General features: G+C 37.1%; 1 protein-coding gene across 2 annotated transcripts; it reads left to right on the top strand.

Annotated features, from left to right (window-relative positions):
- The first annotated feature begins 45,062 nt into the window (after window positions 1-45,062).
- On the top strand, window positions 45,063-107,873 carry LOC131032653 (uncharacterized). Of its 2 annotated transcripts, XM_057963687.2 has the most exons (7): window positions 45,067-45,513; window positions 50,352-50,499; window positions 51,809-52,000; window positions 56,231-56,359; window positions 57,416-57,585; window positions 58,098-58,228; window positions 107,421-107,873. In XM_057963687.2, exons 1-7 carry the CDS (start codon window positions 45,303-45,305, stop codon window positions 107,484-107,486), a joined length of 1,047 nt encoding a protein of 348 aa, XP_057819670.1. In that variant the 5' UTR covers window positions 45,067-45,302; the 3' UTR covers window positions 107,487-107,873. The 2 variants fall into 2 exon arrangements, with proteins under 2 accessions (XP_057819672.1, XP_057819670.1); XM_057963689.2 differs by lacking the exon at window positions 56,231-56,359 and having other exon boundaries at window positions 45,063-45,513.
- Window positions 107,874-144,179: the final 36,306 nt, after the last annotated feature.

Below are 144,179 nucleotides of genomic sequence, written 5' to 3'. Positions count from 1 at the left end.
CACAAGCTTGGTGCAACCTTTGGAGGTAGAGAGTTCAAAGAAAACCAGTAAGCCTCCCCCTCTTTACATGTCATTAATCATAGGAGATAATCTTGTTCATAATTGCATGATAGATAGTGGGGCTAGTAGTTCAATTGTGCCAAAGGGGATATCTGACCGCCTACATATCAAGTATGAACCTATAACAAGAGGGGTAGTGCAGCTTGATGGCACATTAGTTCAGACTGTGGGAGTCATTAAAGATTTAAATCTAACCTTGCATGCCTGCTCGGGTTGTAGTGTGGTTCTAGACATCTCAATGATTGACCTCCCTGCTTATTTTGCTATTTGTCCGTCTAGGGATTTCACTGCCAAGATAGGTGGCTACCTATCTTTTGACTGGTCTCACATGTTTAGGACAAGATATGGTACCAAAATAACTATCAGGGCAAAACACGTTGCAAATGATCATATAGAATCCTATACCCCAAGTCTCATCAACATAATTATACTCTCCATGAGGAGAAAGAAGAAATTTTAGTAAGAGATCCTACAACTTAGTTGGATGAGGTTCCTGATTGCCTACTTGATGAGTGGGAAAATGCATTTCAATTTGATCTCATCGATGAGGTCAACAATATCAACCTGGGCACATATTGTATACATGACCAGGACACCCTCATTCCCAATATTTCAAAGCAAGACAATGATATGCAAGTGATATGGGACATGTTCTTTGATGGTTCAAGGAACAAGAACGGTGCAGGGGCCAGCGTATTGTTGACCTCCCCCAAGGGGGTTACTTTTCTTTCAGACTTCAATTTAGTTGCACTAACAATGTAGCTGAGTGTGAAGCCTTGATTTTGGGTCTCCAAATGACACAAAAGGGAGGGATCAAATCCTTAAAGGTGCATGGAGACAACGTGTTGGTTGTAAATCAGATTAGAGCTCATAGCACCACCAAGAACAACCTTCTCAAGTCCTACAAGCATAGAGCATGGGACCTAGTTGAGGGATTTGAAGCCTTCAATATTTCTAGTGTCCCTAGAAATCAAAATAAACATGTTGACCGATTAGCAGCAATTGGTTCCCAAAATGACATTCCATCTCATGTTGCAACTGAGAAAGAACAACATATCAGACTTGTGGTGAGACCTGCAATGCATGATAACCAAGTAAATTGGCAGGTCTTTGATTTTGATCAATATATTGTGAACTTCCTACAAGATGAAGCAGAGTTCTCCCATAGGTAGCAGGGCATGCTAGAGGACCAATACGGAGATCAAATAATGTAGCTTGACTCTAACAAGTTGCCCAAGGGGCTGATCACCTTAGAGGGGATCTTCAACCAGGATGATCGAATGAAAGGGAAAGCAATAAAACTGACTGCCAAGAAAGGAGACAACAAATCAATAGCCATGGTGAAAGGAAAAGCTCTCAATTTGGAGAAGGTATGTTCTCAATCAGATCAAAATACTTTTGTAAATTTGTGTCAAGAGTATAGTGATATTTTTGCCTTTACATATGAGGATCTAAAAGGGTTTTAACCTACTTTAGCTTAGCATGCCATGGAGTTAGATCCCAATGCTAAACCAGTTAGACAAAAGCAAAGCCCTGTAAATCCCAAAGTTGAGCCTTTGATAAGGAGAGAGCTATCCAAGCTCATAGAATCTAACATTATTTTTTCAATTAAGCATTCCTCTTGGGTAGCCAATCTCTTTCCGGATAGGAATAAAAATGAGGAAATTAGACTAAGTGTGGACTTTAGGGACCTCTACAGAGCCTCGCATAAGGATCATTACCCCCTCCCTTCCATGGAACAAATTTTAGCCAAAGTTAGAGGCTATGAAATATTTTCATTCTTGGATGTATACTCCAGGTATAACCAAATTTTAGTCCAAGAATCCGGCCAATACAAGACTGCATTCACTACTAAATAGGGCACTTATGCCTATTGTAAGATGCCTTTTGGACTAACTAATGCACGTGAAACTTTTCAAAGGGCCATGGATATGGCTTTTAAGGGAGTATTAGCAGAATTTGTGCTAGTATATCTTGATGATATTACTGTATACTCCAAGTATGCAGTAGATCACTTTGCTCACCTTGTGCAAGTATTCAAAAGGTGCAGGGAACATGGCATGTCCTTGAATCCTAGCAAGTGTGTATTTGCCACTAATCAGTACAAATTACTTGGACATATTGTATCCAAAGATGGTCTGGGCATAGACCCAAAGAGAGTGGAAGCCATTGTGTCTCTTCCACTTCCACATCACAAGAAAGGACTTCAAAGCTTCCTTGGAAGAATCAACTTTGTCAGAAGGTTTATCCCAAACCTTGCAACTTTGGTTAAGCCTCTCATGACCATTATAAAGAAGGACTTACCCTTTAAAATGGACTAGTGAAGGGAATGAGGGCTTTGATCAGATTAAGTAGACCATTGCTTAGGCTCCTACCTTAGTAAATCTTAACTTTGAGAAGGATTTCATCCTTTATACATTGGGAGGAGATGCGAGTATATCTGTTGTCCTAGAACAGTTAAATCAAGATGATTTGTGGCAGCCCATAGCCTTTTTTAGTGAAGGTCTAAAGGACTATGAACTCAGGTACAACTATGTGGAAAAACAAGTCATCGCATTTGTGAGAACACTAAAAAAGTTCAGACACATGCTCTCAAACAACATGATCTAGCTCCTAGTCCCACATGCCAGCGTTAAGGATTTCCTTCTCAACAAGGATATAGGTGAGAAGAGAGCTAGGCGGATCACTAAGATCATGGAGTATGACCTTGACATAAAAATTACTAGGTTAGTGAGAGGAAGAGGACTCTATGAGAAATTCAATTCATCGTTTGGGAAAGAGTCAAATACCTCCCTCTTACTACAGGAAGAAGAATCGATTGATAACCAAAGAGATGCACAAACCGGTTGGTTGGAAGTTATGCCTGCCTTCTTAAGGGATGGTAGCTATCCTTATCACTTTGATAGAACCAAGAAAAGGCATCTCATATTATGGTCCATCCCTTATGCCTTAGTGGATGGCATAATTTTCAAAAGAAGGTTGGATGGTGTCTTGCTGAGATGCATCCAGGGAGATCAGACCAATAGGCTGTTAGAAGGATTTTATAATGGGCCCTCTGGTGGCCATTTCTCAGCAAGAACTACAACTATGAAGATCATGAGAGCAGACTATTATTGACCTTCTTTATTCGATGATTCTCACGAGTGGGTGAGGAGGTGCAAGGAGTGTGCACTTTTTGCAGGAAAGCATGTATTAGCAACCCTGCTCCTTCATCCCATTTCAAATGATCAGCCCTTTGCACAATGGGGGCTTGATTTCATTGGCCCCATCAACCCAATGTCAAGTGCAGGGCACAAGTGGATTTTAGCTACCACTGACTATTTCACAAGGTGGACAGAGGTTGCTGCTTTGAAGGATGAAACTGAGAATTCAGTTGTTTAATTCCTTTAGGGGATTGCAACCAGATTTGGAGCCCCTTCCACCATCATATTAGATAATGCCAAGGCCTTTGTGGGATCTCAGATCAGTCTATGGGCAGTCCAACATGATGTGTTTCTAAAAAACATAATCAAATTACTATCCCCAAGGCAATGGCTTAGCTGAGTCCTCTAACAAAAATCTCATTAGAATCATCAAGAGGACTCTTGAAGACAATCAAAGGTCGTGGAACCTCAAATCGGGAACAACCTTGTGGGCTGATAGGATTACTCCCAAGAGAGATTTGAGCAACTCACCTTTCATGCTAGTGTATGGAAGGGAAGAAAGACTTCCCTTATCCCTTGAGTTGCCATCCCTAGACCTAGCACATTTGTTGGAGCTCCTAGAAAATGATGCCTTATCAGTGAGGTATGCTGAACTTACAGAGCTTGAAGAGGTCGGGGAGAAATCCAAGTAGGCTTTAAATGTCAATCAGGGGCAAGTAAAGAGATGTTTTGACAGGAAGGTCACTTTCAAGACCTTTAGGGTTGGAAACCTTGTCCTAAAGTGGGATGTCGACAAGGCAAAGCCTGGGAAACATTCAAAATTTGATGCAATATGGAGTGGTCCCTATGTGATCACAAGCTGCATGGAGGCTAATGCTTTCAATTTGGCCAGACTGAGCGACGAAGAGCTTCCCATTGCAGTGAATTGCATTCACCTTAAAGCATGTGCTCAAGGCGAATTCAGTTTGTATATATATGTGTAATTTATGTTATTTTTCTTTCCAAGAAGTTCGTGTGCACAAGCTATTCTCCAGAATGGCAAAGTTTTGACCTTTTACAAGGGTAGAGTTTATCTTTTGCTTTAGGTTTTGACTCTGCACCCAACGAACTTCATAAGCCTACTGATATATATGTATATGCATGTATACACACACTCACATGCATAGATATGTGTGTGTGTGTGTGTGTGTCCAAAACATAGATAAATACATGCTTATACGTGCTTGAATAAGACATGTATACATGTCATATATAAATATATGTATGTATTGCTATTTTTCTTGCAGCGTGAAGATTTCTTTTAACATACTTCAACCCCATTCATATTATGGCTAGAAAATGAAAGTCACATTCGGCAAGGGGAGGGGGTGGGGGGCTTTGATTCATAAAATAAGATTATTTTATTATTTAATAAGCACCGTTAAATTTAAGACACGGTTTCGATATAAAAGCCATATGTTCGGGTGTTAGTTTTGAATAAATATTTATAATGTAAAACATTATTATAATCACCCCTCGATGTACATATACTTTTATGGAACTTAAGATGAAGGGAATGTCCTTGTAATTTGGAATCCATCGTAGTGGCAAGACGCAAATCATGGCATGTCTCACATATTGTTTGAAATTCACTCAAATTAAAATTAAATTAAGCCAAAATTTAGAAAACTATATTCAAATGGAGTATTAAGAGATCATTTTGGAAATCCGAAGGAGAGTATGATTATTATTTTTCATCTCTGGACAAAAAAAGAAGAAGAAACTCACAAAGGAAAAATAGTATTCAAGCTCTTTGGGAAGAAAATATGGCTTGTTTGGAAGAGAATTTGGGCAACGTAGCTAAGACTATTTGAGAAGTGGTGCTACTGCTTAGACCCTCTTGTGGTGACCATTAAATATTTGTGGGGTTGCTCAGTTTGCAAGAAAAAGGCACATCAACTCATATTTTTTATTTTGTTTACTATGTCATGTTAATTTATCCAAGCCTAGTAAGGCCTTGAAAGTTATTTCATTATTTTTGTGCATTATATCATAAAAGCAATGAGTATTAATTACACATAAAGCTACATGTAGTATGGCTATGATTTCATTCATTCTTTGATAATAAGGAAATATCTACACACAAAGTATCAAGTTGTATGGTTGTGGATAGTTCTAATTCGATTAAAGAAATTATATACTCTTAGAGAATTTTAGTATGACTGTGATTAACTCCTAAAATTAAGAAATGAAACATGTAAATTTGAAATGTTCAATATGGCTAGCATAAGCTAGTGTAGTCTTGCATAGAAGAGTTGATTTTAATAGAACCCTCCTAATTTTGGGATGCATTTGCATTATAAGTGAAACTCGGTAGAACTTAATTAGACTGTTGAGTTTGAAAATTTTAGTCCAACATATATGAGATACATGTTAAGGGAGTTGGAAATATATGGGCTTAGATGATTCAAGAGTCATGAATCACTGAGGTGTCCTCTTGTTAAATTAACCCATTAGGAAATAGAAATGTGAGTAATATCCTTCGGGTATGATAACTGCTCTAATGAACTTGAGGTTAACCTCTGTCGGCTAAGATCATAAACTTAACTTTAGCTTGGAAAAGGGAAGACAAACAAGAGTAGTTCTTCAATACTCATTATGCAGATTGGCATATCAAATACGATAAGTGCACCCAGATATTGCAGTGACTGCAAAGTCATGTAGAGCATGTTGAATACAAAAATATAAAGTGTAAACCAGGGCTAGAAACTCTATAACCTGTCTTATCTTTTATGTAGATTAAAAATCTACAACTATTTCTTCGGGCCCTTTATTTGCCTTGGTATGGCCAAAACTCACCTTTCAAGTTTTTCTCTCTCAATGAACCACATGTTGGCTGTGTGGGCTTTTAATCCGATCACTTGTTTTGCCTTTTTATAATCCCCGCCAATTCGTTGTGTGATGTAGTCCCAACCCATTTGCAAGATTTCAAGTTGAAGCAACCCACTTATCATCCAGCCTGCCACGTGGGTCATTCGTAGAGCTTTCCTAAGAAAGGAAAAGGTGAAAATAGAAGAACCCTGACACTACGCCACATGTCCCTCTCGTGGGCCTTTGGGCACGAAAGGAAATGAGAGAAGGCAATATTTCCACCTAGTTATCGCATGCCCATCAAGTTGAGGTTTGATCACGTAAAGATAACAGATTTTTTTTTAAGGTTGTCATAATCTCACGTCGATCGTCCATTTTTGGAGTCATGCATTTTGTAGGATGTAGATTCGATATGTGGTTACATTGGTAATGGTTTTGGGAAAAGGAGAGAAGAGCTAGCAAAAAGTGGTGAATGCAAGGATCACGCCAGAGAAGATGAGAATCATTTTCAGTTAGAATTTGAGAAGTTGGTCTAGATAGGCTATAAGAGAGGTTTTGTTATCATTTTTGGGGGTTTCACATTCAAATCACCAATTTTAGAGTCAAGTGCTCAAACTTTAATATTTTTGGGTTTTACTAGTAAATGATAAGATTGCCAAATCTTGGCCTCTGTTTTCATTTATTCATCAGACGATGCCTTATGTCATATTAAGGACTGGAATTGCATGATTTTTATAAGCTTTTATAATATTGGCAATAACTTTTGTTGATTGAATTATGTCTCAGACTCCCTTGATTCAGTTTTAGTTGTGTTTGAAATATACTATGTTGTTGGTGAATCTTAGTTAAACATTATGGTAATGGAGAATCGTTTAGCCTTTAAATTCTACAATTCTTGTATGGTTTATTGTGCTTATGAGGTTTAAATTCTGAATTATGGTGCATTGTCGTAGTTTTAATTTTTTGTATTTCCTTCCCCTTTTCTCTTTGTATGAATGAAGAGCCGACTTCTAAAATCTTGGGGGTCATTCATTGAGGCACAATAGGTCCCTGCTCAATGAAATTCTTATAAGGTTTTTGTCTTAAAATAAATTTTAGGCATCAACGGTTCTTTTTCTGGCACACTCGATGGGACCGAAGTTTTTTGTAGCTAAGGCAGGTGTATGAGCCATAGGATTGTTACAACATCTCAAACTGCCTTAAATCCAAAATTTTTGGTGCCACCATTGGTAACATCCCAAGCAAGAAGTTCAAGAGGAGGTCTACAAGCCTCGACCCAAGCTCCCGTGCAAATGGAAGATCCCCCTCCTTAAAATTTTGTTACATGGAATAATGGGAGTCCCCTTATTCCACTCATGCCTCCTACCCAATGGGATCCTATCCTAGCTTCTGCTATGAAATCTTTGTCAAAATTTGTTGGGGAAGATTCCAAAATTTACATAGAGCATTTACAAGACATAGTAGACATGTGCACTATGCATAATTCCACTTAGCAGAACATGGCACTAAGGTTGATCGCTACCTCCTTCAAAGGGAAAAATCAAGACTTGTATAGATCTCTACAACCAAATTTAATTATTGTCTAGGACTAAATTGGAGATGAAAATTTCAAACACTTCATTGGGAAAGGCAACAGATCTTCATTGCCACAATAATCGATTACTATAAAATGGGTTCCTCAAGAAGCCATCACCTATTTCAACACTAGGTTCCATAAAACTTGGCAAAGGATCCCTTTAACTGCAAGTCCTCGCGTTGATATGGTGTTTTTCTTTTACCTTAAGGATTTCAATTCTAATATATCTATCATGTTTCAATTTTTGGGTGGGTATACTCTTCCAGATGCATATGCACTTGCAATTCAAGCCAAGAATAACCTTATTGATGTTGGAAAGATCCTGCCAAGACCACCCATGTTGGTCTCCCCTGAATCGTGAAGCCTTGCACTAGAACATACACCTCCAAACACATCACCACCACCACAATCTATGTATATATATCCCAACACTTGACAAAGCAGCGCTTCCATTTTCACTTCCTTGGCGGTCAAGGTAAACAACATGAAGAACTTGTTGTAGACCTTTTCAAATGAGATAATCAACAGCAAAAGGCAACAAGTGACACCCATAAGGCCCTCATTTTAGAATTGTCAAAGTAGAAGGCCTCCGTACCAACAAAACCAGTTTCAGGGAGGCGCTAAGGCGACCAAAACATAGCCAAACAACCAGATTGTACAAGTATCAACTCCCTTGAAAGCTATTCCACCAAACCAAAATAAGGAACTGGTTGTGGGCCAAAATAATTTAGCAGAAGATACCAATTCACGGTGTTTCCCTTGCAACGAGGTTCACATGCTGTGAAATTGTTTGTGGGAAAATCTAAAACAAAAGATAGCTAACCAACAAAGCTAAGGAATTACCTTGGACATCAGATTATATGCTTCTCCTAGGATGGATAGTGTCATGCTCACCACTTAAATGCAAGGCATGTCTTTGGAACAAAATGTCAAAGAGGGAGAGAGACACCCAAGACTCTTATAATATCAAAACCAGACCTTACTATTGCAAAATTCCTTGCTAAGGTTGTCATCCCCTTTAATATCGTTGAACAGATGAAGAGGGCCTGCCTCAATGTATCTATGTGGGATGCTCTTGCTATCCCATCTCAAAGAGGCCTACTTCAAAAGGCCCTGAAGGGGATGGGTGTTGCAGAAGATACCAATCAACATTGCAGTTCTTCAACTTCCACAAGTTTGGTGCAATCTTTGGAGGTAGAGAGTTCAAAGAAAATCAGTAAGCCTCCCCCTCTTTATATGTCATTAATCATAGGAGATAATCTTGTTCATAATTGCATGATAGATAGTGGGGCTAGTAGTTCAATTGTGCCAAAGGGGATAGTTGACCGCCTAGATATCAAGTATGAACCTATAACAAGAGGGGTGGTGTAGCTTGATGGCACATCAGTTCAGATTGTGGGAGTCATTAAAGATTTAAAACTAACCTTGCTTGCCTGCTCAGGTTGTAGTGTGGTTCAAGACATCTCAGTGATTGACCTCCTTGCTTATTTTGCTATTTGTCTATCTAGGGATTTCACTGCCAAGATAGGTGGCTACCTATCTTTTGACTGGTCTCACATGTTGTTTAGGACAAGATATATTACCAAAATAACTATCAGGGCTGAACCTGTTGCCAATGATCATATAGAACCCTATACCCCAAGTCTTATCAACATGAATTATACTCTCCATGAGGAGAAAGAAGAAATTTTAGTAAGAGAGCCTTCAACTTAGTTGGATGAGGTTCCTGATTGCCTACTTGATGAGTGGGAAAATGCATTTCATTTTGATCTCATCGATGAGGTCAATAATATCAGCCTGGGCACATATTGTATTCATGAGCAGGACACCCCCACTCCCAATATTTCAAAGGAAGACAATGATATGCAAGGGATATGGGACATGTTCTTTGATGGTTCAAGGAACAAGAATGGTGCAGGGACCAGTGCATTGTTGACCTCCCCCAAGGGGGTTACTTTTCTTTCAAAATTGAATTTAGTTGTACTAACAACGTAGTTGAGTGTGAAGCCCTGATTTTGGGTCTCCAAATTACACAAAAGAGAGGGATCAAATCCTTAAAGGTGCATGGAGACATCGTGTTGGTTGTAAATCAGATTAGAGCTCAGAGTACCACCAAGAACAACCTTCTCAAGTCCTACAAGCATAAAGCATGGGACCTAGTTGATGGATTTTAAGCCTTCAATATTTCTAGTGTCCCTAGAAATCAGAGCAAACCTGTTGACTGATTAGCAGCAATTGGTGCCCAACATGAAATTCAATCTCATGTTGCAACTGAGAAAGAACAACATATCAGACTTGTGGTGAGATCTGCAGTGCGTGATAACCAAGTAAATTGGCAGGTCTTTGATTCTGATCAGCGGATTGTGAACTTCCTACAAGATGAAGCAGAGTTCTCCCATAGGAAGTAGAGCATGCTACAGGACCAATATGGAGATCAAATAATGTAGCTCGACTCTAACAATTTGCCCAAGGGGCTGATCACCTTGGAGGGGATCTTCAACCAAGATGATCAAATGAAAGAGAATGATGGTAACATTATGAGCTAGTCTACGGGAAAGAAGTAGTGTTCCCTATCTCCATGGAGATTCTGAAACTACAACTATTAAAATCTTTGGAAGTTGAGGAAAATGGAGCAATGGAGGTTTGATTGGTAGAATTACTTGAACTACAAGAACATAGAGAGAAAGCACATGAAACAATGGACTCTAGACAACAAAAAGTTAGAAAATGGTTTGACAAAAAGGGCTTTGATCTTGGTTTTAAGTGTGAAAACCTTGTGCTAAAATATAATGAGGGTGTGGCTAAATTGGGACAACATAAAAAAATTTATTCTCTATGGGAGGGTCCCTTCTGCAATAGTTAGTGCAAGCAACATAATGCATTCGATTTAGAAACATTAGAGGGTGAGCATTTAGGGATTCCTGTTGTATACACATAAAAATGGCTATGAGCAATTAAATAAATATTTAATATTTATTTAATGTTTATTCTTCTATTAAATAGTTAATTTGAAAAGATTAATTTATTTAATTCATTTTCATGTCTTTCTATTAATTATTTTAAATTTAAATATTTAATTAATTAATTCATCTATCCTATTCCTCTAATTAATTAAATATCTAGTATTTAATTATTATCTGATCAATTAATTAAATATCTAAATATTTAATTATCTCCTTCAATCAATTAAATATCTAATATTTAATGATTATTCTCCTATCCTATAGTCTCAAATATTAAATAATTCTTAAATTATTTAATCCCTTTTCCAACTCACCTTCCATCTCCACTTCATCTCCCCTTTGCCAACTCATCCATCATGTGCCTAAGGAAATCAATATTTCTTAAATATTAATTCACCATTTATCTCCAACTTCCAAATTTAATGAAATATTGTGTGTACACATATTCCATAACCTTCTTCTATATTCTCTCCAACATCCCTACATCTTAGGAAGGACTTGAGTCCACTTGTCCTCTCATGCTTAAATTTTCTCCAATCATCCCTAAATTCCCTCAGTCAGCAACCTAGTCAAGGTGAGATGAGTGACACTTGTCTTCTCCTTCCCCCTTTCTCTAAACCTTCACATTTTCTCATAACCATCCAAAGATGTAGATCTGATCATGACCGTTGATCTGAGCCACATCATCTTATCCTCTCAAAGTCTATAAAATCAAGAGTTTGAGTTGCAAAAGAGTTAGTCTTCAAGTGAGTTTTCAAAGCTAATCATTAGTGAGACTTGTGCATCCGTGAGTTTTAATCTTGAAGCAAATAGCATAATCATTTAGCATAGTCATTTAGCATTGCATATCATAGTATCAGTTAACTATCAGTTATCAGTCCATTCTTCATATGTGATCTTGGAAGCTATCAGTGCTTGTCTGAGAGAACACCATCTGCAACCAGGAATAGTGGAGTTAGTACACAATGAGACATAAATCATGAAGGTAAAAATAGTATTTTTATTTTTATATCAATTTCATGTAGTTTCATTGGTTGAATTTGGATTTCCTGTAGAATTCCCTTTGTATTTTATGAAACTAACATGTTGCAGGTAGTATTCTGATGATGAAATTCAACTCGACACATTTTGGCGCCCATCGTGGGGCTCATGGACCTCGCATATACCTTTAAAAATCTTGCAAAAGTAAAATCAATGCATTTGTAATGCAGATTCACGCATGTGTTAATTTTGACAACACTTTTGTTCAATAGGTTAGCGAACTTGTATCATAGGTTAGTGCATTTGCATCGCAGGTTAACGCATATGTCATGTAGGTTACCGCTTTTGTCTGAAAATTTGCGCATTTACATTATAGGTTAACGCTTTTGTCCTTTAGGTTAGCACATTTGTTAAAGAAGTCGCGCTTTTGAGTCCACAGAGCAACGCTTTTGTAGTGCAGGTTAGCACTTTTGCCTTGAAGATTAGCATTTTTAAGGTGAAAGATAGCGCATTTGTTAGAATAGCGCTTTTGTTTGCAACTGACATAATTTTCTTGTAGGTCCGAATGTCCGAGAACTACATTTTTTCAAACTACTGACATGCATGTGCAGGATTGTGTTTAAGGCAAATTTTATGCATTTCCTCACCTAGTTAATTAAAAGCCCTATTTTGGAAAGTAATATATCATGTCTTGCTCATTTAGTCTAACTAAGGGGATAAATTGATAGCATGCAACTTGCATTTTGAGTAACTTTTCTAAAATAGTTGCACGTAGACTTTTAAGAAGGCTAAAATAAACACCATGCTTGTTGGAGCAACATCTCCAAATAGAGGATAGATCACATTGCTATGGAAAGTTAAAAAGAACACTTATATTCCACGTCTCAGAAGTGGTAGGTATTTGCTCTCCCCTTAATTGGGTGATCAAAAAGCCAAACCCACTCTTTTATGCTTTCTTTACTTTCAAGCAAATTGAATCTTTTAGAGGGCCTACCTTCCCGAGCTACCTTGAGGGGGCCAGTGAAAGGGGAACAACCTAAAGTGGAAATGGGCTAATATCGAGTCCTTCTAATCCACTCTAAATAAATCGTGTTTGTGATGAAGTCCCAAACAACATGTGCTGATAAGTTCATACCAACACTATGTTTCCCCATAAACCCTATGGAGCGTAAACTCTATAGGTTGGGAACCTTCTTTATTTACAGAGCTGAAAGTGTCACATGTATGGCCACATGATGAGAAGCCTTTACTAAAAACCACTTGTACTAGTTGCCAAAATCCTTCTAGTTGTTGGCGCAGAAGGTCGGACCTTTGAAGTGGCACACACACATACGGTTCTTAGTAGAGATATAAAGTTTGCCATGGGGAGTTTTCATGGAAACTAGTGCTTGGATGCCCTGAAGAAGTGAGTGCTGAGGGTGGAGCCAGTGGGGTCAAGCATCTAAATATCTGCTTTGAATAGTGTAGCCTCAGGGGAAACCTTATGTGAGATTCAAAAACTATTGTCTCAACCTGCCATAAGATTTGTACTTGCTTGTGCATTTTGTTTATTAAACATTGTGTCTTCTATGTCTCTAACATGTTCCAAATGGTCAAAAATTGAAGAAAATTATCATCTACGAGTGAGCAAAAATCCAACAAATTGCTGGAAAAATTGATCAAAAGGGTAGTACAAAGGCTTTCCAACATTTCAACACCAGATCAAACTAAAGTGTCAAAACATCAATATCAAAATACTTCTTGAGTAGATTTGTCTCTAAACCATCACGTATTTTCAAACTAGCTCAACAACTGGGTCACTAATCCAACAAGCTATTCCCAAAAGGTTTCTTTAAGCATAAACATTCAACAAGCTATTTATTCAAACATCTTAAGTGCAAAAAAATCAACATCATTGTCAAGTCTCTCATCAAGATAATCAAATCCTCTATCACGAAGCTTGATCAATTTATCCTATGTTCATAATCTTGGATATATCTTTCCTATTTTGAACCTAGGTTATATAAAAATCAAAATTGTACCAACATTGGAATCAAACAAACTTGTTAACTGTCAGATGCTTATATGATTTTTAAGGATCACCTTAAGAAAAGAAAACCGAGTTATAAATCTACTCAGAAAAGAATAAGATTCTTGTATATCAATCGCAAGATCTTATTAAAACATAGGAAATTCCTACACCATTTTCATCACTATTTAAGTGGCTGTGGTACAAAGTTTGATGAAGAAATTTTGCAAGGACGTGTTTTTCAACAAATAGACACTTTATCACAACGAACAAACAATAACAATAAAATCAACAAAGCATATCTGCCTAAACCAATAATCACCTATTGACTTTGTCCTTTGGAAATTTCATTTTTTTTTAAATAATCACATGCCAGTTTGGACTAGAGCTCAATACGAACAACTTAGAAAACAACAAAAACAAATGGAGGAACAAAATAATCCTGCATTCCAAACTTTTGGGTATACCGCTGTTGACGAAGAAGCAATCAATAGCACCATTAGAGACCTTAAGCAAGATTTCAAATTTGATAGGCTAATGGAAAAATTGTTAGCAAAACAAAAAGAGAAATATCTCTTGATGTTGGCAAAATCTGGAGCTAAACTACCACAAGACTTTAACATAGAAAGCTTGAAACAAGATGCAGAGGCAAGTAACACCCAAAACAAAGATGATCCAGATAACAAAGATCTAAACAAAGAAGGTCATGAAGAGACGAGAAAAGAACCTGATGACACAAGATAAGAGCGTAGTGATAAAAGAACTTACGAAGAAACAAGGAGAAACTATGTGGATACTCAGTTGTTAAACCTTACTCAACAAATGCAAACTCCACAACAAAAGATGCAAGATATGAAAAATGAAACAAGCTCCAAGAAGTATTCATTGGAAGATATATGCCCATATCCTTTTGATAAAAATTTGAATATGGTACCATTTCTGCAACATTGCGAGATCCCTAAATATGACAAATACGATGGAAAATCTGATCCTCGGGATCACATTAGGGAGTTTTGTACTATGAGCATTGAATTTTCCCATGATGAAACTTACCTTATGCGTCTTTTTCCCAGGAGTTTAAATGGACAATCAATGGAGTGGTTTTCAAGATTACCATCCAGAATCAAATCTTTTGAAGAACTTGTGAATAAATTTATTTCTCAATACTCCTGCAATATAAGGAATGAGATAACAATGTTGGATCTATGCAATGTTAAACAAAAGAATGGTGAATATTTTATGATCTTCTTACAATGATGGAAACACGTGTTTAATAGGTATCCAAGAGATGTGCCCGATCAAGAAAAAATGGACATATTCATTGATAATCTTATCAGTGAAATGAGTTATCGACTAAGAATGCAATGTCCTCCCTCCTTTGCCAGGATGATTGAGAATGGTCTGAAAATAGACAACGTGATGGTAAAAAAAGGAGATCTAAAACTTTACAATAATTCCTACAACAACAACAACAACAACAATGAAAAACTCAAGTTCTGGTCAAAGAATAGGAATGTTAGCAATGGAGGAAATGAAGATAATAGTGCTACAAAACAACAACAACAACCATTTTTTAATCTATCAAGTCAAATCCCAAGCAATAACAATCAAGAAAACAATAAAACAAATTCCTTCTTCTCCAATCCTCAGAGGAAATTCACAAACATTGGAGAACCATTGCAATCAACTTTAAAAACTCTGCTTGCTAACAAATTGATTGTTTTACCAGAAGCAAGAAGTTATGAAACACTCGTCAAGCCAAATTGGTGGAATGACAATCATTTTTGCAATTACCATCGGAATTAAGGACACCAAACAAATGATTGTCAAAGATTGAAACACCTTATCCAAGATCTAATCGACAATGGAACTATCACACTAGATAGCCACAAGACAAATGAATCACACCTAGCTTTCCAAACTCCACTTCCAGATTATGACAAAGGTGAACCATCCCAATTAAAAGATGACAAAGGAAAAGCCAAAGTGAATTACACTTATACATATGATGATGTGGTAAAAGTTATCATTGTTAAAGATAATCCATCTTCAGAGCCAATCAATGCTATTACGAGAGGCAAAACAAAGGTTATCTTTCCAGGTATAACAAAAGACCCAACATCCACTTTACAACAATACAATTTAGTAGAGCAATTACAAAGAATACCCGCTCAAATATCAATTTTGGAACTTCTCAAAGTTTCACCTATGCATAAGGAAATTTTGGAAAAAGCTTTAGTGGAAAGAACAATTTCAAAAGATTTGGATATAGATCAGTTCCAAAACATGGTAGGACACCTTATAGCTCCTCATTGCTTATCATTTTCTGAAATTGATGACACATCCTTACAACATCCTCACAATCCTCCCTTACATGTCGAAGTCACTATTAATAAAACTCGTGTCAAACGTGTGCTCATAGATGGTGGAGCCGATATAAACATTTGTGCATTAAGTTTGATAAAAGCTTTGGGGTATTCAGAAAATGCAGTAGATCCGAAGAAGAAAATAACCATTAAGGCTTATGATAAAGCAAAATGTTCTTCTAAAGGAACTGTTGTGTTAGTAATCAAAATAGGATCTGTGGAAAGGAACACATTGTGTCAAGTTTTAGATTTAAACCTCTCTTACAACATTCTCCTAGGAAGACCATGGATTCACAAAATGCAAGCACTTCCAAGTCTACATATCATCAATGTGTAAAATTCCCTCATGAAGGACAAGAGATCACTATAATTGTAGATTCTAGTCAATATTGAAATTATTTGAAGCCAACACAAGATACAAGAGTTCCACATAATAGAGAATCAATATATCCTACCAAAGAAATTCAAGAAAAGTTATGGGAAACCTTTGAAGAAAAGCTCAAATTAAATGATGAAGGAATGGGAAAATATTCTTTGCATAATTTTCCACTTTCCCCTAAGTCATATGGAAAGCCTACAAATATCCAATCAATGACTTAAGAAATGTTAAAAGATATTTATAAAGGAACATTTGTTAGAGCTGCAACTCTTGAAGAAGAAAATGAAGACAAAGACATTCTTGGTTGGTTGTACAAAGATGAAAATGAAACTATAGCAACAACTGCAGAAGTCAATATTCCCATAAAACAATATGGAAATGGTTATAAAATCATGCAAAAAATGGGATATGAAGGAAAAGGACCAATTGGTAAGCGACATCAAGGTATTTCAAAACCTATTTGTCCCCACTCGCAATCCAAAGAAGATAAATCGGGGCTTGGATATCTAAAATCTAATAAAAAACAACTTAATCATCAACAACAAAAGTGGAGAAAGAAATTGGTCTCTAAAGAAGAACAATGGCAAGAAAAGCAACATCAAGCAGCAGAAATAGTAAGCAATAAACAAAAGAAGCAAGAAGAACATTAAAAGAAAGAAGAAGAGATTACCATTAAAGGTAAATAAGAATCTTGTCAACAAGTTCAAGAAATACGAACAAATGCAAAATCTGAACAAGATATTCCAGAAGCAGTGAAAATAGAGATGGCAGAAATCAGGGAACTTTTTGCACCATGCAACATTCTTGTATGGTATAGTGGAGTAGTCCTAGATCATGGTTCAGAGACATATTCAAATGAGTATGAATGGGGTCCAGATGTCTTATCTAGTACATCAAGAAAGGAAAACATTGAAGAACAAACAACTATTACAGAGGAAGACTTATTTAATACAAAACAAAAGATGGAGTTAGAAAGAAGACGAGAAGAACTCAAAATTCATACAAAAGAGGCACATGCAAAACAACAAAGGAAAGGGAATGACAAAGACAAAGAAGTAACACCACAAGAAGTACAAACATGGATAGATCAAGCATCTGGAAATATAAGATTTTTATCAAATGAGGAACAAAATGTATCAAGATGTGGCAGAACCATAGAGGAATTAAGAAATAGTCAAGTAGGATTGACTATTAGTACATAAGAAGTTGAGTTTGAAAGGAGACAAAATCTAGCAAAAGAATCTTCTTTATCATGTACACAAGTATGTCAACTCCAAAATACAAATGAGGTCATTCAAAAAGGAATTTTCAGTATTAAAGACGTGTGTGTTGATATAATCCATTTGTTTAAGGGACAAACGTCAGTTGAAGAACCACTCGAGTGTGAACCACACAATACTAATGCTAATTTTGTTAGAACTAATTGGAAGATACTTAAGAGAGACAATTCTCAAAATTATTCAATCTAAGACATTACCTACTCTGCCAAATTATGATCGTTATGTCATGAACTTTGAAGCACCTAATGATGAAAGTGACTATGACTTACCCCTTCTTCATCCTGAACTAATTGATTGGGATAATTTAGAAAACCTTGAACTAAATGTCTTTTCCAATGATCACGACTTAGTCATGTATCTTAATGCTATCGAACCTATCACACCTAAGATATCTTCCATTGCAGAATCAAGTAACGTTTCTCATAGTCAAGAGAATGTCAAACTTTCCAGTCGCAAAATTGAAATAAAACAAGGAAATAGACCTATTGTTGGGAACCATTTCATGGCAACACTAGATCAATCAAAAGGGAAAATAAAGGATGTATCTGATGGTGAAAACCTTTTTGAGGCGCTAGAAGATGGAAAGTTTGACATTCTTCCTGCGTATTTTCAGGAGAGATATGCTATCTTGATAGAACCAACAAAAGCAGTAAACATTGGTACATCAAAGGATCTTAAAATAATTCATTGTGATGCCTCATTATCAAATGAAGAGAGGAAAGAATACATGAAATTCTTTAATTAAAGACAAATAAAATTTGCTTGGTCCTATGCAGATATGCAAGGACTTAATCCAGATCTTATCATGCATCATCTTAATGTGGATTTAAAACAAAAACCAGTTAAGCAAAAGATAAGAAAGATGCATCCACACATTGCTCTTCTTGTAAAAACCGAGCTGAAGAAACTATTAGATGTGAGTTTTATAAGACCTGTTTCTTATCCAGAATGGGTTTCAAGTATTATACCAGTATCAAAGCCTAATAAAAGCATAAGAGTTTGTATAGATTTCAGAGATCTGAATAAAGCATGTCCAAAAGATGATTTCCCACTACCAAACATTGATATAATTGTGGACTTATCAACTAGACATGAGATGTTTTCATTAATGGATGGTTTCTCGGGATATAACGAAATAAGAATTGCACCTGAAGATCAAGAAAAGATAGCTTTCACCTATGCATGGGGAACGTATTGCTGGAATGTTATGCCATTTGATTCATTATGTGAAACTAATAGCAAAGATAGATCCACTCAAATATTTATTGAGCAAGTCAACCTTGACATGAAGACTAGCCAAATGGGTTATGATACTGAGTGAATTTGATATAGAGTATGTTGACCGAAAAGCTATCAAGGGACAAGTCATTGCTGATCAATTCCCTGAAGCACCTTTACAACATGACATGCCTTTGCACATTGAATTTCCTGATGCTGACATTTTGACAGTAAGTACAAACTTTTGGGAATTGTACTTTGATAGTTCTTATACACAATATGGATCAGGCACAGGAATCTTTTTCATCACACCTCAGGGACACACAATTTCAAAATCATATAGACTGCGGTTTCCATGCACCAATAATACTACAGAATATGAAGCATTAGCTATTGGGCTAAAATGGCCATTGAATGGAATGTCAAAGAGCTACATGTCTATGGCGATTCACAACTTATCATCAACCAAATAAATGATGATTATCAAACTAAGGATGATAAGCTCATGCCATACAAACAACTGGTAGAGGAGTTTAAAGAACACTTTAAAGAGATATCATTCACCCAGATTCCAAGAAATGAGAATAAAGCAGCAGATGCAATGGTTACAATAGCATCTCTCTTGCAAAATAATGAGAATCAACATCATTATGAATTTCTCGTGGAAGATATCTTAACCCCTACCATAATCCCAGCATACCTACCAAATTTTCCATATATCAGGAACCAGTTAATCCTTATATGATCAAACTTATCAGTACTTAAAAGAGAATATAGGCGTGGCCTAGATGGTACTTTGTTGAGATGTCTTGAACAAGAAAAATCTGAAAAAAGTTCTTAACGAAGTTCATGCAGGTATTTGTGGCACACACTCAAGTGGCTTAACACTGGCTAAGAAACTTCTTCGTATGGGTTACTATTGGCCTACTATGGAGAGAGATTCATTCATATATGATAGGAAATGAAAACAATGTCAGATCCATGGGAATCACATTCATGCACCAACACAAGAGTTATATCCTATGACAGGATCATGGGCATTTTCTCAATGGGGCCTTGATTTGGTAGGAAAGATAAATCCCTCATCTTCCAATGGATATAAGTTTATTCTGACTACTACCGAATATTTCACTAAATGGATTGAAGCAGTACCTCTAAAAATAGTGATAGGAAAACAAATATCATCATTAATTTTAAATTATATAATTTGTTGCTATGGAGTTCCTATGACCATTATCATTGATAATGGAAGACCATCAAAAAATCAAGATTTGAAGGAGCTATGTGAACAGTTTCATATCCAACATAGGTTTTCTATTCCATATCATCCACAGGGAAATGGTCAAGTTGAGGCATCAAACAAAACTATCTTGAAAATTTTAAAGAAAACAGTCAATGAAGCTGGAAAAGATTGGCACATTCAGCTAAATCCTGCTCTGTGGGCATACCGAACCAGCATCCGCACTCCAACAGGGGCACCTCCATATTGTTTGGTATGGATCATAAGCCATATTACTTATAGAAGTAGAGATACCTTCTCTATGAGTATCCTTGAAAGGCCTTATACTAGAAGAAGAACAATGAGTCTCTCGACTCCAAGAACTTGAACTGATTCAGGAATGTTGCCAAAATGCAACAAATCATTTGAAAGTATATCGACAAAGAATGGCAAGAAGTTATAACCACAGAGTCAAGCCACACATTTTTCAGATTGGAGATATAGCTCTAAAGGAGAATCCAAGAAATCAGCAAGATCGAGAAAAGAAGGGAAAATTTGAACCAAATTGGCTAGGACCTTTTGTCATAGTAGCAACATATGGATCAGAAGCATACAAGTTATCTACCTCTGAAGATGATTGGTTTGATGAACCTATCAATTCTATTCATCTCAAGAAATTCTATGCTTGAGATATAAAGTCTTGAAAAAATCAATAAAAAGCATATAAAGTCCTAAAGAAATCAGTAAAAATAAAAAAGCAAAAAATCCCTAAAAAGCAAAGAGAGAGAGAGAGAGAGAGAGAGAGAGAGAAATGCAATAAATTTAGATGGTGAAAACCTAGTAAACAAGCGCTATCTAAAATATGAAGTTCCTCCATCTATGAGATCGCTTTGCGCACCTATCCACTCCATCATATCGCATCTATCGCTTCCATCAATCTTAGCTTATCCATTCCATCTTTCACATCTATTGCTTTGAACCATTCACAGGAAATATGCAGCTTACCAACAATTATCAATCTTTGACATACTTGTCATAGTCACTGTCTTAAATCTTATTAGAATCAATCAATCTGCATTTGTAATCCGCCATGGTTTGGATCTTGATCAATTTATATATTCATAATAATTATTTGTTTCTGATGGGGGCAAAATCCTAATTCTTTTTGCTAAGGTGATATTTTGAATCTTTGAAAATCCAAAAACATTCGAAAAACTTGGAAAAACCAAAAACACCTAAGATTTTAAAACAGATAACGAACAACAAAGCAACAAAGATCAAGGTGTCTTATAATAACTTAATCGTGAAACTCAGAAACTGAAGAATAAACCAGCAAGTAATAAAGGATTATCAAAGATCATTCATCAAGATGATTATATCAGTTAATGACCATATGAACATGTAAATGACATACAAGATTCAATGTTTATATCTTGATTTTATTGCTAATCATGTACTCTATGTGACTCAAGGGTGTCCATGACTAGAGAAGCTATGATGGGGCATGATTATTTTCTTTGATTCTTGTTTGTGGTTTATCTCTTATAAGGTACGTACTTGTCTCAGGATGTGATCGACAAAAGATCAAGGAGGACATTCCAAGTCATGCATGAAAGGAGATAATCTTTGTTTGTTTTGCGAGCAATACTTAAGTCAACTTGATTCATTTTATCAAGTTTCTTGTATTAACTTGCTATATCAAAATCCATGTAAGAAATACTCAAGTCATCTTGAATCTTTATGTCAAGTCGCTTGTATTCTCTTACAACATTTTTAAAGCTCAATGATGAAATCAAGCACTATTACAAGATAACATATGAAGAATGGCAATATAATTTTTAGTTAGATCATTTTTTAGATTAGCTCATTATTCACCTGCATTACAAACATTCATTGTCAGTTGCATTATAAGCATATCATTTCATTAAGAGATCAACGATCATAAATAAATATTGAGTATGCTTGGACAAACAAAAACAACTTGCTTTTGATCACTATAGGTGCATTCATCTTTATAATCATTTCAAATCATTTAGTTGCATTTCAAAAATTGCATTAGTTTGCATTCAATTAAGTCCATTTCATTAACCATGTAGTGTATCATCATTATTATTTTGCATTATCATTAAAAGTTCATTAAAGATCATTTAGTTTCATCTTTGCACTTAGATTCATTCATCATTATAAGCATTTATCATTATAAGTTTGATTAAACTTAGCATCCATAATCATCATCACTATAAAACATTTGCATTTTCATATCATTTTCATTGCATCATTTCATTCATATCATTTAAGTTAGTAATCATTTTCATTTGCATGCATGGTCATCAAAAACAAAAACAATTTTTTTTTTATCATTGCATCATATAGATCATTATCATAAGGAAAAGAAAGACAATCATCATCATATCATCATCCATGTAATCCATGCATAATCAAAATCATCATCATATAGAATAGTCCATGTCTGCATATAAAACAATAAAAGTCCAAGTATACAATGATATCAAATAAACAATACAAGTGCCTCAAAATCAAGTCATGACTATCCTGTACCACTACCATTTGACTCTGTCCATCTTTATGGTTGTGGGCAACAAGATCCTCTAGATGCCTGTCTCCCATGATCACCACTCCTCTGAGAAGGTCCCATGACTCCACCACTGCTAGTATCCATTGACACAGTGGTATGATAACTATCTACTCTCTGGCTCTCTATGATTACATCCTCATATAGTCGTCGCCAACAGGAAGTCTCCTTCCTGACCCGAACTAGTGCTCTAATGGTGTCACCTGAGAGAGTGCCTTATCCAACCTGTTGAATATGATCAAGGAGACTCTGAGTATCCCGTTGTCTCCTGATAGCTCTATCCCTCTCAACCATGAAAGTATGTACCTATGCTCAAAGCTGATCAATCTGTGCTATAAAACTATCAATGGTATCCTGCTCTGGCACATCATTCTCTAGTGCCCCAATCCCCTCCTCACCATCTCCCTGTCCACCTGCTAGAATCTCAGTCTGAGTAGCTCTCAGAACCCATCATCTAATAAGTGGAACATGATCCTTTGGATCCTCATCATCTCCACCATGAGCTGCAATAACCCTAGGGTCTGGCTGAATCTGACCAAAATCAATGCCTCTCCCGCAACCCCCATCTAGTACAATCATCCTGCCTCCTCCTGTCAATGGCAACCCTCTCGGTGATCTCATCCCTACCCTACTAGTATCCCTACCAATCCATCCAACATCTCTCCCACCCTAGAATGCAGTCTCCCAATCCTGCCAACTGTTCCAAACGATCCTCCACGGACTCTCAATCGACCTCCTCTCCGTCCGGGTCTCCTACTGCTACTACCACCACATCCATCTCCACCCTCATCTCCATCCACTCAGGCCTCCTGAGAAGCTCTCATCTCTATCTTCATCTCCTGACACCTGGATCATCTGAATCATCATCCTCATCTCCTAAGCTAGGAGGAGGATCTGCTGGAGCAGTAATATGAGGAAATGGATGAGCTAGTATATACTAAGAATAATCTACAGTGACATCAGGATCAAGAATGTGTAATCTCATATCATAAGCCACTCTCAAAGTAGCAATAAACTCTGCACAAGCAATCTCAAAAGACAAATAAGGTCCCCAATCTCGCCTATCTCTATACTACCAAGCATATATCGTGACACCAGTAGGCATAGGCTAAATGATACTGAACTATCTAAGAATGTGACTAATCAACTGCCGCTCAATAATGTAAGGAGTCCGACTAATGATATATCTACTTTGCATAATAAATGGTAATGTATGTGCATCATCCATCCATGGCTCACAATCAACATATGGTCTCGAAGTAATACTATCCAATGAATCAAGCACCCAACACCAATACTCCATCTTACCCAGCTTATGCTGAGTAAGGATACCTGCATATAGATACATATATGGTTGCCTCTCTCCATGAAATCTATGATGGATGGGCTGAGTGATAGCAATGTGCTCCTAGCACCAGATCTGCAATAGTGTGCATCTTGTAGACAAACTAGCACTCTCATCATACACCACCTGATGGCGATCATGACATAAATGAGCAAGCATACAAACACCCCAAGAATATCGAGTCTGATGATGCATCATACTCTGAAGAATCTCACCCCTTCCAACAACAAAACCTCGTGATCGCCTATCAGGACAAATAAATCCTTCAATCAAACCAGCAAAAATCACAGGGAGAGTCTCGTAATACATAACCATATCCTCCCATCAGATCTCTCCTTTAGAGATGCTCTCATCAACAAAAATGGCTCTACAAGCCTCTGTCCCTACATGATCATGAACATCATACTGCATTAACTTGCCGATAACTGGGATATGCAGAATCCTATAGAAATCCTCGAGTGTCACACTAATCTCACCCGTGGGTAGGTGGAAAATGTTATGCTCACCGTGCCATCTCTCAACTAACACCGTCAATAATCCCCTATTATGGGTAATCTCGGGTATATATAATAAATGACGTAATCCACAGGCATCTATATGTCTGACCTCTACTTGTGTCAGCTCTTGCACTAAATGTCGTACCGCCAGGAATTTCTCCCAACACTGTAGAACATCAAGTTTCTCTTATTTACCAAGAGAATTAGATCAATCATCACTTATCTATCTATCAAATCAAAACGATCACTAATATATCAAATCAATCAAATCAAACTGAAGCAACTAAAGCTATCAAATCATTTTAAAAACCTATCAATCATGGTTTTCTATTAATCACTGAGTTAAATCAAAACTCCGCTATGCTCTTACATCAGAAACCAAATCAGTTTCTTAGAGCTAATCTATCCAATCAAATCAAATCAATCTATCAAACGACATCAATCAATCAATCAATCAAGTACCTATTCATCATACATGTGCATCAAACACGCTTAAATCTAATCAACAAAGTGATTTTTGGCTTTTGCATCTATCAAAAACATTCATTTAGAGCATATGCGCTAAACAAAGCATATGTGCTAACCTTTTCAATAAAAGTGCTAACCCTAAGCACATATGCTTGACACTTGCAAATGCACTAACAAACAATGCATATGCACTAACAAATGAAATAAAAGCGCTAACTGATGCATATGTGTTAACATACTTAACATATGCGCTAACAAAATGAGCATAAGCGCTAAACAAAGCATATGCGCTAAACAAAGCATATGCGCTAACCTTTTCAACAAAAGCACTAACCCTAAGCATATATGCGCGACACTTGCAAATGCGCTAACAAATGAAACAAAAGTGCTAATTGATGCATATGCGTTAACATCCTTAACATATACGCTAACAAAATGAGCAAAAGCGCTAAACTTAATTGCATATGCGCTAAATCTAAATGCAAAAGCGCTAACCTAATACTGAAAACCGCAAAAAATAAAATAAAATAAAATAAAAACGCAAAAAAAAAAAACATGAAAAAGTTGTACGACAAGTTGAAAACAAAGCTCGGGATAAGATACATACCAAATCCCCATACTCAAGAGGTCGCAGATATCGTCGAACGCGCTCAAATCGATGGTTCTCCATAGGAATCACCATTTCGCCACCTCACTAAGACAATTTTCTTCACAAGCTAACAAGGATGACAATTAAATTAAAATTAACCATGGTTAATTTTATATTTACTATTTGAAAGGGTAATTAATGCTTTTCAATGGGGCAATTTAATTTGTTTTTTACAAATGAATTTAATTGACGAAACTTTATATCAATTAACATGAGATCAATCATTCAAAATAATTTTTTCAAAAATTTCACGATCAATCTCCTGAGGGGGCACACAATCAGGTTTTTTATCTCCATCAGGTGCATTATCCAGACTTGATTTAATCTTCGAAACAATGTTGTCTTGACATCATTTCAAAGAGGGACAAAATGTATACACATAAAAATGGCTATGAACAATTAAATAAATATTTTACATTTATTTAATGTTTATTTTTCTATTAAATAGTTAATTTGAAAAGATTAATTTATTTAATTCATTTTCATGTCTTTCTATTAATTAATTTAAATTGAAATATTTTATTAATTAATTCATCTATCCTATTCCTCTAATTAATTAAATATCTAATATTTAATTATTCTTCTAATCAATTAATTAAATATCTAAATATTTAATTATCTCCTTCAATCAATTAAATATCTAATATTTTATGAATATTTTCCTATCCTATAGTCTCAAATATTAAATAATTCTTAAATTATTTAATCCCTTTTCAAACTCACCTTCCATCTTCACTTCATCTCCCTTTTGCCAAATCATCCGTCATGTGGCTAAGAAAATTAATATTTCTTAAATATTAATTCACCGTTTATCTCTAACTTCCAAATTTAATGAAATATCATGTACATACACATATTTCATAACCTTCTTCTATATTCTCTCCAACATCCTTACATCTTAGGAAGGACTTGAGTCCACTTGTCCTCTCATTCCTAAATTTTCTCCAACCATCCCTAGATTCCCTTAGTCAGCAACCCAATCAAGGTGAGATGAATGACACTTGTCTTTTCCTTCCCCCTTTCTCTCAACCTTCACCTTTGCTCACAACCATCCAAATCTGTAGATCTGATCATGACCGTTGATCTGAGCCACATCATCTTATCCTCTCAAAGTCTATAAAATGAAGAGTTTGAGTTGAGAAAGAGTTAGCCTTCAAGTGAGTTTTCAAAGCTAATCATTTGTGAAACTTATGCATCTGTGAGTTTTAATCTTGAAGCAAATAGCATAATCATTTAACTTAATCATTTAGCATAGTCATTTAGCATTGCATATCATAATATCAGTTAACTAGCAATTATCAATCCATTCTTCATATGTCCTCTTGGAAGCTAACATCGCTTGTCTAAGAGAACACCATCTGCAACCAAGAACAATGGAGTTATGACACAATGAGACATAAATCATGAAGGTAAATATAATGTTTTTATTTTTATATCAATTTCATGTAGTTTCATTGGTTGAGTTTGGATTTCCTATAGCATTTCCTTTGTATTTTGTGAAACTAACATGTTGCAAGTAGTATTTTGATGATGAAATTCAAGTTGACACACCTATTAATGGAATCCATCTTAAATCCTTCTTTTAAGTTCAATTATTTTGTTAGCCTTCATAAATATCATGAATACGTGAGTATGTATTATATCTAAGTTTTGAAAGTTTGAGCTAGCATCAAAAGAAATGAGCACACAAATTTGTACACGAATCCCATGTAGCAAAACAAAAGGGTCATATATTCATCATGTATGTAATATTTACAATATACAATCCAAAAAAGGGAGGCTCTTAGGCCTGTCATCGTTGATATAAAAAATGTCACGAAGGGAAACTTAATCATATTATTCATCTCCCTCCTCTTCCAAAGACGAGGTAGCTACTGCAATAAGCGGAATTGGTTGAAGAGTTGGGAAGACATGAGAAGCATCGACAAGAGGAGAAGTTGGAAGTGCAAGAGTGTAAAAACTAGTGTAACACACTACCCCATAAGTGGGTAATACACACATGAGCCTTGACAAGAAATGATAAGCATTGGCAGATTTTTGTTGATTACGCTCCCCCATCACGGTGCAGAAGCCACTCAGAATCGAAAACCAAGCCACCACCTCGCCATGGTCATTGTAGTGTCGCAGGTCCGAAGTAATGAGTGTGCCTAGACCTATGATAGCAGTGTGCACTACTTCTTCCAGCCCACCCAAGTAATGATTTAGGAACAACACTTTAGTAAGCTCAATAATGTGAGCTTTACACTCACTTAAATCTAGGAGGGAAGCCATGAAGCGAGAGTTGACGTCAAAATTTACCTTGTATCTTTTAATCCCAGTAATGAAGTCTTCACCTAAGACCCATTCAACAACAATGACTGTCAAAGTGTTTTTCATCTTAAGCATTTGTAGCAGGCGGGTGTCACTCGTTTCTCCTAAGAAAGCTAGCTAGCACCTAAAACTAACTAACCTAATGGGGGTATCCACGATCATCATCCTTTGCTTAGGGTAACTCTATCTAAATATAGTAATATCCTAGAGTTAACTGTGTATGAGCCAATCATTGCAACTTATGGCCAATTTATAGGCTCAATACAATGGTGGTAGTAAATGCTATCAGATTGAAGATGTAGAAAATCTCACTCAAATCAATCATCCTGCAAGTGGAGAAAGGTGGTGAGAGAATATTGAATTGGAGGTGGCATTTTTAGAAAAAGGCAAAAGGAAGTCAATTGTCAGGTGCCTCGCCATAAGAATTGTTAGTTTGTGTCAATTATAAAAGAAATTAAGAAGCATAAAAGCTTCATAGCATACATCCTACGCCTAGTTATTAATGCAAAATAATGAAAAGGCTAGTATCAACTACTTGTAAGCTAAGTTATCAAATAGATAATGTTCCAAGAAGAGATAATCATTCACCATAGTGAGGTGGCATTCTACCTTAGATACAAATTAATTTTGCATGAATTTCACAATTATCAGCATGTCTTGGGTAAAATGCCCTATCTACCGCATTAACATGCATTAGTAAATATTGGTAAAAAGTATCTAAGTATTGAGCGTAAGCCTAAAGACAAGTTAGCAAAGAAGTGCTTTCCTGCAAGAGTTTTCTACTTAAAGAATTTAGTCATTCAAAGGTTGTCATGGCAGCAGAAAGGGATCCAACAAGCAGTGAGAGAGAAGGGTCATCAAGTCAATTGGCCTTGGTGAACATTTTTGGAGAAACATCATATGCATCTATCAGAATGCCAAATAAGCCAACATATCCAAACACCAGAATTGCGGCTAAAGGTGCATACAAAAATTATAATATATCTAAATATGAGTCAGATAAGGTTCACGACCCAAAATTGAACTCTAACCTCAAAAACCTCAAGGAATGAGCCTGTGCATGGATGATTGAGAAGGTTAAGAAGAAAGATTTTGAATTATTAGGATACAAAGTTTGGCATTGTGGCTTGCCACGGTATATGGTTCCATTGGTCCATTATTGTCCAGAATTGGTGGGAGCATGCATTGGAAATTTTGAGGGCGACATCGGAGTGATTCAGGGGAAATTTCTAAGAGTATTCATTAGCCCTAATGTTATTAGATATATGTTATGGATCCCTTCGTTGACGATATATATCAAAAAATTTAATAGGAAAAAGATCGAGATGTATTGGTCCTCCCAAATAGACCATGTGAGTTCTTAAAACTCAAAAAGGGGCAACAAAGGTGGTACTCAACAACCTATATTCCCCGTGTCCTCAAGGAATTTCCATCAGGACGTGCAATATTTCTATTCCATGTTAGCATTTTTTTATGGCTTTGATAATGATCAGAACATGCATGCGTTCTAGTTCTCCCTAGCTTTCAAGCTAAAGAAGTAGAAAGGGGTCTTCCGGTATGACTTTTCTAATATCATTGCTAAAGAAATGGTTGAGGAGCTTAAAATATTTGATAAAGAGCTTAAGTTCAGGTGTTCTTCTTTCTTGGCTCACATGTTTTTGCATCAAAATGTAGACTTTGTAGTCATTTCATGTAGTTGTCTATGATAGATGAGAATAAATGTAGAAGACCGATATCAACCCAGACCCTTATCCTTTTAGCTACCTATAATTATTATGTCTTTTTTGACCAACTTCAACCCCCATTCTGGAGGATTTATGGAGGGGAAATGTAGAAAGTCTGATTAGAATTTCTGAGGAGCACGTTAGGTGGGTGTCCAGTGTCAAACCCCCATGTCATTGGTTCTTGGGGGAAAATTTTACAATTATCAAAATTCATAGGTTTTATGAGGAACCTTTCCATCCCCCAACCTATTTGACAGATAAAATCCTACCAGTTGAAATGTTGAGGCAACTCTCCATTTTAGATAAAATGTATGGTTCTAGGAGGCATAAAATAGGTATTTATGATTACCCAGTGGTGTTAGGGCCAGTTACTTTAGATAAAATAGGTGTAGAGGCCATTTTGGCAGCTAAATTGGCTCATTTGGATTTAGTTTATATCTATGATAAATAGAATTATGACATAGGTGGTTGCTTGGCAGAATTGAAAATCAACATGACCCACATTGCTCGTCCCTATTGGGAAAGTCGACGTAATTCAATGATTGATGAAGTTGATGCTTATCTAGACCCTAATCTTATTACATAATCACACATTGAGCAGCCTCCTTAGCTATATTTTTACCTCGTTGTGGCATAGATGGATCCCTCCAAGAAAATAGGGCATTCTCTTAGATGCAAACTTATCGGTCAAGGATGGAAGGAAGAAAAAGTCACTAATTTCTAGACTTTTTGTAAAGATATTCAAGATTTGGTTTTTGATTATTACAGTAACCCCATGGATAAGACTTGATGATCTTTAGAATGGAGATTATACCAGCACTTATGAGAATTAGGAAGAATCGCAGGCACAAGAGAGGAAAGGGAAGAAGCCTACTTTCAAAATGGTTTCCCGATCATAGCGGTTGAGGGATATGTGGTAGTTCGACAACCCTGTTCTCAGAATCCTCACAAACATCCTCAACCCTTTCCATGAGCCCAAATGCTTGGTAAAGTTAGTGAGCACCACCAAATAAGAGAGAGAGGATAGATGTTATGTCAGAGGAGGCTATAGAGCAAGTAGTTTGTCAGCGCTAGTTCCATCCACTTCCATGAATCAGGTACATTTTTCTCTTCCTCTTCTTTCTTCTCAGTCTCTTGTGAGCTTGCATCTTGCCCCTCTCCTTTTTCATCAACTAATGTTGTTTCCCGAATTTATCCTCTAGTTCTACAACCAGTTATGCTCAGGTTCTAGCGTTTGTCCCTTCAACTAGCTTGACTTTTACCCCTCCATTAAATTTCCTATCTTTTGTCACCGTCTCGGTCCCTCTTGTTGTTGAAAAAATTAGCAGCCCAACAATATCATCCCCAATGCCCCAAATTACGATAACAACAAAGTCCACTTTACCCCCTATGTTTGATATGAATATTGCACCTCCCCCACTTACAGGTGCTTTGCAAAGTATTCCCTCTTTCTTGCCTTCAATCCTTTGCCTTCCAAAGCAGACCCAATCAGAGTCTCCAACAATACCCATTGCTTTTGCAATTGCTGCTAGACATCCTTTTGTTAGCTAGTGCATCCCATCCCCTACTGATTTCATAAATCAAGTAGATCCAACAAGAATAGCTCGAGCAAGACGAGCATAAAAAAAAAGGGAGAAGAATGCTTCCAAGCCCATTGTGTTGTGGATAGAGACAATTTACAATGAAACACACCAGTCTATAATGTAAATCTATGAAACACAAAGGGTGGTAACCACAGATTTCTTGAAGATTAGCCGTTGTCTTAGAAAAAGGTGGTTGAGTTGAAGAATGTAAAGGACACAATTGACCTCTTAAGGTTAAGGGAAAAGGCGAAAGACTTGGAAATCTCCAAACTTTCCAAGGAAAATAGAGAAAAGATGGCTACTCTCTCACGGTGCCATCAGGTGGAGGAGGTCAAACTTCAAGAAGTAATCAATAGGATGGCAACTCAAATAACAAATGTTCAGAAGGAGGAGGATCTATCCAGCAAATTGCAAGCAAAAGGTCAAGAGCTGGTGCAAGTAAAGACAAATATTTAAGATGTGAATTAGATTCAAATAGAGTTGCAAGGTGCAGTCGCAAAAATAAACATGTTTTGGCGAGAGTGCAACAATCTCCAAGTGCAGTTGGACGAAGAAAAACAAGCCAAGGAGTTGGCAGATCACCAACTTCATGGTAAACTTAATGAACTCTCTAAGGTGAACCAGGAACACACTACCTCCATGAGCCTTTAGGTGCAGATGCAACAAGAGCTTCTGGATGAACAAGCATAATACGAGAAAGAGCTTCATGAAGCTCAAACTACATTGGAGAAAGAGCAATAAAAAGGAGCAGAAATGGAAAAGACTCTACATGAGAAAGGTTTAGAAATAGGTTCTTCATACCAACAACTTTCTGATGTAGAAAAGAGAATTGAGGAACTAATGATGGAGGTATTAGAAAAGGAGCTATTAGTTCACTCTAGGATGGAAGAGCTCTCGCTGCTAGTCAAGTCAATTTCATCCCAGTATTGCGGCAACTATACGTCTCATATTGGGAAAAGATCAAAATAGTCGTCTTGTCTCTCATACTAGCTCTTAAATTTGTTGTGGATGCCCGAAGGCTAGAAGCTGAGGTAAAAAGTGTAGTTGAATCAACCTTGCAAGCCATTGCACCAAAACTATCAGAGGCTAAAATGTTGATCGAAAAGTTATACAGGGCCCTTGATAATGTTTTGATCGCAACAAGCATTGAAGATCATCGATTAGCCACACAAAAGGCCAGTGAGTTCATAAATTGTCCCAAAGCAACCTTAGATGTGAAGGAATGTTTAGGTGCATTGACGACCACTTCAACTCTCATCAGAGATAAGTTCTAGTGGTTTGTGCAACTGGGATTTCTTTCCCCTTTTATTCCTAATAGCTCAGTGGCATCTGAGGAGCATATCATGCAATTCCTAGAGCATTTCCAATGAGATCAATCCCTTTTCCAAACTCTCAAATCTGCCCCTAATGCTTCTGATATTGAGAATAGAATTCATCCTTTAGCCTGTCTAAATTTTCACCTTGAGATGGCTTCTAGAATGTTAAGTGAGTTGTCTTTCAGAGAGATGATTGAGTTGGATCAAGCTTTTGAGTATCTCCAAGCACAGTCGTAGACCACAGATGAAGAATGGTTGCCCCTACAGTCTACCCTCTCTTAGCTCTAAGGTCTTCCTTTATCCCCTTTCATTCTTTTACAAGATAGAATCCTTGGGTTCACCTTTTCTACGAGTAGAAATACCCTTTGAGTTGCCAAAAGTTGTAGATTAAAAATCTACAACTATCCCTTTCGAGCCCTTCTATTTTCCTTTGTATGGGCGCAGCTCGCACTTTGAAGTTTTTCTCTCTCGATGAACCACATGTTAATCAGGCGAACTTTTAAGCCGGTTGCTTTGTTTTGCCTTCTTATAATCCCCACCAATTCACTATGTGGTGTAGTCCCAACCCATTTGCAATCTTTCAAGTTGAAGCAGCCTACTTATCAGCCAACTTGCCATGTGGCTCATTTGCGGAGCTTTCCTGAGGAAGGAAAAGGTGGAAAGAGAAGAACCCCACTGCTACGCCATGTGTCCCTCCCATGGACCTTGGGCACGAAAGGAAATTAGAGAAGGTAAGATTTATGCCTAGTTGTCGCATGTCCACCAAGCTGAGGTTTGTTCGCACAAAGATAATGGAATTTTTTTTAAGGCTATCATGATCTCATGGTGGACGTCCTTTTTTGGATTTGTGCATTTTGCAAGGTGCTGATACATTACATAGTTACACTGGTAATGGTTTTGAGAAAAGGGGAGAACAACTAGCAAAAAGTGGTGAATGCAAGGATCTCACCAAACAAGAGGGGAATCATTTTTCGTTAGAATTTGGGAAGTTGGTCTGGGTATGCTATACGAGGGGTTTTGTTATCATTTTTCGGGGGTTCACATTCAGATAATTGGTTTTAAAGTCAAGTGCTCAGACTTTAGTATTTTTTGGTTTTAAGTAGTAAATGATAAGACTGTGCCAAGTCTTGGCCTCTATTTTCATATAATCACAAGACAATGCTTTATGTCATATTGAGTAAGGACTATAATTTATAATATTAGACATAAATGTTACTGGTTGAATCATGTCTTAGACTCCTTTGATTCAGTTTTAGCTACGTTTGAAATATACTATGTTGTTGGTGAATCTTAGTTAAACACTATAACAATGGATAATTGTTCAACCTTTAAATTGTTTAATTCATGTATGGTTTGTTGTGCTTGTGAGGTTTAAATTTTGAATTATGGCGCATCACCTTGGTTAGTTTTAATTTTCAGTATTTCCTTCCCCTTTTCTCTTTGCATGAATGAAGAGTTGGCTTCTAAAATCTCGGAGGTCATTCATTGAGGTGGAATAGGTCCCTTGCTCAATGAAATTCTCATAAGGCTATTGTCTTGCAAGAAATTTTAGGCATCAACATTTTCCAAACTAAGGTATTAGTTTAAATTCAAATCTATGATATGTTGGCATGATTGGCATAACTGATGTAGATGAAGAATGATGATTGAACTGGTAAAGGACTGTTTGTGATGACATTGTGATGAAGAGATTGAGATTGCATGTTTGGATGACTTAGATCAGTTATTTGTGTTGTCATTGATGGAAACTGATGTTTACTATGTTGTATTTTGTCATCTTAGCCTTTTTGGTTTATCGGAAAGAGTTTACCGATAAAGAAACAAGAAACTGGGAATTAGGACCTTAACCGGTAAACGAGGAAATGTTTTGATTAGATCTGGTGATTGGTGATGATTGAAGTGTTGCGGTTTGGAATGTGAGTTTGTCTCGTTGTAATGTATCTGACTAGAACAGCATCATGTTTTGGTTGGTTACTAGAAATCATATTTATGATTTTTGTTGTATTTTTGCTAGGTTTTAAGAATGGTTTAAGGACCGGCAAGTAATTCTCTTAATTGATAATGATTTTTGGTTTGGCGGTGATCTACATCAAGTTCAAATGTTGGTGATGACGTGGTTGAAACCAAATGAAGTGTTTGAATGATATTTTGGCGCATTTGAAGATGGAATTTCTTGGGAAACAACGAAGTGCTTAGAAGAGTGTTCCAAGGGCTTAAATTTGTATCAGATCGAGTTACTGTGATGAGTTATGATCATTCAACGACTGTAATTGATTTGTAAGTGATTGTAATGATCCATATGATGATCTATTGTGAGTTGTACATATATGTTGTAAGTCTTAGGGTTTTGTAATTGACTAAGTTGTAAAGGTTATTTAGGTTGGTACAGTTGATGTTTGTTGTGTCAGTGGTTTTGAGAAGAGTGTGAAGTTGAACCAGAGTGTAAGAGATCTGCCAAAGTGTAGTAGATTTGGAGCAGAATTGGATATGATCAAGCAAGCAGTTAAGTGTTATACCCAGATCATTCACTATTGTCTCCTAATAGTTGTAATAGCCAAAATCCCTTAACCAGGTAGGTTCTAACAGGCCTTACATTGTAAATCCCTTAACCGGGTAGCTCAACATTTGAGTGTTAAATCCTCTTGCGAGGTTGATCCTAACAAGTCAAATCTCCTAATAGGGCTCATCATCTAAATCCCTTAACTAGGTGACTCCTAACAGGGTCTGCTCCTAACCATGCATCTTTGTAAGCTCCTAACTGGGCTAGGCTCCTAACAGGGCACATTTCGAAAGAGTGCACAATTTTTGTGGGTACCAATTCCCATCGTGGTTTTTCCCTATTTGGGTTTCCATGTAAAAAACATGGTGTTCATGTGGTGAATGTTTTCGATGTGTTGATTTGATTTACTTTCAGTTTATGCATGTTGATGAACACTTAATGAGAAGTTTTGTTAAATCAGTTTAACAATTGGTTATCAATGATTACCGGTAATGGTAAAGAGTTTATTACTGGTTTATGATTGATTTGGTGAACTTTTATAAGTTCTAATTTTAAGTTTGAAATTATTGTTAATATTGATTCACCCCCCCTCTCAGTATTAATCGAATCCTCTGAGATTAATATGATATAATGAATTTAGAGAGAAACAATTAAGAAAACCTCATTAGAGAACTATTATCTATTTGTTAATTTTTGTATGACTCGTGTGTGGAGAATGGTCACTAAGTGTTTGTCAAAATGGTCATCTATAAACGTAAGACTCTTAGAAGAAAACATATGACCTAGAAACCCAAGTTGTAGTTGAGTAGGGTGTTGAACATTGACTTCACACAATTAGTGTGATTGTAACTAATTAAAAACCTTTGGCCAAGGTGATGCTTGATACATGAGCGTTAATCAGTTCGTTAATCTAGTTATACAACCCATATTTCATACCAGTTAGGGGTAGCATGTAGTGTATGACTGACTAGGGAACTGTGTAGGATTATACACTAGTCTTAGATGACATGAGTTCAACTTCTCGTTACCTCCCTACGAAGGGTCGGGCCAATCCAGTTGGATACGACACGGGGGACTAGTAAGTTTATGGTTGGAAAGCACCGTAATGATACTTTCCCTCCTCCAATTCATTGACAAAGTTATGTTAAATATCATATTGTGTATCTAGAAAAATGTAATCTCTGAACCTCCCCACTCTTTTAAATTGAAATGATAGAATTTTCATTTGTACCAATATATATATGTATATAGTCATATAATAGATAACTATTTTATTTTGAGTTTTCTGTTTCAATTTAATATTGTAGATGAAAAAAAAAAAGTAGCAAGTTTTATATTTCCTTTCTATTTCAAAGAGTAATACAAGTTGTAATTTTATTTGCACAACTTAGTGCATGTTATAGGGACGATGCAAAGTGTTGAGGTATCTTTTTGGTCTCTTTCGTGTTGACCCAAAAAGATATTTGTTTGTTAATCTTACGTGATCTTCTTCCATTGTGCTCGTAGTTCCACTACCTTTGGGGGATGAGGTAAACTTTAATGCAATTATTCTCAATATACATTATTTATCAAAATTGCATACTAACCCTAGCTAGTGTATCCCTTACGTGCTTTTTCCTATATGTTTTATGATCATTGACCTTTGATCTATCCTTTATCAAGGGCATGTCAATGTGCAACGTGCTTGTCTTTTGGATTCATGCATGCTACCTCAAAGCAATTACTCTCGATAAGGCATGCACAATTGCTTTAATGTGGGGGCATACATTCTGATCAATGCTACACTTTGTACACACACCTTGAAACTTAGTTTGTACACTTTTGGTCACATGTCGCGTCATGTCTGGTACATGCTACAATACCCATTTTGCAGTCAATTCAATTCAATGTTCAAGTTACTTAGCAAATTTAGCCTTTTTCTTTGTAATATTTTGCACTTATTTTTTTGAAATTTTCAATCTAATATGACTCATAGTAATAACAAGCCTTAATTGGCCAAGAACAGTCATTCTCATTTCATCCTCTCCGTGTGTTTCTCCTCTTACCTCAATATTAGATTGATAAGATCATAAGTCCCTAAAGGCTTGGTGTGTCTTGTCTCTTTGGTATCTCAGTGGAAGTTTTTCAATGCAACTTTATACTTCACCATGAGTATGGGCATAGGCTCATACTCCCACTAAAGTACAAACTAAATGTAGTGTATAAATTGTATCCCTATACAATTTTGTTGTTACATAGGCCTCACCTTGGTGTTTTTACCTTCAATGCTCTGTGCCTATTTTGATTCTTATCACACCATCTTGGAATTTGTATTTTCAACTCTTTCTCCTCCTCCATTTCAAGTTTGAGTCTTGGTTGACAAGACCACTTGATGCCCTAGTCCTCCCAAAAGGGCCCAAATTGGAACCCCTCAACAATTACTTTTTTGTGGGCGAGAAATTTGGTTTTGTGTCAGCTTGCTCTGCAAATTTAAATAATTATGGTACAGTTAGGTATAAAAGGAAGCCTACCCCTCCTCATTTGTAAGGAAGAACCTCTATCAAGATATTATTTGCATTCTTGCAAATTCAAGCCCAAGTGAGCAGACAATCAAACATTGCATCAAAAGAGAGGTCAAGCCAAGCTTAATCATCCAAGATGTCATTCATGATCTATATTCTATAAAGATATTCTACATTTCATCCTAAATCCTTATATGTGGATTCAATCAAGCTTCATCAAGGTATCAAGTTCAATTTCAAGCATTTGCAGATCTAGTCTTTTCCTCAAAAGGAAAGCATTCTACTTCATTTAAATTCCATTTCCAAGTTAAATTATTATTTGAATTTCAAGGTTAATTCCTAAACCAAGGTTTGACCTAGGCAAACCCCCACCAATAAATAAATTTCTATCATTTTGTGTACACGAAATTAACTTGGGAGCTATGAGAAAAGAATTTGACAGAGAAAACAATGACAATTAGATCCAATTTTGAATGCATGAAAAGCGGAGGACCAAGTCACCCAACACTGCTTGGCCCCAAGAATTTTTGACGAGCTTTTGATAGGAGATTTTGTGTGTCATTTGATTGCGAATAATATTCAACTTGTCTGCATTCGGCATTCAAAGGATCAAATTGCCCCACACCTCCTAGTCCAAACAATTTAGCTCAAATTTTCTGTCATAGTTATGATCTATTTCCCATTCTTAGATTCAACTTTACAACTCTGCATGACAGTTGGAACTTATTGTTACTTTTATTTTATGTCAAATTTTCAATGTTTGTTTTATATCTAACATTGCAATTCAAACCTAATTCAAATAGAATTTTAACTCAAACAAGGAGGATTAATCTAATTTGTATTAAATGTTTTTAGGGTTGGATGAATCAAATTTAATCCCCCTTGATGTAATATGATCCCACGAAACTAGTGACTTTATTAATATAATTTGTGAAGTCCTAATTTTACCACCTGACATGATCCTATTATCTCGCATTGCTAAAAAATTAGGCCCAAATGTTGGGATAGGGTCGCCCCAAGCCACCTTGTTTGATGCTTTTTGCCCTAAATTTTGGGAGGACAATATGAAAGTCCTATCCTATTCAAATCTAGCTTTGTGTGAAAAAATAATAATTCTAAGTCGGCCTAAAGGTGATTTTATTATGAAATCCTTATATAAGCCTCACAAATCATTTCATCATCTCATTATTGCATCTCATCATCATGCTCATTCCAATTCAAGAGCAACACTTCAATAGTAGATTTGAACCTAAGGAGCAACACACTACATCAAGGCATCTTTAGTTATGTTTCAATTATAATTCTTTGATTGATTTTTATGTGATTTATCATGTTATTCTATCAACAAATGGATGACTTATCCTAAGGACGATGCTTTATCAATTATAAACAATTCAATTAATCATTTCAATTCAAGCATTTCCAATTCAATTCAAGGGTTAATTCCAAATGAGGGTTTGACCTAGGCAAACCCCTATAAACCATCCAAATACCATTTTTATCCTCTTGTGTATAGATATGGATGTCCGACGGAGATAAAAAGATCCAAAGATGCTTAAAACACAGAGACAAGTCACCACAATAAGGTGGGATAGGGACACCCTAGATAAGGGTGCTTTGGGTGACCTTGTCCACACAAGGATGCCTTGGGTAACCCTATCCTCAATAAAAATCTCTAGATTTGATAGGCACGAAGTTTTGGTTCTCAAGAACTTAGATCTAGGCTGGTGTGTAGAAGCCAAAAGATACAAATTCTCTAAGTGACCCTATCCAATGAAATCCACCTCATATTTTAGATACAAATGCACCTTTGTATTTTCTGCTCAATTTTGTACACGTTGCAAAGCTTTTGTTTATACATCAGTCTACTATAGTGTTTCAAGATTTCATTGTCTCATACTTAGATCCTAGTTCAATTTCATTCCAAACTCGTTCACTTTCCAAAGTAGCGAAGGAATAAAAGCCCTAGAGTATTATTTAGCTCTCTTTAAGAAGAGTTAGTCAAATACAATCACCCCTTTTGTGGATTTGTATTCTAATGTTTTAGTGAAAGTGAGTCTTGGTCCTTGTTGTGCCTTATTCCATTTTCATACTAAACAATGAATATATGAATCAAGATGAATAAGCCTTCAACAACACTACTTCCAGTGATCTCTAAATGTAGTTGCTCACAAAAGTAACCATTATACAATTTAGCACCATTATTTTCACCACACATTTCTACAAATTCAATTTTTCATCTTTCACTATTTATATTGATCCACACACTCGTGCCACACATTCACACTATTTTGTTCTTCTAGATATATCATCATCTTCATCACAAAACATAAATTAGGTCAGCCAAAAGAAGGGACAACATAAGTCTTATCAAGTCATCCACCACACATAATTATGGTGAACACGGTCCAATCTAGGAAATAGAGAGGAATTAAAATATCATTTTACAACTTCTAAGTAGCACCAAACATTACACACATCCTCCAAAGTCGATAACAATGTAACATGTAGATAAACCATGTAACACATGATAACCAATCACCCCAAAAACATATCTTCTATATGAATGAACCTAATTTAGATCCCCACAATCCAAAGTAGGACCCAAATACAACTTAACACAACCACCAATGCTGACATAAACCCTTAAGGATGCATTGTGAGTAGGAGAACAAATTTTATTGACCAAACTAGAGTAATTACCTCAAAAAACTAACACTTGACAAATGTGACACCAAATAGATCATCTAACATCACATGAAGCATGTAATGGTGTTCCTTAAACATCCAAAAACATTCCCAAACACTTCTTTCTCACTGTCACACCAAAACATGTTGACACAACACAAATAGATACAAAATGCTTCATTTCAAAAGGCTAGAAGTCACAATACGAACATAACATTATTAACTACACTTGCATAACTTTTGAACACCTAGAACTTGATATGATACACAACACATCAATATAAGACATCTTTATTTCTATTTGTGCATATTTTCTTTGTCGTTATTTAATTATTTTAGGAGATTTAGGGAATTCTTCAGTCCACACTTGTTTTGTATATCAGTTATTAGTTAATTTGCATCTAAGGGGTGCATTGAAATTGTTTTACTTTACGTAGTTTGTGCCAAGGTAATAAATATTTCTTTATTAATATTTGAAGCATTTAAGTTAGTTGTGGGTTATTGAGTAGATGTGCATCTCTAGGGTAGAAGGGTGTTTGAGAGCCAGATCTTTGCAAGATAAAACCAAGAACATTAGGTTGTTCTAAATGTAAGTACATTGACTTGGTTTTGGGGTTATATTTGGGTTGATCATGTTACCATATGAGTAGGCACTAGTTTGATAATTGAAGGTTAGCCTTATACAATCCATAAAAGAGAAAAATATTTAATGAATAAACCTTTTTTTATTTGTCTTTTTTTTCAGACCTAAATATTGAGGGCAAAAACCCCCAAGTCCAAAGTGGAGTTTTTGGTGTACAAGGAATGCATACGAGTTTGGAATACGTCAAGAAACCTTGCCTAATTTGTATGAACAATTATTTTCTTGTCACTATGTTAATATTCGTGTCATATTTGTAACCAAATAAACATTGGTAGGGCTCCCTCCCTTGGTCTTGTAAAGCCTAAAGTGTAGAAGAGATCTAGATATCTGTTGTTCATTGGCCTATCCTCTTAGCGAGTCTAATAATAGAGCTTTACAACCTGTTATGAATCCCCAAAGTAGGTTGGAGAACTAACACCTTGTATGAGACCAAAATTACAAAACTACAAGGAGCTATATGCAATTGGGGGCATAAGGCAAGATAATACTTGATAACCTAAAGATTAGGACCCAATTAAGCAATGCCTCAATAAGGTAAATTTGTTTTCCATAACATGCTTATATTGTTACACACTATTGTTTTCCCATGTTTTATCTTGCATGTGTGACTTGTTTGTACACTTGGGGGTAAAATATACTTGTCTTTTCTACATGTGTTTTCACAACTTATTTATTTGACACACCAAGGCCAACGCGTTGTTATATGTATGTGACTTACACTATCCTCTCTTTAAATGGAATCCATAATAAGCATGCATCTAATTAGGGTGGGGGCGTATCACAAGCATATTATGCTATCACTAATTCATCCATTCAGAGAGTGATGGGTTCAAATTGGTTCCAACTCCTCAAAAACCCCACGCATAGGGTTTTCATTTTCAAAACTTGCCTAACTTCATGTTGTGTAAATTGAAGGGGTCATACTAATTTCTATTCCTTAACAACCCCATGCACTATTTTCTCTACGTTTGGCTTATATTTTTGCATTGAGTGATCTGTATTGGTGTCGACTCCTTAAAAATCATATACAACTTTACTCATTTTCTCATGACTTTTCACGCGGCTTCAAAAGGGCCAACTCGATAACATCTGACATTTCATCATCATTACTCCCTTTCTATTCTTTTCCATAAGGAAATGAAAGCTAGCACAAGTGCATACAATCTAAAATGCTTATAATTTTTATAACCATGTTTAAGGTGGGTGCTACTAACATCTCGTTGTACCCACTCGTTCAAATTTGGAGATGCAATTGCTCCAAGAACATAGATAAAATGAGAGACATCATCCAAAAATATAATACACAATCACTTTCATAGTTTCACATAATGAACTTAACTAATACATATATGATTACTAATTACGAAATTACATTAGAATATTCTTCATCATTTACTAAACTAAAAACATCTATTACTCTATCAATTTAATAAATATTTGAATACAAAATTTAATATTAATTTAATTTTAACTTAATTATCTAAATAAATACACTGTTAAGTATCTTATTATACGTATTAAGCCCAATATTTTATGGAGGGATGTTTTATTCCCCTTAATTCAAGCTCAGCTTTAAATAAGGCAGGTTTGAGAAAACCCTAGAATGCTATGTAATGCCAATTACTATAAGTTAGAGCCTCCCACATAATGGAAGACCTAATTTCACATTATTTTAAAGTTTTCTATATTTCCTATGTCGGAAATAATTAACTTCGATTATTAAATAAACAGTATTTAAAGTATATTTTCAATAAATAAATATTTTGCCTCGACACATGCGTTTGGCTTCATTCCCAAAGCAATAAGAAACATTTACATGCAAACTACGTGAGTGACGAGAACCTTTGACAATTTTCTTGTTTTTTTCCAAACGTAGAAAATGAGCCTTCGACGTGTGGCGATTCGAACCTTGGACTTAGTAAACAGTTGGATGAGATATAATATTTTAATAGGTCAATCCTTGTCGCGTACCGTACCTAATCTAATATGAGATATAATAGGTGCAATGAATGATTTAGACATGTTCCATTTTTTAATAATGGTCATTAGATAGTTTTTTATATAAATATTTGATAACATTTTTCATTCTTCTTTCTTTTTTTTTTTTTTGGACATATTACAAATAATAGGAAGTTGCTAATCTTCACACAAATCAGTATTTCGTATAGTTTTTAAAATTTGCAAAACATAATAGATTTTTGTAGAATTTTTAGAAGCAAAATCTTCATGTTTTGCATTTCCATTGTTGTTTAATCATTGTTTTGCACATCTGAAAGATTTTTTGGAGTGCCATCTGTAATATTAGATATAATAAATTCTATTATAAACTCTTCATTGCTTAATAGTCTTTAAATATCTTATTAAAAAATATAAATTCAACAAATTTTCAAGTATACAAAAAAATAGTTAAATAAATTTGTTCATAATTAAATTTAGGTATCAAATTCTAAATTTTTATTTTTTAAGTAAATTGAATGCCTTTACATCAATGAAGCATTTTTGTGATTCAAGAAGAACGAGAGAAAAAGGATATGCATTTTTTTCATAAATAGAGAAGCTAATCAAGAGAGCATTTCTGGATTCGATTGTGTGAAAGATTTTTGCATCAACATTTCTCGATTCGATTGTGTGAAAGATACCTAAGTTGGGTGCATGGTGTAGAATAACATCCAAGATAGGTATCTATATTAGTTAACATCAATTTCACTATAAGACTCATTTAAAGAGGAAATAGTAGAAAAAAATAAAAATTATCATCAAGATGCATATGAGAGGATCTGTTGGCATTATGGACAGATTATAACATTTAATCTGTTAACAACTGATTCACCCCCACCCTCTTAGTTGTTCACCGATTATCCTAACAAGGATCAACATTACAAAAAAAATATGTTAGCCGTCTCATAAAATACATCCACCCATCTTTTTTTGTGAATATGTGTATTTCTAAATATTAATAAAAATCGATGCACCTATCATCAAAATCTTTCTTCTCTATTCTATCTATAGCTGTAATCCAAAAAAATGAGTATTCATATCCAACAAGATAGAAAATCCCTTATTTTTATTTTACTATTGATCATATTTAGGAGAGAAAGAAGTCAGACACCAAGAAGTGGATGAGCAAAATGCACATATCCTTGAATGCAAGTCTTAATCTTAAGAAAGAAGTAGGCCGTTTGTTGTACATAAGTTTCAGAAATCTATGTGAGAAAAATTGATAGGGGAAAAGAAGAATTATAAAATTGAGGAATTTAACTGTACTTCCAATTGCAATCAAGAGGTCTATTTAGGGGCCAATTTAGGGGCTTAAAGACTAGGGACTAAAGACTAATTCACATCGTCTTTAGTGTGAATTAAGTAGATGTAAATGCCAAAATAAGTATGGAAAGATAGAGTTTGCGTCTTTTGCACAATTAGCATAGTGGAGACAAAAAATAATTTATTTTGGAACATAAAGCTTATAGTGACATTCAGATCAATTAATTTAGTGGTATCTTTGTTACAAGATCTATTTATGAAAAAGTTGATTGAGAAATCAGGGAAGTACATTATTAAATTGAATAAGAGAAGGTATACACTTCAAAAGGTTAAAATTGTAGGGTCCACTATCCTATGGGAGTTCTTTGATATGATGAAACATTAAAATTTTTCTATTCTATTTTGTTAAAAAGTACACAAAGCCAAAAGGTTGTAGCTCAATTAGTTGAGCACAATTGGTGAGGATGATGGTATGTGGTATAAAAGCCATCTACTAAGGTTCAAATCCTTGGAGGTTTGACACCTAAATGGTTTTGGTTATTTGGATTTGTAATGGCTTATGGTTAGATATACACTTTCTCAAAAATATTATAATCCCTTATATTAAAACATGGACTCCTAAATGAGTTTAATGAATAAATTTAAATATTATAATCTACTTACTCAAAAATGTCATATTCCCCTATATTAAAACATGAATGAATGCTTTTAATATCTATGAGACCTACACATGATAGCAAAGAAAAACATACAAAGCCCTAAACACTCTACCTGCAACTCTTGTTATCTTTTCCTCTCAAACAGACTATTAAATTATTTAAGGTGTTTGCATTTGACCTCTCAATATAATTGATCTAATTATCCTTATAAACCAACACTCCATGATGAATATCAATTTTTTTCAATAATATTCTATAAAATGTTATAGACAAGTCTTGTACAGTCACGCCGGGATCAGTCTTTCATCCGCGGGACCCGGACAAGGTAAAAGTTCGGTATCCATTACAAACAAATCTATTACCCTTGATATCCTGCCTGCTTTGCGCATTCTAGCTATTTTTTCGATTTGCCCCTCTATATATATCACTATTCTAACAACCTCACGGAAAACGAAACACAAAACCACCTCTGCGACGACAACAGCAGCAACCAGAAGACTGTAAAATATATTATCTGGCAGCATGAAGAGGCCGAGGAACGGGGAAATATGGGACTTCGAGCTGGAAATGCCAGCTAGATTGGGCTGTCCAGGTGTGCTCCTCGGATTGGATGGAGGAACCACGTCGACAGTCTGTGTTTGTATGGCAATGCCGTTCTCAGACAGCCTTCCTGATCCTCCCGAGGTTCTCTCTCAAGCTGTTGCAGGATGTTCTAATCATAACAGTGTTGGAGGTCAGCTTCTTCATTTTCTTTTCTTGTGATATATTTTTTGGCCTTAATGCCGTGAAAGATAAAATTCTGTTATCTTGTTTAGTTGAATTCAGCTGAATTTACGATCCTTTTGTTTTTAACTTCAAGTGTTACTTTTTGCATCAATAACACTCTGACTGAATTTGTGCAATTTTGATAGTCGTTTGCACAAATTCAGCGTTATTGGAGCTTGGTGAGTGGTTTTCGCATTCTATTTTGACCATTTATAGTTGTTTTTAGCCGACGTGGGCTGAATCTAGCGTATTAGCTATGTCTGTTTATATGAATCTCTATCGAGGTTCTTTGCTCCTTTTTAAGACTGGTGGATTTTTTTTTCATGTTATTTTACCCCATTTTTACTTGTTTTGAGCTGACTTCAGCTAAATTTAATGTGATTATAGGTGTTTGGTTAAGTTAAATTTTATTTTAGTTCTGCCTGATTTTTACTTGTTTTCAGCTGACTTTTACCAAATTTAGTTTGATGATAGTTTTCTGGTTAAATTTGAGGGTCTTCCTTAAGCTCTATTTACCTTGATTTTTGTCTATTTGTGCCTTTTTTAACCTGAGAATAGTCGTATGGTCGGATTAAACTTTTCTGTGGTTCTTTGCTTTTTTTAATAGCTTGGTTAGGGTCTTTTTCATGCTATTTTGCCTCAATTTATACTTGTTTTCTCCAGGAATTTGTTAAATTTAGCATGATAATAGCGATTTGCTTAAATTAAGCTCTATTGTGTTTCTTTGCTTGCTTTTTCAAAAAGCTTGGTCAGAGTTTTTTGTCATGCTTTAGACAAACGGCTGTAACTTCAATTGGAATTTTTTCGCCTTCTCTGATTCCGCAATGTGTAGTGTTTTTTTGGTTTGTATAGTTAAGGGATACTGCACTCACATGACTCACTGGTTTTGCAGTCCAATGTTTAATTTTATTTTATTCGTTGTATAGATGATTGGATTCTGGTACTTTTTTGCAATATTTCTCAACTATAGTGAAACTTAAGATCCTTTTAGGCTGCAGTCCTATGGAAGGGGCTTCCTAAAAAAGTTCAGTCAGGAGTATTTGAATGCTTCCAAGAATTTTGTAGCACAACTTAAGCCTCAAAGTTTAAGATTCAAAATTTACAGAAGCTAGTGGTTCCATGAATTTTATTATTTTGTATATTCAGTTCCTGAGTCTATAAATATAAAATGATAAAAATAAAAATAATAATTGACTGGAACCTAAAAATTCCATATGATTGAGAGGTGGTAGAAAATTCCCTAAGCTGGTGGGGGAAATTTCTAGCCCCACCCTAACTTACAAACTAAAAAGTAGGGGCTTCTATTTATCAAGAAAAATTCTAATTAATCCTTTTAACATTTTTTTTTTGCCTCATGAAACCCTTGCTCCAAAAAACTAATTCCTGAAGCCCCTCCATGAAACTGCTGCCATACTCAGGCTGAACTTAAAAATACAACTAATTAGTTTTGCTTTATTTGGCAAATTCCTCGCAGGGTGTTCTTCAGCTTACATGCCTTGACCAAGGAAGAATTGAAATGCGAACATGGTTTAGAAAGTACATTGATAACATAGAGTGAAAGAATCTTGAGTTGCCTTGAGGTCGTTAACAACTGATGCCAAAACAGGGAAAGACTAAAGAGGCTTAAATAATGCATTAACAAAAGTACAAAACTATTTCAGATGCCCAACTTCATGGAGATAGCACAGAAATTTTAATACTAGAGAAGACTAAGAAGGAATATGCACATTGCATCTTTGATGACATAGTTGTTATTGATACGCTAGTGCATGCTTGTATCTCGCTTGAGGGAAAATATTTAACGAATATATTTGAAAAGGATAGGTCTTAAGCCTCACCTGTTGGGACGCGTCTATTCTGGCTCCAAAACGACGTACGGATTGACCAACATGCTTGTTAGTCGCGCGTTTTACACCGTCGATTTTGCAATTAATGGCTGCTTGACTAACCTGTCCCTAACATGCTGTACGAAAGGTCCGTTTTGGAGCCAGAATAGACTCAGCCATTCTGTCCCACAAAACTCTAAGTGCATTACATCTCTTATGAATCAGCCTACAAAGAACAATGTGGCATGAAGGTCGGGGGCAAAAACTAAGCTTATGAATCATTTGGTAAATTGTTTCAAAGATCAACATTTGCTTGTTTTGCTCATAAGAAGTTTGACAAATTGCTTTAGGAATGATCACCTACAGCCAACATACCTGATTTGTTTGACAAAATGCTGTGATAGTCATACACTCATCAAAATTAATCAGAGAATTAATATTTAATTATTAAGAACATATTCAAATGTTTGTCATTTTTTACAGGAACTTTTTGTTTTTATTCTAAAAAGCCTTTTTAAACTCAGAAAAGGGTACTTGAATGGTTATAGGAGGAAAGAAAATGTTTTCCTTATAAAATGTAATATCTGAAGGTAACAAGGGGCTGAAACTCAGAACGAACTTGGCTGTAAAGTTGCATTGGAAGTTGGAATTTTGAAATTCTGAATTTTCTAGAAAGTAATAATACAAAATTAGAATTCTGAATCTTTAAAAGTGTTGTTATTACATCTTTTCCTATGTTAGATGGGATTGTGAATGTATTGTTTCTTATGTTGGATACAAAAACATTTCTTGACTTTTCCGTTTGCATCCCTAAGATTTTGCTATGCATTCATTCATTTAAAATCATGACATTTCCATATTCGTGTAATTTATCAAAGTTTGTTCTCCTACTTGACGAGTTTATGTATATTTATTACCTTGTCTATATGTGTCATCTTCAATGTCTGCTTCCCATTTGAGGAATTGATGTGTGCCTTTCCTTTCCTTAAATTTGCAATTTTTTTTTTAATTATTGGAAAGCCCCAAATCTCCCATCTTATGAGAGAGCTGCCTCTCTTAAACATAGAGGAAAATCTACCTTCTCATGGTGGTTTTTCCAACTGTTGTGAGCACTTGTTGTGGCTCATTTGGCGACATTTGCTGATGCTAGTGAAATATTGCAGTGACAAATCTGTTTACCAACAGGTAGCCAGACAAATCTTTACAAACTTTGCAAGGAGTTCATTGCACATGCATAACTACCCAGTAATCCTTGAGTGCCTCATGCCTGAGATAAAACACATTTGCACCTCCTCCAAATCATACTGGTGCAATATTAGAACTTTACCAGCTCCAACCAAAAATGTATGTTGTTTCCTTCTATCATCTATATTCCAAGATAGCTTATTCTTTTTAATGCCTTCAGATTTATGTATTTACTTCCAAATAGTTGAGTCAGCAGGCTAAGTGACATAAGGATTAAGGAATGATAACTAGGGCCATTATAATGTACAGTCAAGGGACTGTACATTGTCAAATCACTTTTTGTGTTTTGCTTCTGATTACACCTGTTCACCCTATTTTTTGTTTAGGGGTATCTCTTCCATCAAATTCACCTAGGAATTGCCCCTGGATTTGTCTGTTGGGGTACACCACACCCTAAATTGGATGTGATTATTTATGCACTTCAATTGTATATTTTAAAGCATGTTACACATCTCATGGGGATTTGAACATGAGTCTCCATTATAATTTTTTTAGTGATATACCACTTGAGCTTATCCCATTTGACACTATTTAAACTCATCTCTTTCAGTAGATTGGTTAAACTAGAATTGATGCAATTGGCAAAAAACTGATTCTTCCGAAATTGGATCATGTCATCACTTTTTAGTTACGCTCTCTGAATCTTACCCACAATCATATGAATATACAAAGTTACATCACTACTCGGTTGGCCAGTTGATTTTCCTCTGATGCCATAGAACAGTCCCCTTATCCTGAAGTGCATGTATATTTCCAACTAATAGGCATTAGTATTATCAAAGTTCACATACAATTGTGGGATCTAGAGAGTTGAGAATTCTTCTTAGAGATCCTAACATTGATGGTCTGTTCAACCATCTCATCGTTGATTTTGTGGGAATAAGGACTTCCAAAGAACAGATGACCATCGCATTACCTTTGGGCCTGAGTGGCCTGAGTAGTAATGCATTAATAAAGAAATTTTACAATGAACTGAATTGCATATCATATGTATTCTATTTTATCTTGTCTTATCTCTCTTAGGTAAGAGAGAGGGGGTTCTGACAACATTTCATCTTGGACATAGATGTTCGAAATAGGCAATGATGGATCAGAAATGGTCTTGTCTTAATAGCTAGCTTCTGTTTTCCATTTATTCTTCCAGGGGCAGAATTATTTCTTGTCAGACTTGAGAGAATACATTTTTCATATGCTCCTTTGCTTGTCCCATTATTTTGTTATTTTATGTTTGTGTTGGGCTCATCATCAATGATCATAAAACAAGTTCTTTTAGCTCACATTGGTTTTGGTTGGGCATTAGTAGAAAAAACACTTTATTCCATTTGACACTAGCAAACACTGTTTCTTCTAGAACATAATCTTCTTAGCAGGATGCAAAATTTTATTTATATAAAAAATCATGCAACTAATTTCCACAGAGATGGAAGGAATCCTAAAATCTTTAACATGTTGAAAATTTAATAGACTAATGCTATGCCATAGTAGCATACATGATAAATATACATTTTCAGCAATTGAATTGCAATGCTCTTTATTCTGCATCTCTTTCAGTTTTATGGTCTCTAGTTTTTGTGTGTAATTTCCATTCAGCTTGTATAGAGAGGATTACTATCTGATAAACATGCATGGATAGTTGTTAAGGCCAAGATGTCTAGAATATTGTTTTACAGGAAATATTATAATGAAAATAATCATACCATGCTTTCACAATCTAAATAATGATATTGTTAAGCAGAGGCAGCAGCAAGAGAGACATTGGAGCAGGTTATGGCGGAGGCACTAATGAAGTCTGGATCTCATCGTTCTGCAGTTCAAGCTGTTTGCTTGGCTGTTTCAGGTGTCAACCATGTAAATGACCAGCATCGAATACTACAATGGCTGAGGTTTGATGGCTTCTTGTTCTTCCAAGCAAGAAAGGAATTAGGAAATGGCAATTAAAAAGAGAGACAAAGAACTTTCAAGATGATCTAGGCTTTATTCTCAAGCCATTGGGTGCTTTTAATCAGACATTTGGTTTTTGATATCTAGGGCATTTTATTGGAAATGGTACAAATTTGTGAGAGCTTAAGTTGTGACTTGGGATGGTTAGCAAATAACTAATAAGTCTACACTAACTAATAATTGTATGGTATATCATTGAAATAGACAGCCGAGTCTTACCCAGTGCGAGTATCATCAAATTCCTATTGTAATTCTCAACAATTTTCCTTGGCAATCATAGGAACTAGACATCCAATGCACAGAGGATTTTGGTGATTGAGAGAAATTTTCGACTTCAATTTTTTATGACACAACAGAAAATTCTCTCAAGAAATGAAATTCAGTAAAATCAAAATGGTGCCCTAATGTTATTGTGTGTGTGCAGAAGCTTGACAACTTATCTGAAGCCATGCTTTTCATGAACAGTAAGATGGAAAATTGATTGCATGGAAATACTTTATTTGTAATTATTAATGATATACTTAGGACAGTTCCATTGGTAGGCTGTGAGGTATAGATTGATTTTGGATTCAGTTCTGCTCCCCGTATTCACCAAATATAACCCAAAGTCCAAAACTGCTTTTCCCACTCTTTACTTGCCGTTTACACAAAGCAGTTTTTTTTTACTAATGCTTTACTTGGAAAAAGCCATTTTTGAATTTGATAACCAGAAACAAATCATGTTTAATTTCCTTAGCTCCTAAAGCATTATGGATGACCTTCCCAAGGCCTATCCTGTAGATAAGAATCATAGTAGTTTTGTTATCTTTTATAGAACTTTCTTTATGTGGTTCATCTGAATTTCCATAGAGGCTCCACCACAAGTAAACTTGGGATCTATGTTTAGTTGGGTTCCAGCTTGGTTGATGTTGATATGCTTCGCCTTAAAGATTTCTATTTGCAATCCTGCATCCAATTGCTAATACAAAATCATTTCTTTGTAGTATCTCATAGGTAGTTGGACAATGATGTCATCTAACCGGTATTTGTTATGGGGTATAGATGGCACTTTTTTAAAGTAACAATATTACTAAAGCATTTTTTAGTCTATGATTGTAGACCCTGCCCATAAAATCGGAAACTCTAGTTATGAAACTCAGTTGCAGTTTAAATTCTCTCTTTGCTTTTATAATGATCATCTCTATGGTACTAGATTCAAATTTTAAATACTGATATCTTTGAATACCAACTTGACTTTTACCATTATTACAGACGTATCTTTCCACACAATGTCAAGATCTTTGTCCACAATGATGCTGTAGCAGCCTTAGCAAGTGGTACAGTGGGTAAACTTCATGGGTGTGTGTTGATTGCTGGCACTGGAACTATAGCTTATGGTTTTACGGAAGATGGCAGGGAAGCAAGAGCAGCTGGTGCAGGACCAATCTTGGGCGACTGGGGCAGGTGCTTTTTGAGTGGTTGATCTTTTTTGGTACAAAAGAATCCCTCTGTTCATCTGAAACTGACAAATGGAAAGTGTATTTTGAATTTATATACACATTTATCTTCCTTTGTGGCCATCGTTGTGTGAGTACTTGTTGAATAGAAATTCTCGTGGAAGTTTTGTTACTATTGTGTTTTATTTTCTTTGCAATTTTTCAGTGATGTCAGGTGGTTTTGTTAGCAGAAAAGTTTTGCGGACTATAGTTAGAACAATGGAAAGTATTAACAATGTTCATTAGGGTTCACTCTTGGGGCACCAACAAAATGATATAGAAAATATTAATAATGGAATAGTAAGACTACAGGCACAATATCAGATATCTCATACCATGATATGACAATATCATGGCAACAAATTGCCTGCAATGTCTTGTTTACTATACATAAGCAAGAAAATCTGTGTATTTGCAACTGACTAGTTTGTTGGGAATTAGAATTGTGCTTCAAATGACTGGAAAACAATGGAAGTTCTCTTATCGAACTTGGATTCCATCCCTCTTCTTTAAGCAATTTTTATTTATTGTCAGTTAACATTATTCATGAATATTGATGCCATCCGCATATCCAATACTTTTTTTGAGAACACTATTGTCAACAATTCAATACTTGTTGAAAGATAATTTTAATAGCTTTTATGGTTAAATTTTTGACTGATTATCAGACTATAGACATCCTCTTGACATTCTTATTCCTGGAGAATCAAAAAGGGGTACCATGATGTCTTTGAATATTTGATTTGATCATTTTCTAAAAGCTTTGCAATTTTCTTTTATATTTTATCCCAATTTCTTTCAGTCAACTATGTGGCAAATTTTAAATGCATTATTTGCCTTACAAATCTTATCCTATAGTCCATCTCTCTCTTTTTAGGAACTGCACTATGTAAAGGAACAAATCAGAAAATTATTCCACAAGATATTTAAATTAACCATCTAAAATGTAGATAGCATAACATTTATCAGTGGTCTTAAGTAGTGTTATATTTAACCATCTACATTCATCACGTCCAGACAACATAACATGTACCAATAGTCTGACACAGGATTGTCTTTAACTAGGAAAATACAAATTACAGGAATATTTCCAAGTTCCTTGTCACTGTACTATTTTATCTCTTGCTATAATGAACTGCTTGAATGCTGGTAAAAAGAACAATTAAAAATAAAAAATGCTTAATCATTTCTATCCGTGGACAGCAGTATAATTTTATGCTTATAAATACTGAAATCAAAGACTTAATATTTACTGATAAAGATATATATATCTATGAAGCATATTCATTTCAAACATAAATGGCTTTACATAAATTCTCAAACATATAGATTCTCTAGTGCCAGTTTCAAAAGCACTATTGTAGATTTTTTTTCAGTTTTGCAAATCTTACATCTCCACGCTGTAATTGCCAGCCATCAACCAACAGAAATGGATATTAAACTTAATATTTTCTTCATGTGTAATAAGTTTTTACTTTTAAATGAAAAATACACTGCAATCAGCTTAAGGGCAGAGAGCCGCTATTTAAAAATAAATCCAAGTGTTATGTAGAGGTGAGTGCCTCCCTAGAATTCCCTTATAAACTCTTGGAAATTTTTTCGTGATTTGTAATTAACTTGGATATTGCAATATGTAATTCTTCAACGTAGCATTAGTTCTGCATATGTGCTGATCCAATGCATTTTGCCATTGAAGCCAATTTGTATAAGGCAAAAAATTGATGTTTGTTACTGTCATGATTCCATCTACACACAAATAATTAACGAGTCACTAAAATCACTTATGTTTGCTGCTGTGAATTAAGGACCATGCATGAATCAACCTATCATAGATTTTGAACATTTATTTAAATATTGTAAATGTAAACAACTTGTAGGAAATGAAAAATTGAGCAAGTCAACACGAATTCATCATTGCACCACAGGAGATACATGATCTATAACTTGGAGAAATCAATGTGGGTGAAAATCTATCAGAGTGAAGCTGTGCCTCCTTACATCAGCTGAATCAACAAAAGTACAAGCATACTTGCCTGGAGACATGGGTGTCCATATGGGTATGGTGATAAAACGTCATAAAAAATTAGAATACAAGAGTAAATGAATTAGGGCACTACTATTTTATACATAATTGTAGCCACCAAAAATTGTGGGTATGGGGATGTGGATGTGGTGCTCACTCATATAATAGGGTTTCTTGGTAACTACAAACCATGTTTATAAGCCAATACTCTTATTTTAAGTAACTAAGGATTAAAGACACTGCCAAACTATTTCCACATCTCTACCCTGCCACTTATTGCATGCTTTGCTCTGCTTTATGGTCTCATGTGACTCCATATGACCTTTTACATTACAAAATCCAAGTCCAAGTCAACTCTAGACCAAGACAAAAGATGATAGATAATGATAGGTGCTACTGAATTCTTTATATCTTCTGAGATAGCTGCAATCAGGCTACTCATGTCTCCATAGGGAATTTTCCTTTTGAAGAATTTTATGGCTTCTAATCTTTGGTGCCTTGTGAAAACATGATAGCTTTTTGAGCTTTGGATGCATATTACACAAGACAAAACTTCTTTTTTGGAGCTTAATACAAAAATGCACACACTGACTACCATCAAGTATCTCATTCTTTTGGCTTCGATGTGCAATTGTTGTTATTATGACAATGAAATATTTAATGCTAGGGCAGTTGTTTGTTGTACCATTAGTTTTCTCATAAAATATATAACAATGTTCATAAAATAAGTAGTCCTTTGAAAAGTAGGAATCATTATCTGCAGTGAACCTGAAGCATAGCTAAACCAAAATGTATTCATGGATAAGAAGGATAATTAATTGAGATAAAAGAGTAGCTTTCTCTAGGGAATGGTATGCATTGATGCAGATAAGGTAATATTTGCCCTTGTTGAGTGCTTTGATTCTTTTCATTAACTTAAGTGATCTTTCTATTCTAATAATTGTAGATCCAGGGATTACAAAAGTAGAAGATTGTTTATCTTAGTATCTTATATTCCTAGACTTTTCTCCATTAATTACAATTATTCCATGTTTTTCCTCTGCAACAAAATTATTGGATATCTTAGACCTTATTTGGTTCTTTTTGTATAGTGCAACCAGATAGTAGCATGTTTGTGTAAATAGGATGCCCAGCATTTATGTGAGCCTAATGTTACCTTCACTTTGCTGCAGTTTCAGATTATGATGCTAGGCAATGGTAGAATAGGGCCTAGGGATATGTAGATACTAATCACATATACTATTACTTATTGTCTACATTTGAATGGTGTGAAGAATTTATAGACAATAGAAATCAACTTATGTGCATAGGTGGAGACTACGAGATTTCAAGATTACTACGCCATGATTTTAACCTTTCTTTTCTCATCAATACAAATACTTAGGTTTGAGCAGGAAAAAGATATTGTACTTCTAACATGCTCTCACCTGTCCATTTGTCAATGTATTTCTCACATATTGCCACCTTGCTTAGGGTTACACCATTAATTTGTAGTTAAGACGATTTGCCTAAATGCCAGGAAATAACAAAATCTAACAAAACACTACATAAGTCAAAATAATTTGAGGGTTTAGAAGTGATTGGCATAGGTTGGGGGTTAGAAGTGGGTTGGGTTAATTTAGCCACAGTCTTTTTTTTCAAAAGAAAACCTGGAAACAGCCCAGAAATGTTTATTTCTTTTGGTAAACATTAATGGGAAGAACCCAGCATTTCAGAAGAACTCAAGATGTTTTTTGGAGAAATTCAAACTCAGATCTGAATCAGAATCATTTCTTTTTGGATTGGGAGAGGGGTTCTGGCATTTAGCATGGGAAATATTCATACCTACAAAAATAAGAGAAGAAAATTGCACAATTACATTGGCTCAGGACATTTGGCGTCTGGACCATAATTTAGACATAAAGATTGAAGATATTGTGGATTAAAGTGTCTGGTTATACCATATTAAGTGGATCAGTCTGCATTTTACTTGTTGATTGGTTAGATGAGAGTCAATAATCATTTTTAATTTTTTTTTTCCTTCAAATTTTCAGCTGGTGTGCTACTATATCGCTTGGCATTATTTTTTTTTATTATTGCTGTATAAGTGATTTTCACAAACTTTTAGCTCTGATTCCATAACGTGAAGAATCAAGATAGACATCTTACAAAATAAAATGTGGGATATTTTTGCAGTGGTTATGGTATTGCTGCTCAAGCTTTAACAGAAGTCATCAGAGCTCATGATGGGCGTGGGCCTCCCACTGCTCTTACTTCTGCAATTCTACAAAAGCTTGGACTTTCTTCACCAGATGAAGTTATTGGGTACATCCTAATTAGATTCTTGAGTTTTTGTCGATCTCAAAATTTAGTTGTAATAAGGAAAGTATGAATACTATTTTGATAAATATTCCTCAATAGCTTTCAAATTAATTTTGACAACTCCAAAAGTGACCATTCTTTAAGCAATCTTTAAATTGCACTTGTTTTCTTAATACTAGAGCAAGGCACATCATGCAGCCAAGCATGATCCTAAGACATCGAATACATTCGAGTAAGTATTACAACAGCTAGCAATGAGATAGTGTCTTGTAATGAAACCTATGTTACCTTGAGTTTCCGGGATGGGGGGATAGGGGGATGGGGAAGTGGGTTTCCGGGACGGATTTTTTTTTTGCCATTTTTGGGGATGGGGAGATGGCTATATAAAAAATAGGGAAAATTTAAAATATATAGGGAAATTTCAAATATTCATATGATAACATTGATAAATCATTCATCATATACATTACTCATAGCAATTGAGTTGAATTGAGAGTTCAAATGAGAGTTGAAATTCAGAAATTCATATACATGATGTATATCTGACTCAATACAATTCAGTGGCATATATAATGCCTCAAAACATTACAAATTCAAGGACACAATGACTCCTTGTTCAAGTTAGGTTGGTATGCCATGATCCCTTGTAGAATGACCATTGCTACCACATATTTTAAGTTGAACCGACCAAACAGCATATGTCACTATTGCTGGTGACATAATATGTCTGAAGGTGCCATCATGTGTGAAGAGGCTGACACTTGAATGATGAATCCTGCAAACAGTAGTTAATAGGAAGCTTGAAGATCATTTATGTTCTTGTAAATGTTAAAACAATTCTTTTGAGATATCTGAGAAGAGACTTTTTAAGTTTCTATAACTTGATTTTCATCCATCTAATGTCTATTGGCCTAAGACATCTATAGTGTTTTGGCAGATGATTATAATGATGGGTATTGCATTTTTCTTATATCTGTAAGGCATTAGTTTTTCTTATATCTGTAGCAAGAGTTTCCTCTAAGTGCTTCACAGTTCGTTTCTAATTTATATTTTGGGCAGGTGGACATATGCAGACCCTTCATGGGCTCGTATAGCTGCTCTTGTACCTGTGGTGAAGGCTTGTGCAGAAGCAGGTGATCAAGTGACACAAAAAGTTTTGCGTAATGCTGTTCAAGAGCTTGCTGATAGTGTCAAAGCTGTTGTTCGAAGACTGGGCTTGAGTGGGAAAAGTGAGATACCTCTTTTTGTGACAACTTCACTCTTTTTGCATGTAAAGTTTGATAGACTATTTCTTAGATTTGCTTGCCTTTTCCTGATATTCCCAGGTGCATGCTGAGATTTGATGCTCATGTGAATTTCTGAATTGTAGTCAGTCAAATAAATCCATAATGTTGATCAAAAGATGGAAGATCAATGCTTTATTATAGAAATTTTTATTTTCAAAGCCGTTTGAGCTCTTCTATCATATTAATTTATTTTTAAGAAGCCATAATATGATGAGAAGAGGTAGAAATTTTTGGATTGCATTGTCCCTTCAAAGGTCTGTAAGTTGCGAGTGGACGAGAAAATAAATGAAAAGAAAAATAGATGTAATCTCTATTTTGTCTTTCATTTATTTAACATAGTTGCTTCTTATTGTTAGCTAAGGCTAATATCATTTTGTTGTGTTTCTTCAGGCATTTGGCAATTTGGAATCATTATTGCAGTTCTATGTAAATGTCCAAATGTTTATTTATTGCAGATGGCTTAGAATCTTTTCCACTTGTCATGGTTGGCGGTGTCCTCGAGACCGATGAGGGATGGGACATAAGCAAAGATGTGGTCAATTGCATTTCCAAGGACTTTCCAGGAGTAGTTCCAATTCAACCAAAGGTTGGTGTTCTTGTATGTTAATTTTAATGCTGAGCCTTTACAATTAGTTGAACAATCCAAAATTTGGAATATATTTCATTCATATTGCTTTCTATAGTAAATTGCACATGAATTTGTTTTCACTTTATCAAATGCCATAGAACTATTCTTATAATTGCCTTTTCACTATGACAGCCTATCCTTAATATTCACAAATAGAAACAAACTGTGTAAATGTTTTCATGCGAATTGCATCCAAACATCAAAAGTGATATTTCTATGGTAAAGCTCAATAAAAAACCTTTTAGTTCAGAAGGATTTATGACCATCAATGATTCCCCATTAGAATCTCATCAACATGAACAAGGCCACTGATAATGACCCTACTAAATTTTGAAATAGCTCATTTCTGATTCCATTCATTTATAACCATATCACTCAGATTAGATACACCTCAAAACTTCATACCATGGAGCACATGTGATGATATTTTTGCGTTAGAAAGGGCTCTCTTACTTCAGTAGGATTACATACATAGAGGCATGAGCTTGTATCATGTCATATGTGTGGTAATGTGCCAAGTATATCCTCACTACCCAAAATCAATTGCTGCTTACATTTGCAATGCACCAAACCGTCCATTAGAGGTCCTCAAACTTATTTGGCTGGTGATATACATGTATAATCATCTTAAAGTTAATGTAGCTGGTAATGTCATCATATACAAAAGCATAAGCTATTGAGAAGAACATGAATAACCTAGTGTGCCATTAAGTCAACAAGAGATTCTTCCTGAAATGAAGCAAAGAATGAAATCCTTAGGTTATACTGCAGTTTTGGTGAATCTTTTGACTTAATTTTGTAGATGGTGGTTTTAATTAAACATATCCCTGCAGATTCTCCTCATCATCAAAAGTAGCTTTGAAAACATTCTTGAAAGATTCTAGTTGAAGCTATGACAAAACTACACAACTTTATTCCCCGAGCTATCAAAATGGTAATTTTCACTCTTAGTGGTAGTTAAGTGTGCAGGAATGTAGCAAAAGAAAATTAGCATTGTAGTAGGATAATAGTGGAACAGTAGCACAGTCCTCTATGTAAGTAAGGTTTCACATTGTGCTAAAAATAAAGACTGGTAGAAATCAAAATACTTCAAATGCAGAAAAAATGGGCTTCCTTGAGTAGGTTGCCATCTATCTATAGCTTCTCCATGTAAACTTGTCAACTTCTTACTATGTTAGTGTGCCATGAGTGAAGAAAGAAAACATGCCACAATGATGATAACATGTGTTTATACATGTATTTATAGTTATACCCTTATTTGTTAAGTTTGGTATCTTGGTGGTTAATTGATACTAAATCAATGATAGCCCCAGTCACCCTGTGGCTTCTAATACATTAAAGGCTGGGTGGTGTTCAATTTGATTATAATTATTTGACTATTGGCCCACATCATTCTTTCAGTGGCTTCAATAGCAAGTTTGCCATATTCTCATTAGAAAACTATCAATTAGTACTATCTAGTGGTGTAGTCATATTACTATTATTGGCTATCATTGATACTAAATCAATGATAGCCCCAGTCACCCTGTGGCTTCTAATACATTAAAGGCTGGGTGGTGTTCAATTTGATTATAATTATTTGACTATTGGTCCATATCATTCTTTCAGTGGCTTCAATAGCAAGTTTGCCATATTCTCATTAGAAAACTATCAATTAGTACTATCTAGTGGTGTAGTCATATTACTATTATTGGCTTGAAAAGAACTTGCCTTGCTGTTTTGATTGTTGGAATTTCTTGTATTATTCTATGCTTTTTGGTTGTTATGTATCATATGTAACATTTGCCTCTTCATATCTAATATAAGGTCAAACTTCCTATTAACTTTATTTGCACGATCTTCCACACTTTTCTTTTCTCCATCCATATTTGCTTCTTCAGTATCAAACTCCAGAGGAGTTTCTGTTTTTTTGTTCTTAGGAAATTGATGTCGAGTTTTTATAAGTTTCCTTTGATGATGCTTGTTGGCTTTGTTACTTGGCTGTACAAGAAGAAAATCTCACAAGCTGGCAAGATCCAGCTATGATACCATTGTAATATGCTGAATGGAATACTTTATGATTTTTGCTCAATTTTCATTCACTCACCAATTTTTAAGGGTTAGCCCCGAAAACGATTGAATATTATTATTTTCTATATAATTACCAATTCTTTCTTTAACAAGTGTGCATAAGAGCTCAAGGGCTTGCCAAAATGATTTAGTCTTAGAAAAAAACCCTAAATCAGCTTAATAAACAGCTGGTCATTATACAATTCAGCTCCAGACTTTTGCTATAGAATTATTGTCCTTGAATATCATACAGATTTTTTATTTGAAAGGATATCTTAATGAGCTTGTGAAAATCAGAGATGATTCACAAGTAATAACTTCATTTATTAACTGAGGGAAGAGATACATTTATAGGAATTACAGAATATCTTAGCTATTAAAGAAGTTACCTACTTCTAACTACCTGTTACTGTAGACATTTAAGATGTCTAACAGTCAGTTACATTATTGACCATTACACTAATAATATAAAATATTATTCTAACACCCTCCCTTAATGGTCAATCTGTCAAAAACACCAAGTTGCCCCTCGAATTTTACAAATTTATCCGGGCTCAAAGACTTGGTGAGAATATCCGCAGTCTGATCCGGTGTCGGAACATACTGCAACTGAACTGATCTGTCTTCTACCAGCTAGTGGATGTAGTGACAATGGAGTTCGACATGCTTGGTATGTTCATGGAAGACTGGATTTTTGGCCAATTTGAGCACCCCTTGATTATCAGTATACAAGGGAGAAGGACCTGCTTTCGGCATCTACATGTCAGAAAGCATCCTTCGGAGCCAAACTGCCTCACATGCGGCCTTGACTGTTCCTCGGTATTCGGCTTTGGTCGAGGAAAGAGCCACAACTTGTTGCTTCTTGCTGCTCCAAGTGACGACACCAGTACCCAAATTGAATACGTACCTAGAAGTGGATTTTCAATCATCCACTGGTCCTGCCCAATTTGAGTCATTATAACCAATTAGCTTTGGATCGTTGCACCTACTATACAGAATGCCATAGTCGGAAGTGCCTTTCACATATCACAACACTTGCTTTGCTGCAATCCAATGATTGGCTTTTGGGGCTGTTATGAAGCGAGAGATGTAGCTGACAGCAAAACAGATGTTAGGTCTAGTGGCAGTGAGGTAGATGAGGCTGCCTACTAGTTGCCTGAATTTCGTTTCATCTACTGCAGGTGAGTTAGACTTGGCTGATAAATCCAGCCCTTTCTCCATAGGTGTGGAAGCAGGTTTACAATCCTGCATTCCAAACTTGTCAAGCAAACAGCGGACATAATTGGACTGTGAAATAAAGATACTGTCACTAGTCTACCACACTTCGACATCTAAGCAATAATGGAGAAGCCCCAAATCTGTCATGTCAAAAGCTTGGCACAAGTCCTGTTTGATGGTTGTAATCAAATGTGCTGAATTACCAGTAATGATCAAGTCATCCACGTAGACAACAAGAAAAAGGATATCATCACTAGAGAGTTTGACATACAGATTAATGTCAGAGGGACTGCGCTGAAAACCATGTTCAACCAAATATTGATCAATCTTGAAATACCAAGCCCGAGGGGCTTGCTTCAAGCCATATAGGGCTTTTACCAATCTGCAAACCTGATGTTCCTTACTAGGAACCTTGAAGCCAAGAGGTTGAGTCAATATAAACTTCTTCTTGCAACTCATCATTGAGGAATGCACTCTTAACGTCCATTTGATGAAGTTTCCATCCAAACTGAGCTGCAATGGCGAGAAGAAGACGAATTGTACTCATCTTGGCAGTACGAACAAAAGTCTCCTTGTAGTCAATGCCCTCCTGTTGTGTAAAACCTCGAGCAACCAATCTGGCCTTGTACTTATCCAAAGTACCATCGGCATGATACTTGACTTTGTAGACCCATTTACAGCTGATAGGTTTCTTTCCAAGAGGCAAATCAGAAAGAACCCAAGTGTTATTCTTTAGAAGACTATGGTATTTTGTCTCCATAGCCTTTTCCCACTTAGGAATGCCTTTAGACTCGGAATATGTTTGGGGCTCATGGAATGTGTGGATGTTGGCCATAAGTGCAAGGTTGACTGCATTTTGCTGCTTTCTCTTGCGGCGAACTGATCTATCCTCAAGAAGTTCATTATCACGAAGATTTCCTATAGTCTTGGCCCACCATTTAGGCTTGAGGGTAGAAGTACCAACATCTGGCATTAAAGGAACAACATCCCTGGAGTTGCTGGAGCAAAGTCTTTTGGATGCGAATCCTGTGAAAAATCAGGTGGTGCTGGATCAGTAGATTCCTCATCTTCAGAGTCAGAATGCTCTGAAGCCCTCCCATCATGGGAACCAAGAGGAAGACGAACACCAACATCAGGAGTCTGCATAGACAGAGTCGCATGACTAGGAGTAGTAGGCATGAATGGACTAGTAGTCTCATCAACCACAACATCACGACTGAAAATGAGACGATCTGTCTCCACATCAATCAACCTGTAGGCCTTGTGGTTGTCGTTGTAACCAGTAAACATAAGTGTTTGGCCCTTTGAATCTAGCTTATCACGCTTAGCATCTAGAATCCATACACGAACAGTAGAACCGAAGACTTTCAAATGGCCCACTTTAGGCTTTTGTCCTGACCAGGCTTCTTCAAGAGTCATCTTCTTAACGACATGTGTAGGTGAACGATTCAGTAGGTAGACTGCAGTGTGTAAACTGCTTCAGCCCAGTATTTCTTAGGAACATTGCGATGCTCTAACATAGAATGAGCCATCTCAGTAATGGTGTGATTTCTACGTTCAACTACACCATTCTGTTGAGGGGTGTATGGTGTGGTGAGTTGGTGTTTAATGCCATGTGTAGCACAAAATGTAGAGAAGTCATTGGAACAAAACTCCCCCCCATTATTTGACCTTAGAGTGACAATCTGAGAGCCGGATTCTTTTTCAACTAAGGCCTTAAATTGCTGAAATGTACTGAACACATCTGATTTATTTTTCAAAAAATACATCCACATTTTAGGACTGAAATCGTCAACAAATAACAAGAAGTACCTGCAACCAGTAACAAATGGAGTGTTAATTGGACCACATACATCAGCGTGGACCAACTATAGTACCTTAGATGCTCGCCTTGAGTCACCATCCTTGAACGGTGTCCTCTGTTGCTTCCCAGCTTGACAGGTGGCATAAACATTATGATTTTGAGGTTGGATCTCAGGTAGACTAGTAACCAAACCCTCCCGATATAAGTGAGAGAGATAGTGCACGTTTAGTGCCCATAACGCTGATGCCAAAGTGTTTAGATGGATGTACTCATAGCAACCAAAGCATGTTCCTGAGAATCATCGAAATCAGCAAGTACAAACCATGATCCTCAAGTCCCATAGCGATTGTAGTACGAGTCTCCCTATCAACGATGCTGCAGATGGACGAACTGAAGACAACATCTAATTGAGGAGAATGCCTCATGATCTGATTGACGGAGAGGAGATCATGTTCCATGCTTGGAACATAGTAGACATCAAGAAAAAATAAATTTCTACCCTCCTGAGTGAATTTGGACAGTGTCCTTACCAGTAATTGTGTACTCTTCTCCCCCTCCGAAGATTATTGAATTTGGAATGGTTCAAATTTCGTGAACCAATCCCGACGATGAGTAAAGTGCCGCAAAGCCCCTGAATCAATATACCAAGCAAAAGAGTGGACCGGATTTGCTGTTCTCTTAGCCATAAAAGCATAGAATGCATATTCTTTATGCTTAGAGTGCTCTACGATGTTTGCCTTTTGTTGAGACCCTCCTTGCTTCTTTTGTTCAGAAGCCAAACGAATTCGACACTCGACCTTCATGTGACCAAACTTATGACAATAATTGCATTGAACGTTCTTCTTCTTCTTGCTGTCCTGAGAAGAACTAGAGCCTTTCGGTCGAGAAGACTGAGCCTTCCCTTTGTTCTTCGCAGAAGATTCGGCAGAGAACGCTTGCTCGGTGGAGGTGGAACTGGTACTGCTTCCAAACTGCTGGCGCCACCAATCTTGCTATAAAAACTTGTTACAAAGATCAGAAAACTTCAAATCGACGTCAATGGAAGTGATATTGAGTGTTTCGATAAAATGCTCATACGAACGTGGGAGACTCTTCAGAGTAATGACCACCATATCTTCTTCCTCCATTTTTCGACCAATAGCTTCCAGTTGGTCGCGAATATCCTTGATCTTTGTTAGATGCTCCTGAAGAGATGTTTTCTCATCCATCATGATCGTGAAGAGCATATTCTTGAGGAAGAGTGCTCTGCTCTTGTTAGAGGTTTCATGGAGACTCTTCAAATGATCCCATATCTCCTTTGCTGTTTTGCTGGACGGTACCTGAGGTAACTGCTCATCGGTGACAAAGAGTTTAATGAGCATGACAGCTTCACGGTTGCGCTCATCCCATTTGTCCTGATCTTTTCTGGCAGTGTCTGGACGTTGAGACGTGCCTAGAACGACGACATCAAGACATCAATACTAAAAAATTGTCAGCATATGCTGCTTCCAAGTGTTGTAGTTGCGGCCGTTGAACTTTTGGCTGCTTTCAAGCATTATATTCGTTAGAGATGCCATCACGTACCCTGAGGTCGAACTAGTGAAGGCACGAAACCAGAAGATGAAAACAAAGGGTTTTTATAAATTCTGCAAGTTGGATTCTCAGACAAGTACTAAAACCCTAACATGGTTTTCAAGGCAAATTTTTTCGGAAGATCTTGAAAAAATCGATGACAACCCAGTTGAGGTTTCAAAAAACCCACCAAAAATCTGCAATCAGAATAAAATTCCGCCTTGAAACGGAGAGTCAAAACCCTAGGTGAATGTGTAGAAACCCTAGGCAAAAAAAATTGCAGACCCAGAAAAATCGGACAGAGACCTAGGTGAGCAGATTTTTTAGCCGTGAAATACACAAAGGGATAGAAACCCTAGTCGGCAGAAGCTCTGAAGTCCAAAAAAAAATATTTTTATTTAGGCCGCTGAAAATAAATAACCCTAGATGCGAAAAGCGACACGATTTAATAAAAAAATCGCATAGGAAGCCCTTCCAGAAGACAAAACGCTGCGGAAATGATTGCCGATCGCGAAAAAATCGTGCTACAAACAATCGACAGACACAAACCCATGAAAAACATGCGGAGGTTTTTTTTCAGTCGCGATTTTGCTGTTAAAATCACATTAAAAACACAGACATGGGTAAAAAAAATGGCTGCTGAAAAAACAGTTGCGCGAAAAAAAACGTGCGTAGGGCAAAAACACGGGTAGAATACAATCAAGAATTGCGATTTTGCAGAAAAAAGTCGCAAAAAATCCCCAAAAAATCTCTATTTTCAGACTCTGTGAGGACGTGCTAGGGCAGACAGAAAACCCTAAACTGGTTTGGGAGAAATTTCAAAAATATTACAGAAACCAAAATTTTCGAAAAATTCCTTTACCCTAGCTCTGATACCATGTGAAAATCAGAGATGATTCATAGGTAAAAACTTCGTTTATTAACTGTGGGAAGACATACATTTATAGGAATTACAAAATATCTTAGCTATTAAGGAAGTAGGTACTGTTACTGTAGACATTTAAGATGTCTAACAGTCAGTTACATTATTGACCATTAACACTAATAATATAAAATATTATTCTAACAAAGCCACTCAAGGAGGTGTCTTCAATGCATAAGAATTCACTACCAGTTTGGACTGTTTAGTCAGTTCTATATACCACCAAAAGTTGCAAATCTGTCACAATATAGTGGAAGTCTGCAAATTTTGACAGGGAAACTATCTCGCTTTTCTCTCAAACTGCTGCATAACATCTATAATTATTTGCTAGACTTTGCCACTGATTTATGCTGCTGCAAACACAATCTACCCATTTGTATAGCAGACCAATTTAATCAAATTGGCGCTGTGATAGCCACCTCTGATATCAAATATATTCAAACAATATGAATCGCTTCAACCTTGACAAAGAATATGGATTGCTGCAAACCAATTATGAATTGTAGATTTGAAAGGATACTTTTTTAATGACTTATTGACAATTAACCAAATCTGCACAATGGCGATTTCTTTGTGAAATCACTCAAAGAAATTGTTGGTTTTCATCATCCAATTTTAGACCTAGAGGTTTTCGTCCTTGGGCTAATTGAATCAAAGTCCAATGGTCCAACAAGGAGTAGAAATCAGAAAATAGAATGGTTGATTAAATTTGCCTCTTCCTTGCTTAGCCTCCTTTAAATAGAATTACCTGTTAGTTTGAATGCTGTTATTACCTATCTAGTTCTTAGTGGGAAGCTATTCACATCTTAAGTTATGTAGGTTCAAAGTTAGTTGTCTTAGGTGGCACTCTAGAAGTTCTTTATAATGGGGCCATTTCTCATTATTTACTTTTAGTCACTTAGCATTTAATATTTGCGTTATGCATTTGATGTTTGTATCAAGGGTAGTTGTCATCCTACCTCATCACCTTGTCTTTTAAGCAAGGCTTCTCATGTACATTTTGTATGTCCATTATCATATTCAATCAATCTTGCATTGTTGAAGCAATCTATTCTTGCCATTCTCTCTTGTGGAAGTTGTTTTGGTCTTTCAATAATTTTGGAGGTGTTGTGGAGTCACCTAATTACTCCAACATGGTATCAAAGACTCTACTTGCTGCTCCTACTTCTCCAGTTTAGATCACACATTCATCTTTTATTGGTGATTCATTGAGTACTACCAGTGATTCATTGTAACAAGTATCTATTTGTCTTCCTGATTGGGATTCCTATTTGACAGACATTGCTTCATTGTTTGTGGAGTCTCATGTTCCAGATTTGGGATACACAATTGAGGGTTTATCTCTCCTATCTGATGATAGTCATGCCACTTCATCTTTGTCTTTGGAGCTTGTTTAAACTCAGTTTCCATTGGTTCCTTATTTGTCAGCTTCTATTGTGATTGGGTGTGTACTTGATTGGTTTGTGGTATCTTCTTCATCCAACAACTTGGCAACACATGAGTAGATTTTAGAGACATCATCATCCTACATTTGGATTCCACTTCCTACCAATTCCTATTCAAAATGGGAAGCATTACTACATTTGTGCTTGGTTTATCTTCTTCCCAAGGGGAGAACTGTTGTTTGTAGGCATTGGACTATGTTTTGTCTTCAAGCACTCACCATTTCTGCAGGACATTGTTCATTATGTGGGGGATATCATCTCTCTTTTTCCTTCCTATGGGGGGATACTTAATTGTATATACATGATGTATGTAGTTCTTGAGGGGGTATCATTGAGTCCTCCACATATCATCTTTTAGAGAAGAGAGATGTAATGCCCACCAAAATACCCTAGAGAAATATAACTAACATGCAAATAGAGATAATTTTTTTTTAAATCATCATCTAATGCAACACATATACCAAATACTCATATACATCTAACATACATATACATAATATATGCATATCCACCATGATCTAAACATAAAAGCATAATCATATGAACTTATTCCGCAATCAGAAATAATTACACTCAACATTTATCTTCCCTAGTGTATCTCAACGTCATTACTTAAAACACCACCATAAGCATTAACATCATCATGATTACTTCTAAAATCTAATGCAACCCTCACGTCTAACAATTACTTCTTCCATACATACACATAAGATCATCTACAAACCATCTATCATGATTTCTTTCATTATTAATGCAAATGCCATTAATCCCCTTTAAGATTAATTTTAAGATCACCAATCCAAATTTTCCTAATTCCAACCTCCCATCATTATCATAACAACTTTGAGTCATTTTTATGCCATCTACTACATGTCTAATCCATTTCCAGAAAGTAAGATTATCTACTCATTTCTACATCAAATATAAGGTTCAAATGTTCCTTATTTCTAATAGAAGATTCCACACAAGTCTAAGCATAATTTTCAATTCAATAACATCATTATTCATCCATGAACCTTCATCCTTAAATGCATAGATATTGACAAACCAAGATATGAAGATTACTGCACTGCTACATTCCTAAACCATTTCTAACCACAATAGACATACATACTACGCTGATTGCACCTCAATAGATCCAATTACATTATTTCCATCTATAAATCAATATCCATGACACAACAAGATACATCAATATGTTTTCTTACAAGAGTCATAACCATAGCCTAATACATCAACTACCATTACATGTACATGTATCCATTTATATCAAGGAGCATAGCTCTCATCTACAAATACAAAGATCTCATATGCCATATGAACCATGAACATCAATCCGCTACAAGTATCCATCCATAAGCTGAAGAGATAAGAATCCACATCCACGCACAAGAGCATTTGTTTAGTCCTAAATGTACGGTTGGTGAATGAACAGATAACACAGTGTTTTCCACACGTACCAAATATTCATGTAACGGAACAGTCATACATCACAGCATAAATAACAATGATACTAGTTAGACCAGAAGAGTTATATCTTTATTCCAGTGTCTAGAATGTCCATACATAATCCCCCCTGCTGAGGTTCCGACCAAACAATATCGACAAACATAATCATAAACACAACATAACACACTTACAATTATTATTCTTACTAACATACGTTATTTACCCCTAACATTAGCCCCCCCCAAAAACGTAGTCGTCTTCTAGACGACTAAGACAAGAAAAGCTGAATTATATAAAACATAACTAGGACCGAGAAGAGGGAGGAGGCATCCCTGTAGTGGCCGCAGGAGGAGGTTGCTATCCGACGTGAAGTTTCAGGTTCTTTTCTGCCAGCAGTTGCCGTTCCCGTGCTTTCTTTACCATGTGAGCAGCTTCCAGTAGCTTTCTATCTTTTTGTTCTAGCTGTGAGGTGAGCTCTGCCACTTGGGCTGCTAGTGCTTGCGCCTCCTTCTCTTGTATGCTACAACAGGCCTCATAGGTGGTCATCTTCATTTCCATCTCCTTCCTCAGGTTCCTTTCCATTGTAGCTAACTGTGCCTGCTTCTCGCCTTCCTTCTCCAGTGTTGTTATGTACATTTGCTGAGCTTCTTGCTCCACTTGGTGCTCCCGCATCTGTAAGTACACCTCCCGGAAGGCCTTCTCCATTTTGCAGAAGGTGGTGCCCAAGGTGCCCGTGCCTCCCACCAAGTGCCTGTGGGTCCAATTTTGAATCATCTCTGACGTACTATGGTCCGACCACCCTTGCTGCTCAAAGTGGCGCGCGAACTCATCCATACACCCCACAGTCATGAAGTGACACAACTGTGTAGCGTCGGCTGAATTGCCGGCCTCCATTTGTTCAATAAACATCAGAGAGCCCCTATAGCTCTCCCAGAAATCGTCGGAGTGAGCCTGCTGGATCACTCGAATTTGGTGGGGTGATGTGGAGCCCTGCGAGTGCTCCCTCCAGTCCACTGCTCTGCTTGTCACTCCCTGGGTTTTGATGCTCTCGATCAGCGAGTCTCCCTCCGTCCAAGTCTGGGATAGTAATATCTCTGTCTGGAGTCATGCGTGCCCCAATGGCCATGTTATGCGATGCAGGGGAGGGGGGAAGGTGCGGGGCAAGTGCGAACTGCCCTAGCCATCCATCCAGCGAGGTGTCTATATCTTCGTCTGTGAGAGTATCCAATGCTGCCACTGCCTCCAGATCATCCTCAGTCATCTGTATATTCCCTATCTCCTTCCCTGCTGGAGCCTTACTAGTACCTGCTGGGGTCGTACCAGTATCTGCTGGGACTGAACCAGTACATGTTGGCATTGTACAAGTACCTGCTAGTACCGCACCTGTACATGCTGGCACCGTACCAGTACCTGTTGGCATCGTACCAGTAGATGCTGGCATTGTACCAGTACTAGCACCTGCTGGAACAGTACCAGTATCAACAACTGCTGGCACAGTACCAGTACCTACTAGTACCGTACCAATGTCTGCTGTCCTAGAGCCAGATTCTGCCGTACCAGAACTAGAGCCTGCTATACCAATTCCTTGCACCGCCGTTATGTCTTATCCTGACACGGCCTCTCTTGTCGCTGCCTGGTCCATCATACTACCTTTCGGGGTTTCTGCTGCAAGTACGGCCAAGCTGATCTGTGGTAATGCTACCCGTCGCTATGCTGGTGGTTCCCCTTAAGTGATTTTTCGAAATAACACCCCTACTGGTCGGACGTCTCCCATAGGGCTGGCCACCGTAAGCGCTTCCTGCGGTACCAAATGTGCCGAAGATAATTTTGGTGGTGTAAACTTTACCCTCGTACTTCTCCATTGTGCCCGTAACCCTCCGTGTTGCTCCTCTTCTTCCTCTACCTGCTGCTGTGACTTTGTTTCCCCTTCCTCCTCTACAGCTGTGTGTCCTGCCAGATGGGACCCCTCATCACCACTTTCTTGTTCTTCAGTCTCTTCCACCTCGTCCTCCGAATCTTTTGTGCTGCTGACATCTTCGACCTCGATGGATGTGTCCAGTTTCCTTCTCTTTTTGGTTGGCTGCGCGGTGTCATTCAGTATGTCGAGGTGGATATAGTAGTACATAGTGGGTTTATTCGGTTCCACCCATCAGTGTGGTTCAAATGTTCCCCATATTTTTGGTGGTACTTGCAGGCGTACGATATCCAGGAATAAGCTGATAGCATGATGGCACATGTAGAACGTCGTGTTCTAGTCTCAGGAAATCATGGATTCGTTCTGCTAGGAGTTGCCCCCAATTGTACACCCTTCCGCATTTAATCCCGTTCATTAATCCTGTCATCCAGATAGCTCTGTCGGAGGCGCGGCTGGCTCCGGTAAGGCGACTTTTGACCAGGTCCATTAACATCCTCCATTCTCCTGGTGCGATAAACGCACGCTTCATTCCTCTGCCATCAGCCCAGGCACTCTTCCATTGCTCCTCCGTGAGGTCGTCTCTGCATACTAAATCCATCAACTATTTCTTTTTTTCTTTTGTGAGTTTTTTGGTTGGTTTGGCTGCGGATGCCCCTTTCTCGGGTATACCAAATACCCTTATGAAATCCTATGGTTTAACGAAACTCACACTGTGCACCCTTGGAACTAAATGACTGAAGCTTGTTCCTATGGGTTGTATCTTGACACCATGGTTCGCACGACTGGCTCAAACTCCTTAATGCTGAATGTGGGCATTTGGATGGCGTGGTCGACCTGTGCCCTCTTGAGAGAATCCTTTGTCATATGGTCTAGAGGGGTTTCTTCCCACCAGGTACGACATTCTTTGCCGGTCACACTCTCAAATGCTACATTTTCCGTCGTGATTCCCTCTGAATCTTTCTGTACCTTTGCCCTGTTATTGGTTTTCTTGTTGCTGGCTGGCTCTGTGGCAGCCATGGTTGCATTGCAATTGCCTTGTTCTATTCTTCTTCCCTTGCCCCGTCCTTGGTTGGTATTATAATTGTCGGTCAGTGTGCTTCACCAATTTGTACGGCCCATTGTTCCACCTACAGCTCTTTTCCCATATCGCTTCCCTAATGTGTTTTGCAAAATGGCCCTCTCGTTTCTTATCCTGCCTGCTGCCTGCATGTATGGATTATTGTGTACTGATATCCGTACGGTACCGTACGATACTTGCCACTATGTCCATGCAATCTCTTCCTTTCCTGCGTTGGCGGCCGAACACTGCGGTACCAACTTCTTAGCTGACCGTACGGTCTGAATTGCAATCCGTATGGTTCAGGTATACCCACCGTACGCCACCCACCTTCCCAGTTGGTGTTCTCTGTACGTTGTACGGGTAGTTGATGTTTTCCGTATGCCATGCACCATACGGGTTCTCTCGTGGTCTTCTGGTTTCTTTTGTCCCGTCCGTACGTTGCCGTTGGTGCCGATCGTATGTGGCAGATTCTCCTGCTGTACGCCCTCCACTTCCCTAGGCGAGGTCTTCCTTATGCCGTACGCCATACGGGTGTGGCGTCAGGCGCTCTTCCTTTTGCGCTCGTGCAATCCGTACGCCGTACGGAGTTATCAATGCTCCCTCGTGTGCTCGTACGTCTGTACGATGTACGAATTCAGTCTTCTTCCTTGGCCTAGCCGTACGGTTACCTGTTTTTGTCTCCTCACTCTCGCCTGAGTGTCGGGTTTTCTTCGCTGTCCCCCCTTTAGTTTACCAAGATATCCCTTGGTCAGGTTGTGCCTTCTAAATGGTCTTCCGGGGTCCATTGGCCAGTTTATTGCGTCTACCCTTGCTGCTGAATGATCTTTTTGCTCCGTTTGTTTCTTTTTTGTTGACCGAATACTATGCTTCTTTCTCACCTTCTTCACCGTTCCTTTGTTCCATGTCTTGTCTTCCTTCCATTTCTTATTTGGTTCCCGTTTGGTGTCCTCATCCCCCCTATTGTTCCTCTTCATCCTTGAGTGATTGTTCTGCGTCTTCATTCTTATCTCTGAGTCGTGCAACCACATACAGACGTGTGGGAGCCTCCTATAACATTCTTGTGCACAACATGTCCCTGCGTACTCCAGATCCCATATCTTGTCCACCAATGGAGCGGGTCCCACACCCTTGTATCGACCGTCAATGTAGCATCCCCGTACTGTTGGTACCATTTTACTCTCTCTCTCCGTCAACCTTCGGCGGCCTAGCAGGGTTAGGGATCACCCGGTACAATGAATTGGGTCCGACTTCTACCTTGCCCGTCTCGGAAGCGATGACGAATAGATCTTCTGTTTTCAACACCATTTTTAAACAGGGACCTAAGGTTGCCCCATATACCTCTAAGTCGAGCTCTTTCTCCAGTTCCATCGGTTCCTCCTCTTTATTTGTGTTCTCGACTCTCCTCCGGGCTTCTGCTTCTTCATCAATATCATATGCTACGTATCCTTCCTGAGGTCCTTCGTATGGGCCCCGCTTCCTCCAATGTCCTGAAACCCACACCCACACAGTTGGGTCCCCAAAATACGCATTCGTGAGGTGCTTGTGGATCTTGGGAACCGCCACACCTTCCACCCTTTTCGGTACAAGTCGTTCTTCCATGGCCGCCAAAGGCTTCGCCCAGTCGTCATCTCTTCGGTAGGGTTCTCCTTTCACCACCGGGTCTTCTTCGACTTCCTTGCTCCGACCAATGGTCCAATGTCCTCTGGTGGCGTATCCCAACATATTAATCTCAATCACAGGTTTATTCCATTCTTTGTAGATTTTCAGCTTGGAACCGTTCACTGGGTCTCTGATCGGATTGTTGTCCAGAGTCGAAAGCTTTACTGCCCCGTTCCTACCGACCTCTCTGATCTTATAGGGTCCGAGCCAATGGACCTTGAACTTCCTTGGTCGAAGTTTGTTCCGACATTTATACTTCAAAACTAACTGCCCCGATCGGAAGTTGGCCCTCCATAGATGCTGGTCATGCCAATGCTTCTGTCAGCGTTGCGCCACCTCCGTTGCCCATTGTGCCATCAGTCTTCGTTCATCCATCTTTATTAGGTCACCAAGCCTTGCATTCAAGCTTTCTTCGTCCTTGAGTCTGTTCTCCACCGCCACCCGAAGGCTCGGTACGGTGTACTCAACTGGTACTACTTCCTCTTGCCTGTACATGAGTTGGAATGGGGTATGCCCAGTAGTGACTTTGTATGTTGTACGGTACGCCTATAGCACGACTGGTAGTCTTTCCTCCCAGTCTTCCTGTTCCACCCCACATGATTTGTAGATTATTGATACCAACACCTTGTTGGTTGCTTCGGCCTGTCCATTAGCGCGAGGATAGTACGAACTAGATAGGTTGTGGAATATTTTAAATTCTACGGTCATGGTACGAATTACTTGATTGACAAAGTGCAGTCCCCTGTCACTGGCTATTTGAAGGGGTATCTCGTACCTTGTGACAATCTGTTCATACAAGAACCGTGCTGTACTCAGAGCTGTGTTGTCCAGCAAGGCCCTAGCTTCTCCCCACTTGGTGAGGTATTCTGTGGCTACTACAATATATTTACACCGGTGCATGTTACTTGGTTTCAAAGGTCCCACAAAGTCCAGACCCCACCATTCCGATAACTCCTACGGCTGTGAAGGAAAGAGAGGCATGAAGTCCCTCTTGAGTGGTTTTCCCGCCCGTTGGCAAGTGTCACACCCATTCACCCACTCTCGAGCGTCGGTGTGTAGAGTTGGCCACCATAGACCGGCCAGAAGCACTTTCCTGGTAGTTGCATCTGGTCCCATATGCTCGCCTTCTATCCTGCCGTGTGCCTCCTTCAATACATTGCGAATTTCCTCCTCCATGACACACCTCCTCAAGATTTGGTCGGGACCCATTTTATATAGAAGCCCATTGATTAGTTGGAAGGTCTTTCTCTTCAGTGCCAACTTCCTCCGTTCCCTTGAAGGCATCTCTCTTGGGAATGTAGAGGTAGATAGGTACTGGCCTATCTTTTCATACTAGGCTGGTAGTATTGCAATTTGGAACAAGTGTGCATCTGGAAAGTCTTTGTTCACTCCCTCGGCTGGTTCCCCTAACTCGATCCTTGATAGTTGATCGGCTATTACATGGGACTTTCCTGGCCGTACGATAATGATTAAGGTGAATTCTTGTAGTAGTATCCATCGACTTACCCTACCCTGGATGACTGGTTTATTCACTAGGTACATTAGTGCCTGATGGTCCATATAAAATGTGAATGGTGTAGCCAGCAAGTAGTGCCGAAACTTCTGTACTGCGTACACCATCCCTAGTGCCTCTTGCTCCGTTGTGCTGTAGTTCCGTTCAGCCCTTGATAGGAGTTGGCTTGCGAAAAAAACGAAATGGTCCAGCCCTTGCGCCCCTACCTACGCGAGGGTAGCACCAATTGCAAAGTTGGAGGCATCGATGCTCTTTGTTCCAGTCCGGATATACCAATATCGGTGCACTCACTAGCCGATCTTTCAATTCTTTGAAGGCTTTTTCCTGCTCCGCACCCCATACGAACGGCTCACCCTTCCTTGTCAGCTTATCTAAGGGCCAGAAAACCTACGCAAAGCCCTTGATGAATCTTCGGTAGTAGCCGACATGGCCTAGGAATGATTTCACCCGTCACATTTGTTGGGCTTTCCATGTTGACAATTACTCCTATCTTGTCCGGGTCTGTCTTCAAACCTTCCTTACAAACGATGTGGCCTAGAAGCTTCCCCTGTGGTACCATAAACCTGCATTTTCTTGGGTTTAGGGCTAGCCTAGCCTTTCGACACCTTTCCATGCACTCCCCCAGGGCCTTCAAGTGGGTGTCCTGATTGCTAAAAATTGACCAGTCATCCAGGAATGCCCTGAAGTTTCCTACGGACATTTTGTAAAAAATATGCAGAATTATTCTCTGGAAGGTTGTAGGTGCATTGCATAGTCCGAAGGGCATGCGATTATAGGCGTACACCCCTTCCTCTACTACGAATGTGGTCTTCAGCTTGTCTTCTTCCGCGATACTTATCTGGTTGTACCCTGAAAATCCATCCAGGAATGTGTATATCTCATGCCCGACGACTTCTTCCAGGATGCTGTCAGTGAATGGGATAGGAAACGGGTCTTTGATGGTTACCGCATTCAGGTACCTAAAGTCCACGCATATCCTTATCTGATTAGCTTCCTTCTTAAGAGAGATGACTATTGGGGAAACCCAATCACTAGTTTCCACTTTGAATATGATCCTTGCTTCTAGCATTTTATTGATCTCCTCATTTACTTTGGCTGCGTAGTTTTTGTTCATCCTGTACGGCCTTCTTCGTATCGGTTGGGCTCCTAGTACGAGGGTTATGTGATGTACGCATAGCTCCGACGGTACCCCCTTAAAGTCCTTTTAAGTCCAGGCAAAGACGTCCTTATATTCCAAGAATATCTTGAAGTCTGCTGCCTTTAGCATGGGGTTCCAGTCATCCCCTACAAGTATCATTTGCGGTTCTTCCTCATTGCCGAGATTAACCTTCTCCATGCCTCTTTCCTCGTACTTGATGGGTTTATCTCGTTCAAACAGGTGGGCTGGCGTGTCGTCCATCTGCGCCATTCCTTCTTGGTACCTACCATACTCTAGGGGAAAGGATTGTTCTTCCACCCCACCACTTGATTCTCCTATCTCACCTATTTGTAGCATGTGACACTCCGGGTGGAAGACCTCATAGTCTTCCATTTGCCAGTGAAAGAGTCTGGCCAGTGAACTAGTTCCATCTTTGGAACATCCGTCTAGTTCCAACACTCCTTCCTCGTCGGGCTCTTTCCCTCCCCTGTCTCCTTCAGAACTCCACTCCCATCTATTTGAATCTTCTGAGTCGGAGTCGGATGACGCGAGCTCTTCATTGGCGGATTGGTTCCTTAGATCGATTACTTACTTATGACCGTCACTCTCGATTGAGAGCGTATTCTTTTTCTAGTTATGATTAGCTCTGGCCATGATTAGCCATCCCCTTCCCAGGAGGGCGTCGTACACTTTTCTTTCCAATGGGATGACCACGAAATCCAGAAGGAATTGCTGCGTCCCGATTACCACCTTTTGTGCCATGAGGGTACCGAGGGGTTTGATACCGTGTTGATCTGCACCGACCAGGTGGAAAGTTGGTGGCCAGAGCATAGGCTTGCCGAGGCTTCGCCCAGTTTCCTCCTGTAGTACGTTGACTCCGGACCCACCATCCACAATGGTGTTTGTGAGCTTTTGTCCCATTATATCCATCTCCACTACTACCGGTTTCCGTCCAACGCTTACTGCGAGTAGCATAGGGTTCATGGCGTCCATACCAGGTCCCTTCACCGGGTCCGTACTACATGGTTCCGTCACCGTTTGGTGTTCCTGGTCGAGGGTAGTGTCCCCGGTTACATTTGTCAGAGCCATCCTCAATTGTGGCATGGTCTGTAGAAGGTCGGATACCCGTACGGGTACCGTGGTTTGTAGCATCTGCTTGATGATAGTTTTCTCTGGTCCTAACCGGAGTGGTGTACAGGCAGCCAGGTTCATTGGATGGAGAATTCTGCCACGATTCCGAATCTATAACAATTTCCTCATTCCGGCGAGATTCAGTGTCTAAAAATAGCAAATTCAAAAATTTGCCTGAGGGGAATTTTATTTTCTATTCCTCCTTGACCCCTTGGATTCCATGCCTTAGGCAAAATTTCAACTTTTTAGCTTGGGCGTTGAATTCACCGTGCCTTGGAATTTTCACTTTTTTACACCTTCCATGGAATGCCCATTTTGGCGCCCAATCACTCCCTTGGGCGAAATTTTCACTCGAGGAAGGATTCATGGAATTGTCCTTCTCTCCTTGGGTATGCCACTTTGGCGCCTTCCCTCATGTCTGGGCGCAAATCTTACTTGGCCAAGGATTTTTTTTCATTTGTCCATTCATCCTCCATTCTGGCGCCCAATCACTTCTTGGGGCGGAATTTTCACTATGTGAAGGATTCATGGAATTTTTTGTGAATCCTTGAGACCCTCAATTTGGGGCCCAAGTCCACAGTTGGGCGGATTTTCACCCCTGTGGATGATTCATGAATTTTTTTCATTTATCCTTGCCTCCTCCATTCTGGCGCCCAATCACTTCCTGGGGCAGAATTTTCACTACGGGAAGGATTCATGAAATTTGTCCGCTTATCCTTGCCTTCTCCATTTTGGTGCCCAAGTCCACATTTGGGCAGATTTTCCCATGGGCCAAGGATTCATGAAATTTGTCCTCTTATCCTTGCCTTCTCCATTTTGGTGCCCAAGTCCACATTTGGGCGGATTTTCCCATGGGCCAAGGATTCATGAAATTTGTCCGCTTATCCTTGCCTTCTCCATTTTGGCGCCCAAGTCCACATCTGGGCAGATTTTCTCTTGGGCCAAGGATTCGTGAAATTTGTCCGCTTATCCTTGCCTTCTCCATTTTGGTGCCCAAGTCCACCTCTGGGTGGATTTTCCCATGGGCCAAGGATTCATGAAATTTGTCCACTTATCCTTGCCTTCTCCATTTTGGCGCCCAAGTCCACATCTGGGCGGATTTTCCATGGGCCAAGGATTCATGAAATTTTTCTAGCACAACTTTCCAGACTTAGGATAATTTGACCCTTTTGAAATTTTGGAATGACTTCCTGAACGCTGGTGAATTCCTGAGCTTTCCATTTTAGTCATAGGCTTCCAGCACTTGATCAATTTCTGGCTTTCTCTGTTTGCTGTCTGACTTTCTGGAATTAGAAATGTCTGTGAATATCTGATCCTTGTCGCTTTGTCTTACTGATCCTGCCAGTACTGACTTTCCAAAAAAAGAAACCTTCAAAGTGTCAGCGTTAGAGCCCTAGACAGGGTGCTGGAATGACTTACTATGAATAGAAACCTACTAAAAATAGTTAGTTTGATTTTTGGCAAAATGACGACATTCCGGGACTCGAAAAAATCCCTAAAAATAGGGACTTTCTAAAAATAGAAAGTTGCTCCGTTTGGGCTCAAATTTTACTGGGAGGTCCCTTGAAGGGTCTTGATTCTGGTTGTATGTTCAGTTTTTTCAAAACCCTAACAAAAACCCCTAAAATCTAGGACAAAAGGCAAAAACCCTAAAATTCACAAAACGAGTCCTAGACTTAGCCGAATTTGCACAAACGAAAGGCAGACTTGACCAATATGGCCCTCAAAAACTTGCGAAGTAGAGAGACTGACAATACTGTTGCGAAAAGACCCAAAAAACAAAGCCAAAGGACTGGAAGGGTCTAAAAAGTAGGGGGTCTCCATTTGCAATGGGGCGATGTGTGAAACCGTCACAACAAGGCCATTGACACAAAAAGTGCAACAAATCGACTCAAAAGTGTTTCTTAGGGTTAAAATTAATCATAAAAGATAATCAGATATGAAAGAGCCAATCACAACTCTAAATCCAATTACAATTTAACTCCTAAATGACAATGAAATAAAGATGCAAGAATTGAATGAATGAAGCTAATCAAACTCCTGATTCTGCATCGTGGCTTCCATTGCTCTGAAGTGTTGCACTGGGATTCCTGCATATGACTGACATGATTGTTTTGAAGATAGTGATTCTCTGATTCTAAGAAAATTGATGTGAAATGAGTTTGAATTTATAGATTTTTGAGACAGATTGGGTGAGAAATTGAACTGAAGTGCTGATTGATAGTTCAACTGATTTTGATTGATTAGTTAAGTGGACTGATTGATCTGTTAACATGATAGATTGATTTGTTAACTCATTTGATTGATAATTGATCTGAATAGATTAGGGAGATGATTGAATAGATTAGCCACTTGACTAGATTGATTGAGTAGAAGACTGAATTGATTGATTAGTCATAAAAGGTGATTTGGAGTGAAAAGGGGAGATTGGAGAGTTAACTGATTTGATGAATCAGTTATGATTTTCAACATGTGCTGTAGGAGATTGAATTGAAATTCATTTTCATTTTGATTTGAATTTGAATTTTGATTTTCGAATGTTGAAATGCACATGAGATTTACTGAAATTTATTGAAATTCAGATTTGGTGAAATGTGAATTTGGGAGAAATGAAATTAGATGGAATGAGTTGAAATTCAATTTTGGGGAATTGGAGGAATGAATTATTAATTAAATAATTTAATCATTAGAAATAGGATTAATTAAATAATAAAGATTATTTAATCAAGGGAATTAATCGCAATTAATTAAATAATTAATATTTAATTAATATTTGAGAAAGGGTTAAATGATTAATTAATTAATAGATAGAAATTGAATGATTAGTAATGTAGAAAGTGATGATTTGAATTAGTTTAGAAGAACAAATTAGCTTAATTAAATAATTAAATAATTAAATAATTATTTAACTAATTGGACGAATGATTAGTATGCGATCGATGAGACATTTTTTAGGTGTCTACAAAAAGTATTTGAATGACTTTATTTTTATGTAATACAACTTTTGTTTACATAAAAAGAAGGTACAAGTGTAACATACACATTATGCATTTGGCTTTGATTATATTGATCCATGTTCAGATTGGGTTGTTGAGATTGAGGATGTGAATCCATTGTTTACTACTGATGAAATCACTATTTTGGATAGGGATGATGCCAAATAGCAAACACATGTGGCAACATATGAGACTTCAAAAGGTTACTTGGGTGAGTCATCATGTAATAACTCGGGCTAGGGAATTTGTTTCACTTTTCTTTGTATTACACTTTTAGACTTGCTTACACAATAGAATAATTTCACCCAAAGTTGAAAAACTTGGACCTGGCAAGGCCCAAAAATGCAACTCAGCAAAAACTTGGCAAAAAACTCGACAACTTAATCAATTGCTTAAATTTCATTAGAAATGCATTTTTTTTGCAAAATTCAACGAGGAGATGCATCCAATGAGTCAATAAATGAGTACATAAAAGAAACAAGATGAGTCTAGTTATATTTGTTTGATTTAAATGCAACTTGGGTACAAAATGGCATCCTCATGTGGAATGTTGATGTCTGAAACAAAATGAAAATAGCAAATTGTCTTTGTAAAACTAAAAGTTAATACTACATCAAAACATTTTACATCTTCCTCTTCCCAATTCTAGTTAAAAATAGGGGAGAGGTAGCTTTAGTCCTAGGAGTTCGCTTTTGCTGCGTTGCTTTGCTCGGTGTGACAGACTGTGGCTTGACCTCCATCTTGGATGTAGATGTTGCTGGCACTGGCAATGACTCCTCATCATCCTCAACCTCCTCATCCTCCTCAATGTCATCCAATGTGAATCCAAATCTACTCCCCTCTTCCATTGCCCACCTCCCCAAATCATAGATCTCATAGATCTCATCATCGGTAAACAATGGACGTTGCTTCTACACAGTCCAATCACTATAAGGTTCTATATCATACAAATCAATTGGACCATTTGAGGCTGATGTTTCCTCTACCTTCCTTATGTGCAACGAAAGATTATATTGCACAAAGACAAGGTCATTGAGGCATTTTTGAGCTAATTTATTCCTCTTCTTCATGTGGAATGGCCTCAAACAATTTCCAGTTGCGAACACAACTGGATGCACTACAAGGTTGGCATAAGATGTGAAGGGCAAATCTGCAACAAATCTTTGCAGATTTGGGGCATTTCCACCACAATTTCTCCACCAAGACTACACAAAATAAAATATTAAAGAGTTAGAAAGCAAAGTCAAAACATATTTTATCAAATTATCTATAGTGGTAAACTTGTAAATTTGAAATTTGTAGCTTGTAAGATGCATGTGAAAGACTCCAAATATTATATTTGGTGTTTGAGTGGTTCTTCCTCTCTTAGCCATAACCGAAGAGAAGAGCTTACCCTTTTTTTTCCCTATAATTTTCCAATTCAGCTACAATGAGGTATCTCACATCAACATCGGGTATCAGCTTCTAAATGCATCCAAGTAGAAAAAACGAGGGATGAGTAAGTATCCTACTGCGTGGATGGGTTGGTGGAGTTGATTGTTCAACCTCCTATCAATAATTTCCCATACGGGATCAAATTTGAGGCAGTCCCCCTTGTAATAAGTTTTGATAGACTCCTTTTCCCCCTTGTAATAAGTTTTGATAGACTCCTTGGTCCTATCGATGGCCTCATAAAGATACGCCATTTGTATTTGTTCCCCATTTACCAAGCAAAGAACTCTTACCAAGGGCTAAACACATTCAATTTAAAAATATAAAAAGATTAAAGTTACAAATTTATAATGAAAGACTTGAATTAGAAAAATTAAATATTCAATTTGAATTTAAATTCAAACTTTTGAAGTTACCTTAACAATCTCTGTAGCTCTTTGTGCAAATAGGTTGTCGAAGACTATGCATGCAACACTATCTCCTTTAGGCTTCTTTGAATAAGTTGAGTCTAGCCATGCTTGACTTACAAACATTTGTTTTAAAGCTGTCAATGAATCAAGAATGCTTTGCAACATTTAGAAAATCGTTGCAAACCTTGTGACACCCGATCTTACCAATTCTTTCCCTTGGGTGCGGTCTCTCATCAAGTCAAGAACCCAAGGGTGATTGTAGATGTTTTTGTGATCCTCCTTGCATCCTCTATATTTGGTGTCACCCAATCAAGTTTGCCTATGTCCTTCAAAAGAAGGTCAAGGACATGTGTTGCACCAGATGTCCAAATAAGTGTGTTGTGTTTCTCTTGGAGGGCTGCCAGATATGGTACTGCATTATCATTTATCATTTGCACCACGTTTTCAACTTCCACCTCCATGATAACTTGCTCCAACATTAGAGCCAAAGTTTTTGTATTTTTCACTTTGTTGGAGGCACCCACTGTTTTCAAGAAAACCACATTATTTTTGCAAGCAACCCAAAAATTAATTATGGTGCAGTTTTTCCCATCCTTCACCCATTAGAAAGAATAGTGCAGCTATATTTTTTCCAATCATTTCTTTGCTCTTCCACCACTTCTCTCGCCCTATCAATTGCATTCACGAGCACCCTACAAGTATGAATGAAATTAAGTACACAGTTTTAATTTTTAAAGAAAAAATAACTTAAATTCAACATAAATTTCTATAAATAAAATAACATTAATTTAGTCTTAATTTTAAAACTCAACATAAGTTATCAAAAAATTTAAATCAACTGAACTAACCTCCAACTCAAGTCTGTGCGAGAAGGGGCCTTGTAGCCCTTTCCTACAACTGTCAATGTGGTAACCAAATTATGCCAATAAGGATTATCTGCTACATTGAAAGGCATGCTATTAAAGTGCTAAAAATCAGCACATGCAATGTCTGATGCTCATGCCTCCCTATTCCACCTAGTTGCCTCCAATGATGGTTGTGCTTCAGGTACGTTTCTAGGCACAAAATAATTACATATAGGAGACGAAACTGATGCTCTACTAGAAGTTGAAGTGGTGCTCGTAGCGTTGTTGGATTTGTAGATACGAGGGCCACGAAGAGAGGCCACTATGCTCTAAAGTGCATCTTCATCTGATTCAAGGTTGATTGAAGCACCTTGAGAAGAAGCTATGGATGCTTGCATGGCTAGCTTTGTCCTCTCCCTTCGTATTATTTTCTCTTCTGCGGTTGCAAGTTATGGCATTTATATATTCAATCTTTGGTGCAAAATAGCTGCAAATAGGCTGCAAACACGTCCCAAGGGCTTTTCTTGGTTGGAGGAGCACACAAAATGGAAAAACATAAAATGAAAAATCACTTTTTGCACCCCTGCATTTTTTATTTTTCGATAGATGAGTTTTTTCCATAGACTTGTCAAGTGCGGAAATATTGTAGTTTATTTATTTTATTATTCCTAGGTTTTTCTTACACTTATAATTAAGTTAGGATTAATAAAGTGAGTATTAGTGTGAGTGGGTGCAAGGTGTCGACATCTTCCATGGGAGTTTCACTTGCCTATTTTAGGTTATTGTGGTGAACTCTTCCCATTGGTCGTATTTGCCGCCTCTTGCCCTCTCTCATTTTTCTACATGTACTCACTCTTAGCTAGTCTTGGTATTGTATTGTATTGCATTTTGTAGCTAGTTGCTCTTGCATTCTCCTAATGTTCTTTTGTTTCTGTAGCATTTGCATTTCTCTCTTGGAGACTAATTGTGTGTTGTTATTTTGGTCTTGTATCATTTACATTCACAGTTGTATTTTCTATTCGTTTGCATTGGGTATTCAGGGTTATTCATCTTTTTATATTCTAACAGTGATCTTATAAGGACTATAAAATCTGGGTTTAAGATTTTCCACACCAAATCTCCAACTTCAAAAGTTCTTTCTACCTGATGGTGATCGACATACATTTTTTGTTGATTTTGGGTTTGCTGCAAGTTCTCTTTGAGTGCATTCAAAATGTCCATACTCTATTGTACCAAATCCCTGGCCTTGGGAACTCTACTATCTGAAAGAATCAAATCCATAAATGACAATTCCTCACAATCATATAATGCTTTCAAAGGAGACTTACCTATCGACATATGATGGGTGGAATTGTAACAATACTTTCCAAGGTTAAGCCACTTAACCAATGCTGTTTGCTGCTGTATAACAAAAGTTTTGAGATATTTTTCAACCTACTTATTCACAATTTTTGTTTGTCCATTCTTTTGGGGGTGATAGCTAGTGCGTGGAATCAATTCGGTGCTTGTCAAATGAAATAGTTCTTGGCAAAACAAACTGATATATCTACTGCCCGTCACTTATGATGTTCCTTGGTAGTTCATGAAGTCTAAATATCTCTTTAAAGAATAGATCAACCACTTGTGAAGCCCTATAATTTGAAAATATGGCATGAAATGAGCATATTTAGTGAGTCTATTGATAAACCGTTTAGATATAGTCTATACCTTGCACCTTTGGGAGTCTTATGATAAAACTCATGGAGATACTCTCCCATTTCTGATCTAGAATGGATATGGGTTGCAACAAGCCAAGTGGAAATACATGCTCTATGTTATTTTGTTGGCAAACCAAACATTCCTTAACATGCCTCAACACATCACCTTTGAGCTCTTTCCATGAAATATGCTCCCTCACTTCCTTATATGTCTTATATTACCCTTGATGACTGACAAGTGGTGTGTCATGACATGCTCTCAAAATTTTCTCTTTCACCTTCGATTCTGGAACAAGATACACTCTCTCCTTGTTAAGGATGAGCTCATCAATCACTTTGTACCTATCATTTTGTAACTTCCCTTCCAAAATGTCAATAGCAACTATATTCTTGGCCTATTCAACTATTATAGAAACCTTCCAATTAGTAAATGTATCAGTAATAGAGCATAAATAAGGTTTCCTAGAGAGTGCATCAACCACCACATTATTCTTTCCCTTAACATAATGTCAAACTCATAGGCTTGCAACCTGCTTACCCATTTTTGTTGTCTATTTCAAATGCTTCTGATTGAGGAAGAATTCAAGTTGTTATGATTTGTTTTCACCATAAACTCATTGCAAACCAAGTATTTTTTCGATTTGGTTAATGCATCCATGATGGCTAACATTTCCTTGTCATAAATAGAGAAGCTCTTCTCTGTCTCCTTGAGCTTCCTACTTTCAAATGCTATGGGGTATCTATTTTGCATCAAGACTACTCCAATCCCCTCTTCTGAAGCATCACATTCTAAAACAAAAGGATGTTAGAAATCTGGAATAGCAAACCTCACTTGTAGCCTTCATATCTCTTTCTCTCCCAATGCTTTCTTTGCTATCCTTTGATTTTACTTTCTTTCTTTGTTGCTGATTTAAACTTGCAGGTACCAAATCATTATCATCCTCATCTGGTATACCCATAAATTCTGCAAAGGTAAGCATGTCTTGTATCTTTTGAGGAAGAGAGTGATACTTGTCATAGCTGGCCATAATTGCTTTATTTGTTGGTGAAACATGAGGACTCTTCGTTGTTCTAATAGATGGAGATGATCTATTAGAATGCCCAAATTTATTTGAAATTGTATTATTCAATCGCTGCAATTGATGGTTAATCTTATGTTGTGACTGTTCTAACTCTTTCCACCCGTGTATCCTTAAGCAACTTTTCCATGATGACTCGTCACACTGCCCAACTGAAAACTAAACCATTAGGAAGTACACAACTTTAATAACTCTGATACCACTGAAATAACTCTTGCTTTTTTTTCCCTAAATTTTCAGTTTTGATGGTTTGGCATTTTGTCAAACACTTGGTATGCAAACCTCTAAATTCTGTTTTTTCTGGGTCTGATATGAATTTCTGAGTTTGTTGTTTGAATTTTGGATTGATTGTGTTGCAATTACATGTGCCAAATAAGAGAGAACATAACAAACAACTTAACAATACCAAATGAACGCTTTATTGGTGAAATATGAGGTCTGATTACAAATAAATCAGGTATTTATCAGACGGTAACAGCAAGTACAAACCCAAAGTATTTGAGTGTTCAAAATTACAACATACCCGGATGATGCATAACTCCAATGGCAATGAGTGAGCAATGTAGAAGACCATATGATGATGAAACAAACTCAAATCTGGACTCCAACAAGCCTGAGATTTCTGTAGATAACTGGAAGGTCTAAAACACAATGCTGATTGCAAATTTGGTAATGCCAAACTCTCCAAAATCTCCTTTAAACCCTCCAAAATCTCCTCCAAACCCTAGCACAACTTAGCAATGAAAATACTAACAAACCCTTGCTCAAACAAATTTAAATCGGCTGCAAGCACTGTTCACGTCACTGTTCACATTACTATTCATATCACAACAAATAAGCCCAAAAATGAATTTTGAATGAATCCACCTCTTCAAGGAATGTTGGGGTTTCGTCCAACCTTCCAATCTCCAGGGAGTTTTCGTTCCCAGAATTCTATTCTGCTGCTGAAATTCTTCTCCAGAGCTCAAATTTACTTTGCTATTGTAAAAATGAATGATTGAATGCCAAAATGAAGCCTCCTCATGTTCTTTTATTGACTCCAAATCCTAATTGTAGCTTTAGGGTTTCGATACTTTATTTTAATAAATTTTATTAAACTTTATTCTTCCCCACCTTTTTATTTACCCAAATTTTAATAAAATAATGTCTCCTCAAGATGTGGGTTGGAAATTGGGCTCATAATGTATTTAATAATTCATTTTTTTATTTATGTGTTAATACCCCTCAATGGCCCCCTTTTTAAAACAACTTTATCTCACTAGGACAAGGTGTCCTTTTATTACTTTAATAATTTATTATAAAGTGACATTAATAATCACTTTATTTTATTTTAATTAAATATTAAAGCCAATACTTTAATATTTATTTTCTATGCAAACCATAGTTGAAAAACTCGGACTCGCCACAGACTCGGCAAACCAAAAATTTGGACTCGGACTCAGACTCGTGAAAGACTCGGCAAAAAAAAAAAACCGTAGTTTTACAAAAAAACATAAAGAAATTAATGTATTTAGAGAACATAAGAGCCATAATTGAAACATTACACATGTCATATGATCAACAAATGCGCAATATTTGAAATTTCATCATTCATACTCATAGTTTCAAACTTTCAACTCTAAAATGTATAATACCATATTACCAAGATTTCTTCAATGCTAATTATGTTGTTATATGGAGCCTAATCAGACTCGGAGGTTAAATTTTCCCTACTTCCATCAGCACGGTTTCCCCCTATATTTTTTGACAGGGGTTTGGGGGTAGCGCTCCCAAGTTGGGGTTAAGGGGCATCGCCCCTTGCGTGCCAAAAATACTCTTATTATTTTATAAAGGCGTTGGGTGTTATTTTTCTATTGGCCCACGTCCAATTAGGGTTACCCCTTAACCCCCAAAAAAGTCAAAAAGGGGGGGAGTTACGCCAAATGAAGGCAAAAAAAACGAAAAAAAACTCATTTTTAAAGCTTGCCTGATGGTTTTTCTGGGTCGTGCGAGTCCGTGCAAAAAACTTGCGCGAGTCCTTGCAAAAGACTCGCGAGTCTTTCAAATGGACTTGCTAGGACTTGCGAGTCCTTGGCTAGTCGACTCGTGGCTCGAGTCCGTGGCGAGTCCACAAGTTTTTAAACTATGATTCAAACCACATCACTTGACCATCCTAAACTGAAAACTGATGATGCACCTGCCATCTTGGTGATGTCCAAATATAGCAGGTGAATTGACAGTCCCTTCTTTAAAAATAGGTATCCTCCCTAAAAAATAGGAATTGCAACCCAAACCTCCAAAATGATCCCTGAGGTCCCCTGATGCATTCTGGTCAACTCCCAGTCAATCCCTAAAATTTAGGAATCCCTCCTAAAAAATAGGAGATTGTCTCAGATTGCCCAAAACGGCTTATAAAGCCCCTGCGTAGCTCCACAAACCTCTGGATGGGTCCCCTATCCACTCCATTGGCCTATGGGAACCCTAATGATAGGCCGAACCTATTCAACTGCGTGTCAACTAGAGAGGGGACATTACAACTCCAACTTTGTTTAGTTTTGGGGGTGATCCCTTGATTGAAGGAAGCTCTTATGAGGAGGCTTCTTATGATGAATAAGAGGTGCATTCTTGGAGTAGAATTTATTTTTGGCCACTATACCCTCCAAATTTAGGGCTCTTGTGATGGCCTCATGCAAGGAATTTAGATCAAATGCCCTTTTCAAACCCTTGAGTGATTCGGCTAGGCGCTCTACAAAAAGAACTATGAGTTTCCTTTCTATCACATTTGGGGCCATTGCTGATAGCCTTTGAAATTTTGCCACATAGTGCTCAACTATGCCCTCTTGCCTCAATTGTGCTAATTGTCTAAAGTGAATCTCTAGATTCTCTTATCAATTCTCTCCATCAATCTTTGGCTAAACTCTTCTAAAGTAGTGGTCAAGGCATGTCCTTGGGTCACCATGTTATGATACCACCACTCATGGGCTACACCCTCTAGACACAAGGTGGGGAACTTGATGGCTTCTTCTTTAAACATGGGGTTCAAAGAGGAGTATGTATCCAGTTATTGCAAGCATGCGCTTGAACATCTCCCCAATCCATAAAATGTTGATTGTAATCTTTCCCAAATGTTGTATGTCTCTACGAGGCTGCTCTTTGTACCTTTTCCAATGCCCATTTCTTGTCTTCATCTCATAGTACCCCACAAAAGACATGTCACAATGGATGGTTGTATTTAGGGCATTATATTGAACATGATATCTTGCCATTTCATCTTCTTGTATGGTTGTTCTTCTACATGTTCTACCTCTTCTCTTCCCAAAAATTTGGCTCTGAAAGTCCTTGGGTTTGGGTTAATTGAAGCCCTGTCATTTTCAAAGTTACTTCCCTCTATACCTTTTTGATTAGACCTACCAGCACTCAGTTGCCTATTCACTCCTCTTAGGAGGTTGAACATCTTACCCATAGAATCATTCATGGAAGTTTGAAATTCCTTGTTTTCCCTTGGGAATTCTTGTGCGTTCTTGTTGCAAGGTGTGCGCCCTTGGTCTCCTTGTGCTGTGCAACGCAGCGCTCGGGTTTGTGACATGGCTTAACCGCCTCCTGTGGATTCTACAAAGTCTAGTGATTGTATCGGGAATTAACAGGTTGATCTTTTGGTGCAACGTCAACCGCACTTGTAACTAGTGGTATTAGAGCTTGGTTATAGGTTCAAACCCCTCGCTTGCACTGGGGGGGGATTGTTGCAAGGTGTGCGCCCTTGGTCTCCTTGTGCTGTGCAGCACAGCGCTGCACTCGGGTTTGTGACATTGCTTAACTGCCTCCTGTGAATTCTCTAAGTCTAGTGGTTGTATTGGGCATTAACAGGTTTATCTTTTGGTGCAACGACAACTGCACTTGTAACAATTCTCTCCTTCCTTGTGCCTTATTGCTGCCTCTTTCTCTTTTTTATTTTCACTAGTTTCTCAATTCTTTGTCACTCAAGCTCATTTAACTGCATCGCCAAAGGCTGGTAGGACAAGTGGCTCTAGTACCACTGTAATAACTTGGGCTAGGGAATTTGTTTCACCTTTCTTAGTATTACACTTTTAGACTTGCTTACACAACAAAATAATTTCACCAGCATATATAGAATCACCACAGCACTTTGAATATTAAGGAAAATGAAAACTCAGATCTGATTTACCAATTGTTTTACCAAAATATTAGAAACCTTAGATCTTTATTATTCAGATTGCTCAATTGCTGATAGTAATGTTTACATAGTATGTTTGGGAGGTAGTGGCCTTTGGATATAGGCCTCTAATTAATTCCTATGGTTTGGAATAACAATTTACAGCAACGTATTATTTTGTTGGGTCTAAGTGCAGATTTGCTTACTTGAGTTGCAGGATGTGTTATATCCAAAGATCAGAAAATCGCCAAGGACTCGCCAAACTCGGCTAGTCCGAGTACGATTCATGCCCCCTGAGTCCGGCGAGCTCGAACTCGGACTAGTTCGAGTCCAAGGGGCGAACTCGCCAGACTCACCGAGTTGGCGAGTTTGGCATAAACTCGCCAAACTCGGCGAGTCCCATGCCTAGGACTCGGCCGGCAGCAAGGCCCCAAAAAGGCCAAAAAAATGCATTTTTTAAAGTTTTTTAAAAATGAATAATCTCGTCTTTGTTCACTACAACCTCCGCTTGAGAATGAAAAAAATTAGGGTTACAACATGTCATCCAATAGAAAAATAACACCTGATGCCTTTAGTAAATAATAAAAGTCTTTTTGGCCTCGCGGGATGCTGCCCCTCGACTCCGCCCTGTATCGCGACAGGGAGCACTGCCCCTTGACCCCGCAAGGGGCGATGCCCCTTGACCCCACCTTGGGGGTGCTGCCTCCAAACCCCCGTTGAAAAATATGGGGGGAAACTGCGTTGATAGAAGTAGGGAAAATTTAACCTCCGAGTCTGACACTGATTGGATCAACCAGGTAGATATAGAGGCTGAGACTGTAGCCATGGCAGAGGAGGAGTGGATAGCACGAGCAGAGACAGGAGATTCGGAGGTAGATAGTAACACATATGTTCCTGATGTTGGTGAGCATGGCATGGTGTCACCGGGAGCGGCTATGGCAATCGAATCATCCAGGACCTACCTTAAGATGCCTTCGCAAGGGGCCAGGGCTAGAGGGTGCAGGCTCCTCTGAGCCATAGGCTTGTAGTTGTATTTACCTTTGTCATTTGTATGGAACATTTGATGATGATCGATCATATGATAGCATGAATTTTTTATTCCATGAGTTTTGTAATATTGTATACATTTGACAATATTTATAAATCTATGTTTGTTATTTCCTTCACCTACAATTTGCGTTTATGCTTATGTGATTGATGTATACTTGTGTATGTAATCAAATGAGTCGAGTTTGATGATGTTATTGTGTCTTTAAGGTGTATTCAATAAAGGGTGCATGAAACAAATTTTAAATCTTTAAAAATCTTTAAATTTCTTCTGTTTTTCACTTTCCCAAGTCCAATCGAGTCTGAAGCCGAGTCTGACTTCGAGTCCCAAGTCCGAATCCGGGTCCAAGTCGGCCTTGCCAAGTCCGAGCCGAGTCTGAGTCCCATTTCTTTGGTTATATCCATCAATTGCTTGTAGGCTTGGTGGTAGCAATTTGGAAGTGAAAGAGATGTACGCAATCTATCTCCTTGGAGTGTAGATTACTTTGTTGGTGCCAAATATGCACAACAAAGTATGAATTGCAATCCTAGCACCACAACAGATCGCGTAAGACTGAATAATTATCCTGAATATAAGATTGCTTGAGGGTGGATTGGTCTATTAATAGCGACATCCTTACATAGAAGCATATACCTGAAAGCAATCGAATCGATTATTTTTTTGCATTGGCCAGGTAGGATGTCACCCTTGTCTTGTCTTGTGAGCTTTTTCCACACTGGAAACTAGCAAGGTCGTAGCAACTTGGAGTTGAAACAGGCAGATATAGTCTATCTCCATTGAGTGGAAGTTACTTTGTTGGTGTCAAAGACACAACAAAGTATGAATCACAATCCTAGCTCCATAACAGATTGCCTAAGACATGAATCATGATCCTGAATATAAGATTTACTGAGGGTGGTGCGGATTGGTCTTCTAATAGTGATATCATCCTTACACAGAAGTATATACCTAAAAGCAATCAAATCAATTATTTGATAATTTCCAATGTGCAAAGAGCTCATAGGGTGAGATAGGGGTGACGTCCTACTGTTGTGACCTTTTCACACATCGCCCCTTGCTAACAGGGACCCCCTCTTTTCCGGCTTTCTGCATTGTTAGGTTAGGGTTTTTGGTTCCTTAGTGGGGAATTTTGAGTTTCCCGTGCCCGAGTTTGGGAGTTTTGATCATGCCTAGTGCCGTCTAGGGTTTTTAAAGTTATAGGATCAAGTTGCAAACATTGATTATTTTAATGATCATAAATTTTGTCTTAAGTGTTGATCTTTTTGAGCGTTAACATATTTTCAAACACGCGCATCAGTGATTTTAAAGTGCCAAGGTATCCCCAGACCTTTTGGAGTTGTTTTCTCGCTCCTAAGGTATTATTTAAATTGATTTCGCACTTTATCCCAATATTTTCCTAGCGTTTCGCTCAGTTTTTTGGAAAATTTGTCTAAGCCCATTCCAATTTTGAAGTTTCTAAGTGATTTTGAGTGGTTAAAATGCCAAATTCCTAAGGGAAATCCATATTCCAAGGGTTAGAAGGTCAAATTCCATGCTAGAAGTGCTTTTCCCCTCATATTCCAGACTACCCACCCTTTTCCCCCACTCAAAATCCGCACTACACATGGGTTTCCCATGAAATCCATACTGGCTATGATTTTCCATCACTGTTTATCCATGCTTGGGTCGATTTTCCTTTGGAAGTGCTAAAATTTGGCTAAGTGTCAGGATTTTTCCAGATTGCCATCGATTTTCCACTAGGAGTGCGGACTATAGTGTGGACAACGTTAAGGATGATTCCATGCTTGCGTCGATTTTCCATTAGGATGTTTTATGACAAGTTAGTGCGGATTTTTGTGCAGACTCTCAGTCCATACCCAAGTCGATTTTCCACTGAGAGCATTTTAATGAGTTTTGAGTCAGGATTTTCATCCAGACTGAGGTCGATTTTCCACCAGGGAGTGTTTTTTTGCAAGTAAAGTGAATTTGGAGTGTGGATTTTATGTCCAGACTGCCATCGATTTTCCCTTGGAGTGTTTTATGTGCATTTTGATGATATTTGAGCATGGATTTTTATCCGAGCTAAGGTCGATTTTCCCTTGTGGGGAAATTTTTGACATTTTAAATGATTTTAAAGGGATTTTTTAATCCCAACTAAAGTCGATTTTCCCCTGGAGGCTCAATTTGGACTTAATCGAAATATTTAATAAGTGAGCCCCATTTTGATTGCTTTTAAATGATGATTAACGATTATTTAATTTTAAAAGCAAAAAATTAAATAACTTGCAATAAGCATTTAATATTTTAACCTTATACAAGCAAGTTAGTTGGTTTTTACCAAACAAGTATATAAGCAATTGTTTTATCCCACATTGCTTGTGTGGTGAAAGTGAGAGGTAAAAGCAAGTATAAGAGAGGAGTTTTCCAACAATATTTTATTATTAAATCTGCCAGGTGTCTCCATGAAAGGCAATTTTTCTCCATAGTTGGCGATTTTGGAGCGAGTGTTGAAGTAAAGTGATTGATTGGAGACTTTTCTTGCTGCCATTTTTTTTCCATTGCAATTCCATTTTCCAGCTGGGTGCCATATTTGGTGGCTGCCATTATTGATTGAATGCCATGATTTTGGGAAAAATCGCGATTTTTGATAAGGTAGCGATTTTGCTAAGGAGGGCTATTTTTGTGTTTGGGGTGTCTACCCCCCAACTTGGGCGATTTTCCTTGATGCTGCCATCCTCGCTTTCAGACTTGATTTGCAGATCCGAGCTGCCATTTTCAGACTTTTGTGTTTGACGCCATAGTTGGAGAAATTTCGATTTTTGTTTGGAGAGGTTTGGTGCCACATTTTGGAGAATTTCCATGCATATTTGGTGGTTGCCATTGTTCCTACTTGCTGTGATCACTTCAGATCTGATTGTTGACGCCATTATCACAATCTGAAAATTCCATTTGTTAGGTGGTTGTTCTCAGAAATTTTCATTTCCAACCACCTAACCACTTTGGCGATTTTGCTTGGAGCTGATTCCTTAGCTATTTTCTATCATTTTCAGGGATTTTTAACTACTTTGCAAGGTGCTAGTAAGTCTGAAGTAATTAATTTTTAGACTTGTCCTCAGAAATTTAACACTTACATTCCTGGATATGGTTGTTTTCATCATTAAAACTGATTTTTATCAAGTTATGCATTTTTTGAAGGATTACAACATGTTTTAAAGTCTGATTTTCAGGTTGTCTTCAGATTTGTTGACCTCCATTGTTGACTGCGGAAGGTGTCTTCAAACATACTTTGTGTGAAAACACAACCTTTCACACCTTTCCTTAGTCATCGTTGATCCGATATACTCCTTTGCATTTTAGCTTGCATATTTTCTAAGCATAAGGAGGTATTAATGAATTTTATAGAGGGTTTCCATGCCCTAGCGTCGTCATACTTTGAATCTAATTGTTAAAATTTACCAAAGTGTATGGATTATTTTCCTGACTTCATGCTCTAATTAGCTAAAATCTTTAGAAAGTCAGGAATTTTATCAAGAGCATTATTTATTTTCCTAAATCTAACTTCAAGCTTCGTATAGGTGCAATGTTGAAGTCGTGATATAAGGAAAGGAAAGAACTACTGAAGATGCTGGAGATTGGATTCTATCCAGAGCTTAAGATTTCATCCAGATGGAAGGAGATCACAGATACAAACATGCATTTCTTAGACTTCGACTAGATGCAACAGTGGATGTTCGGAGTCGGAGATCAAGTTCCTTCCCCAGCATATGCGAACATTATGAAGAGTGGTATTTTCCATGCTGCTGGATTTCCATAGTCCATACAGTTCAGTGAGCTTATCTTGGAGTGTGCACGGTGTTATGATCCACTCACGCGAATGATCAAGACTCCTAAGGGCGTTGTCATTGCCTACCTTGCTAAGGATGCTATTGCAGAGGTGTTTCCACGCGGAACAGACATGAAGGATGTGACCAAGGATGAATATACAGAAAGATACACAAAGAAGATGGGTGTATGCAAGAATTTGATAAACAAAGAGTGGATGATTGAGCCTAGGTCTCATCATTCCAAGGCTCCCAAGACACTCATGTGCATAGACTTCAAGGAGGAGTATAGCGATTTAATATTCCTACTCAACAGAGTGATGGGGATGCCACAGGGAGCAATATTCGATGGATGGATGTTCTACTTCATCCAGGATTGTCTTAGAGGAATGTTAGTACATTGGTCTAAGATTATAAGTGACAATTTGGACTTTCAGCTAAGGAATGTAGAGTGGTCCAAGTCATTTGCCATGACTTCTTACCTGGTATACCTGCTTGCACGGTTTGTTTCATACAAAGGATTAATATGCAAAGGTGAAGTTGGGAATGGGCAAGGATAATTCAGGAGTCATGAATGCTACCCCCAGCTGAGCATGTATAGAATTGAAGACTATAAGAGAGTGAATGATGCATTCACTATGTACATCACACGGATGCTGCAAGGTGGAATCCATAGAAGATTGTCCAAGGAGGCAACAAAGTTAATAGAAAAATATGGATCGTGGTATATTTAGTTTCCAACTTTCACCTACCTTAGGATTCATAGGTTTCAATCTAAACCCTACAGACTTCCTAGGTATCCATCCGACAAAATGATCTTGTTGGAAGTGGTGAGACAGCTTCTAGAGTTCGATGTCATCCAAAGAGAGAAGCATAGGACAAGCATGACATTCCCTATTTCAGTTGGGAAGACGTCAGAGGTTTGCCAGTCTGCCATAGCCGCCAGCACTACGAGTGAGGAGCTTGTATTCTATTGATTTGCTACATACAAGAAAAGAGAAAGATTTGATCTAGACAAGAAAGTTGGAAGGATCAGGGGAGAGAAGTTCATCCACAAAGTAGACATAGAGGATTATTGGGCCAACCTGATGGACGAGCAAGCAGTGAAGAGAAGAATGTGGTCCAGAATGTCAGTAGATTTCATGAGGAAGTGTGGACTTTTCCTCATTCCTGATCAAGTGTTAGATAACAAAGATCATACGCATCCACAGTATGAGAGTGAAATGAAGAAGACAATCCTATTGTCTAATTGGTCAGAGTCAGTAGAGATTGACCCGAATGTATTGATGAGAGAGGTCTTGAGTTTCTCCCGTGCATGGGTAGATATACAGATGAATAAGTTAGTTGATATGGGTGTTTCCTTAACTTATGAAAGGATGAAGCCGAAAGAGTCTACTTCCGAGGATGATCAGAGGACTATCAGTGATGTCAGGTTTCATGCAGATGAAGAGAGTCAAGCTCCCAAGAGAAGGAAGAACACACTAGGAGAAGTCAAGGCCAGAGGAAAGAAGATTGAGGAGGCGAAGAAGAAACATAGGACATTCATTCCTCCACCTATCATTCCTTCACCACCTCTCAGTGTCTCATCAATCAAAGTGATTGACGTAACAAAACAGAACAAGGAGACTCAACAGTGTTCCAACACAGTGATACTACCAAGGAATACTCGGGAGTTACATGCACCTCCTAATGAAAATGATGATCAGCCGAGATCCCCTACAGTCCTTTTGGAAGTTAGTTTGGGAAATGAGGTATATGATTGGACCAGGAATAATCTTGATGATGTTATCTCGACATTGAGAGAACTTGATCGAGAAATATGTCTTGATGATGGTATGGAGATGGCCGCTATTCCTGAATGGCTGATGAGAAGTATGGAGAAAAGTAAACAAATGATAGAGGTACAGCCTATTGACGACATTGATGACTACCTAGCTAGGAGTGCTAAGGAGAAAGAACCCAAGAGAGCGGAGATTTTGTCGCACATAGCTAGAGATGAGACAGGAATGTAGGTTGCGCAGATTGTTGTTCCTATTGCAGGTGTGACAACGGACATTGCTACTCCTATGGATTTCCAGATCACTTCAGTTGCCCTTGGTTGTACATCCAAAAAGCAAGAATTTCAGGAGGTTGGTGAAAACCTCAAGGCAATTGATGCAAGGTTAGACAGAGAGATTGCGGAGAAAGAAAGGTACAGAGAAGAGAATATCAGACTTAGAGAGTATATTGCAGGGATAAGGCATGAAGATCCCACCCTTATTTCCCCTATTGTAGTTGACCATGGAATGCATTCACACTATGAGGCAATGAGAGGTACACTCTCGGAGGTGGAAAAGTGGATTGAGAATACGAGAAAGCAGGCAGATGATTTCCTTACTCAATTTGTCCATGCATATGATAGGACAACATGGCTCGCATTCAGTATCCAGTATTTGGAGGGAGTTTGGGAAGAATTCCAGCCTATTCAAGAGCAGACTATTCCACACCTCCAGGCTTTGAAGCAGACTCCTAATTTCACCTTGGTCAGCGAGAACATTGTGCACAGTGGAGACATATACGATTTCCATGGCTGGTATTGTTCATTAGCCATGAAGAGATCAACTTATGAGAACGCCTAGTCGAGTTGTATGGAGATGGAGGGATTGATTCAGGACATCTAGATGAAGATCCTTACCTCGATTGAGGAATTATTGGGTGTTGATGTTAGTGATGCTAGTGGTTTACGCTTAGTTGAATTAAGAGACAAGATGAAATTTATGTATTCTTTGAAGAAGAGTCAGATAGACGACTTGGTCTCTTTGTTGATTCATGTTCATAGTTCGCAGAAGCTCATGTCAGAATGGGAGAACGCTTTGGATGCTTGCTCGAATTCACTGGACGTGATTGATTTATAGAAGGATACCTTGCTTAGCATTTCCATGGAGGAGTTAGATTCAATATTGGCTAGATTCTTGGAGTATGCTAGGAGAGAGAGAGATGCAGGGAGGAATCTTCTAGAAGATTCCCTATTTGATGACTAGGTATCTTTTCATTGGGCCATATGTAGGTGGCGCCATTTTTTATGTAAACCCTAATTAGGGCAATTCTAGGGTTTTGTTGGCATGATCTCGATCGTTGATCTTTTATCAATCTTGGCCATCCATTTTGTAAGAGACTCTATATATGCCTCCTTGTCTCTCATTTATAAGTGATAGTTTTTGTAGTATTGTTGGTATATGCTGCAGCTATTTGAATCATAATCATTGTTCAATTGTTGGTGATTTTGCTCTTCAAGTGTTGTATTTGCATTCATGGTTCTTAATTCCTCCAAGTTAGATTAGAATTTTATTTTATAATTTATTTTCATGTATGTTAGATTGAGTGGAAGATTTGTTGAATACATTCGTGTGGAATCCTTAATCCATACCACTAGCCTCTTGCCCTTGGTAAGTGCGCCTTGCGTGGTCAACTGGAAATTTAAGTAAGCTTAACTTCAACTATTATGCATCCCTTGACAAGCATCAACTTGGATGGTGTCAATGTTTGATGGTGATAGCTTGAAATTTTTTAAGTATACCTTAGATGATTGCACTAAGCTTGTGTCAATACCTGTTTGTGAGAACTCGCCTAGTTTGATTCCACTAGATCCATTCACCATTTCCTACATTCCTAGGCTTAGAATAGATTTCCTGAACCCTATTCCTTTTGCCCATTTTTTAGTAAGAAGTAAATCCAGAGCCATATTGATAAATCTTAAGTTGTCAACACACCTACTCCGCATCATTCATGATAATCCAAACATTTGTGTAAGTCCCCAAGTGAACATAGCGATTCACATTGACCATTGAGTTACCCACTCGTCAAGACCTAACATGTAGAAACCTTGGAATCATTTTAGTTGATCTCATTCTTAGCATCTGAGGTGATTTTGTTCAAGAGAGGGTAAACTACCTTGGTATTTTATTCTGAAATGTTATGTGCATAAAAAACACATCAACACCTACCTAGCCAATGCCTTGCGAGGTTTTTGTCTCATACAAATTGGCAATGGCGAGTGATGAATCATAAACAACATGCCTAAGAAAGCCAACAAACCCCCTTTAAATGCCTGTTTGAATGGCATTTTGCAAAAACATGTCAGCCAAGAGTTTGAAAAACGGGTCAGCCCCCAAGGAATATTATTTATTTATTTCTTTTATTTATCTTTTTACTAAATAATTAATATTATTATTAATATAATTTTTAAAATGCTGTTATTACTAGAATAAAATTAAGGTACTTGAATGGAGGGGACATGACACATCAAGGGTGGGTTAACCACATACACTTATTGGTCCTATGCTTTAGGCTCTTGTTGCAGCTCCGATTGAGGATATTACAACTATACCATCCACTTCCATGACGTACACACAAGGACAATTGACTTTTTTGAGATTTAGTCGTAGAAGAAGTTTATGATTTGTAACTTCTGTTGATACCAAAATTGGAAGTTTATATGTATTGAAACTTTGAACTCATTTTTTGGTCTATGAAGTGTATTTAACTTCAGTTTTGATCTATATATGAAGGAAATTAGTAATATAGTTTATAAATTTAGTGATATGCATGTTTTTTGAGCATATTTTCCAAAATTATCTTTTTAACTTGTGATACAATTGTTGAGTTATTGTGGAGTTTTTCCTTGAGCTTTTGCCAAGTCTCAAGTTTTAAAATCTTTGGACTTGTCAACTAATTGTGGAGTCTACGTTCTTAAATTATAGTTGTGATATGTGTGATGACATTTACCTTCTACACATATTACATCACATGTAAGGATTACACTTATTGTGCAGTGATATGACACTAATTCCCTTAGAATTGTTAAGTCCATAATTTACTAAGTTTGAAAGTATCAAACAATCACAAGCAGTTTGAGAGTTCTTCATGCCGCATGGATCTTGTTATTCAAACTTGCATTACTACATCTAATGATGAGGTTATTGCGGAACATGGGTACTTCACCTTCAACTAAGTTACAAAAATCTAGTCATACGAATAGTGGATGATCACGTCGTCATTGTTCCATCACAATCACAAGTTTGATTGAAGAGTTGCACATTCAACCTTTAATTCACAATGATGTGTTGCAAGACCTCCTCATATTGTTGGAATTTATTTTTTATATTCTTTTTCAATCATTATGGTTTATAGATCTCCAAGGAGAGAATAGTCAAGTAAACTTGGGGTTCATCGTAAGACGATAAATGAGGGCTTGAATACTAGAGAGTAGTTTTACCAAAGCTAATGTGAGTGCCATGTGGATCAGGGACAATCGTTGTAGTGGTATTGTGAGCAATGCACTCCATGCTCTTGGCTCTTCTCAGTTGCTTTTCATACGATTCCACCTAGTCTAGATTTGTTAAAACTATTCCATCTCATTTGGCAACTCTTTGTGGATGCCTCACTAATAACCTCAAATTATACCACGAGTTTGATAGTATGTCTATTGGATTTGGTTTTCCTAGCAATGATTGTGCTATTACCATTTCTTAATAAAACAAGAAATAACGAAGGAATTCCCATTAGGAATAACAAGAGCCATAAATGAATACATGCATGGAGGAATTATCAAGAATAGGAGCAACAATACAAGTCCTTATTAGCATACAGGTCCTTTAGTACTTTTCACAATCCTAGGAGGAATGCCAACAAGAACATTTTATATATATATATATATATATATATATATTGATCGGTAATGGGCACTTTTTAAGGTGCCAAAACACTATTGCTGTTCAAATCCGTGAGCACACCAGCCTAGCGAAAGTACCAAGCTTGTGAGCCTAGTGGCCCAATAGGAATTTGAACCTTGGTGGCAGTTTCACCAAGCAAGTGTTTTAACCATTGTACTACATGGGTCACCCCACAATAACATTTAATATTATAATATAGTGAAATTTAAATTCACAATTTGTAGCATAATTAAGTAACCAATTTTTGTTTGATAGATATTTAGTGAGCTACATACTTATCTTGTAAAAGAGTGTTTAGTCTACTTGAATTGACATAATGTAATGCCCCCTCTTTTCTAGACGATCACCCAAGAGAGGAGATTTATTTGTTATCCATCTCCGTAGGTGAATTTAGTGAATAGGAGATGACAATGATGGCATGTGGGGTCCTATACTTGACACTTGGGAGTTAGGAAGTGTTATTATTTAAGAATATAATGTGATTTTATTATAAAGTCACTTTTTCTAAAAATAGAAAAAACTAAAAAAGTTAATTAAAGTGACTTTATGGGGGTTATAAAGTAATAATAAAACATAAAAGCACCCCCATGGCACACCCCCTAGGCATAAGTTGATTTTAAAAAGTGGCCAACCTCAATGACAAATTAGACCCTCAAGTTGGGCGAACTTGCTAGGGGAATAATTATTAAATAAATTTCATTTTAAATAAGGCATGAGAACATTAAAAGGTAGCCAAGACGGGCAGTCATTTGGGCATCTATGAATTCATTTATACATCACAGGTTGAAAATTGAGCTCTGGAGAAGATTTTCAGCAGCTATTGAGTCTTCTTGGAACGGAAACTCCTTGAAGGCAAGTGTATTGGACGAAACCCCAATCCATAGGAGAGAGGGATTTACTCAGAATTCCTATTGGTGCTTCAAAGAACACTTAATTTAGTGAATTGCAGATCTGATTGCAGATTTTGGAGGGTTTATGATCTTCACAAGGTAGCCATTGCACTTCCTAAGCTAGCCATACAACTTCTTGAGGCAGTCGTACCCTTCTGCAATCACCTGGATGCCATTCATGTTCGATCCAGCCAAATAAGGGCATTTATCTCTTGCAAATTTTATGTTTAACATTTCACAGCAGTATTTTGATATTTTCAGCAGGTTACAGGAATAAACTTCTCAGTCAGATTGATATTTTCCAATAAATTGAATAATCTAGCTTGGGAGCCATGCGTGGGAGTCAGTAGTTTTCCTATATTTGTTTTTGGTAATTGTTGCAGTAGTGAATAAAATCATTTGGAGCTATCTTTGCCAGTTGGGATGCCATAGCTCGTGTTATTCTGAAATTCTTCAATAAAACCCCCTTCCTAGCTAGGCGTTGGACTCCTGGTATTCTATTTGTTGTTGTGGTGAAATAGATTTCTTGATTCTAAACGTTGTTATATTGCTGTATTAAAATCAGAATTCTGAAATTAATAAACATTCAATTATATTTCTGCATATTGCTTTCAAAAGTGTTGGTTCATTGGCATTTGTTCATGATTAAACCCTATGCAATTTACTGGCAACAAACCCAAGCAAAACCCCTCAGAAAATCAGTCTTAAAACCTCTAAACAGCAGCATAAGAATCAGAAAAAATTCAGAATAACCTGGCTGGGGATCTTTCACATAATTGCTCTCTTTCTAATCATTTCTATGTTGTCGGATCCACTTGCAGATAGGTTGAATCCTGGTTTGGTTCAAACTAAATCTGAGATCCAGTTTGGTTCGCTTGCGGATTCGGACAGGTTCCCATCAAATGACATCTAATTCAGTTGAGACAAACTTGGATGAACACATGATGAACTTGTCAATCCCTATGGCAGTTTTTAATTAACTATTTGCTTTTTTTTTTTTAATTTGACATTGAGCCGGGCACCCTAGAACTGATTTTAAACCCTAAAAGTCATTTCTAAACGTATCAAACACCAAAACAAGATCATTTTAGCTCATTTCTATTGTAAAAAAAAATACCATTCCAAAGGGTTGAACATTCATTTTTGCTTGTTGAATCAACAAAAGGAGTTGATGAGTGATTTTTGAAATTCCTTCAACAATCACTTTTAAACATATCAATCACCAAAACAAGTTTATTTTAGCTCATTTCTATTGTAAAAAATTACCATTACAAGAGTTTGAACATTCATTTTTGCTTGTTGAATCAACAAAGGGAGTTGAAGATTGATTTTTGAAGGTTCTATAACAATTGCATTTTCATTCTTATGTATTTACAAGCATCCATTTGCTGCCAAGAAAATCATAAAATGATATTTTTGTGAAGAGGTGATTTTTTTCATTTTTTCCTCCAATTTTGTTTTACAAATATTAAACAAACTCTTTGCTTTGATTTTCTAAGTTTCATTTATTCTTTTATAAATGTATCGAAAGATCTAGGATTCATATATCCGTTTTTTGTTTCGAATTTGTTGTTATAAATTTCTTGCCATAGGAATCACAATGGTAGCTAGTTCTAGCTCCATAGCTTGACCTAAATTCAGAAAAAAAGAACTAGTTCTTTATGGAAGTATGTTGATATGATACAACTGGTTCTAGGCGGTGGGAGCTATTTTGATTTGCCAAAGATGTGTTGTTAGATATTCAAGTTCATATAGTTGGGTAAAAACACATTTGTGTTGAATACCTAAACAAGGCATCAAATCTTTCCCCTGAAATAATGGTGTATTTGTGCCATCAAAGAAAGATATTATGGAGCAAGATCAAGCAGGTGAACTAGCAAGCTGTATATCAAATCACCCCTTAGCTAAAAGAAGATCAAAGGGAATGAAGTCCCCAATGCCCCCATCTAATAAAAAAATATTGTGGTAGAGACTACCCATATTTAGTTGTACCTAAAAGTGAAGAACCCACCACAAAGAAAATATCAAAGGGACCTTTGGAAATTGCATATCAAAATGATTCTCGAGACATTGTCGATTAACACATGGCAAGATTTATTTATGTAAATGGGTTGCCTTTCAATGTTATTCGTTCACTATACAGACAAGAGATGGTGAAAAAATTTAATGAGGCTCCAAAAGTTTACAAGGGCCCATGTTATGAGAAGGTGCATGGCACCTTATTGGAAAAGGAGGTCAAGCTCGTAGAAGATTCATTGAAGCCTATAAGGGATTCATGGGTTGAGACAAGTGTGTCCATTGTTTCTAATGGGTGGAAACATGCTAAACATTGACACTTGATCAATGTTGTAGCAATGTTCTTTGAAGGGGCAATGATTTTGAAAGTTGTGGATTGTGAGGGATAGGTGAAATATGGCCAATTTATTGCTAATATTCTCATCGTAGCCATGAGGAAATGGGACCTTGTAATATTGTTTTAGTTGTCATAGACAACACAATGAATTTTAGAGCTGCTAGGTTGTTGGTTGAGGAACACTATTCACACCATAGTTTGTAGAGTCGGACTCGAAGAGTACTCAGCAAGCCCAAAATTTGCAACTCAGCAAATACTCGACAAAAACTCGGCAACTTAGAAAGTACTAAAAAATAAAATTTCTTAAAGAACATATTTCTTTTGCAAAATTCCATTAATTTTTTTATTAAATTAAAAATTGACATCTCGAAAGAGAAAATGCATGGTTTTATAGCAAAAATGTGTTAAAAATACATTTTAACCAATGTTTTACTTGCATTTTTCCTACGTTTGTAAAAAGCTCATGAGTTAAACTCGTAAAAACTCGCTCAACAAAAAAATTAGAGAGTACTCGACAACTCGGAGATTGCAAACTATGATTCACACATCTATTTGATACTGTGTGTAGTCCACTCTCAAGCATCAACTATAGAGCTTCCTACACCTCAAGCATCCTCTCTAACATAATAAATAAATAGCATACTTTGTCCCCAAAGGTTTTAGGAATTCCTTCTTTGAAAATGTCTTGAAGAGAGCAAGGCGTAATGGTTGCATATAAGCATCTGAATATCTCTAGCTTCTATCACCACCTACTGCACCCAATCTATCTTCCCTATGTCTTGTAATGCGTTGTTTAATGCCTGAACACAACATGGGGTCCAAAAGATGTGCTTGTAAGCACCCTCCACCATCATGTCAGCTAATTTACATACACGTGCCAAATCAATGACCACCTATACAACATTTGAGGTCTCAACCTCCTTTATGGCATCTCCCAAAATATGAAATTGAAATTTTGCATTGTTTTGCTTCCCAAAACAATCAATAGCTCTAAGAAAATAAGAGCCATCTGAACATGTGACTATGATGTTGATAATTGGCCAATGTCTAATATCAATCCACCCATCCATGACAATAGAACAACTTGTCTTCTTCTATCTCTTTCTCGTGTCCTCCATCACCAAGCTCTCCTTGGAATATTCTTTGTCAAGAAGGGTAGTGCATAGTTTATGTTCTCCATGGGGAATGAATAAGGAACCAACAAAAGCTACATCTTTGAACATTTGTTTGAAGTAAGGAGAATGTGCTACATGGAATGGGATGGCATAGGCATAGAAAAATGTGGCAAAGGAAGACTCTACGACATCTCATACATGGACATTGACAAAACCTACAATTGTCCCTAGCTGCTCACTAGTAATAGTCTTCCTCTTCCCTCTTGTGGAAACATCACCACTACCACTACCACTACCAACCATAGATGGCCTATGCATAGTTTATGTTCCCCATGGGGGATGAATAAGGAACCAACAAAAGCTACATCTTTTAACATTTGTTTGAAGTAAGGAGAATGTGCTACATGGAATGGGATGGCATGGGCATAGAAAAATGTGGCAAAGGAAGACTTTGTCACATCTCATACATGGACATTGACAAAACCTACAATTGTCCGTAGCTGCTCACTAGTAATAGTCTTCCTCTTCTCTCTTGTGGAAACATCACCACTACCACTACCACTACCAACCATAGATGGCCTATGCATAGTTGATTGTGTTGGCATTGGCAACCCCCTAGACCTTGACTATGCCTCCATAAGCAATCTATGACACTCTACCTCTCATCCTCCTTAATCTCGTTATGAACCTTCACCATTTGTCTTGTATAGTCCAATAGATGGCAATACACTCTTGTGTAGCTCCCTCTAAAATCAGTTTTACAAATGTGACACAACCACACTCTAGTACTGCCTTTTTTTTAATTTTGTCTAGGGCTGTCACAAATTGAAGAAGAGGTTTTTTTGAATTAAAGGGGCCTTTTGCATTAGTTTTTAGAAGTGTGGAAGGGCAATCTAATGTATCTTGTGATTGTCCCCATTCACCCATACCACTCTCACACTCTAATGAACCCCAAAGTGATCTTGTAACTCTCACATTTCAACTTTCATTTCTTTTTTCCATTTCATCATGCCCACTACTCTCATTATCGTTGCTCATGTTGTTTTGTTTTGTGAAACAATATGCAAGTGAAATTTGGAAACTGAAGATTTAAAAAAACAAAAACATTTCATCCAAAAAAAACATTGCAAAAAATAAATAAATGGAAGGTTAACATACCTCTTTCACTTCTCTTGCTAGTTGCTACTGCACTTCTTGTTACTAGTGCTAACCCAAGGTTAGTTTTTCCAACTGCACCTTCAAACGCTAGCTTGCCTTTCCATCTTGGCTGCAATTTTTTTTGCATATAGAAATGAACAAATGTTAGATATGGAGTCCTCCTTTTGTTAGGTTAGGGCTTAGAGGGGTATAGGGGCCCACAAGTAACATATTAAATTGTTTTTTAAAAGCTACAGCCTTTCCTACAGGCCGTCCCCACACTGCCCCCTTTCTGTCTTTGCATCTCGTTGACGTTTTTGCATTTTTTAATAAATTGGGGATGGCTAGGAGATGTCTCCAAGCCATCCCTGCATTTTGGGTACGTATAAAAAAATCTAGGAGACACATACAGAGGGAACATAGAAAAATTCAGTTAGACTCTTGCCTACCAGTGAATATATGAAGATCAACCCTATGACTGTAAAATCTGAAATTCCCACCTATGAAATTTGATGATTTTTTTTGTAGTCTACCAATTTTCTCAAATTTCACAGTTGAAGTACTCTGTCCCTCATATATGACAAAATAAACAGCATTATTTTGTTCTTTATTTTTCCTTGCAAGTCTGTTTTATTGTAACCCTGAATTTTCAAGTCCCTTTCCATCCCTTGCCCTGCACTTGGAAGACTCTGTATTCATGTCAGACCTGATATTCTTGGCATATCTGTGCTGAGCTATTCAACCCTGCAAGTGAAATAAATGGATGGGAATAACAAGCAATCCATTTACATTTAATGAGGTTTGTTGACTTGCTGAAACTCATATTTTTATGTTACCATAATGATTCTCCAACACACCAAGCCGCATGGCTAGCCAGTGGAAGATGAGAATAAGAGAGAATAATATATGAATAAGATTATACATTATACTTGGAATTCCTGCTATGTTCTCAAATCTCAAGTGCTGCTATGCTTAATTCTTCTTTGTGCAACCATTAAAATATGGATTGCTCAGAAACCTGAGTATTCATAAGTTCATGAAGCTACAAGAACTTTTAGTCACTTTTTCCCATGTGAAGATTCTTGTTGCAATTGCATTCACCAGCAAACTAGTTATATTCTAGCACTTCACACCAGCAATAGACTCAAATACAAGAATATTTAAAATGCTTAAAAGAAGCATTGAATACAGTTATCGATTTATTGTAATGTGCATATATTGGATTATTATCTTTCTCTTTAATTCTTAATATTCTAAAATATACTGTTGTGATATAATGAAGAGCCAATTGTGAGCATATATTGAGGTTAGCTCATCCTTGTTTTTAGAATCAATCCACTTTTTAAAATATTTTTATTTTCCCTAATTGAGTATTAGCTTTCACAAGCCTCCCTTTTGCACAGCATACAGCATCTGAAACTTTATGAGGGACAGCGATACTCGCACCTTGAATTAAGATTATGTGCAAATGTCCAATCTTTCTGGTCTTTATGTGCCCTTTTGTACCTGTTGTGCTAACTTTTCTCAAAGTACATTTACATTCTGCTTTATTTAGAAAATTCTTTGTGATGCTTTTCTATTATGGATAATAGGACATTAATGCCGCTTGGTTAATCTCCAACAATGCTTTACAGGTGGATCCAGCAGTAGGTGCTGCAATGTTGGCATGGAACTTCTATCTGAGGGCTTCTTCAAATTGAAACACCAAGCTGTGAGCGCAAATTCTTTACATAGATCGTCTGTAACATACTTCCTCTTGTCAAAGTATTTATTGTGTAACAATCAAAAGGCACATAGGATACATTTATTTGAACCAAGTCATTGCGTTATGTCTCTTAAAGTTATTCTTGGAAATATCATTATTTGGGTACATACTGTAATGATTTTGTCATGGTCTTCATCTGGAAACTGCTCAAAAGGAGCTGAGCTCTATAAATGTGAGTTCTGCTGATTTGATGGTCTTCTAGCATTTTCTCTCATCATTATTTCTGGGTGACAAATTTGTCATCTATGAATTGTTAATTGCTACTTTATTTGGTTGGCAGCCAAATTGGCCTATAAAATTAGCTTTTTCCAATTTAACCAATCAATAACCTGTTGTAAACTTTTTGTGTCCGCAATTGGAATAAAGTGTTATCAAAATTATTGCAAAAGCTAAAAAGGAATTGCAATGCTACTGCGTGCCCGATTGAAGACCTTTATAGTTTTTTTCCCATTACTATTGACGACTTAAGAAGGCTTCATTTCATTGAATGTAAATATGTCATAATTACAATAGAAACCAGTTTAATCTTTGGTACCCTTAGTGTTGCCATGGTCTTATTGACCCATAGAGATCTTCATTTTATATTGGGGCTGTTCTTTTTCTAAAACACCTCGAAAATTAATTAAGCATGTTTAGACAAGACAATGTACAATTTCATAATACAGAAAAAACATTATAATATTGGTAGTTGCCCTTTGTTTCATTAATGATGTGAGGTAGCTTATTCAAAAAGTCAATTAAATAAAACGAAAAAAAACTAATCTTAGTAGTTGCTTTATTTCCCTAATGTTGTTAGGCAACTCTGTTAAAAAAAGCTTATCTTAAAATTTCTGAGGTAGCTTATAGCCCCAAAAAATAAAAATTTATCCCTAAGGTCGACACCAAAAGGAATGTATAAACCAATGTTTCCACTGATTTGATCAAAATTTATAATTAATAGAGATAGCTTTTGTTCTAATTACAATTTTTATTTTCAAAAAGTAGAATCAAAAGATTTTAATTTTTGATTCCTGAGATGCAATTTCTCAATATTGCATTAACGAGCAGAGCAATACCATATTATACCATTTGTCTTTTAGTAGTTGGATCTCCCATTTTTGAAATGCCACAAATTCTGCTTGACCATCTAAATCCGGATCAATAGCTGATACTCTTTAATCACAAAAGCTTGCTAGATAATTGGAATCGGTTTGCAAGTGCCGGACATGTTTGCGAGTGTGGATTAGTTCCAAATCATTAAGCACATCTTTGTCTAGAGCCACCAAAATATTATGATCTCTAAGCATTTATCAATGTGAGGTTCCCTATTGTTGATTTTGGGGCTTATTTAATTCAAATTTGTAATAGGGTTATAAAGTTAAAGACCTTTATTTCTCCACACTTTTTCCATTTAGAAATTTACTAGCACAAATATTCAAATATCAACTTTTAATTAATTAATCTAAGTGTACTTTTTTGCATGCATTTAATTGGATTAACCTAGACCATCCTTAAGAAAATATTTGCATCCAATCAATCCTACACAACTTAACTTCTTTCTAGGGTTCCTAAACCGACTTTAGGATTTCCAAATTTGTGTATTTCTAATTTACATATTCTTTTTAGATCTGGTCTTCCCTTTATGTTATTATGCTTCATTGATATATTTCCCTCTAGGATTTGGTGTTTATACTCTTTTTTTGTACAAACATCCTACTCACCCTTGAATACCTTTAGGGTTTACATTTGTTAATGTTTTGAGCCTTATTGTTTACTCTTGTGAACCCCATATACTTGTATAAACCTTTGTTTTCACATTACAAAGTCTTATGGTTCTTTATCTTCCAAATTTATTCATGTTTCCATTACTAATTTTGATGTGTTTATACACTTTGTGACATGTGACTCATTTTCTCTTACTTCAATAATGATAGTCTACCACTCAATATGACAACTTTGTCTATGGAAGCATTGTGAGATTTGGCTATGGAGATAGCCACCCAAGATTAAGGAGCTTCAATGAAAAAAAGAGAGAGATATCCAAATGATAGAATAATTCTATTATAAGATGCAAATATACAATGATAGATTAATATACAAGAGAACCTTTGTATATATAGGCAAGGGTGAGACATGGGACAACATAAGATGATGACAAATGTTATAATCATATGTGTTGAGTCACAAAATGATGCCCTAAGTAAACTTAATTAATCAAGTGGGAAAATGATTAAAATTAAACCACTTAGGTAATATACCTTGTTCACACCTACAATCAATATATCTTCACATATCCTTTTATTTTTCATTAAAGGATATGATCATTGTTTGTCCTTTATTAGACACCCTCACCTCACACCATGATTTTCATATGTTGTATAGTACTTCTATTGGAAGTGATAGGTGTATGCTTGATTCCAATTTTATCTTACTTTTGAGCAATTCTCCTTCATTATGATCCACCATATGATACATCTCTTATGAACGATAAACATGGTCTACATGTACCTGGTATTCTTTGTTATAAATGATACATCTTATGCTAAAAGTACATGTCATATGTCTTATGATTCTTCATGTTTCTCGTCTTATACTAAGCCTAGTCCTATCCCTACTTTTCATGCCTTAGTTATGCCAAGGCATGCACATTTGGGGTATGATACACATGGTTATTCGATTCTTTAGACAAATTACCACCTCTACAGGTGATTTATAAGAATATACCATTATATATTGTGGTTAGCTATGTCAACATTAGAGTAAAATGTACATTAGTAGAAATTGGATCTAGATTGAACATATTTTGTAAGAAATTTCTAGACATGATCCAAGTTAGTTGCTTTAATCTACGAAAACGTAAGACAACCATCAAAGGGTTTGACAATGTTATATAAGCATGGCTATGCAATGTTACCTATCACTTCAGGGCCCATCACTCTTTGGACTATATTTCGTGTGATATACATCACTAGTGCATGACATTCTTTTGGGATGTCCTTGGAATCATGCAATGGGTGTGGTCTCATTCACTCTTCATTGCAAAATAAAGTTTATTCATCAAAATAAGCAATGTGTGGTGACGTTTGATGATAATCCATACAAGTTTTGCCAAATAGTTGAAAAGGAAAAAAATTAATATCTCCAATCAACCATGCCAACAATGCCAACAAAATTAACCCAGTTGCCCTCCTTTGGTGGCTAGCTCTGGTAGAGTTGTTTCCTCTGGTGTTGGGGTTGGCAAAGCTTCTATTCTTTGGCCACTAATGGAACCAATCAGAGTTTTGCCCAGGTTGTTGGGTTTGTTGCTTGTACTCCTTGTAGACATTCTCATCCATTCTTTTGTGCCAAATCCCCCATGTGGTGGTTTGTGGTTAGGATGCGATGGAGAATGGAGTTTTTTACCTTTGTAGGGCTTTGGTCTATATGTTTTCTAGTCTTTGGCCTTCTCTACTAGATCTTCACAACTGGGTTGTGGGTTCTTGACAACCCCTCAGGATATGTAGGATTGAATTTTTACCCTACACTAAAGGTTTCTTCATTGGTTCCCTTGTTTCTGTTGAGGACACGAATTTGACCTCGGTGCAGTTGTGGGCTTGGGGAGATAATTCTTCTCCCCTAAGCCTTGAACTAAAACCTTCAAACCCCTTATTGAACTACTTAATGTGTGTTCGGTATGGGTGTTGCTTTCGAATCTCCCCCTCCAATATTGGGAGGTGTCTTGTTATGAAGTCATTGGAAACTCTACTATCCATTTATTGAAGGTTAATGAGTCCAGTTCCTTCATGGGGCAGTCTACCTTTACTCGTTTTTTTGTGGGCGTTGATCTCTCCTTAAATTTTCATGGTGACATGGTTTTAATGGTTGGGCGAAAACCTTGGACTCAACGATTGGATTGTGAGGGCATCCCTTTTTGTTGTCGTTGCTTCACTATTGATCGTTTGGCCTCATATTCTTCTTAGGGGTGCCAGGAGGGCCTTGCTACTTGGTGGTAGCATGCTTTTGATAATCATTTGACTATTGAGGATCCTGTCTATTCAAAGGATGTCTTTAACTAGGGTTCTGATAGTTTATCCTCATGTGAGCTTTCTTTTGGCTTCTCCATCAATTTTCACTCCAATCTAGTTTCTTCGGTGGACGTTGGCCGTCTTTTGCTTTGTCCTCTTGTTCCCCCTCCATCTATTGTTTGTCCTCCTTGGGGAGGTCTCTCTCTTCCCATCTTGGTGGGATTTTGGATGATAACATCACTTGGACTGTTGTTTGTAGATGGAAGATAGGTCCTATGTCCTTTTATCTCCCTTTTCTCATGTTGAGAAAGAGTAGTTTTAGTTTGGGGTTGGGATCCTTGTTTCCCATTAGTTCTTAGCTCTAGTAAAAAACTTTGTCTCTTTGGTTTGATTTTTAATCTCACCTCTCATGTGATTCTTTCTTCTCGCCTTGATGGATATTTATGTAATGGGTTTAGGGCCTTCCCTTCTTTATCTAATCAAAACAATGCCTCCATTGCTCATCCTTAATCCTCATATTTCTCATAATGATCTTAAGGATGATTGGAGCTTATTATAATTTGAAACATCAAAACTTAGAGCATAGACAAAACCATGAAGATCAAGCTCCCCCTTTACCCAATATTGATATTGATTTACGTGCTACATTACCTTTGGATTCTTATATGCATACTAATGAATCCAATGCTTCTCATCAATCCACAAGTTAGCTATTATAATGAGGATGTTTATGATCATCTAAGTTGGATAATCATTGTGGAAAATGATTTTGTATTTTACAAAAGCTTGGTTATAATGGAGATGGATTAGGTTTGAATCAGCAAGGCATTAGAAGAACTATTAAAACAATTGAAAAATTGATACTTAGGGAATTGGTATGACAGTGACGACATTAATTTTCCTTTTGTCTATCTAGATTCAATTTATGATGGCTTTGTGGGTACATTTCCTCCTCTAGACACACTTGCAAATTACAAAGCTTTAGTTGAATAATTGGTCGTTAATGAGGACATACCTAGATATAAAGAGGCTTCCCACATGTATTTGAGGTTGTTTCTTACTTTGGGGAAGATGATCCATCTCTAGATAATGATCTTGTTATTTTACCCACTCAACAATTTAGTGAGGATTGTAATAAGCTCAGGGTTGGTGATACAAGTTACATAGAGATGGACCCAAATAATAAACAAAATATCTTGAAGCTAAGTGATTGTCTCTAGGCCAATATGAAAAATGTAACACAACCATATTACTTAAGAAATTTATAGATATATTTGTGTGGTCATATCAAGACATGTTGGACATTGACCCTAATATTCTGATGCATAACATTGTCTTGAGCTTGATGCTAAAATTGTTTAAAAAAGATCATAGAAACACATCCTAAGGTTGCTTTAATGGTTAAAAATGGGGAAAATGTTTAAGGTTAGCTTTATTAGACCAATCAATTACTCGCCTTGGATCTCTAATATGATACCTATTGTAGAACATGATAGTCATATTCTCATTTGTAACAACTTTTGAGTTCTTAGCAATGCATATCTTAAGGATGACATAATTCCTATTGTTGATATGATTGTAGACTCTACTATTGGACATGAGTTGTTATAGCTTATGGATAGATTTTTGAGCTCCTTTTGAATTATAATTAATCGCCAAGGTCAACATAAAAGTTCTTTTACCACATCTCAGGGATCGTTTTGCTATGTTGTCATGCCTTTTGGCTTGAAAAATGTTGGAGTTACATATCAATGGGGCATGACACTAATCTTCTATGATCTTATGTCTATGGTATTAGAGGAGTATGCAAATGATACCTTAGCAAAACCTAAAGGGTGCATATATCATTTATGAGATTTGAGGGCAATATTTGAAAGGTGGCGACAATACAAAAGATGGTTAGTGCTAAAAGGTATTTATTTAGAGTTTTTAGTTCTCTTCTTACGATTCACTGTATCTTTAGGGGGGCTTAAGGGAGATGCTAAGAATAATGATGTTATAATTTGTATGCCTTCAAATTCTTTGTCACAATTGCATAGTCTTCAAGGAAAAATACAATCTATTAGAAGCTTTATCACCCAATTAGTAGATAAGATGTTAACATTCACAAGGCTATTAAGGAAATATTTTCGATTTGATTGGAATGAAGATTGTCAAAAGGCATTTGAGTACACAAAATAATACATTTCAATACTTCAATTTGCATGTTTTTTATCCATGACAAACCTTTATTTTAATTTGTTTTAGCCACATAATTCACTATTGGATGCTTATTATCTCAAATTGATGAAATTGTAAAGAACTTGTGATTTATTACATTAGTCACAAATTACTGGATTATGAGGCATAATATACAAGTCTATGGAGAAACAATGCTTGGCCACTGTATTTTCATTGTAAAATCTTAGACGTTACATGATTCATGTTAAGACATGCCATCGTAAAAAATCCTTTGAAATACATGTTATCAACAACCAATCTTCATGCCAAGTTGCATGTTCAATGCTGTTGCTTTTTGTGTTTGATCCAAAATTCATCTCCCAACATTTATAAATGGACAAGTCTTTGTTGATCAATTAGCTACAACACCTCTACTCATGCACCACTAGATGCTTTATTGCCTATTGAGGATATTTTATAGAATGACACTTCTTCCCCTCAGATTATGTTTTTGATAGATCCAGATTCACGACTTTTAAGAGTGGGAGTCATTTTGATTCCTTCAATGGGTGACCTCATATTATCACCATTTCAACTCGATTTTCAATGCACCAAGAATGTGGCCAAGTATTAGGTGTTGATTGCTTTTTTGGGAGAGCTCATATCCATAAAATAATCTATTAATATGCATGGTGACTTCCAAGTTGTTTCTAGACAAGCAATGGGTGATTAAAAATTCGAGGAATAAAAATTAATACAATATCATAAGCTAGCCTTGAAACTACTTGTGTCTTTCAATTCATACATTATTGAGGCTATTAAAAAAAAGACAATTTACATGCTAATGTTATGGCCATGGTTGTTTCTTGGATAATCATGGAAAGTGATAGTCCTTAGTTCATTTTGAAAATACATAGATTAAAGAAACACACTATTCATGATACATCTTGCATGATTGTTGCACTCTTGGATAAGGATTGGTTCCATAAATTTTACTTTATCTAGATTTAAGGGTGTTTCCCCTCAATGTTTTAGGAACACCTAGACCCACGCTTGAAAATCCATAGCTAAATATCTATTGATTATGGGTAGTTTATTGGCAGGCATGCTTTGATGCCTTAATGATACAAACGATGATATAGCCTTCAAGAGTTCCATGGGAGTTTGTGGGGAACATGTTAATGCAAACATTTTAGTACAAAATATCTTATGATGGGCTATTATTGGAGTAAAATAGAAAAACATTTTAAATGTTTTCTCCAAAAGTGTGTTACATGCCAACAACATGACATAGTAGAATATGCAATTGGAAATGATTTTCATTCCTATAATTTTCCATGGCCATTCTCTACATGGGGCTTGATTGGTGGGTAAGATTGCCTCAACCTCTTCTTATGGGGTATACATTTATTATTACTTTGACATACTATTTTATAAAATGGGTCAAAGGAATATAATTGGATCCCACCACAACTATCAAGATATTTGTAATTTTATAGAGGATAATCTTATTTCTAGATTTGGTTTACCATCTACTATTATGACAAATAACTGTACATAATTTAAAAACAAGTAGGGAAATGTAATGCTAAGCTTGTTACATTTTCAATAGAAGTTTTTGACTCTATATTATCCATAGGGTAATGGAGAAGTTGAGGCTTTATTTTGTATATTCTCGCACATAGGCCATGATACCTCTTGAGATTGAGATGATATTATGTCTTTCCCTTAATGACATTAAGGATGATTACACATATAAAGAACACCATTTACAAGAGGTCAAGAGATCAGTGAATGCAATAGATAGCTTATGCATATATCAAAGACAACTAAGGAAGAAACATAACAAAGGAATTATTCAAAGAGATTCAAATTGAAGATTTGTTCATTCATACAAATCTAAATTTAATCTAAAATATAAATGAATCGAGCTCAGAAAGTTTTAAACTAACTAATTTGGCTCATTCATCATTATGTGTCAATATGATATTGACACACTTGGTCTTTTCTAACCCTAATATAAAATTGGTGAAGTACTTGGTTAACATCATGCACTTGAAATAATATTACTATCAACTTTTATGCATGGTAGGGTTATTCCTTAATCATTATCTTTTCATACCCCTTTATTTCATGAGATTCATTGTATTACTCTACACACACAAGGGTATTTAGCTATACATATGCTTTGATGATCACATCCTTACGTATCACATATCTATAAATTCATGTCCTATCTAATCAACATTATTCATGCTATTAGTTATCACATGCTTTATTAGGCCCCAAAATTATTCTAATTATTATTATTTATTATTATTACATTGACTATGTGCTTACATTGATACATCCTTCAAGTCATATTGTGGGGCATCATGTAACCTCCCTTACATTTTGTGCTATCATTACCACATCTATACACATCGAATTTTAAATTTTTTTTACACCTTATCACATTATCTTACCCATATGGGGCCTCTTCTTCAATGCAAAATTTTAAGTTTACATCTTTTAATGGTGTGCTCAAGTGAGTCGTTTTATCACATTGGAGAGGCATCAATAATTCCCTATTATTGCATTGGGTGCATTGAGCCTTTCACTTATATGCATTTTGTGCTTATCATGTTATCTTGACCATATGGAGCATCTTAATCAATATGATATTTTCACAGTTTACATTGGTGCACTCACTTGATTCATTTGGTCACATTTGGAGGCATTAAACCTTCCCTTTATCACATTTTAGGTATTCAAACTTACCTTTTGTGTGGCATTAAGCCTTCTCATTAACAAGCATCGTGATTCCCTCCATCATATTAAGGGGTAATTGAGCCTTTCAATTTGGAAGCACCAAGCTTATCTTCATAGAGATATCTTTCAATTTGAGAGCATCAAGATTCCCATTTATTACTACTTCATGACATTATAATTGTTGTTTTGGTCATTGAGGTTCACATCACTATCATTGCCTAGGTTGGGGATAACAATGTTATTCATTGATTTCATCTACAACTCATTTGCTTGCACTATAAATTATTTAAGTCATTACTATTTTTGTTATGTATGCTTATATGGTTACATGATTATATGTTATATATGCTTACATGCTTAGAGTGCATTTACTTTTCATGTACTATTTTTCCTTTTTTAATAATTCCTTGTATTCTATGGATACCAATTATTGTGGTGCATGTCTTATCACTAACATTTTCATGTTTAGATCTGTAGACAATTATAGGTGATTACAAAGACTCAACTTTTTGTTGTTATGGAGAGTACACAAATCTATGCAATCATATCATCCTAAGGTCTATTACTTTATATGAACTCAATGATGATATATTTTGACTATCTAAGATATTTATTTTGCATGCATGTTTGCAAATTCTACACACTTTTAGAAACTCAATCATTCTATGATTCACATGCACCTCAAAGTGGGGGGAAATGCAAGGGTGATATTTGCATACACATTTTGTTTCTATTTAGTTTTATGATATTGGAAAATGAAATAATTTTTTACATAATCACGTCCCTTACCCTATGTTATCCACCTACTCACACACACATTCTTAGACATTGATCACTTATCCATCATCTATGTGATTACATCTTCCCATACATTTAACCTATTTGCTTCATTATCATACCTATGCATGTGAAGACATATATACATGTATGCTATAGCCCCTTTTATATTGTGAGACTAGTTCATGGTCTTTATGGTCACCAACTCCCACCTAGGACCAACTAAAAATAAATTTATGCAATGTATTGCAATGCACTCATTTCAATCATCTCTTTTTGGAAGAAATATTCACATATCATTTGCTTCAGACACTTTGATTAGTGTACTAAAAGAAATCTAGTTCTGCACAAACACTATAAGAGCATATACATGATTCAATATTATTGCTTTAAGTTATTCACACACATTTTTAATGGTTGACCTAAGAGAACAATTCTATTGTGACATATTAGTGACCACCCCATAAACATATTTATAAATATTTTTTAGCTCACGAAATTTTAGAATACATGGAAGAAGTCAATAATGGTTAGGAAAATTGAAGAAAAAAAGTTTACAAAATATATGGTATGGATTTTTGGGTGTAGGACATGATTGTAGTTGTAAAATAGTCCTTAGCCTTCATAGAAGATAGTTCTCACTCAAAGACTTCCACAAAAGCCTCCAAAAATTTCTTTCTGCTAAATTCAAGTAGCTAAAAGCAATATTTGGTTGACCTCAACTACCATAAAATCCATAAGAAACTTATTTTGGCCCTTCATAAATCCTCACATTCTTTGCAACTTTCAATTTTTTAAATTGAGACTAATTTTTTAAATTGAAACTAATTTTCATATTTACTCAATAAAATGAGTATAGATGAGTTATTTGACTAATACTAATTTTTTAATTTTATTTAAGTGAAAATAACACACACACACACTAATGCCTCTCTCATCTCTTTCATAAATCCTCGTGTTTGGTTTGCAAACATTATAGCATATGTTTACATTATGTCCCTTTCATCTCCTTCATGAACCCTTTTGTTTGGTTCAAACAACTTTGTTCCATTGCATCTGGATGCCTCTTCCATGGGTGTTCAAGGGGATTTAGGAGGTATGCCTCTACCTCCTACCCTTGATTGTCTCCATGGTGCCCACTTCTGTTGTTCTATTTGTGCTTTATCTTCCTTTGGTGTTACAGTACATTATTTTGCATTGATTGGTGCTAGTAATGCCCTTGTTCTTTAGGTTTGTCTGTCACATTCTTTTGGATATGATTCACATGTCATTGGTGTAGTGAAGGTTTCTTATGTAGAATTTGCATGATTTAATATCCTTGATGGTGATTCTCACCTTCCATTAGGTTTTGTTCACCCCTCCTAATGGGGTAAACCCTTATCTTACTCTCTTTCTTCCTTAATTTTTATCTACATACAATATGTGTTAGATAATGAAGGAAATTTTAAATGTCATGCTCTTATCTATAAATTAAATGGTTTTTGGCCTTCCCTTCTTGATCTGAACAAATGGGCTTTGTAAAATTGGAGGTCCATCACTAAGAGCATGATTGAACTCTATACCTATGCTATGGGTTTTTTGTGGAATCCTTCCAATCAAGTGATGGTAGGATGCAAGTGTTGTGTTGGTTCCCAAATCAACAGATTCCCCAAACCCTAAAGGATAGCCACTTTCTTATTCTTAGGTTCAGGGTTGGATTTGGCCAACAAACAAGATTCAGTCACAAGACTAAAATCTTCTACACTTTTGGCTTTGCAAAATCGAGGTGGATCTCCCTTAACAATGCCTAGATGACCTACTTCATTCTATGCTCATGATATTGTAACTTACAATAGATACTTCCCAATGAAAAAATACCAAAGAAGGTCTAAAAACCTTGAATCTGGTTATAATCTTGGCTTTTCAACATCCACTTGGTTATTGGGACTGATTTTTACACTAAAAACTACTCCTACAACAAAAGTTAAAAGAGATTTTGATTAGAATGATTTTGGAAGCAACCAAGAAAGTAGAACTCCTTGGCATAGGCCCACTACACAAATTACACATTCTTCATTAAAGAAGACAAATCATATATCATCAACATATTGATTCATATAATGCACACACACAAAGTTGGAGACAATCTGAATTGTTTCTTCTCATTGAGTCAAGAATAAAATGTACATTTTCATAATAGTGAGACCAAAAGACTTTGCAAAACTTTCTTCTATTTCTATAATTTCACACCCTATACATTCTACTTACTTTTTCGAATTCTAGAACCCTTAACTACTGGTCCGGGTGATATCCCTTTTATAACACAAGGGAGCAAAAACAAGCTTTAGATTAGAAGTACACATGTCAAAAAATGATTGCTTTATAATAAGATTATGCCAAAGGCATCCTTGATCGTACAATACAAAAAACATCTTTGGAGAAGAGAAGAATGCGACTGGGATTAACCATCTTTTGGGATGATAGTCGCATGTTGGAGTGGAGTGGGGCTAAGATGTCACCATGTTTTGATAGACGTCCTTACTGGAAATCAAAATGTTGTGTTGTCATTAGGAGGTATGTGTTGAATGTGATGCAAAAAGGTGACCATTTGCAAAAAGAAACTTGCAAAAGGATGTGGCACACAAAAACTAATAGGGAAAGCTACTGCTCAATTAGTTTCTCCTCTTCATGCATGCAATGCTCTTTATGCCAGGTTTCAATTTGGGAGATAGTGGGCCATTTAAAATATTTAGGCTCTTGTACTTTGCCCAATGCTTCCCTAGTCTTATTATCCATTGCATTTTTTACCTCAACTACAAATTTTTGATACAAAGAACCAACTTCTAGAATCTTATCAATAATTAAATAATGTGTATCCTCTTGGGGTTAATTTCCCCAAGTGAGCTTATCAATTATCAACTGTATTGCTACTTCAAAATATTTTTTCCATTCTTCTTGGGCCTTTATTTGTTTAGATTTTCCCATAATTTTGGGAATTGTCCAATGTTGCAAATCTTTGAAAGAATCAATATTCTCTTTTAATGCCATTTCCTTGCCCTCAATTAACTGTAACTCTCTGATCATTATGTTATGATTCTTCCAAGTGGCTCCAATAATTGGAGCAAATGAAGGCAAATTCTTCACTACTAGAAATAATTCTTTCAAAATTGAGGCCCTAGGCTGCCATGTAGCCCTTAGCGGCTTAAAGAATGAAACAAGGTCCTGCATTTGATTATGGACCTGAAAAAGGTGTTGGTATGCGATGTGGACCTCATCCAACTTATTTAAAATCTACTCATGAAAATGCAAAATTCTGCTCTTCATGACACCTAAAAAATTCTCCTTGCTCTTCACTTTAGCCAAATTCAACAATCTATCCTTATTCTTAATCACAAGTGCTAAGGCCTTGCTCTCATTACTTAACATCTCAAGCTCAAAAATGGAAATAGGGGGAGCACCATAAAAATATCCCAATCGAACTTGCTCATGCCGCTCTTGAGGGGGCGGAGGTCATTGTTCAATTATTACAACAAAAGAGGATGCTTTCTCTGCCAACTCTATTCTTAGTCTGATATTCTCCATGTATAGCTGATTGAAGAAAGCACTGAGAGCAATATGATGCTTCTTTAGCCGCTTATGTCTCTTTTCCTCTTCTTCTACTGCTACTTGTGCAAAAAGTGAAGAGTAGACAACAATTGTTTTTGCTTCAACAACAGACGTGTCCCTTAATATCCTTACAATTGCATCTCCAATCTATTCCTCAACCCCATATAAAAATCTCAACTTATCAGTCCTTGGGGCTTTGGACCATTGTGCCAGTGCTTTGATACCAGGATGAAACCCAGTTCCTTGATTGCCAAACTCCTTGGCATAGTCTGGATCTTCTTGTTTCATCACTTGATCCAAAACAAAAATTTGTTCCAAATCCCACCTTGGGACCAACGACATACTACTCTCCTTGATCATTTTTCTAGCTTCATTTGGAGAGATTGCTATATTGTCTTTATCAAAATTTGCCATCTCATCTTCTAATAGATCCTTTAGCTTAGCTTGTAACCAAAAACTTTTAAACTCAGGAGTCTTGATGAACTCATCATCTGAGAAAAACTGAGTACTGGCTATTTTCCTTTCATCAGTTGTCTCTTTTTCCGGGATTACATTAGGGATAATAGTTCGATTTGTTGGCATTTGTGATGAGTATGTTGACATGATGATATTATGTTGTCATTGATGTCAATATGATTGAAGAATGAACCGACAATATGCTGAAATGTGAACCGGTACAATGTGGTGAACCGATATATGTGCAAAGAAGTGAACAGGTATATTGAAGCTAAACAGTTGGCAAAGGGAACCGGTATAATGATATAAATCAGTATATTGAGCAATAGGTGAAGTGGTATGTTTGTCCAAGAGAACCGATATGATGAAATGTGAATCGACATATGGAATGTTCTCTATGAGGACTGAACATGATATGACTACCGGTTGGTAGTCTTAGCTTAAGGGTTTCCGGTTGAAGTGTTCCAAGCCTGTGTGACTCAATCGATGACATTATGTGATGAGTTAGCATTGTAATGAAGATCCGATCGTGTTGCCACGTCAGCTTGAGCACGTGAAGGATCTTGCATGAAGGAGATTGACCCTATCTACCTCGAGAATGTGCGAAGTCCCTGTAAACAGTGGAGAACATGTGATGGGTTACAAGCTGCCATGAAAACGGTGAAGAATGAACGATGGAGAATGTCTTGAGATATGTTCAAGACTTTTGTATTTAAATGCAAAGCGTTCAATGGCCAGGATTGAACCGCCTGAATTGCTTAACCTAAATGTTTAGGGTTTAGGGTTTATGCTACTGACCTATCTGTTTCTTATAAGGTCGATGTTGTGTTTCTTTTTGAAGTTGTTGGCAAATGGTGCGTGTGTATCTAAGTAAAGAGATACGTGATTCTTGCCAAACCAAATGAGATAAGAGGATTGATTCCTACATAGTGTGTGTGCAGAAGGAAGGTACTTAAGCGGATCTGCATTAGGCATTGAGTGCTATTATCAGAGCATTTTAACACCTGTTGATCTTTAACCACTTCAACAGTTGGAAAATCCCTTAATCGGGTAGCTTTAATTAGCTTACTGTAAATCCTTTAACCGGGTGACTCAAACTCATTGAGTTCTTGAAATCCTCTAACAAGGTAACCTCTAACAGGGTTTAACCCTTAACCGGGTATTTAGCCATCCCTTAACCAGGTGATCTCTAACAGGATCGGTTCCTAGCAGAACCTGTTGTAACAGTCTTTAATCGGACTAGGCTCCTAACAGAGCGGACTTCTAAAGAGTTCAAAAGCAGCTTGTGGGTATTCATCCCCACCGTGGTTTTTCCCAGTTGGGTTTCCATGTGAAAAAAACTATGTGTCATATGTAGTATTTTTCATGTGATGATTTAAGTGATTTGTGTCTGAAGGTAAATCATGCTGAGCTAGCCATTATTATATTTTTGATGATAGATTACCTATTCATGCATAAGGATGAAATGGAAGTGTAGTATTAAGTTGAGTGGAAAGCTAAGTGATCAACCGGTTAATGCTTGTCATAGTTGTTCTTAGTTTTACCGGTTACACTCTATTTCAGACCGGTGTTATTGTCTCTTAGACATTTGCAGAGTTTGCAGTCAAATCGGTTGAATGTGAAGATATTGTGCCTGTACTGATTCACCCGCCCCCCTCTCAGTACCGGTTTGGTACTTATGGTTCATCATTGAGTTATCACGATTAGCATCCATGGGCTCATGAGCAAAATCGACGTCCTGGAATGTATCATGAGGAGGGGAAGGAGGAGGCACTTTTGTTTCCTCATCATCGTCTTGAATCTCCACAATGTCTAGTGGAGTTACCCTAGCCTTTTCAAAATGCCTCTCCTGCCTTGGAGGGGGCTGGCTCTCTTGAGGCTCATGTTGAGAAGGAGTTGGTACATCATGTGGCTTTTGCCCCATAATTTTCTTCCTATTTCTATCATATGATCCAGCTCTTGGGGGTTGGTACTTAGGCCTTTCTTCTTTTGCTTGGCCAGATGATTCTCTGTATGACTCAACAAAATTTGTTCAAAATTCTACAATTTATGTTACATCTTCATGGCCTCATTCATAATATTTGAATAAAATGCTTTAAAATTGGTATCTTTTTGCTTCCTCTCTTTCTCAAGCTTATTCGAGATGTTCCATTTCTTCCTGTTATTCAATGCATCCTAAGGAGTTTAATTCCTTATTAAATCCTCATATTCATAGTGCTCATGAGGCACTTCTTTCCTCTTCATTTTATTCACTCTAAGGTTATTTAAGTATCTGTCAGGATCATACTCTCTAACCTTTCCACTTTGTAGGTGGTAGTTGTCTTTTAAAAATTCTTGCACCTTTTCAATGGTGTCACAACTGATTACAAAATCACCACATATAGTATACCTGGGAGGATGAGTTCCCTTCCTCTTTGGCTCCACCCATTTTCTTTCCATCCACATTAGCTACCACATGAATTCAATGAACACAAGCCTTGGGGAGACAAAAATTGGCAACCTATGAGGTGCTTGAGAGCACCCATAAACTCTTATCATTGTGCAATCTAAGTACAAGAAAAAATCACCAATATTGTGGGTGAAAGAACCCTCAGGTAGTTGTCCTTCCTTTGGCCTTCAATATTTGGCCCTTGGAACTTTCATAATGTTATTAGGAATCCTTGGGCAGTGGATCCCACACCATCTCAAAATGTTCATGATAAAATGATCAAAGAATGCTACATAATTCAACCATTTGGACCCCTTATCCCAAACTTGGGTCCATCTCTACACTGGCCACCTGCCCCTCTTTAGGATCAAACATATGAATCTTTAGGCTTGGGACCCATTCTATCCTATTTTGGAAAAGAATTAGGTGACACAAGAGGGAATAGTGCTTGAATTCTAAATTTACTTGATTGTTTTTCACCCTCATTATGCCCTCATACAACTTGTCTTGTATGTATGTAGAAACATCATACAATTCATTTGAATGAGGATGTTGAATACTCATTGTCATCATCATCATGCCTACATGAATTTTTGTCCTTCTTGCATCAATTCCAAATACTTGACACAGGGTGTTGTATGTCTTCACAAAATAGTGCTCAAAAAGACTAGTTCAAGTGGTTCTTGCTCTGATTGTAACAAATAATTCTTTCCACTTTGATATAATCTCTTCTTGTATCTAGGCATTTACTCCTTTCTCAGTGCCAACCTCTTTCTGTTATACTCATCTTCAAATTTCTTCAAATCGATATCCTTTAAAGCATTTCTATTCAAGTCAAAACAAGATATTATTGCTTCCTGGCCTACATTCTCCAAAATAATTTCTTCAATAGTTCCGACCGTCATGGACTCAAGATGATAATATCTTGACAAAAATTTAATTAGCTCATGTTCCAAAAAAACATTTGGAACCACCAACTTGGTCAAGTCTAACGCCTAGGGTTTGGATACATGTGCATCTTTGTCCCTATTTCCATAAAAGTAATAAAATATATCCTAGCCCCTGTCCTTGTGTCTGTATCTCCACAGTTAGAACATTTATAAGAAAACACCTTCTTAAGGGAATCCTGCATTGTGGAACCCTTAAAGGCACTACATAAAAAATATATATAGTGAATTGGTGAAAATAAGACATTTAAAATTTATCTATTTTGAATAGATAAAATGGGATGTGACGCATTGAAAATTAAAGAAGACATTTTTAGTATTCAATAATTTTGTATACGTCTCATTCGTAATATTTTAATTCATTTTAACAATTTGTAAATATTATTAAAATGTGTTTGCTAAGTCAATATTTAAGTAAAAAATTTGAAGTTTCATTTTTAAAATGTAGTGTTTTTTATTAGTTTCTACAACAATTGAAATTGACTAAAAGATTCTAGTTCAATTGATTAGTGTGAGGATACCATAAGTTTTCAAAGCATGTTAACACTTTTCCACAAAAAAAGTAACTAGAATCTTAAATATCTTAAAGTCTTTAATTGTACCATCCATAAAGATTTTAAAAATCTTTAATTTTACCATCTCTTAAGAAACTTCACCTCATAAATACTAACTAGAATCTTTAATATCTAAAAGTCTTTAATTGTACCACCTATAAAGATTTGAAAGTCTTTAGTTATATCATCCTTGAAGAAATCTAATGTCACAAATGGTATCTATAATCTTTAATATCTAAAAGTCTTTAATCGTACCATTCATAAGATTCAAATGTCAAAAAAAAATTTAATTAAAATCTATTAAAATTGAAATCTCTCCAAATTTATTTTTTATTTAAACAGAAAAAAAGGAAAAAATAAATTGTAAAAATAAAACTCCAAGTTTTTCAACCCCAAATTTAAGGCATATTAGGTATATACCTCGCATCCAATGATGAATGAAACTTTTCCATTTTTCATAAGTTTAGCTTCTACTAAGCCTTTTCTAATATGTTCTCATTAAAAAATTATTCAAAAAAATTACCTATTATTATTTTAAAGGATAAACCTTTTCATAAGACATTTAAAATGGTATTTAGGATGAAATTCATAAAGTTTATATAAGTTAATTTGTATATTATTAATAAATAATTGTGAAGAAGAATGTAATACTTCAAATAAAGATTGATATATCATTCTTTTCAATTGTGATTAAGCTCTCATCAACTCAAGATAGAGTCCAAACACTTTATTTAAAAAATCAAAGGCATTTGTAAACTACAATAATAAATTAAAATTAAAAGAATATTATGTTTTAGACTTTTAGTCTATTATAAGAATTTTGATAGTTTTTTTTTTTGTCTATAAAAGAAAATTATTATCTTATAAGAATTATTTATCATTATGGGAATAAAAAAATGTGTAGTTCTATTCTTTAAAGAGACAACTGTTGATATGTGGCGACTGATCATGCAAGTATTGTACACTCGTTATGTAATTTTTTTGCTATTTTTGTTGAAAAAAATCCGACATTGAAAAAACCCTAAAAATAACTGATTTTGAGTGTTGCCCTAAAAATTGCTTGTTATAAGTGGCTGAAGTGTAAAAGGCATTACAATGGTGTTGTACTAATTTATTGGATAATAAGAAAAGATTGGGCAGTTGTGTTATGTGGATGTAGCCCATCTTGGATGAACCATTTTAAATCTCTGTGTTATCTGTGTTATGCATTTTTTCTTCATCTTTTGTGTTTGTATCTACATATAATTGTTAATTTGTATTTGCTTTAGATCTGCCTAAACCCTAACAACAACTCAATATAATGTTCATCTTCCAATATTCATTCTAGAGATACAAGTAAGCACATTAATCTTTCTATTTCTTATGAAATTTTGATATTAAACATTTTTTTCAGTCCCATTAATCTAATTTGGTTAGTTGTGGATAATAGTATATAAATTTTAAATTTCAAATTAAATTTTCTTTCATGCAAAATCTATCCCTTAAAGGATTGTTGGATTCATGAGCTACATAACATTAATACATTGAATTTTTTTGGCTGAAGTATTTGAAATGTTTCCTGCTCCCACGTCTCAAGCTTTGTCTACGAAAATGACTAAGTCTCCTGCTCAATCCATGGCCGCTCCAATGTCTTTCGTGGTTTCTTTGTCTCTGTTTGTGGCTACTACTTTGTCTCTGGTTGGGGTTGTTGTTGCAACGGTCTCTGCTACTAATGTCGTTGCCCTTGGTTTGGATGGGGATACGGGGATTTTGGGCCTGATGGCTCCTCCCTAGATGCCTACCCCTCCTCCTTAGGATGTGGGTGTTTGTGATGGTACCCTACCTTCATTTGTGGGTGTTGGTGTTATGGCTTCTCCATCTGGTGTTGGTGTCATTGCCCTCGCTAATGATGGTGCTCCTGTTAGGAATTTTGTGGGTGTTAAGGTTCCTCCTAGACCTTCTTCTTTTGCTGGGTAGTGAAGCTTTTCTCATGTGGCTAGATCTGCTATTGATCCTCCTAAGGGGAATTGTCCTCTTCCTTGTGCCAAGGCCTCCCTATGGTGGTTTGTGGCAAGGATGTGGTGGAAAATGTTGGTTTTTACTAACGTTGTGCACTAGTGTGCAAATTCATTGGGCTTTCGCCTTCTCTCCCTAACCTCCATCATTAGGTGAGTGATTCCCAGAAGCCCTTGGTTGCTAGTAGCATTGAGATTTACCCTTGTGCTAAAGGCTTTTTCATTGGCACCTTTTCTTCTTCTCATGATCATGACTTGGCACTGGGAAATTTGTGGTCTTGGGGAGTTAATTCTCTCTCTCTCTCTCTCAAACCTTGGACAACTTCTTTCAACCCTCTTACGAAACCACTCAATGTGTGTTTGGTATGGGTTCACCTTTCTGATCTCCCACTTCATTTCTGGTAGCATTCTTGTTATGAGGTCATTGGTAACTCTGTTGGCCATTTATTAAAGGTTGATGATTCCACGTCTACCATGGGTCATTCTACCTTTTCCCACATTTTAATTGACATTTTCATCTCTATGCCCCTCCTTGGGGGTGTGGTTCTCATGGTTGGGGATGGCCATGGACTCAATCATTGGATTATGAGGGCCTCCCCTTCCATTGTTGGAGATGCTTCTCAACTTATCACTTAGCTTCAGAGACACCACATAGGTGTTGCTACTTTGTGAAAAGACACTACTATTGATCACTTGATCGTCAAGGCTTTTGATTATGATGATTTAACGTGTACCTCTTACCGTTGTTGAGGCCCTTGTTGGCCCTCCATCTTTGTTTATGATTGTTGCTTCATGTCGGGTTGGGGTTGTTGCTGCAACACTCTTTGCTATTGGCATCGTTTCCCTTGGTTTGAATGGGGATACACGGATTATGGGCTTGATGACTCCTCCCTAGGTGTCTACCCCTCCTCCTCAGGTTGTGGGTTCTTGTGATGGTACCCTACCTCTGTTTGTAGGTGGTGGTATTGTGGCTACTTTGTTCAGTGTTGTTGTCGTTGCCCCTGCTGATGATGGTGGTGTTGTTAGGAATTTTGCGGGTGCTAAGGTTCCTCCTAGACCTTCTTCTTTTATTGGTGGGCAAATCTTTGCTCGCATGGCTAGATCTGTTGCTCATCCTCCTAAGGGAAATCATCATCTTCCTTGTTCCAAGACCTCCCTGTGGTGTTTTGTGGCCAGGGTGTGGTGGAAAATGTTTGTTTCTACCAACAATGTGCGCTAGTGTGTAGATTTATTGGGCTTTGGCCTTCTCTCCCTAACCTCTGTCTTTGGTGAGTGATTCTTGGAAGCCCTTGGTCACTAGTAGCATTGAGATTTACCCTTGTGCCAAAGGATTTTTCATTACCGCCTTTGCTTCTTCTCATGATCGTGACTTGGCGTTGGGAAAGTTGTGGGCTTGGGGAGTTAACTCTCTCTCTCTTTCTCTCTCTCTCAAACCCTGGACAACTTCTTTTAATCCTCTTACGAAACCACTCAATGTGTGTCTGGTATGGGTTCGCTTTTCTAATCTTCCCCTTCATTTCTAGGAGTATTCTTGTTACGAGGCCATTGGTAACTCTATTGGTCATTTCTTGAAGGTTGATGATTCCACGTCTATCATGGGTCATTCTACCTTTGCCTGCAGTTTAATTGACATTGGCATCTCTATGCCCCTGCTAGGGGATGTGGTTCTCATGGTTGGGGATAGGCCATAGACTCAATCATTGGATTATGAGGGCCTCCCCTTTCACTGTCGTAGATGTTTCTCAATAGGTCGCTTAGCTACAGATTATTCTCTCTCGCACCACATAGGTGTTGCTACTTGGTGGAAAGACACTACTATTGATCACTTGAATGCCAAGGCTTCTAATTTTGATGACTCAGGTTGTACCTCTTACTATTGTTGAGGCCCTTGTTGGCCCTCTCGTTCCTATTGACGTGGCCTCCTCTGGCCCCAAGGCTCCTTCACTTGTTGCTCCTATTTTGTAGCAAACATAAATTTTGTGGTAATTTCCTTACTTGATCCTTCTCATGATGTTCCTAATAAAAATATTGCTTGGACTGTTGTTTGTCGTAGATGGAAGGGTAAGTCCTCTCCCCCTCAAACTCCATGTCAAGTTTTGGGTGTCTCTCCCCACTCTTGATTCGGGGTTTTGGGTTATTGATGGTTTGGCAGGCTTTTAGCAGTGGTCTTTTGACTTATTGTTAAAGGATTGTCAGACCTAGGTTTGTTAAAGGTCAAAGCCCTTGTTTTTCTACCTTTCTTTTTGTCGCCTACGAGTTGTTTGTATAAAGGCCAACACCCTTGTTTTGCTACTTATTTTAATAAAAAACATTAATACGTTGAAGAAAGAACACATTGAACATCTTTCCTCATTAAAAAATATAATCATAAAATGTAGACACCAAAAAATGTCTCATCACTAACACACTAATTATTCATCTTTATTAATTGAATAATTCTTTAATTCTTTAATTATTTAATCATATTTCATTATTTCTAACTATTCAATTTCCATCCAATCATTTAATCATTCAAACTTCCTCTTCTTAATAAGAAATTAAATATTTTATTATTTAATTAATTGTGATTTACAACTTTAGTTAAATAATATTTATTATTTAATTAAATTCAATTTCAACTTTCTAATAATTAAATAATTTTTTTAAGTTATTTAATTATCTAACTCATTCTTTTCTAATTCAAAAATTCAAAATTCCCCAAATTCTAATTTCAGTTAATTTCAATAAAATGTGCATGTCATTTCATGATTTCGAAAATCAAATTTAAATCAAAATCAAAATTAAAGTTCATGCTAAAATCGTACACCACATGCCTAAAATCCTAACTGGCACTGACTCTGAGTTCAATTGTCAATCACCTTTTCTAACTAAGCAATCAATTCGGTCAACTAATCAGTTAACTCAATTAACTCTCTCAATCACCTTTCTAAATCCAAATCAACTTTTTCAAACAAACTCATCTAATTAGTTATCTCTCCAATCTATCCAATTCACTAATCAATCAATTCAGTTAACTTATCAATCAAATGAGTTTTTCTCTCAATCAATTATGTCTCAAGCAATCTCAACCATTGATCGATTATGTTCTCAAATACTTCTTGACCATTCAAGTTCTCCCTCTAAAATCTATAAATTCATCATCAATATCCCAATTTCAATAATCACGAACTTCAAATTCTTGTGTCACATCTACAATTCTACTAAGAACGCCCCCTTTGAAAATGGTTCATCTCTCCTTCTCCAATGACTCTCCTGCTCTTATCGATGGCAGAAGCTCTGCTAGTTGTGCGGGTGCAAGCATTGCTCCCCCTACTTTCATGCCCTCCTTCTCAACACTCATCCCTCAAGTTGTGCACTCTTCTCATGCACCTTCCACTAGGGAGTTCCCTCCTTGCATTGTCGTGGTTGATGCAGGCCTCCCCCCCACCTCTCGTGGGTGCTAGGTCAGGGGGTCTTCCTACTAGTGTGGCAATGTTGCTGGGAGTTTTTCTACCGTTGGTGATGGTGGTAGGGATGTGGATGTCCCTCCCATACCTCCTCCTTTCATTGGTGGGCAAAGTTTTGCTCACGTGGCTAGATCTGCTGCTCATCCTCCCAAGGGGGTTCGTCCTCTTCCCCATGCTAAATCCTCCCCTATGGTGGTTTGTGGTCAGATGTTGTGGATAATATTAATTTCTATCAATGCAAGGCATTGGTGTGCATATTTTATGGGTTCTGGACTTCTCTTCAAGACCTCCATCATTGGGTGAGTGACTCTTGGAAGCCCCTAGTTGATCACAAAATAGAGATTTTTCCTTGTGCTAAATGTTTTTTCATTGGATCCTTTACTTCTTCCTTGGATAAATATTTGGTGATGGAAAAGTTGTGGTCTTGGGGAGATCGCTCTCTTTCTGTCAAGCCATGGACAACTTCTTTTAATATCCTTACTGAACCAGTAAATGTGCATCCAGTATGGGTTCGCCTTCCTAATCCCCCTCTCCATTTCTAGGAACATTCATGCTATGAGGCTATTGGTGACTCCATAGGTTGTTTCTTGAAGGTTGATGAGGCTACATTCTCTATGTGGCACTCTACCTTTTCCTGCATCCAAATTGACATTGACATCTCTTCGCCTCTCTCAAGGGATGTAGTTCTCATGGTTGGAGATAGGCCATGGAATCAACCGTTGGATTATAAGGGCCTCCCCTTTCATTACTAGAAATGCTTCTCAATAGGTCATCTTGCTTTGGACTATTCTCTTCCTCGTCATAGGGGTATTGCTACTTGGTGGAAAGATGCTAGTATAGAGCATTTGACAATCAATACTTTGGAATCGAATTCTATTGGCTCCTCTCATGAGGACGATGTCTCCTCTCGAGATGAAGTGCCTCTCACTACTGTTGAACCTTCTATTGATCCAATCACTTTTTCTGTTGAGCCCTCCTCTGTTCCTGATCCCCCACCTCTATTACTCCTATTTTGCAGCCCCATTCTACTTCTGTTGAACCTGCTTTTGGTGTTGTTCCATCTCGACAACCTGTTGTTGTTTTGTTGCAGTAGCCCGTTGTGGTTGATGTTAGTATTTCTACAGGGTCCTCCCCACTTGGTCCTTCCTTTGAGGGTCCTAGTGATAGTATTTCCTGGACCGTGGTTTGGCGTAGGCGGAAGGGGAAGTCTTCTCCCCTCCCCCAAACCCCTCTTTGTCAAGGCTTGGGTGCTTCTCCCCATCCTTGAGCTAGATTTTGGGTTGTTGCAGGTTGGATAGGTTTTGTGTTTTCTTATCGAACCTTGGTTTATTTGGTGTTTGCACACCTATTTTGTGTTATTAACTTTGCTAGTATGTTGTGGAAGTGTCGCTATGACCAATCTCTTTTGTTGTTGTTTTTTATCTTTGTAGCTTGTAATAAATGTGCCGCTACTGGATTTCTAGTTAACTTTACACCCTTTGGGTTGTTGTATTTTGGGCCAATACCCTTGGTTTGCTGCTATTAATATAAAAAACGATGAGACTCTGAGAGCCATCATTCCACAAGAAGAAGGATAATGGAAGTGATGTTGCAATAGGGAGTTTAATTAGTTTGATTAGATTATTTCAAATTGCGCACTTTCATTGATATTATGGAATTCGTTAATTAGATAAGGTTTTGTCATTCTCCTTTATTCTAATTAGTCTGATTTTGATAAATTTTCTCCATAATACATATGTATGTGGGAAAAGTGGGTCAATCAATCTTAAAATGCGAAAAGTGAAGCCCAAAGAGACTTGTCCACACACCCACAGGACTTCTTGGTGCAAGCTTTGGAGTCATGAAGGATGACTCAACTTCCCAAGGTTGGTTCCATGGTTCTCTATCTCACAAGGTCCCTCAAACCAATGCCTTTTCTCTCAGATCACTGAGCAAAGTGGTTTAGGGATGACAAATGCAAGAACGAGGGATGCTTTTGATTGATTTTACCATGAGAATGCATCCTATCTATGGATGATTCTACAAATGCTATAAACTAGATTATAAGATGACAAGATTAGTAGTAATACTATCCTAACATGATATACTTGTTATATGATTTAGTCTAATGATAAAAGACGTAGTCTAAAATGTTTATTAGATTAATTCCTATTGCAAAGGGAGACAAGATGTGTTAAAATTGAGCATAAGTGTGATACTAAGAGCTTGCATGGATCCTAAAATGGAGAAATGAGAGCTCTATTTATAGAAAAAATAGGGCAATGGATGACTAGGATTGAAAGAGTTAATCAAGGGTCAAGTTTGAAAGTTGATCAATCCATGCTTACAATTTTCACCATTGAAATGGTGACAATTGGCAACACAAGGTTGGTTGAGAGGAGATGTAAGAAGCATTAAATGCTTGAGAAGACCTCATGGTTACCTTAGGGGGTAAGGGTTAAGGTTAGGTTAAGGTTATCCATTGGATAAAGCTTTTACCCAAGAGGTAAACTCTTGGGCAAAGTATAATGGAATAACCATGGTCAAAGCAATAAATGCTTGATGAGACCCTTGGGTTAGATGGAGGTTAAGTTAGTCAAAAAGTCTCCAACCATGCCACTAAGGGTTAGTTAACCATTAATGTTTTAAAGACTTTGGGGACAAATTTGTAAGAGTCCTTCCAAATTTGGGGGGTTTCAACAAGTTGGCTTGTTGAATGGATAAAGGCTTTAATGCCTTTTGAAGACTTTACTCCAAATTTGAGAAATGACCTTCTCAAATTTAGGGAAGAGGGATAATGAATGTGTTTAGGGTTAATTGATTTGGATTAGATGAATTCTAGAAGAAATTAGGAATAGGGTTAGTATGCAAGTGGGAGATGTAGGATTTTGCAAGTGGATGAGGAAAATAGAATTTAATTAAAATAAAGTTAATTTATTTCAATTTGGTTGTAAATTGGGAAATTGAATAAATTAGGTTTATTCAATTTGGGGTAAACTATTTAATTAAATGTTAATTTAATTAAAAGTGGAGAGAAGGGATTTAATTGAATAAAATGATTTATCCCATTAAATGGTAAAAAGGGGTTCTAGTGAATTTAACTAAATAAACAGAGTAATTTACTTAATTAAATAGAGGAATGTGGGTGATTTAATTAAATAGAGGAATGAACATAAAATATTCATTTAGGAATATGGTCATTTTTATATGTCTACATTTTGCCCCTCTTTGAAGTGACGTGTGTGCACATGTTGATTCAAAGAAAACGATGTGTCGTGATTTAGTTATGATCAATTTTTATGTCGTTTTGAGATATGTCATGCCCCAATTTTGATACTCGATGCCCCAAATTTGATAGAAGTGATGTCGTGGATATGAAAAATTGATTTGATATGAAAAGTCGATATGATGCCCCAGATTTGATGAATGATATTGATGATGCCCCAGATATGAAGAACTGATTTCATATGAAACTGATATGAAATTGATGTCGATATGATATGATAATGCCCCCTCGAGAGATAGTTCATGCACAAAAGGCATCAATGATCTCTCGAAAGAAGAAGAATTCCATTTGAAAGATAGAAGAGTGGATAGTGATTACATGCATGGGTTTGATAAGATTGATTAGATTGATTGGATTGAAATCAAGTCTGGTTTCAGGTATTACACCTCCTGTATAAGACATGAATGATCGAGCATCTAGTTTCAGGAATGATACTGCCTGTATAAGACATGGATGATCGAGCATCTAGTTTCAGGTATGATAGTGCATGTATAAGACATGGATGATCGAGCGTCTGGTTTTAGGAACGATATATCTTGTATAAGACCAATCAAAATGCCTGGTTTCAAGAACGATATATCCTATATAAGAGCTGATCAAAACATCTGGTTTCAGGAACGATATATCCTGTATAAGAGTTGATCAAAACATCTGGTTTCAGGAAAGATACATCCTATATAAGACATGATAGAAGATAGTTTGGAAGAATGATAGAAGATAGTTTGGAAGAATGGTGAAGATAGTTTGGAAGAATGATGAAGATATGAAAGTGAAGAAAGATTCCATGATGATGCGATAGATATGCATGTGAGGGATGCAATGATGAATGATATGCATTATGTTTCGATATGAGATTATATGAGGATGATGTGATGCTTAGATAAATGCTCTTGATTTTGATTATGACGCGAATGTATGATTCATGATGAGATGAATGAAAATGTGATGATGCATTGCTTTGATTTATGAGATGTATCTTGAAAATGAGATGTATGATAATGATAATGATGTGTAACTAAATGCAAGATTAAAAATGACGTGCAACCTAATGCAAGATTAATATGATAATGATGTGTAGCTAATCCAAAGCTTAATATGCATTCTCATTCTTAATGTTGCCATCTATTGTGATCAAAGTGCTTGTGCTTTCTTTGTTTTCATCATCGAGCCTTGATTTGTTGAAAGTTGATACAAGCATCATGGTATAATTGAACCATAACCACCTGAGTATAACTTACATAGATTTTGATATTGGAAGATGACACAAGCATCAAGGTATAATTGAACCAAGATGACCTAAGTGTTGCTTGCGTATAAACATACAATATTAAACCATTTGTATGCGTAAAGTGGAATCATGTCTTTAGTGATATGCTGTGAGTCACGTCTCAAGACAAGTATTTACATAGTACAAATGATCGCCTCACAGACAGAAAACTAAGAAAATATTGGAGTCTCTCAATGTTCTCTAGCTTTGAAGCATTGTGGAGAAAAATTCAGAAAATCCAATAATTCAAAAAGTTCAAGTGCAAAATAGTCAAAACTTTATGCAAGATGCAACATTTGATACTTCAAAAAATCATCCATCGTATTTTGTGAATCCTGTTAAGCGATCAATGTTTTGCAATGTGATTGTGTGAGCTTTTGGTTGCTAGAAATGACGTTCTGAGTTTGCAACTAGTCTTGATGCCTTGAACGTGCTGCAAGTTTTGACGAGTATTGCCCCTAGCTAAGTGTACCTCTTGATGTGGATATGTACAGTGATTACTAAGCCATGGTGAGATGTGGTGAAAGGATATATGGATAAATAAGGATAGTGACTACGCTAAGTATGTTTTGAATGGATATTTGTGATAAAAATATCGGGCGATGGCCGATAGTGCTTAATTGTGGATTTAGTGATATAGACATAGATAGAGGAGCTGTCCTCTCACAATAGCGCCCGTTGCCAAGTTTTCACCAGTTGCTTTTATTGTACCTTTTTATTTGCTTTTTTCTTGATTTTTTGATTTTTTTGACTTTTTTGACTTTTCCGTGCATTAGACTCCTCAAGTGTAGTGTTTCTTTAGATGGATGTTGTTAGTTGGTTCATCGAGCACATATCCTTCTGAAGTTGTTAGCTGATAAGCACCTGATCCATAGGCTGATATGATGACATAGGGACCTAACCAATTAGGTTCAAATTTCCCTTTCTTTTCCCGATCTTGCTGATTTCTAGGATTTTCCTTGAGTACTAGGTCACCAACTTTAAAAATCAAGGGAATGACCTTGTGGTTGTAGCTTCTGCACATGTGTTGTTGATATGCTTTGAGATGAGTGTAAGCATGCTGGCGTCTTTCATCTAATAGTTCAAGTTCTTGCAGTCGGTTAACTCGATACTCTTCATCTAGGATTAAGCCTTTTAGAGAGACTCTAAGAGAGGGAATTTCTACCTCCAGGGGTAAAATAGCTTCCGATCCATATACCAATGAGTATGGTGTAGCTCCTGTAGGTGTACGAATGCTAGTTCTATATGCCCAAAGTGTTGGATTGAGTTGTACATGCCAATCTTTGCCTGCATCATTCACTGTTTTCTTTAGGATTTTCAATATTGTCTTGTTGGATACTTCTTCTTGACCATTCCCCCGCGGGTAGTAAGGTGTAGAGAAACGATGTTGTATTTTGAATTTTTCACATAGTTCTCGGACATCTTGGTTTTTGAAAGGTCATCCATTATCGATGATGATGGAACTCAGAATACCATATCTATAGATCAGATAGTTAAGGATAAAAGAGGCAATTTGTTTCCCAGTCACTGTGGTCATGGGGACTGCTTCTATCCACTTGGTAAAGTATTTTGTTGCAGTTATAATGAACTTGTGTCCATTTGAAGATGAAGGATGAATTTTGCCAACCAAGTCTAGTCCCCACTGACAAAAGGGCCAGGATGTCATAAATGGTTGCAGTTCCTGTGCTGGTACATGTATAAGATTGCCATGGATCTGGCATTTAGGACACTTCTTTGCAAAGTGCTAAGAATCTTTTTCCATTGTTGGCTAGTAATATCCCATTCTCAAAAGCTTTTTAGCAAGAGTATTCCCACTTGAATGTGTGCCACAGATACCTTCATGAACCTCGTGTAAAGAGGAGTTAGATTCATTACAATCAAGGCAACGAAGAAGAGTACCATCTAGACCTCGACGATACAAAGTATCAGTAGTAAGGGTATAACGGGTGGCTTACTGGATAAAGTTACGTGTTTGGTTTCAAAATAGGTCAATGGGTAGGATGTTGTTCTTAAGATAATCATATATCGGTCCATATAAAGGAGAATCCGAACTAGTCAAGGCATAGATAACATGGGATTCAGAGTGGTCATAGGCTGGGGAGAATAGTTGCTCTACCAGAAACTCATAATGACTCTGTTGCTCTGGAATTTGTAGTAATGAAGCGATAGTAGCCATTGCATCAGCTGCTTTGTTGTCCAACCTTGGTATTTGTTCAAAGGTGATGTGTACAAAATATTGTTTGAAGTCATCCACCATTCGCTTGTAGGGTAATAGCTTGTCATCCTTTGTTTGATAGTTGTTGTTGACTTGATTGATGACTAGTTGTGAGTCTCCGTAGACCTTTAAATCTGCAATTCTCCATTCTACAACCATTTTGATGCCTATAACCAATGCCTCATATTCAGCCACATTATTGGTGCATGGAAACATAAGCCTATATGATCTTGGTATAGTGTGTTCTTTAGGAGTGATGAACAAAATTCTAGCACCCGAGCCATGTTGTGTGTAGGATTTGTCAAAGTACAAGGTCCATTATTTGGTAGAAATAGCAAGAACGTCTCTGTCTGGAAATTCAATCTCCATAGTTTGTTGTCCAGGTAGTGGTGCTTCAGCCAGCTAATCTGCAATTGCTTGTCCTTTGATAGCTCTTCGTTCTGTGTAGTGGATATCAAATTCACTGAGAATCATGACCCATTTAGCCAATCGGCCTGTAAGAGTTGCCTTGCTGAGTAGATATTTGAGAGGATCAATTTTTGCAACTAGCTTAATTGTGTGTGCTAGCATATAATGTTAGAACTTTTGAGAGGCGAATACTACTGTTAGACAAGCCTTCTCAATGAATGTATAGTTTAATTCGTATTCGTTCAATGTCCTGCTGATGTAGTATATAGCTCGTTCCTTGCCTTGTTGATCTTTTTGTGCTAACAATGCCCCCAATGATATATCTGTTGTTGAAATGTATAGAATGAGTGGTGTAGCGTCGTAAATTGTACGCACTCGCTAGGGTGGTACAATTTCACACCTAGTTTAGCACCCGCCTTGGCGCATTTTGCATCTTGTATTGCATTTCCCCTTTAACACTTAATTAATAAAATTAATTAGGTCTAAGGTCCTATTTTATCATCTCCCACATCATAAAGTTGGGCCCTTTCATTAAAGTGTGCCCTTTTCATTTTATTCCTCCTATACATCATTTAATCAAAAACCCTAATTAGGTCCTATTTCGAACTTGGGGGCTTGATTTCAAGGGTCAAAACATCTCGAAATCACCTGTAACTTCGGGATTCTCTCTAAAATCATCATATCCGACGGCCCTGAAAATTTGGTGAAAAGTTGTCGGGACCATGGCGCCCGGAGTGCACATGGTCCCGGACATTTTTCCCGAAATTTTAGGAGCACGATCCAATCATAAAATAAAGCTTAACCCCAAGAAATTGGCGGGATATTCAATCTCTAGGTTAGCCAAAATACGAATTTACGATCTAGGGTTTCCTACATAAGAACTCTCTTTCTTCATTTGAGGGGATCCGATTTTTGTTTTCAAGGACCTTCTATGCAGTGAAAGAGCAGATCTTTGAAGACTTCAACAACATTCAACATCCATCCATCAAACATTCATCAATTTCATTCATACATTTAGGGCTTTGAAGACATTGAAGAGCAATAGGAGATTACCGACTGAAGATTGGCTTGTATCCCTCCCTTGGGGTTGGGTATGATTTCATGTTGTTTTCATGTCTTTGCATAAGCTTCAATATATCACTTATTCATGCTTTAGATCACTTTACATCTTGATTTAGAGCATTTACATTATCATTTACAAGCAATTAGGGTTTACTTTCTAGGTTGCTCTAGTTTGCTTTCTTGCATTTTAGGACCTTGCACACACACTAGGTCTGCACACACATTACTTTTACAAATACAACTTGGCTATTCGTGGAGGTGGAAATCACCGAAGCGGGGGTTTGACTAAGGCAAAACCCTATATAGCCGCCGCCCAAACACCTTTTCAGATATAAGTGCAGGTTTCGGGACTCGGACGACGCCGCAAGTTGCAGATCCGGGAGAAGCAGACAGAGACAGAATAACACACCAAGTTTTAGCCCAGAAGACTAGGACAGGGGCGTGGAGCGCCCTGGTCCTGCCAGGACAGGGGCGCTGGGCGCCCTGGTCCTGCCAGGACAGGGGCGCTGGGCGCCCTGGTCCTCCTGATAGACAGCATTTTTAGCATTTTTGACAGCTTTTCCAGAGTGCAAAAACAGTAGTTTCCGGAGCAGTTTCAGGGGCAGAATCAGGACAGTGGCGCCCGCGCCCCCATCCCAAACATTTTCAGTCAGATTTTAACTCCGGGTACGCATTTGTATTCTTGTCTTGTCCTTGTGTTTACAGCTTTCCATTGTTTAAGTTCAATTCTGCAATCTTGTTATTAGTTCATACTTGCACTTTGGGTTAGGGATTGAACTTGCATCATTTCATCTTTCAATTACAACAAAGGAATAGAAATCCTAATAGGTAGCCCGTGGCTCTCTCTTCCAAAAAAAGAAGTAGCCAATTGTGTGATACCTCTAGGCTCTTTCGTATTCCACAAATGTGTGATTGAAAGTGAGATTAGGACATGTTTGCTTAGTGTCACTTTTTCCCCCACACAAGTGGCTTGCCTACTATTGGTAGTACACGAACTAGTGGGTTCATTAGGTACTGTTTGATTTGATAGAATGATTCTACACATTTGGTTTCCCATCTGAACGATACATTCTTATGTAGCAAATGATTGAATGGGATAATTTTATCTGCTAGTTGAGCGATGAATCGCCTGATTGATTGGAGTCATCCTTGTAGAGATCTGAGTTGACTGATATTCTTTGGTGGTGGCATCTCCATAATGGCTTGTACCTTTGCTAGATCCACTTTAATACCCTTAGCTGAAACTATGTAGCCTAGTAACTTGCCTGATGTAACCCCAAAGACACACTTCTTAGGGTTAAGCCTGACTGGGAATTTCTCCAATCGATCAAAAATCTTTTCTAAGATGCTGAGGTGTTCCGCTCTGGTGAAGGATTTAGCTAGTAAATCATCCACATAGTCTTCCATGAAGGTATGCATCATGTCATGAAAGATTGTTGTCATTGCTCGTTGATAAGTAGCTCCTGCATTGTTTAAGCTAAAAGGCATAACATTCCAACAATACATTCCCCAAGGATAGGTAAACGTTGTTCTATCTTGATCTTCCGAGGCTATCTTTATTTGATTATAGCCTAAAAAACCATCCATTAGTGAGAGCATTGCATGGCCTACTGTGAGGTCTACAATTATGTTGATATTGGGCAAAGGAAAGTCGTCCTTTGGACAAGCTTTGTTGACATCTCTGAAGTCAGTGCATATTCTGATACTACCATCTGGTTTGGATACTGGTACAATGTTGGAAATCCATTCAACATAGTCGATGAGTCGGATAAACCTGACATCTAATAGTTTCTTTAGTTCAACTTTGACCATGAGTGCCACATGTGGATTCATCTTTCGCAGTTTTTGCTTAACTGGCTTAGCTCCTGGAGTAATGGACAAGTGATGCATGATTAATTGTGGATCAATTCTGGGCATATCTGCATATGACCAAGCAAAGTTGATTTACTTTTCTTTAAATTTTTTTATAAATTTTGATCTTTCTTCCTCTGTCAAAGATTCTGCCAGGTGTATGTTTTTGGCTCGTTCTGTAGTACCAATGTTGATTGATTGAGTGGGCTCAATCAATATGGGTGATTGCTCATGATAATGTTCAGGAAGAGTGTCAAGTCTCCCATCCTTAGGTGCCTTAAAAAGGTTTTCACCCTCAGATGCGTCCTTTATTTTTACTTTTTTGTGATCCATAGCTGCCATTGATTGGTTTTCAGCAGTAGATCCTTTATTTTGCTCATTTTTGCGACAAGAGAGACTTGGCACTCCCTTGGTTGCAGACATCATTAATTTGTTTACTGGTAGAGTCTGTTTCGGGGTTAATGGTACATAAGTAATGGATAATGGATTCATCATTTGGGAAAATTGGTATATCATGAGTTTCAGGTTCGTCTCAGTCTATGAGGTCCGGAAAGACAAGTGGTAAGGAGTCGTTAGGTGGATCAAGTTCTGCTATTGTAAGTGTCAGGATAGAGGTTTCATCATGATTGGTTTGGGTGTTAAAGAAGTCAAGGATTTCATCGAGGTCTTCAATGGTATCATTTTCCGTATAGACTTGCTCATAATGTTGCTGCTCGTTTTCCTTGGCATCATAGATATTTTATGGACCAAATTCAAGTGGTCTAGATTCTGTACTGTATTCTTCTTGAGAGATGGGTGTATGATTGTCCTTTGCACAAATATCTTTAGTAATATTAGAACAGCTGCCCCATTCATATTCATTGGAATCAGTCTCAGAGGTAGTATCCCAGATTCTAGCAGTGCTGTGAACTGGTATGTTGTAGGGTGAGAACAGATCTTTGATAATTGAGACAAGTTTGATAGTTTTCTTTGATTCTGTGTCAGATCCTGCTTCCACTCTTTGCATTTGTTCATATACTATCTCTCTTTGGGGAGGAATGATGTAATCCAAAGGGAAGTCTTCTTTGTTGGATGTTGGTTCTTGAATATGATGTGCTTCTTTAGTAGATGCTTCCTTCTTTTGATTGATAGGTTGCTTTTGACATTTTTCTCATTCTTGATGTTCACGTTCCTTACGTATTGTCTCTGCTGACTCAAATAATGCCTCCTGCCAGGAGTCTTCCTTGTGCTTCTTTGCTTTCCATTGAGGTTTTTGATATTTGCGTGGTACCTTCTTTGGTAGTAGAGTGAGTTCAAATCCCAATCCCTAATTGTCTTTACTGAATTGTGAAGGAGGATCCAATGGTTCTGTGACGCCTTCCTAACGCTTACCAATAGGTCCTTTGCCATTGTATCCCATTTGCTGCATGATTAAGTAGCCTTTTCCATATAGGTGTGTGGGTATAGCTACTTCCACAGTAGCTACTCTGTCTTCTTCCTCATCTTTGTATAGCCAACTAAGGATATCCTTTTCCTTGGATTCATGTGCTAAAGTGCCGAGTTGAATGAATGTGCCATCAAACTTGGTGATGGGCTGAGTTGCTTGATGTGTTGATGTTGTAGGTAATCCATGAGATCTAGGTGATGTGGGTAAGATGGTCAAACACATGGGTTCCAAAGAGTATTCTCCCATGCCTTGTTCTTTGATCTTCATCTTCTGCTTGAAATCTCTAGGTAATGATTTAGACTTTTCTTGTTGAAGATCTTGTGTTGATGAATCTTGTTTTTCTCTATTATGTGGAACCAGACTGTCTTGGGCTGCCCCCATTGCATTACAATGCTGAAATGGATTATGATCAGCTGATATAGAAACCTCCTGGCCATTATAGGGAAACTTAACACATTGGTGATATGTGGAAGGCACTGCTTACATTTCATGTATCTAGGGTCGACCTAATAACATATTGTATGTGAGGTCTATGTCTAAGACCTGACACATAGTATCCTTTTGTATCGGTCCTAGCTGAATTGGCAACACCACGGTTCCTTTAGATGATCTTTCCTCATCATCATATGTCTTTATAGTGATCTTCTTGCGTGGATCAATAGACTCTTCAGAAAAGCCTAATGCACGGATAAGTTTTAAGGTACAAATATTAAGTCCAGCTCCTCCATCTATTAATACTCGTTTTACTCGGTGTTTATAGACTATGACTTCAATATGGAGATGAGTATTTGTGGATGACTCAATGAGATATTATCATGCTCAGAAAAAGTGAGATTATGAGGCCCTATCATATGAGTGACCATGGCTTGGAATTTGTCAGCATCCAGATCTTGAGGTACATTTGTTTCTAATAGCACTTGTTCCAATATGTCTTTGTGTTTTGGCGAAAGTTTCAGCAACTCCAGTATAGATATTTGAGCAGGAGTTTTGCACAGTTGGCTGACTAGATCATATTGAATTTTGGGTACGGTGTTTGTTGTTGACGTATGTCCCTTTAAGACATATTTTTGAGCTCTGGTTGTTACGTTGACAGATTCATGATCATGTTGATCTCAGATTGTGATGACGTTTACATGATTGTCTACAGCTGATCTATGATTTGAGGTTGAAGCCCCATCTTTGTTGTAGTTTGGAAGAGGATCTTTAAAGGTTCCATGGTCACCATTTGTCTTGAGACCATCCACCGTTAAATCACCTCTATCAATCATGTCCTAAACAATGTTTTTCAGTTCATGCAATCATTTGTTTGATGACCTTTGTTGCGATGAAAATCACAAAAGTGCGAATCATTCCACCAAGGTGGTTTGATTTGTGGTTCATAGTTACTGATTGCTGGTAAAGAGATAATTTTGTTTGCCAGGAGTTCTCTGAATGCTGACTCTAGTGATTGTCCCTGTGGTGTGTAGACACAATTTTGAAAATTATTGGTGTTACCTCGTGAATTGTTATTAGGTCCTGAATTTGTGTGATTGTTTTGAGCATTGTTGGTGTTGGGTTGACCTTGATTGGTATTTGGTGTGTAAGTGTTAGTGTTTGGGTTAGCACCTTTGGGATTCTTTGTAGTTTGAGGATTTCCTGATAATGCGAGCATGGGCTGCTTAGATTTTGGATCATGTGATTCATTGCCTCCTTCGTTTCCATTGTTTTTGTTTCTGGTCTAGAATCTGAATTTGTCCAAGTTGTTGTTGTTTTGGTTATTGTAATTTGATGAACTTGTTCCTTCTTTGAAGAATTTTAGTGTTCCTTTCTTGACACATGCTTCTTCTACTTGAATGCCATTCTCAATCAATTTAGCAAAAGATGGTATGCATTCGAGTTTGAGCCTGTAACTAATCTCACTATTCAAGTTGTCGATGAAAATTTCCATTTTCTCTTTTTCAGGGATATCTCAAGTATATCGTGAAACCATACGCCGCCAACGTTGAAGGAATACCATGAATGTTTCACTGTTTTTCTGTTTGGTGTTGCAAATGTCTAGCATGGTGATAGCATG

Source organism: Cryptomeria japonica, chromosome 11, assembly GCF_030272615.1.
Source record: "Cryptomeria japonica chromosome 11, Sugi_1.0, whole genome shotgun sequence".
NCBI classification, from domain to species: Eukaryota; Viridiplantae; Streptophyta; class Pinopsida; order Cupressales; family Cupressaceae; genus Cryptomeria; species Cryptomeria japonica.
Note: the sequence above shows the minus strand (reverse complement) of the source record. Positions and strands in the feature narration are given on the sequence as shown.

Bases quoted from the DNA above. Each gene is read 5' to 3' on its own strand.
- LOC131032653 (XM_057963687.2), top strand. From the start codon at position 45,303: ATGAAGAGGCCGAGGAACGGGGAAATATGGGACTTCGAGCTGGAAATG. The intron at 56,360-57,415 runs GTACATCCTAAT...TATTTTGGGCAG, and splicing joins TCACCAGATGAAGTTATTGG to GTGGACATATGCAGACCCTT. The intron at 57,586-58,097 runs GTGAGATACCTC...TATTTATTGCAG, and splicing joins ACTGGGCTTGAGTGGGAAAA to ATGGCTTAGAATCTTTTCCA.